The 110,340-nt window shown below is 46.6% G+C and overlaps 8 protein-coding genes, 1 long non-coding RNA gene and 1 other non-coding gene across 14 annotated transcripts; 3 read left to right on the plus strand and 7 right to left on the minus strand.

Moving 5' to 3' along the window:
* Positions 1 to 42,472: 42,472 nt before the first annotated feature.
* Positions 42,473 to 47,754, minus strand: LOC136474202 (outer envelope pore protein 37, chloroplastic-like). Of its 3 annotated transcripts, XM_066471801.1 has the most exons (6): positions 47,203 to 47,754; positions 46,662 to 46,751; positions 45,990 to 46,160; positions 45,813 to 45,907; positions 43,793 to 43,913; positions 42,473 to 43,002 (listed from the first exon to the last, which is right to left on the minus strand). In XM_066471801.1, the coding sequence occupies exons 1-6, from the start codon at positions 47,680 to 47,682 to the stop codon at positions 42,871 to 42,873; spliced, it is 1,089 nt and encodes a 362-aa protein (XP_066327898.1). In that variant the 5' UTR covers positions 47,683 to 47,754; the 3' UTR covers positions 42,473 to 42,870. The 3 variants fall into 3 exon arrangements, with proteins under 3 accessions (XP_066327898.1, XP_066327900.1, XP_066327899.1); XM_066471803.1 differs by lacking the exon at positions 43,793 to 43,913; XM_066471802.1 differs by lacking the exons at positions 42,473 to 43,002; positions 43,793 to 43,913 and adding an exon at positions 44,149 to 44,253.
* Positions 47,755 to 49,616: 1,862 nt separating this feature from the next.
* Positions 49,617 to 50,051, plus strand: LOC136474203 (uncharacterized). Its single transcript, XM_066471804.1, has 2 exons — positions 49,617 to 49,710; positions 49,909 to 50,051. The coding sequence occupies exons 1-2, from the start codon at positions 49,617 to 49,619 to the stop codon at positions 50,049 to 50,051; spliced, it is 237 nt and encodes a 78-aa protein (XP_066327901.1).
* Positions 50,052 to 52,807: 2,756 nt separating this feature from the next.
* LOC136477661 (uncharacterized) lies at positions 52,808 to 58,102 on the plus strand. Its single transcript, XM_066475897.1, has 6 exons — positions 52,808 to 52,929; positions 53,411 to 53,440; positions 54,945 to 55,138; positions 55,691 to 55,741; positions 57,518 to 57,582; positions 57,682 to 58,102. Exons 1-6 carry the CDS (start codon positions 52,883 to 52,885, stop codon positions 57,757 to 57,759), a joined length of 465 nt encoding a protein of 154 aa, XP_066331994.1. The 5' UTR covers positions 52,808 to 52,882; the 3' UTR covers positions 57,760 to 58,102.
* Positions 58,103 to 61,032: 2,930 nt separating this feature from the next.
* LOC136474204 (protein PIN-LIKES 2-like) lies at positions 61,033 to 63,313 on the minus strand. Its single transcript, XM_066471805.1, has 2 exons — positions 63,172 to 63,313; positions 61,033 to 62,902 (listed from the first exon to the last, which is right to left on the minus strand). Exon 2 carries the CDS (start codon positions 62,734 to 62,736, stop codon positions 61,384 to 61,386), a length of 1,353 nt encoding a protein of 450 aa, XP_066327902.1. The 5' UTR covers positions 62,737 to 62,902; positions 63,172 to 63,313; the 3' UTR covers positions 61,033 to 61,383.
* A 1,793-nt stretch (positions 63,314 to 65,106) lies between these two features.
* On the minus strand, positions 65,107 to 69,092 carry LOC136477662 (wall-associated receptor kinase 3-like). The gene is made up of 4 exons (XM_066475898.1): positions 68,052 to 69,092; positions 67,111 to 67,641; positions 66,780 to 66,932; positions 65,107 to 66,665 (listed from the first exon to the last, which is right to left on the minus strand). Exons 1-4 carry the CDS (start codon positions 69,025 to 69,027, stop codon positions 65,416 to 65,418), a joined length of 2,910 nt encoding a protein of 969 aa, XP_066331995.1. The 5' UTR covers positions 69,028 to 69,092; the 3' UTR covers positions 65,107 to 65,415.
* Positions 69,093 to 72,501: 3,409 nt separating this feature from the next.
* Positions 72,502 to 72,698, minus strand: LOC136478595 (U2 spliceosomal RNA). Its single transcript, XR_010764318.1, has one exon. It is a non-coding gene; the product is annotated as a U2 spliceosomal RNA (small nuclear RNA).
* A 1,562-nt stretch (positions 72,699 to 74,260) lies between these two features.
* Positions 74,261 to 80,316, minus strand: LOC136477664 (la protein 1-like). Of its 2 annotated transcripts, XM_066475899.1 has the most exons (10): positions 80,029 to 80,316; positions 79,849 to 79,927; positions 79,602 to 79,754; positions 79,036 to 79,178; positions 78,231 to 78,379; positions 77,880 to 77,960; positions 77,398 to 77,800; positions 75,915 to 76,062; positions 75,292 to 75,370; positions 74,261 to 74,652 (listed from the first exon to the last, which is right to left on the minus strand). In XM_066475899.1, exons 1-10 carry the CDS (start codon positions 80,086 to 80,088, stop codon positions 74,544 to 74,546), a joined length of 1,404 nt encoding a protein of 467 aa, XP_066331996.1. In that variant the 5' UTR covers positions 80,089 to 80,316; the 3' UTR covers positions 74,261 to 74,543. The 2 variants fall into 2 exon arrangements, with proteins under 2 accessions (XP_066331996.1, XP_066331997.1); XM_066475900.1 differs by lacking the exon at positions 79,849 to 79,927 and having other exon boundaries at positions 80,029 to 80,315.
* Positions 80,317 to 85,472: 5,156 nt separating this feature from the next.
* On the plus strand, positions 85,473 to 87,025 carry LOC136477665 (zinc finger protein CONSTANS-LIKE 3-like). Its single transcript, XM_066475901.1, has 2 exons — positions 85,473 to 86,243; positions 86,362 to 87,025. Exons 1-2 carry the CDS (start codon positions 85,563 to 85,565, stop codon positions 86,674 to 86,676), a joined length of 996 nt encoding a protein of 331 aa, XP_066331998.1. The 5' UTR covers positions 85,473 to 85,562; the 3' UTR covers positions 86,677 to 87,025.
* A 590-nt stretch (positions 87,026 to 87,615) lies between these two features.
* On the minus strand, positions 87,616 to 89,276 carry LOC136477669 (uncharacterized). Its single transcript, XR_010764080.1, has 4 exons — positions 89,022 to 89,276; positions 88,556 to 88,652; positions 88,066 to 88,156; positions 87,616 to 87,967 (listed from the first exon to the last, which is right to left on the minus strand). It is a non-coding gene; the product is annotated as an uncharacterized lncRNA (long non-coding RNA).
* Positions 89,277 to 92,675: 3,399 nt separating this feature from the next.
* On the minus strand, positions 92,676 to 97,327 carry LOC136477666 (serine/arginine-rich splicing factor RSZ23-like). Of its 2 annotated transcripts, none has more exons than XM_066475904.1 (5): positions 97,155 to 97,327; positions 96,885 to 96,982; positions 95,283 to 95,371; positions 94,012 to 94,264; positions 92,676 to 93,323 (listed from the first exon to the last, which is right to left on the minus strand). In XM_066475904.1, the coding sequence occupies exons 2-5, from the start codon at positions 96,971 to 96,973 to the stop codon at positions 93,005 to 93,007; spliced, it is 750 nt and encodes a 249-aa protein (XP_066332001.1). In that variant the 5' UTR covers positions 96,974 to 96,982; positions 97,155 to 97,327; the 3' UTR covers positions 92,676 to 93,004. The 2 variants fall into 2 exon arrangements, with proteins under 2 accessions (XP_066332001.1, XP_066331999.1); XM_066475902.1 differs by having other exon boundaries at positions 97,159 to 97,324.
* Between the last annotated feature and the right edge of the window lie 13,013 nt (positions 97,328 to 110,340).

Genomic DNA, 110,340 nt, shown 5'->3' on the forward strand with positions numbered 1-110,340 from the left:
TGCACGCGCCATCCGCGAGAAGAAATGATACAGATTTGCTCATTGAGGTTGGCTAAAACTCCTATGAACAGTGACTCCATACAGTTGTATGGATACTTGGCAGCGCGGGATTTTTTGGATGGACGGCTTAATTATGTTTTCAACCGTAGCCGAGATAATCCTCTCACGATACAAAAGGGTAAACTCATTGAGATGACTGGCCCTACGAGAGGCATTGTGATTTTTGCGGATGTTCTAATGGAGTTTGACATGAGGATCAAGACCGGAGAGAAAGAGGAAGATGACCTCCAGCTGATTGATGGAGTAGCATACTTTAACAACCGCGAATACGTGACCAGTTATACACTTCGCTTTAGTGGCTGTCATGGCGGCGCACTTGACATGCGTTTTGCACATACAGAGTATGGAATGGAGGCCGTAATAGAAGTCGTAACACCAGAAGTCAAGAGTGCTTTCAGTCTCTCTTGTTTCTGCTTTAGAGGAGTATGGAGAAATTGAGCTTTTTCATGGTGACATTGCAGAGTTAGGCACAAAAAGATTCGTGATCGCCGTCCCAGATGATACTATGATGTATTTGAAGTTTAAGGTAGGTAAAGAAGGCGGTCTTGTGCACTATTGCAAGTTTGAAACTAGTCGGCATGGATGTGTCAGTCGACAGATTGTGCTTGAGATGGTTTGCATATTGGTGAAGGTGTCTGTCTTGTCTGCTGATCCAGAGCCCTATCCTTAGGTTCATTGTCTGCTCACGCACTAGAAATGGGTGTGTCCTTGATTATACTTTGCATTTGTGCTGGAGCAGAGTTGTATTGTTGAGCCTGAACCCTGTTTACTTAGTTAGTGGACAATTTTATATAAAAAAAGGGGGAACTTTGTGTTAAATTATCTGTAACTGCACACAATACATAGTGTTGCCAACAATTACGCATATATACAAATCATAAGTTAATGGTTCAAAAGTTATGGGTACAACAGTAACAGGTTATTCATTTAGGCCATACTTGGTTTGTCCCATCAGGCCTCGACGCCATTGTATATATCATCTAATTGCTAATCGCTAAGTCTATAATTTTGAAAGTATATTCCTCCCTCTCCCTCTCTGTTAACATTCACCATATAGTGGACCTAATGTTACATCTTTCAATCTTTCGCATCTGATTCTTCTTGCAAAATTGTTACCAGTTCATCATCTTCCACCTCCACTTATATCTGCTTCAGTCCTCCCATCAATAGCATCACCATTCTGATAGTGCAACTCTTTCCTGTTGACCTTTGTTCATCAGGATTTTCTTATCCTTCCCCTATTAATTTCCTAACTCAGAATCCCAATCCTTCATACATGCTTCCAGCCAACTAGGACTATAGCGTCGCACCCCCCCCCCCCCCCCCCCCCCCAACACACACACACCCAAAAAAAAAAAACTGTAGTCCCAACTGTTTTTTTCCCTATTCCTATAGCAAAAAGGGTCAATGTATCAGTAGAACGTTGAAGCTCAAGTTGCACTCAACGAGTTCAAAAGAATGAATGTCTTGAATAATACGAGTATAAAGAGAATATACAGTATGCTATTGTTCTAGTTTAGTTTTTGCATTTTAGGGCTAATGTAAATCTAAAGGTCAGTGCAATCATGCAAAATACTTTTTCAGTAACAAACTAGCAACAAAAGGAAGTTTCCAATCAGTCCACCTCTGTAAAGAAAGTGACCAGCAGACAGCAAAGCTGAAGGAAATGAAAAGGTATTGCACCCAGATTTGTCCCCACTTGTTTTGAGTTGTGACTAATGAATATCACATTAGGTCTGATTCAGTTTACGCAAACAGTGAACTGCATTTAATATCAAGAACGGTGCACACTTTTCCACATGAACTGAATCGTACTTCGTACAGAATTTGATATCCCTTAGTATGCAGATATGACAAAAAAACTTATGCATTTCATAATAAATAGACGAAGGGCGGGCCTAGTGCAAGCGGTAGAGTCTTACCGCCTGTGACCGGAAGGTCCCGGGTTCGAGTCGCGGTCTCCTCGCATTGCACAGGCGAGGGTAAGGCTTGCCACTGACACCTTTCCTTAGAACCCCGCACAGAGCGGGAGCTCTCTGCACTGGGTACACCCTTTATTTCATAATAAATAGACATATAACTATCATGCTGAAGGATCACCATGGTACTAAACAAATAGTCGCTAATGCAGTTACTAAATATGTTTGCGAGTGAGAATAGGGAGGGCTCGTCAGGTTTGTTTATTCCGTCCTCTGTGTGTGTGGGTGATGACTACCTGGTCTACCACAACTCCAATTCCACAAGATAGGTTGGGGAACTTGAGGCATAAAATTTCCAGACTGCTTAGTTCCAAACTGTCAAGAGCATGTCCCCTTATGCAGACACAAGGCTGCTTGAGTGTCCTGCATTCATCATAAGATTTGCAACCTTCTCAATAGTAAACGATAAGTGCAGTGGTAGACAAATGCTTGCAGTGAGTCCTTATGGCATTACTACAATAATGCCTACCCTACTTTGTTCCGGTTCACATTACTAGGGACTCGCTCCAGTAATTTATAAACCACAGAGGTGCCGACCATTTTTTAATTCTTAAACTAGCATGGTGAATGTAAATTATAGATGGTGATTTAAAAAGGTAACAGGAAGAAGCAATAAGAAATACGAAGTAGTCACCAGGGAATAATATCGAGAGCAAGTGATGCTACATACAATGAAGATAGGACAGTTAAGAAAGAAAAAGAACAATAAAACTCAATGAGCGCTGTTATCGCAGAATAGATTTAAGGATTCTAAGCTAATAAGTAAGCTGATAGAAATAGCTTCTTGCAGAACCCTTGCATAAAAAATAACAGTAATATCGGTTCAAACCAAAAGAAACCATATCCTTGCTGCTAAAGGACCTTAACTATTAAAAACTACTTCACATGCATCCAACTTACTTAGGCATACATGTTAAAATACATCTGTGAAAGGGTGCACACATTTGAAGAGTACAAAGCTAAACAATACAATGTATATCACATAACCAAGACCCAAAGAGAATAAATAGCACCTGAACTTCTTGAAGTGTTTCACACATCTTGCCATAATCTCGATTGGCACAATATGAGTGGTGTCCTTGCCAAAAAAAGTGACGCCAATGACTCTTCTTTCAAAGTCTACGACTAGCCCCCCTAATAAAAATCTGGTACAATATGACAAACCCAAAAATAATGCTAATGTAAGTTTTCACATCATCCCGAATATCGGTTGGATATGCATATACAGTTTCAAATTATTGAAAATCTCCCATGAAGCATTTGAATTTTGGAAATACTTCATTGGAAGGATTAGTGCATAAAAGAAGAGATTCAATTTATATCCTGATGATCTATAATGAGTAACTAAGGTTAAATGATCTGCACACCGTAACAAAAAGAGTATGACTTCTAATTGAAGTTATATGTTCTTTCACAGATTAAAAGTTGGACCTCACTCTGTAAACCGCCTTGTAATCATTCAAGAGTAACTGAATATTCAGCAAACTACATATGCTGCCCTTCCAGCTCACAAAACTAATTTGACACGCAGCCTTTCTTTAATTGCTATAATGTTTATTCATTCATATTCACATCTTTTTTACTCACAATTAAAATTTAAATATTGTGTTATTTTTTACCTTATTAACAGGACAGGTACAGAGCAAAAGCTCACTGCAGTCCAACTTGCTTCTTTTACGAATCATGTTCCCCTGTCTCACCAGTAAAGCTCGTGACTTGGAGTCCCGAGCTACAGCTATCACAGGCCGACCCAGCAAGGAGTAACATTCAGGAAGGTCATTAAGCGCCACCATGGGAAGATCAAACTGTATCTCAACAGTGACAACAGCAATATTATAGTGCAAATTGCACATTGAGATGCACCCATTGATAGTCCTTTTGTCGTGCAGAAGCACTTCAATCTGTGATCATTAAATGAAAGCCTAGTTATCCACGATTCCCCACATCAATGAAGGAAGTGAGTACATCAAATCTGCTGTTACGCTGACCTTAACTTCATCCGCTTTGTAAGCATCATGGTCTGTGTCAGGTTTCCTAACCAGCGTAGCTGAGGTGAGTATCCATGTCTCAGAACCCACATGATTGACCACCGTGCCTGTGCAAGCAAACAGAGGCTTCCCATCTGCACAATTGTGTAGCAGAACAGGATCAGAGTTTCACTCACAAGCTTAGCTTGATGACGAGAAACATGTGTAAAACTTGATGATGGAAAACACAGAGCCGTGCTGTAACACCCTAGGTGTTTAGGCTTCCACTAAATTGCATGTCATTTCATAACCATGTGCATTATCTATGTCATCATGTCATTATCACTGAAACATACATATGCAACATTTTAAATTGTATGTGTTTCATGCTTGATTGCTTAGAATGGAAGTAGTGAAACCTGTGAATGTAACATGAAACTCTCCTACATGGAAACATGGCAATATGGTAGTAATGTGGCAATTATAAAATGACAACAAGGTCTTGAAACATGTGAGACATTCCATTGCAACATGTGAATGAATTTCTTGTTTTACTTTCTTTATCACATGTGATCATTAGAAGTGGTATAACAATTTTGTAAAATGGTTGATCATGGTCTATTACACCTTAACTACACTTAGGTTACTTGTTTGGACATTGTTCATATAGATCAAAATGACCAAAATGCCCTTAATTGCATGTTTGACTTGAATTGACCCTAGGAGTGTCATAGTTTGACTGTTTAAAAAGTCCAACTTAGAAACTTTGCATGGCTGTGTACTCTTTACCAAAGTTGTAGCTAATTTATTAAGGAACAAAAGTTGTTTTATGGTCAACTCATAAAAAGGTCTAGAACATGGTCAAACATGGCCCACAAGTTAGAAATACATGCTGTTTTCAACACTTAGAAAAATATTCTAAGTCATGGTGCATTTCAGTTGGATCAAGCCAACTTTGGCTTGATGTAACTTCTGATCCATGGCGAATTAGATGTTGGTCCTTGAAGCGAAATGGTAGAGGAATGATAGACCTACAATTGTCATGTACACTATTTTTGCAAACGATCCACGGATTAGCAGTGTTGACGCGTTGAAATGTCGCTGACAGTCACGTCCGTCGAGTCTGAATCGCAACGTTTCAGAAAAACGTTCAGTCGCCGTGAACGACCGACGCAGAGTCTTGATGCCGCGTGTCCGCCACTCATCGCCGGCCTTCTGTCGCGCAGGCCACGCGCCGTGGATGTCCTGGCGTCGCAGCCGCGCCTTGAAGCCGCCCCGCGCCTGCCCGAACGCACTCGCCGCGCCATTTGCTTTTCCTTTCTCCTTCCTCCGCGCGCACGGCGACCGGAACACCGTGACACCGCTGAGCCAAATCCAACATCACCGAGCTCCATTAACCGATTCATCCAAGCCACAGCCCCGCCGTGAACCGCTCTACGCCTACGACACCACGGCCACTCCATTTTCGCCCCAGGTAGAGCTCACCGCGTAGGCGGCTCCACCGGGTCGCCATGACCGCCGCCGACCGAGCGCGCGCGTGGCCGTGCTGCTCGAGCCCCTTCCATCCCTTTCTCCCCCTTGCGCTGGATTCTGTGAACCCTACTGAAGCTCGTAGAGTCAGCCATTAGGGCCGAGACGCCTTGGCCTCGTCGGAGCCGACACTGCCGTGGCCGAGCGCCGCCGTGGCCATTGCCACCCCTGCTAGCGGCATCAATAGCTGCTACTAAGGGCTCCCCTAGGTCCGCTAGGATGAGGCGAGCACGTAGAAACCCTTACCTTCGCCGGAGAAGCCACCGGCGGCGAGCTACGCCACCGGCCGTCGCTCCTCCCCTGTTTCGCTCACTGACGAGCGGGTCCGCCTTGTCAGCCACTGAGGCTCAGGTGGGAGTCCAGCTTGGGCCGCGCCTGTGTGCTCGTGGGCCGCCGTTTCTTGGGCTGGCCCGAGTAGGGCTGAGTGTTGTTTTCCTATTTTGTTTTGTTTATTTATTTCACAGATTTATGTACATCTTGAAAAATATGTAGCTCCTAGTATATAGATCCAAATGCTATGGTTCTAATTTTGTTAAGTTCCTGGTCATGTATAGTATTTAACAAAAATATTATATGAGCACATGTTTTAAAATTTTTTGATGATTTAAATAGGACTTTGAAATGTGTTTTTGGATACATGCAAACTTGTTTGAATTTTATCTTGAGTTTCTGTGGTCCAAAAATTATGAAATTTTGTGGGTCCTCTATTTTGGTTTAGTAGAGTCTCTGGTTAAAATTTCAGAGCTAGTGCATGTGTAGTTTTTTAAGTTATAGAATTTCCTTTTATTAATGGGTGGATCTTGTGTGAATTTTCATAATTTTTCTATAGATCCAGTGAAGGTAAAATTTGGTGAGTAAGGTTCTTATGCTAGAATGATGTTAGGAAAAATGTGAAATCTGTTGCTTGACACTTTTCATTAGGGTTTCCTAATTATGCTCAAATTAGACATGTCATCTGTTATTTTGGATACAGCAAGTTATGTTGGTCCTATGGCTTTGAAATTTTTATGATGGTCTATGTGCAGCATGAGATAGCTACTGTAATTTTTGTAGATTTTTATGAATAGTTTTACTATATATTGCTTTAATCACCTAATTAATTAAATAAATTAGAAAAGGGTACTAAATAATTTATTTAGAAGTTGGCACTATACTTTCTAGTGTTCCTCTGGTGTGTGAAACAAGTTGGTAAACTTTGTTTGGTCAAATTAGGCGTTTGCATCATCATTAAATAATTAAGTTAGTAACCCTGTCAATTCTGGACAGATTCTAGATTTACTGGAATTCAGTTTGGTTAACGTAAGAATCGTGCTATGATGTTTACAAATGAATTGTAGAGAATTTCATGAGCTTTCCAGAATGTCCTCTTGCAAGTCATTTGGATTTATAGAACTCTGGTTATGATTGAATTAAGTGACTACTTGTTTGCATATGAAGCTTTAACTGTAATTTTAAGTATGTATTTACTAGCTCTAAGTTTGTGGTAATGTTCCTAGGTGTTAGGCCTTTAACTGAAGATGAGCATCTTTATCTTAGGTTATGCAAGTTAGGTAAGTTGCTCTTGTTATTAAGTTAAGTTGGATACATGCTTAAAGTGATTTGAATAGAGCTAATTACTCGGTAAACGAGTGTCCAGTAATGCGTTCGTAAACACTTACTACGATCCATTCATCATGAGCATCATGTCATACCTTATGCATCCATGGTATTTATCTTTTGCATCGGCATGCAATAGGTGTACCGGAAGGAGTGACCCTGCTGGAATTCGAGGAGCCGAGCGAGCAGCAGCAGCCAACACCGGAGATTCAGGAGGAGGAGCCTTCAGGAGAAGTGCCAGACGAGGTCGCCGTTGAGTGCCCAGATCACCGTCCTTGCAACTTTGTGAAAGGCAAGCCCCGGAGCATATTAAGCCTCCTAATTTCCGAAATGCAGTTACAGTATTATTGTTAACTATATATATATTGTTGCATTAAGTTTAGGTGTTGGATGCAAACCACTACTGCATTGGTTACCAATTCCTTGTCAAGATATTGTTACCCTAAATCCTATGTAGCTCAGGCTCGAGTAGTGCTTAGTCCTGCTTAAACGCGGTAGAAGTCGGGTGATTTCCTGTCACCTGCGAGATATAGGAAGATACATGTGGCACGGTTGGCTATATTTGCTATCGTGGAAAAGAACCAGTCTTAATTTGAAATGAAGACCGGACGGAGGCTTGCCGGTTTGCAGTGACTCCGTCTGTGTCGCTTAAGGACTGATTCTTGGAGCCTTTCCTGTTCATGTTGAACGCATGCCTCTCTCTTAGTTGGCCGGGTCTGGAGACCGACCACGAAGCCGAGTAGCTCACCTCAGGCCGGGAGTCGATAAGTATAAAGTGCGCCTCGGAAGGGAGCCGTAGGCGTGAGTCCAAGGGCAGGTGAATTAAAAGTCCTGATCGTCCTGGCAGAAGGGTAATCCCTGAGAGTGCTGGCGCTGATCGAACCCGCGAATTTGGTTCCTGAGATGTACCAAAGGTAACCCACGGCTACCCTTGCTAAGTATGCCAGGGTGAGAGTTAGGAATACCCCCTCAGCTGAGTTGTAATTCGATTCGAGTCGCCGTCTCTCCCGGTTAGTGAGAACTTGATGGGCTTATCTCCAATGTAGATACACTTAATAACATAATGGTTCGGAAATGATGATATGATGATGACAGCCTTATTACACCTGCTATGGTTAATATTGTTTTCTCCTAATAAGTGAGTGCTCTAGTACAGGTGCTAATCTAGTGGACAGGTAAATAATGATAAGCATGATGCTAAGTTTAAATTGGTTACTATAATCATAAGCTCTTTTATGCAACTGTGTCAAGCTAGCCCACCTGAAAAAGCCTTGCATGATCCTTGGTGTCTTTTATTTCTGGTTTTGTCGGGTAAGTCTAGCTGAGTACCTTCTCGTACTCAGGGTTTATCTCCCACCTGTTGCAGATGACCAGTTCTACTTTGGTTGCTGCAAGTACTGCCTTCTCCTAGCTGGGGATGAAGACTAGACCGTTGGGCGTGGTCTCTACTAGTTCTCGTACCTGATAATGCTTTTGTGGGACATGACTCAGACCTGGCAATGTAATTGAAAACTATGATGTGTTGTACCAAACTATGTTGCTTCCGCACACTCAAACTTGGTTTGTAATATTCTATTTAACTCTGATGGATGTAATCCGAATGCTACTTATGAAATGTTGTAACGGATGATGTGTTGTGTTGAATCAGTACGGTCTTGGTTTGTATGTCGAGAGTTGGTTGAAATCCTTCGTGATTTCCGGACTACCGGGATTATGGGAGCTTAAGTACAGGAATTTGATCGCTTCAGTGATTGTTTTTGTACTTACGTTCTTATGATTTGGTCGGTTCTGTTACACGTGCGGTACAGGTGGAGAGCAGTGAAAGTACCAACAAAAGAGACAAGTGAGACGATGGATTTGGACAAGCATAACACCACTTGTTTTGCATTCAGGGCTTCTTGGGTGAAACCCTCTGGATCGCTAGGATCATCCTCCTCAGCCTCCATATCCGAATCGCCTTCTGGATCCCCAAAAAGAGCATTCCTCCAGAGTGCATCTAAGGAATTAAACAACCAAACAACTGTCGTTAAAAAATAACGGTCAGGAGCCGAGGGGGAGGGGGAAGAGGACGGGAGGGGCATAAAAGATTTCTATAATTTTGCCATCACCTCTTCGACTTGCATTGTCTTGGGCCATCTCCGAGATCTGCAAGAAAAACAAAAACGGGATGAGCTTGGTAAGTTTTCCCTGTATAAACGAAGCTAGCGATTACTCCAGGGAATCTGCAGCAGGAAGGCGGACTTCTTACCCTAATTTTATTTATTTATCTGATTATTTGGACAATACGCAGCTGCCGCGCCTTAAAAAACTACGAGAAGTGTTGCTATGTAAATTACGTCAATCTTGTGCCCTAATTTTATTTATTTATCTGATTATTTGGACAATACGCAGCTGCCACGCCTTAAAAAACTACGAGAAGTGTTGCTATGTAAATTTCGTCAATCTTGTGCCCTGAGGAAGAAATACTTTATCAACACGTAAATGAGCGGAATTGCATTAGCAGGGCACCACGGAACACACGAACACAAAACCACATGAGAAGATGGAGAAAACGGTCAGGCTAGCGCCGGACGCCGCTCCCCACGCCCCGGGTGTGCTCGTTCCTCATGCCCCACCCGCTCCTATTCAGCACTGCTCGAATGACTCGCCTCACTTAGGCCGCGTGTCTTCACGCGGCAGTGGCGAAGCCAGCGCTCAAAGCAAGTAGGGGCAAACAGGCCTCAAGAACTTACTGCTACAGGCAAGCATGGCACCATAACTAGCAAACTTGCATGCATCAGGCATCTAATCAGTAGTAACAGACAAAACAACTATACATGTAGCTATGCCAATAGACAGTGGGGAAATATACATGCACTTGCACATGACAACTATGGAACTTGATGCACGGCAAAGGGGGGCCATGGCCCTCTATGGCCCTAAGGTAGCTCCGCCAGTGCATGCGGGCTCAAGTCGTCCGAACATCACCAGCATCACTGAGGCGAGCCAGCGTAAGACGAGAAGAGAGACGTAACATCCGATCTATTTTTGAAATATCTAAATGAAACATATGTTCAAAAATAGTTAAAACATTTGCAACATATGTTCGAAAATAGTTAAAACACTTACGACATATGTTCGAAACACTTGTAAAAACACCTGAAAGGCGCTTGAAAAGCCATTGCAAAATATATACAACATCCAGATAAAACATATGCAACACATGTGTGAAACATGTGCAACATTCACATAAACACACTTGCAACATACGTCTAGAAAAACAACTAAAACATTGGGAATAAAAGCTTGCAACACACGTGTACAACCATTGCAACATATGTAACATCCCAATTGTCGATGTTTTACCACCGATAGCCTGCCACGGGGATATCCGGGACAGTATGTTCGAGCTTCAGCGTATGCGGAACTCGACGGTAAACGCAAGAGACAGACGATTTATCCTGGTTCGGACCATCGATCGTAGATCGAGTAATAGCCCTACGTCCAGTCGGCGTTAGCCTTTGCGTTGGATTGATTGTGAAGTGTTCTGTTGTCATCCAAGTCCTGTCTCTAGGAACCCTGCCCTCCTTTATATAGTTAGGAGGTTAGAATCCTAGTCGGTTTACAATGAGAGTTCCTAGTAGGATTATAGAATAATACTACTACTAAGATTACATGGGAAGAATCCTAGTTAGACTAGATCCTCTCCCTTCCTTGCGGGGTATCCCGTGGGTCCCGCACCGAAAAGCCCCCGAGCACTTCATGGTTAAGCTCTGGAAGCCTCGTCTTGTTCCTTCAGGTCTTGTCGAGCAGGAACAAGCGTCGTCCGAGTGCTTTTTTGAGCGAAACCGTGTAGCGCTTCGTGAGATCTTCGCGTGGTGTGTACCTTTTTGAAGAAAAAAGTACTCCCATTTAGGTGTAGCGCTTCGTGAGATCTTCGCGTGGTGTGTACCTTTTTGAAGAAAAAAGTACTCCCATTTGGGTGTAGCGCTTCGTGAGATCTTCGCGTAGTGTGTACCTTTTTTGAAGAAAAAAGTGCTCCCATTTTGGTGTAGCCCCCGAGCCTCTTGCTGTTTGGCACAAGGAGCTAGAGGGTCTTCTCTTGAAATCGCTCTGATTCTTCGTCGATGGGCTCCCCAGAGCCTCTTGCTGTTTGGCACAAGGAGCTGGAGGGTCTTCTCTTGAAATCGCTCTGATTCTTTATCGATGGGCTCCTAAGCATATACCCGGGTTCTTTGTCAAAAAGAGCTCGGATATAGCTATGTACGGGTTCTTTTTGTCGTGTGGCCTTGAAGTGGTCTGTCTTGAAGAAGTCTTCTGAGTGATGTGCGCTTTTTTGAAGGAAAAAGTGCACTCACTGAGTGTAGCCCCCGAGCCTCTTGCTATTTGCAATAAAAAGTTGGAGGATCTTGAATCTTATGTTGTTTGAAAAACTGTTGTCTTGAGGAAGTCTTCTGAGTGATGTGCGTTTTTTTAAGGACAAAGTGCACTCACTGAGTGTAGCCCCCGAGCCTCTTGCTGGGTTCTTTTATCCGAAAAGAACTTGGATACATGTTCTTGGCATGTTCTCTGGTAGTCTGCTGTTGTCAGATGTAGTTGTATGGTGGTGGTTGATAGTAAATGTTGTTTGTTCATGAGTTGTACAGTGTTGATATATTCTTCTGAATATGCTCATTCTTGAGTACGGCTCCTTCATGCCTGAGTCCTCTTTCATTGAATTATGTCTTTTCACTGTGTCCTTTGTTAGGTTTGTTCCGTTGGTGCTCCCTGTCCATGTGCACCGCTTCTTTGGCCTATAAATATCCTCCTTGTGTGCTGTTTTGATTCATCGAGCATTTTGTTGCGTGGTCTGAAATCTCCGTAGTCATGAATGTGGTAGTTTGTGAAGTAGAGCAGCCTCCAGGCATATTTTGCAGTTCTTGTGTATCTTGCCGTAGCTAGAGAGAGTCTTGTGGTTGGGATTAGATGTAGGCTAATCCCGCAGCAGGATTGTACTTGGAAGTACGTGGCGGTAGTCGGAGGGAGTCTTGTGATGTGGGATACGTTCCTTCATCTGGCAATTCTGGGTTGATCCTCGTCGCCTGCCCTGAGACTGTCCGGTGCAGATCAACACCATATCCAGCATCACATCGGACTTGGGTAGACAAATGCCTGCCGACCTTCTCTGCTCCATGTTGTCCCGCCGTGCTGCTGATTTTCGCCTTGGATGCACTGCGTCCGTCCTTTGAAGAAAATAGTGTAGCCGAGTGTGGTTTGTTCTACCGAGTAGCAATTTGGAACACGTAGTCGTTCCAGAGCCTAGCTGTGTCCGGGTTCCTCTTTGCTACCTTGCTTGTCATAGTACCGAGTTCGTTGGGTCTTGTAAGATGTATAATCTTCTATTTTTTGAAACCATTTATAACGGAAAGAATCTTGTCTTCTAAGTTGTCATTCTTTATTCTCCTGATGTCCCGGTTGTTTATGAGATTCCCGAGTTCTTTCTATAAGGACTGGGTTGTTGTGTTCCTTGTGAGGTAACCCTTCTTTGCTTCATGGTTGATGAGTTCTTTTTGTAGCAATATGATGACTCCGCCGTGGTGCTGGATGGATAAGTCTAAAATCTGCCCATTGAACTGTACCGTTTTGTGGATTTGTGTCGTCCGTCATTTTAGCTGTGTCAGTAAATGGACCGTTGCGTCCTCATGCCGTGTTAAAACGGGCCTGGTGGGCCGCGTTTTTACTGGTGTAAACTCTATTTAAGGGCATTTCCTCTTCTTTTTCTTTACTGCCCTGATTTCCCTTGAAACCCTAGTCTTCAAACTTCCACCGCTGCCATTGTTGCTGTCATCTAAGTGCCGCCGTCTGAATCATCATTGCCTCCTAGTTCTTTATTGCTCCCGCTAGTATATGGGTAGGAAGAAATCAGCGAGCAAGTCCCAAGCAGCCTTTGTAGACGAGAAGGCATCACTTTTCGTGATTGAGAATCAAGAGTTTATGGCCATGAGGGCTGCTCAGAAGATTTGGCCGGCTCCGACGACGACTGAAGATCAGCTTCACGAGCTTGTTAGCGATGGTCTGATTCAGAGCAAGGACATTGCTGATTGGAGAGCTCCAGGCGAGCATCGGGTCCCTACTCTAGGTCCTGGTGAGATTATTCTTTTCATCTCCTTTATCCATGCCGGACTCTACCTTCCTACTTCTACTTTTCTTCATCGATTTCTCAACTATTTTGGGATTAGCCTGAACCATCTTGCTCCCAATGATGTCCTTCATCTTTCTGTTTTTGTTCATCTTTGTGAAACTTTCATTGGAATTTCTCCTTCTCTTTCTCTCTTTTGTTACTTCTTTCATTTGAAGCCACAACCCCGTCGTGATGACACCAATGTTCTTGGTGGCTGCGGGATTCAGTTTTGCCAGAGTCTTAAGAGCAAATTCTTTGACTATGACCTAGTTGATTCTATGAGGGATTGGCGTGCCGACTGGTTTTATGCCGCCAATTTGATTCCTCCTATTTCCGTTCATTCTGGATCTGGTCCCTTGGTTAATGACCGATGGGAAAAGAACCCCCTGACGACGGATGAGAGCCAAGCGATCAAGCCATTTCTTGAGAGGATATGTACTCTGAAGCAGCAGGGCTTGACCGACTTTGGAATTGTCTCTAGTTTTCTTCGCCGCCGTGTTCAGCCTCTGAAGGAGCGGGAGAATTTTGGGTTTGAGTACTCTAGGGCGAAGGACCCTTCTCGTATGGTCCCTACCCTTGAGTTGACTGATGAGGAGGTGCTCGAGCATCTTCAGAAGATGCTGAAAGGAGTAAGCGTTGTCCCGCTTGCTGTCCTTGAGTATAGTGCTAACAACCCGCCTACTGCTATGAGTTGTTTTTTCTTATGCGGGTACTTTTTGTATTTCTTTTGCTGTCTCCACTTTTTGCTTAGTCTTCCTTGTCTTGTTGTTTTACTCTTTTATAGGAATTGGGGCATAATTTCGCTGATCTGATTCCCCTTGATGATTGCCCTGCAAATGTGGAGGCTGGGGATAGTCTTGCTGGGGCATCCTTGACCAGTAAGTTTCAAACCACCACAATATTTCTAGGCGTTTCTTCTGCAAACCTTGATGTATATGTAGAGTATGTTCCTCGTCCAGTTCCTCGAGCTCCTTGTACTGTCAGAAAGAGGGGGCGAGCGGATAGTTCTTCTTCTGCTCTATCTGCTACCAAGAAGTCTCGCCAGTCGAGTACTCGTACAGGTACTCCAGTTGTAGCTAGCATGCTCTTAGGTGAACATATTAATACGCTCTGTCCTTTTGTTGTTTGTTTTTATCTTTGGCCAAGTACTTTTGTCCTTTTTCAGCTGGTGCTATGGTGGCCTTGGTTGAGAGTGAGGAAGAAGAGGATGATGATGCCGCCCTTGTTACTCGTCGGTGAGTTGTTTTCTTGTTTTCTTGTTGTTGAACCCCTCTTTTTGTTTTGACTTTGGTCTTGTTCTCTTGTATTAAGCGGTCATCGGGTTTGAGTTCTTCTGGGGCTCTAGTACCGGCCGTGCCGCTCCTATCATAGGGTGGCGGTGATGTTTTTGCTGCTATAGTTCCCCCTCTTAGGTCCTCTATTGGTTTTCTGAAGAAGAGGGTAGTTGAGTGAGTGATTCCTTGCTATGCTTCTTTGCTTCTGTTTTCTTTTTCCTGACTCATATTCTTATCGTTTAGTTTTCTTATCATCTTGCAGACCCTCGCCTTCTCTTACTCCTCAGCCACCCTCTTGTCAGTCCTCTAGTGCGCCCCCGCGTACTGAGTCAAAGAACTCAGAAAGTACAGTCAGTGAGGTGGCTGTGAGGGAGACGGGGCCCCCTGTTGATCATGCTGCTTTGGATCTGGTAACTCTGGGGGTGACCGTGGTCATGGGGGTGGATCCATCTGAGGAGGTAGCCGGGGCTTCCTAGGATACGGCCCTGGTTTTGCCTTCTTTACCTGCGCCGGCTTCTCCTTCTGCCTCTCTTGGTACCGGTGCTCCGCGTTTGGATGATGATGTGTTACATCAATTTGATGCTACTCATCGGTTGTCTGAGCTGACCGCTGCCTGGGGAAACTTGGTGACCTTTGCGACTTTTTTTGGGGAAAAGCTCCAGGTAAGTTTTTCTGAAGTTCTTTCTTTGGATGCTGGTCTTTCTTCTGTCCTTATGTCTTGTTTCTCTTTTTGCTCAGTCTTTTTCTCGTGATCATACCGGCTCCTTTTTCTCGTCTAAAACCAAGAAAAAGTTGTCTTCTGAGGTGAGTACCCTAAAGGTAGAGCTTGACCTCTGTCGTGTCGAGTTAGAGACCGAGTGTCAGACGCATCAGGAGGAGAAGGCTCTCCATGCTTGGGTGGTTGAGGTAGAAAATCAGAGGGATGCAGCTGCCCAAGAGGCCTTGAAAAATGTGGAGGCCATGAAGAAAGAGTGCATTGGTATTGTGAGTTCTTTTTCGTTTCCTTTTGTATTCAAATTTGCCTTTCTGCTGACTTGTTTTTTGTTGCCTGGTCTAGCTCTCCGAGTTGAAAAGCAGAAGCTCTCAGAGGGTATCGAGGAGATGAAGACACTTGTTCGTACTAACCACAATAGGGCTGAGGAGGTAATTACTCGAGCTGAAGAAGAACTCGCGCTTGCTAAGTTGATTAGGCATGGAGCTGATAGGGATCTTGTGCAGGCCCAAAAAACTATCGAAGTCTTGACTGGCAAGTTGGCGACGGCTACTAAGAACTGGAATGCTTTGTGGAAATCCTTTCGGTCAGTAGCCGGTCTTCTCCAGACTTCAGCGACTGATGGTCAATCTTGGGCTCAGTTTATTCCCCAAGTGCCGACCCATTTCCAGGAGTTCGTGAAGAGGTGCGCCCAACTGTGTACCAGAAATGTTCTTGCCCAGGTCCGGGTTCTTTCTCCGGAGTTTCCTTTGTCCAAGGTTGCTGATGAAGCCAATAGTCAAGAATATCTGGATGTTGTTGAGAAGGTGGAGCCTGATGTCGAAGATTTAGCCAGGAGGATTGTTGATAATCTTAACATTGATATTTCTTCTCCTGATGACAATGCTTGATGTAATTGACCTTTGTACTCCAGCTTCTGTAATAGAACACTAAACTTCTTTTTGAATCTTCATTTTTTGTTGATGTCTTCTTTACCTGTATTTCTTCGTCTTGTAAATAACCCGGTTTAGGTAGATCGTTGTCTTGACAAACTTTCTTGATCTGTCGAGTGCTTTTCTAGCTTTCGTTTGTGCCGTGTAAACAACTCGGTATATGTCGTTGTCTTGACAAACTTTGTGTTCTTGTTAGTACTAAAAAGACTTAGGACATCTTTAGCTTCTTATTTTCGGCTTAACTCAGGATGTGGTCAGCATCTGGTCCTTTCCCTGGTTGCAAAAACATCCTAGGATCGACAAGCCCCCGAGCACTTCATGGTTGAGTTCTGAAAGCCTCGTCTTGTTCGTCTGAGTGCTTTCCTGAGCGAAACTGTGTAGCGCTTCTTGGGATGTTCTGAGTATAGCCCCCGAGCCTCTTGCTATTTGGAACAAGGAGCTGGAGGGTCTTGTCTTGAAATTGCTCTGATTTATGCTCAGGCTTAGTTTCAGTCATTTTGCTTTTTGGTTCGGGTGTTAGCTTATTAGCTACCCTCATCGGCAGGCTCAAGCATCTTTTCAGCTCTTTTGCTCTTGGCTAGTATGCTCATGCATGTTTTCAGCCATTTTGCTTTTTGGTTCGGGTGTTAGCTTATTAGCTACCCTCATCGGCGGGCTCAAACATCTTTTTAGCTCTTTTGCTCTTGGCCGGTATGCTCAGGCGTCTTTTCAGCCATTTTGCTTTTTGGTTTAGGTGTTAGCTTGTTAGCTACCCTCATCGGCGGGCTCAAGCATCTTTTCAGCTCTTTTGCTCTCGGCCGGTATGCTCAGGCATATTTTCAGCCATTTTGCTTTTTGGTTCGGGTGTTAGCTTATTAGCTACCCTCATCGGCGGGCTCAAGCATTTTTTCAGCTCTTTTGCTCTCGGCCGGTATGCTCAGACGTATTTTCAGCCATTTTGCTTTTTGGTTCGGGTGTTAACTTGTTAGCTACCCTCATCGGTGGGCTCAAGCATCTTTTCTGCCCTTTTGCTCTCGGTTGGTATGCTCAGGCGTATTTTCAGCCATTTTGCTTTTTGGTTCGGGTGTTAGCTTATTAGCTACCCTCATCGGCGGGCTCAAGCATTTTTTTGGCTCTTTTGCTCTCGGTCGGTATGCTCAGGCGTATTTTCAGCCATTTTGTTTTTTGTTTCGGGTGTTAGCTTGTTAGCCACCCTCATCGGTGGGCTCAATCATCTTTTTAGCTCTTTTGCTCTCGGCCGGTATGCTCAGGCGTATTTTCAGCCATTTTGCTTTTTGGTTTGGGTGTTAGCTTATTAGCTACCCTCATCGGCGGGCTCAAGCATCTTTTCAGCTCTTTTGCTCTCGGCCGATATGCTCATTGGAAACAACTCAGGGAAAGCCATAATAAGACATATGTTGTCGAGAAAGAAGCATCTTTATTGATCATGAACATTGATAAGTCATAATAGTACATATGTTGTCGAGGAGCACCATCTTTATTGATCATGAACATTGATCTCTTTTGGCGTGTATATATATTCTTCCTTGAGTTGTTTTCATGTGTAGAATCTTCTTAGCTGGCTGATGTGCCATGTATTGTTGACTTCTTTTCCATCTTCAGTTATCAACTTGTATGTGCCTGGTCCGGTGACTTTTGTGACGATAAAAGGACCTTCCCATGGACTGAGTAGTTTATGGCGTCCGTTAGTTTTTTGTATTCTTCTTAGTACTAGGTCTCCGACTTGTAGTGATCAAGGCTGGGTATTCTTCTTGTAGTGGCGTCTTAATCCTTAGAGGTATCTTGCTGATTGAAGGGTAGCGTTTACTCTGACTTCTTCTGTACTGTCGATTTCTAATCTTCGGGTGTGTTCTACTTCTCCTTCATCATATTGTTCTATCCTTGGTGACGTCTAGATCAAGTCAGCAGGTAGTATGGCTTCTGATCTATAAACTAGGAAGAAAGGTGAGTATCCGGTGGCTCTGCTTATTTGAGTTCGTAGCCCCCATATGACCTTGGGTAATTCTTCAATCCATTTTGATCCATAGTCCACTAGTTCTTCATATAATCTTGGTTTTAATCTGGCTAGTATGAGTCCATTAGCCCTTTCTACCTATCCGTTGGCCTCTGGATGTGCGACTAATGCGTAATCTAGCTGAAGCCGCAGTCCTATGCCCAACTTTGGAATTCTGTGGCTGTGAAGGGAGAACCCAAATCTATGATGATTCGATTCGGCATGCCGAAGCGGTGCATAATGTCTTGGATGAACTTGACTGCTTTGGCTGTGCTGTATTTTGCGAGTGGTTTGTATTCAATCCACTTGGTGAACTTGTCAATTGCTATGAAGATGTACTTGAAACCACCTTTTGCTTTCTTGAGAGGTCCTACTTGATCTAGCCCCTAGTAGGAGAAGGGCAAGCGGGTGGGATGCAGATGAGATTGTGTGCTGGTACATGAGCTTGTCTTACGAACATTTGACAACCTTTGCATTTTCTGACAAGTTCTTTTGCGTCTTTCAAAGCGGTTGGCCAGTAGAACCCAGTGCAGAATGCCTTGCCGACCAGTGTTCTTGAGGCGGCATGATTTCCAAGCAACCTGAGTGTATTTCGTCTAGGATCTCTTTGCCCTCTTCAAATGAGACACATTTTAGGAGTACTCCTGATGACGTAGCTCTTCTGTAGAGCTTGTCCCCTACTAGGACGTAGTTCTTGCTTCTGCGAACAATTCGGGTAGCTTCCTCTTTATCTGCTGACAACTTATTCTCTTTGATATAATCAATAAAAACTTGGGTCCATGAGGTGGTGATTACCAAAATCTGGGTGCCTTCAGCTGAGATTTTAGGGGTTATCTCACCGGGTTGTTTGAAAGAGGGAGCTAATAACTCTTCTATGAATACACTGGGTGGGACCTTTGCCCTGTCTGATCTGAGCTTGGCAAGGACGTCTGTCGCAATATTAGAATCGCGTAGGACATGTAGAATTTCTAATCCTTGAAAATGTTTTTTGAGCTTTCGTATTTCTGCACAGTAAGCGCACATGCTTTCTTTGGTGCAGTCCCAATCTTTGTTGACTTGATTGATGACTACTGCCGAATCGCCGTATACGAGTAAACGCCTGATTCTGAGGGTAATTGCCACTCGTAGCCCGTGGATGAGGGCTTCGTATTCTGCTTCATTGTTTGTAGCTTGCCATAATATCTGAAGGACGTACTTGAGTTGTTTTCCATCTGGAGAAATGAGGAGAACGCCTGCACCGGCTCCGCCTAGCTTGAGTGATCCATCAAAGTATATCTTCTAATGATCAAGGATGGTATTTGACATAGGTTGTTGAATTTTTGTCCACTCGGCAACAAAATTGGCCAGGGCTTGAGATTTAATTGCCTTCCGTGGGGTGAAATCGATATTGAGAGCACCAAGTTCAACTGCCCACTTGGATATGCGCCTTGTTACGTCTCTGTTGTGTAGGATGTCTCCGAGTGGGAAATCTATCACCACGGTAATCTTGTGGCTTTCAAAATAGTGGCGAAGCTTGCGTGAAGTGATCAGGAGGGCGTAGAGTCGTTTTTGCACATGCAGGTACCGGATTTTTTATTCTGACAGTACTTCGCTGATGTAGTATACGAGGCGTTGTACTTTATATACACGTCCTTCTTCTTCTCTTTCTACGACAATCATTGTGCTGATCACAGTAGAAGTTGCCGCAATGTACAACATCATGTCTTTGTATTTCTTTGGAGGTGTGAGAACGGGCGAGGAGGTGAGGTATGCCTTGAGCTTCTTGAAAGCTTCATTGGCTTCTTCTATCCACTCAAACTTGTCTATCTTCTTTAGCAGTTTAAAGAAAGGTAACCCTTTTTTGTCCAGTCTTGATATGAAACGATTGAGGGCCGCCATGTAGCCTGTTAGTTTCTGCACATCTTTGACACTTTGAGGAGGGCCCATCTCTAAGATGGCTTGAATTTGCTTTACGCTAGCTTCGATTCCACGATGACTGACCAAGAATCTGAGTAGTTGTCCCGAAGGAACTCCGAATACACACTTGTTTGATTTCAATTTCCACCTCCATCTTTTCAGGTTTTCGAATGTTTGCTTTAAGTCTTCAATTAGTGTATCCAGGTTCTTTGTCTTTACTACTACGTCATCCACGTATGCCTCTACGTTTTCACTGATCTAATCGCCAAGGCATGTTTGGATAGCTCTTTGGTAAGTGGCACCAGCATTCTTGAGTCCAAATGACATGGTTTTGTAGCAGTAGGCACCGAATGGAGTGATGAAAGATGTCTTGCTCTGGTCTTATTCCTTTAATGTGATCTGGTGATATCCTAAATAGCAATCAAGGAAGGATAATAGGGCAGATTCTGCTGTTGAATCAACTATCTGATCAATGCGTGGTAGCCCGAACGGATCTTCCGGGCATTGTTTGTTGAGATCTGTGTAGTCGACACACATGCGCCACTCGTCCGTATTCTTTTTCTATACTAGAACTGGGTTTGCTAGCCAATCTAGATGGAGGATTTCTCTGATGAATCCGGCTGCCATTAGCTTTGTGATTTCTTTTTTAATTGTTGCCTTCTTGTCCGGTGAGAATCGTCGTAGTCGTTGCTTCATAGGCTTGGAGCCTTTATTGATATCAATTCTGTGCTCAGACAACTCTCTTGGGACACCTAGCATGTCGGCCGGCTTCCAAGCGAAGATATCTTTGTTGTCCCAAAGAAAGTTGGTGAGCGCGAGTTCCTATTTTGCCGAGAGGTGGGCGCTGATGGTTGTCGTTTTGGAGGGATCACCGGTGCTCAGGTCGATTTGCTTGACGTCGGCTTCTTTTGGTGGTGCGAGGATGCTGAGTTTTTTAGCCGGTATCTCTAGCTCTTCTGGGCTCATTTCTGCTGTGACAGTGGCTATTTCTTTTCTTCCATCGACGGCTTGTGCTTTTGCTACAATTTGGATTGCCTGAACATTGCAGTCAAAAGCACGCTTCAAATCACTCCAAAGAGAAAGGACACCGTTAGGCCCTGGCATCTTAAGCAACAGGTACGGATAATGCGGTATCGCCATGAATTTTGCTAGTGCTGGGCGCTCGAGGATTGCGTGATATGATGAATCGAAGTCTGCAACTTCAAACTTGATGAACTCTATACGGTAGTTTGAGGGAGTCCCAAAAGTAACCGGTAGAGTGATTTGTCCAAGTGGCATCGCTGCCTTGCCGGGTACTATGCCATAAAAAGGGGTGCTCATTGGTGTAATCATCCCGGCGAGTTGTAGTCCCATCTTCCTTAGAGTTTCTGAAAAAATGATGTTGAGTCCGGTTCCCCCATCGATTAGTACTTTTGTGACAGTCATACCGGCAATAGTTGGATCTAGAACCAGTGGGTAATGGCCTGCGTTTCCTACGCTAGTCCATTGGTCTTCTCTTGAAAATTGGATTGGATATTGTGACCAATTGAGATATCTTGGTGTAGCCAGTTCTGCTACCATGATGGTTCGTAGTGCTAGCTTTTCTTGATGTTTGCTTCTGGAATTTGGAACCCTGACAAAGATTACTGCTACTGTCCCCTTGGATTTTTGGAATCCCTTGTCTTCATGGTTGTCTTCTTCTTTTTTTTGATTGCCTTCTTTGGTATTCTCCTTACTATCTTTTCTTGTGTATCGATCTTTGAAGGTGTAGCAATCTCCGATGGTGTGATTTCCTTTGGGGTGCAAGATGTAACGCATGTTTTCAATGTCGTCATACCATCTGGGCTTGGGAAACTTCCTTGATTTGTCAGTTACCGCTACGGTATTGTCTGGTCCACGTTTTCTCTCTTGATGTCTATTGTTTTGATGATTTCACTTGTCCGGGTTGTCTCGGTTGTTTCTATCCGGGAACCTTTCTCGTGTCTTCTCCTCCACGGTAATCATCTTTTCTATTGTAAATTTGAATTCTTCATTGTTTCTTGGGTTTTCTTTGCAGAAGTCTTGAAATTACCACCTAGCCATGATTCCATGAGAGAAAGCTTCGATTACTTCTCGTTTGGTGATGTCATATACTTGAGCTCGTAGTTCGCCAAATCGTCAATAGTAATTTCTGAGACTTTCACCTCCTTTCTGCTTGAGTCCTTTTAACTCTGCATGGGTGATTGGGTGTGTAATGATACCCACAAAATTTTCACAGAAAGCTCTTTGCAAGTCTTCCCAATTTCTGATTGATCATGGATTCAATTTGTCAAACCATTGAAGGGGCATGGTTTCTAGGGCCATGGGAAAGAACAAGGTCTTGATATCATCGTCTCCTTCGGCCAATTCAATCGATTGTGAGTAAATCCTGAGCCACTACCTTGGTTTGGTCTTGCCATCATACTTGGAGTGGTTGGACGGCTTGAACTTGTGAGGCAGTTGTATTGAAGCAAGTCTGTTTGCAAAATAGGGGAATTTATTGTGCGTTCTGGCTTCTGTATATTCTGATTCAGCACCCCCTTCTTGCCAACTGTTGTCTTGGTGAGAGTAGTTTTGCGTGGTTGTCCGAGTAGGTGCTTTGCTTCTAACCTTTCTTGGTTGTTCGACTCGGTCATTTTGACTATGGTTTCTTCTACTTTCTCTGTTGTGACTTCCACTTGGTCTAAGTCTCTCGAAAGTGGACTTCCTTTGATTTTGATCTTCCTGCTCATGAGATGTTGACCTGGCAGGTAGTCTTGAGTGGGTCCTTCCATCGTGCGTCCTTAGGACTGTTGATCGGAGAAAGTCTCGGAGTTGTTCTTGTTTTTCACTGGGATGTGAAGTTGCCCTGAGTTCTTCTAGTGCTTCTCGGATCTTATCGTAGGGTGTATTCGCCGCTCGTCCTTCTTTGACCTCTCGCTCTGATTTTCTTCTATTGTACTCAGCTAGATCTGACTCATATCTGATCCAAGATTCCTTGCGTTGCCTAGCACGGCGTTGACGTCCTTGTTTCAATTTGTTCTTTCTCTCTCTGGCTTGCCTCTGACTCTCGGTCTCACCATCGTGCCCCTGGGTAAAGGGTGATATGTTGGACTCAGATTCATCTGATAACCTAATGTTGGGTGCTTCTGGGGGGACCAATGGTGATCGAGGATGGCGAACCATGAATACCTCTCGTGCGTGAATTGCTCCGCTATCGGCGTCGGTTTCCACACTATCGGAGTAGTTGATAACTTTAGTAGAGGCTTCAAGGTCGCAGATTGAGTCTCCTTCTTGGTAGGATAGAATTGCTGTTGTCATATTGTCGACTAGTTGGGTGCCGCTATCCTCAGAAATGGAACCTAGCCAGTGGACTATGCAGTCTTGAGATGTTATAGTTAACACGAGACCTTCCTGGGCTCCTTTCAGTGGCATTCTAAGCACTGGATCGAGGAATCCTCCGGGTCGTGTTTGATAAGACGTTGCCATGTTGTGGAGTCTGAATGGAAAAGGACCTGACTTCTTGAAAAGACTCTGAGTGTACTCCGAGTTGTATTCTTGATAGGCTAAGGCCGCGTTCTTAAGCCCCATCGGAAAAGAACTCAGTTTCTTAGAAGAACTTGGGTAAGACTCCTTTTCGGATGCGGAACCTAAGTTTGAGTCGGATGCGCAAAGTCACAAAATCTGAGTTGGATCGGACATCGTGAGCTGCGCGAATCTTCCAGCAAGTTGATCTATCATAGTCACCGAAATAGAATGGTCTTCATGGTGATCTGAATTTTCGAGGAGACGACTTTGGAGCTTGCCATTGTCACCTGCCTCATAGATCCACGAGCCGAAGATGAAAGTTGATCCCATCGAGAAGATCATGTTGTCGAGGTCCGTCGAGCTCTCGAACGCAAAGTCGCCAAAATCCCCTACCTGGCGCACCAGCTGTCGATGTTTTACCACCGATAGCCTGCCACGGGGATACCCAGGGCAGTATGTTCAGGCTTCAGCGTTTGCGGAACTCGACGGTAAACGCAAGAGACAGTCGATTTATCCTAGTTTGGACCCTCGATCGTAGATCGAGTAATAGCCCTACATCCAGTCGGTGTTAGCCTTTGCGTTGGATTGATTGTGAAGTGTTCTATTGTCGTCCAAGTCCTGTCTCTAGGAACCTTGCCCTCCTTTATATAGTCAGGAGGTCAGAATCCTAGTTGGTTTACAATGAGAGTTCCTAGTAGGATTATAGAATAATACTACTACTAAGATTACATGGGAAGAATCCTAGTTAGACTAGATCCTCTCCCTTCCTTGCGGGGTATCCCATGGGTCCTACACCGACACCGATCTACTTTTGCAACATTCACATGAAACACTTAGAACATCCAGATAAAATATTTGAAACACTTAAAACTTACTCTTGCAAAATGTGTTTCCAGCGCGCAATGTCACCTTGCTGCTTGGACGAATCATGAAGCTCGATGTCGCCGCGGCGCATGGAGCTCGCCGGTGTGCCTCTAGGCAAGGACCCGCTAAGCAGTCTGGGTGAGCACCTGCGCTAGGTGCGCAAGCAACCTTGGGCGTGGCGGAGGATGGGCTTGGCGTGGCAGGGGACAGAGGAGCCATGGGGGATGGCGGCGGTGGCGTGCCTGAGTGGCCTGGCAGGGGCGGCGGCTGAGCACTGTGCCTCAGAGGCGGTGCAAACAGAATAACTTTACACTCCAAGTTTCGAAACTTTATACTGCAACATTTGAAACTATATACTCGTAGATGTATGACTTTATCATCACGAAAATTGTTTCGAAACATATTCAACATGGATCTACTTTCATAGATGTTGTCATAATAAATGTAATGGTGCAAACCGAATTTAAAATATATGCTTGATAAGCAAGTTATCACATTTTAAAGTTTTGCATACAAGAGAAGTTGACATTCAGATGCCAATAGATCAGCCGTGATTAGATATTATTAGACACTGTATTGACTAATTGTGGATGTTCTAACAGAACACTTGAATCTCTTTAAACCAAATCCGCTATTGGATTTGAATTCCTTGTCCCTTGTTGCGAAGGGAACCCTTATTGTTTGAATTTTCCCTTGCAATACTCCCCTTACTCTGTGGTCTATGACCCCACCACCTTCATGACATGTAAATTGGTAGTAGTTGCCTGGTTAATAGCTTATGGTGTCGCGATGAAATCGAGGGCTCCATGTGGAACAGCTGCCACATGGTGACGCTGCTCAGCACGCGCTGGTATCAAGGTTGTTAACCAAGTACCTTTGCCAAGTTACACCGCCGTACCGCTTTTGCTACAAATAATTCCTTGAAAATGTTCAGGTGTTCAAACGAGAAATCCACAACGGGTTGATGACATAGTGTTCTCTCTAAGTAAAAAAAGGAGTTTGTTTGGAGGGAGAAAGTATGACATGGTCTTGGTTTACACGGAAGACGGATGTGGTCGAGTAAAGGAAAGAAAAAGAAGAGTAGTAAGGAAGGTTAGTCGTGGATAGTCGGGAGTAATTGTAAAAGCCTGAGTGGATGTCATGTCTCAAGCCCTGTGTTTAGTTGACTGTGCTGGGTCATTTCGCCGTGTGCCCTGCGAACGCCGTCTATGTCGGGTCCCTTAGCTTTCCGTTCTCGCGTGGCCACAGACTCATGCCGCACTCGCCGTCCTTATGCACGGTGCGCTTTTCCTTTTTTCTGGCATCTGGTCGGCTCTCCCCTCTTATGCCTCATCCCTCATACCGGACCCCCCCATCCTCTCTCTTCTTTCTTCTTTTGGGGACACGACCGTTTGCACGCCTACCTCATTGAGCGGACCCCCTCTCCTCTCCTCTCCCTTATCTTCTGCCCGCTCGTGTAGGAAGTGCACCATGGACATGTTTATCCCCACGGCATGACTCGTCTGTGTATCCCATCCCCGCCATCTCCACTTCTGGTGTGTTGTGCCCCACCTCCGTTCGCCTCTATAAAATACTCTTGGTCCTTGCTCTTCTTCTTCATCATCCCATTCCCTCACATTTGGAGTGGAGCTACGAGATCCAGTCATTATTGTGGAGATAGGTTCGTCAGTCTGAAGTGATGGTGTGATCAGAGGAGAAGAAAGGATCTGGTTTTGTCGAAGAAGTTTAAGTTCCCTTTGGTTAGTTGGTCCTAGGATTCACGATGTTTTATTTCTCAGTCGACTGTTTTTGGATCTATTGGACCTACGCCATGTTTTGGATACTCATTATCTTGTTGTTTCTCCATTGCCCTCGTCTATCTCGACTTCTAGATTAAGTCTCGGTTGTACCAGGTTGCTCTTAACCATGTATCCCTGAATCTCTGTGTGGTTTAGTATTTGAGTTCGTGTAATCTTTCGTGTAATCCCTGGTCTACAGAATGCAATCATGTTTCCCCTCTTCTCGTTCTTGCTTCGAATCTCGGGACGAGATTCTTTTTAAGGAGGGTTGGTTGTAACACCTCTGGTGTTACGACCTTGTTTAGCACCGTGATTTAGGCCTAAGTAAAATTTTCGAAACGAGTTTCTCGGAATTTTTGATTTAAAATGTACTTGATGCGATAAGCGAATCCTGTGTGACTTAATTTTGTGGACTCAAGTAAATGCCCAAGTTAAATTACTCAGTACGTAAAGATATTTAGGAATGTCGAACGACGATTCTAGCAAATGGTTTGTTCTATTAAATTAAGCATGAAAAGCAACTTTTATAAATAAAATAAAATCCATTAAGAAATAGAACGATATATATAAGCTCATGTATTTATTTGGATAAGCACACTCAGTTGAAAAGCTTTGGTCTAGTGATATGTTTACGTACGTATAGACTCATTTTAGTCCCTAGGATAAGTTGGTAGCGTACCCACGATAGCTGCCTATCTGGCCGCTTCATAAATTTACGTGGTTGGTGTGAAACACGTTATAGACATGAGGTAGCGCAGCAACTTAGCAGCTTCATTTATTTTTCCTGGCGCGGCGTGAAGCATACTCGCGTGGCATTGCTATTGATCACGGTCTCATTCTCATCGTGGCTCTGTATTTCTCTGTATTGCAAAGTCACCTCGTCCATCTCCATCCATGCTCCTCAACCTTTGCTTTTACTTCTCTCTTGATTGCATTTGTCTGCCTTCGCTAGTCCTTGTTGCCTCTGTTGTCTCCATGGTCGGTGAGCAAAGCTCCAATTCATGAGTTCCCACGTCCCTGCCTCGGCCTACCTTGATTGTCACTGACCTCGCTTGTCTCCTGCCGCTGCTTGTCCTTACTTCACTGTTCTCTCTATTAGACAAGCCGGTCGGTCACCTCTGAGCTGCTGCTGCCTCCTACCCTTGCTTCTAAGGTTAGCCCAGCCGCTACCCGACACTGCTCTCCATTCCGACTTGCTCAGCCATGCCCCGCTGCCCCTGCATCAGTTGCGCCACGTATGTTAGCCGTCTTTCTATGTACCAGCTCTGTCGCGACCTTGCTGTAGTGCTGAGCGAGCTGTACAGCCAAGCTCCATTCTTAGGGCCACATATGAAGGGCGCCATCTCTTACCTCTCCTCCATAGCCCAAGCATCCGAGCTGCCAGTGCCATCAGCGCCTCAGCTCATTCCGCTCGCCTCATCAGTCTCTCCCTCTTTTTCTTGCTCTACCGTGCGTGGCCGCCGTGCCACCTCGGTCTGCGCTGGACCACCGTCCATTGGCGCTGCCTACCCGCGCCGCTCCACTTCCGCCCGGTGCCGGGCCTTCGCCGCGTTAGCACATGAGCGCTGCCCCTCCGGAGCCACCGTTGCCCGGCACTCCCGCAGTCACCACACTAGACCGAGCCGCCTCGCTAGCCTTGGTCGCGCTCGTGGTCTGCTGCTCCAGGCAATCTCCTACAGTACATGCGACTACTCCCGCGTCGCGTGCCGCTGGGCTGCCGGCTAGCCGCAGCTGCTCACCCTACGGCCGCTGCTGGCCATGCCAACCTCCTGCCGTTGTCCACACCGGTGTCGTCCCACTGTCATCCGCGCGGCTCCACATCATCTTGCCGCGGCCAGCCGTGGTCGCACGCGCTTCCATACCCCTCACTGGCTAGTTCTCCACCGCCGTAGTGCCCTCTCGGCCGGGATTGGTCATCGGCCGGAGCTCCTCTGCCGTCCTCTGCTCCTCTATTGTGGAAGAGGAAGTGAAGGGTATGAATCCAAGCCGAAGTTTTGTACATGGTGCTTATTGAAAAATATGTGACTCAGATGAATAGTGATTGTGGATCTCGGAGCGAATAGGGAAAAGTGCGGGGTTCTTTCTGCAAAATGCGCATCACGTCTGTGGGCTTGGCTGGCCTACTGTCGTCATGCCTTCGCCGCGCGTGGGCCGTCGGCTGTCCTGGTTGGGCCACTTGCGCCCGCCGCTTTGGGTCGGTCCTGTGCCTGTGCGCCTGGGCCGGTTGCTTGTCCACCTAGGCCACCGTGCCTTTGCCGCGCGCTGTGCTCCAGCGGGCAGCGCCCACTGTGGGCTGGTTTGGTGGCCGTTGCCCTTTTAATTTTCTAAAAGTATGTGTTAATTTAGTCTTGGAAATAAACTGGTAAAATTCATAGTAAATCATAGAAAAATCATAAAAATGTCAAACTAGTTTTGTTAGTCTCCTAAAATCATGATCTACCTATTAGTATATTTTGTTCATATAGTTTGATAATATTCTCGAAAGCTATATAATTAATTAGAGGTACTTAATATTGTAAAAATATGAAATTATAGGAATTTCCGTGATAAATCGGTGATAGTATTGACTTTGAGAATTTTACAGTAAATTACTAATATTATTAGCTGCTCACTGTAATTTTTGTAGCTCCAAAATAATTAGTTTGCTAAATAGATAATGATGTCCTATTTCGAATAATGATTAAATAGATAGAATGAAATAAAGAAACAACTTGGGTTTATATAACTAAAATATTTGTTGGGAAATAATGTCTTATCTTATTCAACAACATGGATATGTAGTCTAAGTTCAGTCGTCGTTAGAACTAGCTCATTAACTTGAGAGGCGTAAATCGTATTTTTACGAATCACGATTGTAGTCGATTAATTACGTCTTTGCATTTCATCGCATTGCATATCATATAGGTACGGTGATGGATCAACGGATCAATTGAAGGATGATTGGGAATCCGAAGATGGTGTAATGGTATTCTCTCCAGGAGATGATGCAATGGGCTTCCTATTCAGTTGATGGTGGATGATCTAAAGATGCAAATACTAACTTTTTAGTATATATCTTACCTAGGCAAGCCCCGGTGCATAACCCCTACTTTTCTGCAGTTTAAACTATATTTGTACATTAAGTTTTAAGGAGTTGAATGAAACCCACTTGCATATATATATCTTTATCCTATGAGTCTTACTAGTATGATAGGATCGTGTAGATTGCTATGTTGTAGGACTCCGGTAGAAGTTGAGTGTTGGATGTCACTCGTGAGATATAGGGAAATATATTACTGTATTATTATCACTTGGAATATATAAATGGTGGAAAGGAAAAATGGTGAACGGGTAGGGATATGGTTTGGGTATTGGTGGGTGTAAGAGGTTGTGTTGCCGTGGACGTGGGCATGGCTTGGTTACACTACTTTCCCTGTCTATGTCGGTTAAGGACCGGTCGTTGCATAAGCCATCGAGGCAAGTTACGAATCTATTGTCCCGAGCACATACTTGGGTATGGGCGCTTGGAATACTTGTTGCTCTCTTGTCATGGGTTCTGGCTCTTTCCAGACCAACTGTCAGGGTTATTTTTGGTGGAGGAGGTCATTGCACCGCACTGAGTCTAGGACTCAGGGGCGGGGGCTGGGAGTCCTAGTTTGGACGGGGACCTAGGACCCTAGGACGGGAGGGTGATGGGTTGGTCCTGCTTGTTCCTTGGATATAAGCGGGGCGTGTGTTTTTGGGGCACCTAGCTGGGCACATTGGTTTGTGAATCGCCGTCGAGTCGATACGGCTTGTCTTATGCCTACCAACATAGTAAGAACTGAAAGATGAAAGATGGAATGGAAAAAGGAAATCTGATTGCTTACCACTTGCTTGAAAGTAGCACAGGTGCTTACATAGAATGGTTAGTTAATGAACCAATGAGGCTATTAATAAAAATCGAATATAAAGACGCACGCTTAGTAATGCTTCCTGCAAATGCAATAAACCCACAAGCCAGATAGCCTTACATATCCTTGGAGTCTTTTCTTTCCTCCTATCGGGTAAGTCTTGCTGAGTACAATTGAGTACTCAGGTTTTTATCCCCCCTGTTGCAGGTGACAGCTGGAGGCTTGAGCTGACCTTTGTGTGTGGATTCCTCCTGGTGGGCTCAGAGAGGATTTCCTTTACGCTGCGATCGTGGTCTTTATTTATAACTCTCACTAAATGTTTTTATAAATGAAAGTTTTATAATCTATTATCATAGTTTACATATCAATGATTCATCATGTCAAGATTAGATAATTATTTCCGCTGTAATTCTGATCACATGTTTATATTTCGATGTTAACTTAAATTGTTCATAACTCTGATAATATGATTACATTCCACTGTTATAATAATAAATATTATACTCTGATGTTGTATTAAAAGTGATGTAAGAAATAGTCAAGAATGATGTAAGCTTTATTCTCTCATTTGTGATCCTGATGGCAAAAATGTGGATTTTTAGGTTCTCCCCTGGGGTGTGCCCGACGAAACCGAGTAATTTAGTGTTCTCCCTTGAGTGCTTAGTATCTAATGGAAGACAAGCACTCCTGTGAGGCATTAGATTAGACGGTTCAACCACAGGTGGTATAAGAGCATAAATAAGGAAATAAAGCTTCGAAAATCATTTCTAAAATAAAATTTGACAACAATTTTTTTTCAAAAGAATAGGACGTCTTTATGCGAAGTATATAAGTAGCCCTATTATTATGGTTATGTATCTAGGATAGATGACACTTTTCCTATGGCAGAACCGCCTAATCTAATGTCTCCTAGGAGTGCTCGTCTTCTATCAGACACTAAGCACTCATGGGAGAACACTAAATTACTCGGTTCCATCGGGCACACCCTAGGGGAGAACCTGAAAATCCACATTTTTGTCATCAGGATCACAAATGAGAGAATAAAACGTACATCATTCTTAACCATTTCTTCATCCCGTTCTATCAACTTAATCTTTATTCGAAATAGGACATCATTATCTATCTAGCAACTAATTATCCTGGAGCTACAACAATTACAATGAGCACCTAATATTGCTAGGAACCTACTGCAGAAATTTTAGATTCAACACTATTACTAATTTACCACGGAAATTCCTACAAGTTCTCCTTTTAACAATATTAAGCATTTTCAAAATAACTAGAGCAACCCTAGAAACATACCGAGTCTATGTGAACAAAATACACTACTGGGTAGATCATGATTTTAGGAACTCAACAAAACTGGTTTCACCATTTTTGGATTCCTATACCACTTTATATTGATTTTACAATTTAAACTAGAAACCGATTTTTGAAAAGCATTTCAGAAATGAAAAAGGGCCGACGACCACAAACTGGCCTAGCAGCCCATAGATGCGCGTGTGGCCTACAGCCAAGCATGGCACAGCGGCATAGTAAGGACGCGGTGGCCTAGGCGGATGTGAGGCCCACCCACGCGTGGAAGCAGGGCGGCACAAGCCGGCCCAGCCACGGTGGCCACAGACCGGCCCAGTGCGAGAGCAGGCCAGCCCAGGTGGGCATGCTGCTAGCAGCCTAATAGGTTGGCTCATGCATGGTGAGCATGGCCCAACACGGGCGGTGGTGGTAAATTTGCGATAAGGCCCCTATACTTTCCTTAAATTAATCCGCAGTACTCTAGACACTATTCGACACTATTAACCCGAGTCACGTATATTGAAATGAAAACCTTGTATTAATTCTATTCTTGGATTCTCACCCTTCCTTCCTTCTCAAAGCAGGGCATGGAGCAGAGCCACCGGCCGCCGGCAGCAGCGGCAACGGCGCGATGGGGCCGGGAAAGGCGCGAACATGGCGGAGAACTCATTGGTGGGCTACACAAGGACCCGTGTGGCCATGGGCTAGCCTTGGCAAGACTAGAGCCGGGCCCCGACAGCCTGCCCGCATGAGCCATGGCGTCGGTGAGTCGACTGCGGTAGCGCTGGGAAACACGGAAAACAGCGGTCGTGGTCGTGGTCGTGGCCATGGCATGCTATGGTAGTGGCAGGTCACGGTGGCCAAGAAGTAGGCCAAGGCGACGGCGCAAGCCGCTGCGATGGCGGGCGCGGCCATGGCAATTTCTGTGGAGCAGCGGGCATGGCGTACGCCGGTGACTGAGGCAGCAGCTCGGGCGACTGCGCAGCGGCGGAGGAGTAGGGAAGAGAGGGACGCCGGTGTTGCGATACGGCGCGAGGCCACGACGGCACATGAGAAGATGGTGGTGGCGGCCATGGTGCGGTCGTGCCAAAAAGCAGCGGGACCAGCGTGAGAGGGGCCGAGGGGCGCGAGCACTACGCTCCCCCGCGAGGGTGACCGGCGACGGGTGGGCACAGCTATGGCAGTGCATGGCTCGACAGAGCAAGCAGAGAGGCCGAGAGTGTGAGTGAGCGGGGAGGGAAGAGGGGTTGCTATGGCGGACTGGAGCCATGGTGGGGCACTGCAGGACGTGGAACGGGCAGTGCAGAGCTAAGGGCACAGGCGTGCACAAATACGAGGAGGAGCTAGGTGTCATGCGTGGCTCGTCACCAGCTTCATAGGCTCGACGAGGGAGGGGATAGGGTAGCATGACACCATGCGGCTGACAGTGGCGTGCCAGCACGCGCATAGGAAGGTGAGAAGATGGCACAGAGAAAAAGGACAAGGAGACCTAAGCGAACTTGTCCAAGCACGTGGTCCGGTCGATGAGTTAGAAAGGACTTGGCGATGCAGCAACGATGCTCTGCTTCATGCAAGAACAGAGAAACTTGATTTGAGCGAAGTAGGTGAGCAGCGGAGCTGGATGGCTTGGCGTAGCAGAGGCGACAAGGACAAGCAGAGGCAGACATGGATAAGACTGTGGCAGCAGAGATAAGCAAGGCAGGCAAAGAAGTAAATGCAAAGGCCAGAGAGCATGGATGCGGACGGATGAGTAGACTTTGCAAATGCAGAGCCACGACGAGAACGAGACAACGATCAATAGCAGTGCTAGGCGAGTACGCTGCACGCCAGGAAAAATAAACAAAGCTACTGCGCTCTCTCTCTCGTCAGTTCGTGCTTATCAAAATAAACCCGTGAGTATATATATATATATATATATATATACATCGTTCTATTTATTAATGGATTTTATTTTATTTATAAGAGTTGCTTTTCATGCTTAACCTAATAGAACAAACCGTTCACTTGATTCATAGTTCGACATTCCTAAATATCTTTACACACTGGGTAATTTAACTTGGGCATTTATTTGACTCCACAAAACTAAGTCACACGGGATTCGCTTATCGCACCAAGTATATTTTAAATAAAAATTCCGAGAACTCATTTCTAAAATTTTTCTTAGGCCTAAATCACGGTGCTAAACAAGCTCGTAACACTAGGGGTGTTACAACCAACCCCCCTTAAAAAGAATCTCGTCCCGAGATTCGAAGCTAGAACCAGAAAAGGGGGAAAACACGATTACATTCTGTAGACCAGGGATTACACAAAAGATTACACGACTTCAAATACTAAACCACACGGGGATCTAGGGATACCTGGTTAAGAGAAACCTAGTACAACTAAGACTTAATCCAAAAGTCGAGATAGACGAGGACAATCAAGAAACAACAAGATAATAAGTATCTAAAACATGGTGTAGGTCCAACAAATCCAGAAACAGTCGACTGAGAAGTAAAACATCGTGAACCCTAAGATTTACTACCCCAAAGGGAACTTGAACTTCTTCGATGAACCGGATCCTTTCTTCTCCTCAGATTACACCATCACCTCAGACTGATGAACCTAGCTTCACAATGTCGACTAGATTTCATAACTCTACTCCCAATGTGAGGGAATGAGGATGAAGAAGAAGAGCAAGGACCAAGGTATTTTTATAGAGGCGAATGGAGGTGGGGCGCAACACACCGAAAGTAGAGATGGCATGGATGGAGTACACAGACGAGTCATGCCGGGGGGGTAAACATGGCCATGGTGCGCTCCCTACATAAGCGAGCGGATGAGAAATAAAGGAGATGAGATAAGAGGGTGCGCTCGATGAGGGAGGCGTGCGGGCGGTCGTGTCCCCAAAAGAAGAAAGAAGGGAGAGGATGGGGAGACCGGTACGGGGGATGAGGCGTGGGGGTCGAGAGCCGACCGGATGCTTGGGAAAAGGAAAAGCGCACAGTGCACAAGGACGACGAGTGCGGCACGATGCCACGGCCATGCGAAAACGGGGTGCTAAAGGCCCGATACAGACAATGTTTGTAGGGCACGCAGTGAAATGACCCTGCATGCAAAGCGCGGTCAACTAAAAACAAGGCTTGGGACATGGCATCCACTCGGGCTTTTACAATCACTCTCGACTATACATGACTAACTTTTCTTACTACTCTTCTTTCCTTTCCCTTTCTCGACCACATCTGTCTTTCATGTAGACTGAGACCATGTCATACTTTCTTCCTCCAAAACCACCTCCTCTTGTTTACTTAGAGAGAACACTATTGCATCAACCCATTGTGGATTTCCTGTTTGAACACCTAAATATTTTCAAGGAAAAATATTTTGTAGCAAAAGCGGTATGACAGTGTAACTTGTTAAAGGTACTTGGTTAACAACCTCGATACCAGCGCATGCCGAGCAGCGTCACATGTGACAGCTGTTCCATAGAGAGCCTTTGGTTTCATCATGGCACCATAAGCTATTAACCAGGCAACTGTTACCAACTTACATGCCCTGAAGGCAGTGGGGTCATAGACCATAGAATAAGAGGAGTATTGCAATGGAAAATTCAAACAACAAGGGTTCCCTTCACAACAAGGGACAAGGAATCCAAATCCAACGGCAGATTTGGTTTAAAGAGATTCAAGTGTTCTACTGGGACATCCACAATTAGTCGATACAGTGTCCAATATTATCCAATCACGGCTGACCTGTTGGCATCTGAATGTCAACTTCTCTTGTAACCCGCTTAACATCGCCTTGAAAACTTTAAGCACGTCTACTGAGACCTAAAGGCAGATGGACGTAATCACACAACAAAATAAATAAAATGCATATTCCAACAGTCTCATACGGGTACATCATGCAGGCATCAAGGCTCTCATTCACGACACAGCATTCACCTTCCCTACGATGGACGATCTCAACACTATGGACGACAACAACAGCAAGAATACAACACCAGAGGACATCGATGAAAGCACTACTACTACGGGTATAACATCCCAAGGCAACTAAGCTACTCTAGACCACGCATCTTCATCCCTAGGCTTGGTGGATTCTTCTACTTCCTAGGCTATGGGTCCGCATCTTCTCAGGGCAATGGCTGAGTGAGAGGAACCAAGGGTTCTGCTTCTAACACTTCCAAAGGTGGAGGTGCTGGTGGCACTGCAACACCGGTTCTCCTTCTCTCTAGCGGGTGGATAGGGATCCCTTCCAAGATCGAAACATCCTGCCTTTCAGTAGCCAGCGTCCTCCGCTTGGCCCTGGTGATAAGATAGGCCTCCCATAGCTGTGGACATGCCAATCTTCATCCTCCTTCAAAGCTTTCGACATGGCAGTCTACCGGCTCTCAGCAGCTGCAGCACTGGCATGCGCTTTAGCCAGTTGCACCTAGAGCATCCGGTTGAAGATCTCGGCTTCCTCGGCACGCCCTCGGCTCCAAGGCTTGCCGGTCATACTACTCATCCAGAGCAAGCAGGTACATGATCAAGTGCACCATGGTAGGACTATCTTCTTGCGCATCCCACCCTTGCAAAGCTTCCATACGAGCCATCCATGCCTGTCGATTCTTGTCCAAAGGTGGAAAGAACCTCATGGGGGTACGGGCAACGGGCTCCTCATAGATCTGGCAGAGGTACCGCAAGGCTTTGCGGGCCACAACCTGGTAGGTGTCGATGAAGCTAAACCCGGTTGCGGTCACACTCCGGGCTTCAGTGAGGTCAGGGAACTCTTCGCTCTTCCCGATGTAGACGGTAACCTCACACCGCTTGGTGCCATGCTCCTCATATTCCCGGCCCTCATACTCGGGACAATCTTTGACTCCAAGCTTTTGCAGGGTGGCATGCAGGATTCTAGGAAAGCCCTCAACATTCAGGCAGTAACTACTAACCCAGGCTCCTGTCATTTCTGGCGATGGGGGTGAGGAACGCTGAGCGAAAAGCTGGCTCAAAGGAAAAGCTAAGCGAGCTAAAGTGCGCCGAGTGGTGGTACCGATGGCTAAGTCAGGCTCTACTTATAAAGGCGAAGCGACAGTGGTCCTGGCATAGTCCACCAGGGTTCCCGCGCGGGGTCACTACGACGAATCGACCAAATTCCATGTGTTCGAGGCGAGCGACGTGTGATGCCATTACTGACTAGTATGACTGCATGTCAAGGGTCTGACAAGAGCGCAGAAAAGTGGTACGAGGAGACGTGGGTCACGATAGGCGTGAACCATGGGCGAACATAGAGCACGAAGCAACAGTGCAGACCTAACTCTAGAATAGGAATGAGTCAGTCATGCACAAAACGACACACGTGACACCTATGGATGACGTATCTACAAGCAATATGAGCGCTACAATGCACAAACAGGATATGCATGAATGCACGTCCTATACGTCCTTCCACTGTTGCCAATATATAGGTCAACCATTCTCAGATTTTTGGCACATTGTTCTCTCCCTATAACTAATCGATACTATCGGACTATGCTCGAGTCAGTGTACCTACAGAAAAATTGATTAAGACTACCTAAGTCAGCAAAGTGCCATCTATCCTGGATACATAACCATAGTAATAGGGCTACTTATATACTTTGCATAAAGACGTCCTATTCTTTTGAAAAAAAAATGTTGTCAAATTTTATTTTAGAAAAGGTTTTCGAAGCTTTATTTCCTTATTTATGCTCTGATACCACCTATGGCAGAACCGCCTAATCTAATGCCTCACAGGAGTGCTCGTCTTTCATCAGACACTAAGCACTTATGGGAGAACACTAAATTACTCGGTTCCGTCGGGCACACCCAGTGGAGAACCCAAAAATCCATATTTTTGTCATCAAGATCACAAATGAGAGAATAAAGCTTACATCATTCTTAACCATTTCTTACATCACTTTTAATACAACATCAGAGTATAATATTTATTATTATAACGGCAGAAAGTAAGCATATTATTAGAGTTGTGAACAATTTAATTTAACAGCGGAATATAAACATGTGATCAGAATTACAACGGAAATAAATATCTATTCATGAAATGATGAAGCATTGATATATAAACTATGACAACATATTATAATACTTTCATTCATAAAAACATTTAGTGAGAGTTATAAATAAAAACTATGATCGCAACGTAAAGAAAATCCTATCTGAGCCCACCAGGAGGAATCCACACACAAGGGTCAGCTCTAGCCTCCACCTGTCACCTGCAACAGGAGGAATAAATCCCTGAGTACTCAATTGTACTCAGTGAGACTTACTCGACAGGAGAAAAGAAAAGACTCCAAGGATATGCAAGGCTATCTGGCTTGTGGGTTGATTGCATTTGCAGAAAGCATTACTAAACGTGCGTCCTTATATTCGATTTGTATCAATAGCCGCATTGGTTCATTAACTAACCATTCTATGTAAGCACATGTGCTACTTTCAAGCAGGTGGTAAGCAATCAGATTTTCTTTTTCCATCTTCCATCTTTTATCTTTCAGTTCTTACTACGGTGTTAGACACGAAACAAGTCATACCGGATTGCCCGACGATTCGTGAATTAATGCCCCCGGCTGGGTACCCCAAAAACACATGCCCCGCTTGTACCAAGGCACAAGCAGGACCAACCCATCACCCTCCTGTCCTGGGGTCCTAGGTCCTCGTCCAAACTGAGACTCCAACCCCCCGCCCCTAAGTCTCGGACTCAGTGCGGTGCATGGACCTCCTCCACCAAAAAGAAACCCTGATAGTCGGTCTAGAAAGAGCCGGAACCCACGACAAGAGAGCAACAAGTCTTCAAAGAGCCCATACCCAAGTATGTGCTCGGGATAATAAATCTGTGACTTGCCCACGATGCCTTATGCAACGACCGGTCCTTAACTGACACAGATAGGGAAAGCAGTGTAACCAAGCCATGCCCCGCGTCCACGGCGACACAACCTCTTACACCCACCAATACCCAAACCATATCCCTGCCCGGTCATCATTTTTCCTTTCCACCATTTTTATATATTCCAAGTGATAATAATCCAATAATATATTTCCTCTCTCTTGCGAGTGATAGGCAATCGCTCGACTTCTACCGGAGTCCTACAGCATAGCAATCTACACGATCATGTCATACTAGTAAGACTCAAAGGCTATATATATATATATATATATATATATATATATATATATATATATATATATATATATATATATATGTATATGTATATGTATATATATATATATATATATATATATATATATATATATATATATATATATATATATATATATGCAAGTGGGTTTCATTCAACTCCTTTAAACTTAATGCATAAATATAATTTAAAGCTACAGAAAAGTAGCAGTTATGCACCGGGGCTTGCCTGGGTAAGATATATCAAAAAGTTAGTATCTGCATCTTCAGATCATCCACCATCATCTGAATAGAAAGCCCATTGCATCATCTCCTGGAGAGAATACCATTACCCCATCTTTGGATTCCCAATCATCCTTCAATCGATCCGTTGATCCATCATCGTACCTATATGGTATGCATTGATGTAAATGCATAGATGTAAATAACCAACTACAACCGTGACTTGTAAAATACGATTTACGCCTTTCAAGTTAATGAGCTAGTTCTAACGACTAACGTACTAAGCTACGTATCCATGTTGTTGAATAAGACGTTATTTCCCAACAATTATTTTAGTTATATAAACCCAAGTTGTTTCTTCATCCCGTTTTATCAATTTAATCTTTATTCAAAATAGGACATCATTATCTATCTAGCAACTAATTATCCTAGAGCTACAACAATTACAATGAGCACCTAATATTGCTAGGAACCTACTGCAGAAATTTTAGATCCAACACTATTACCAATTTACCACATAAATTCCTACAAGTTCTCCTTTTAACAATATTAAGCATTTTCAAAATAACTAGAGCAACCCTAGAAACATACCGAGTCTATGTGAATAGAATACACTACTGGGTAGATCATGATTTTAGGAACTCAACAAAACTGGTTTCACCATTTTTGGATTCATATACAACTTTATATTGATTTTACAATTAAAACTAGAAACCAATTTTTGAAAAGCATTTTAGAAATGAAAAAGGGCCGGCGACCACTAACTGGCCCAGTAGCCCATAGACGCGCATGTGGCCTACAGCCAGGCGTGGCACATCGGCACAGCAAGGACACGGAGGCCCAGGCGGATGAGCGGCCCGCCCACGCATGGAAGCAGGCCGGCCCCGCGGGGCGCGCAGCACCTGGCCCAGGCAGGCGGCACAAGTCGGCCTAGCCATGGTGGCCACAGACCGGCCCAGCGCGAGAGCAGGCCAGCCCAGGCGGGCGCGCTGCCAGCGGCCTAACAGGTCGGCTCACGCGTGGTGAGCGCGACCCAACACGGGCGGTGGTGGTAAATGTGCGATAAGGCCCCTATACTTTCCTTAAATTAATCTATGGTACTCTAGACATTGTTCGACACTATTAACCCGAGTCACGTATTTTGTAATGAAAACCCTGTATTAATTCTATTCTTGGATTCTCATCCTTCCTTCCTTCTCAAAGCAGGGCATGGAGCAGAGCCACCGGCTGGCGGCGGTGGCAACGGCGCGGTGGGGCTGGGAAAGGCGCGGAAGTGGCGGAGAACTCGCCGGCGAGCTACACAGGGACCCGCGCGGCCATGGGCTAGCCATGGCGAGACCGGAGCCGGGCCCCGACAGCCTGCCCGCGCGAGCCGTGGCGTCGGTGAGTTGACTGCGGCGGCGCGGGGAAACAGGGAAAACAGCGGTCGTGGTCGTGGCCATGGCGTGCTGTGGCAGCGGCAGGTCACGGTGGCCGAGCAGCAGGCCAAGGCGACGGCGTGAGCCGCTACAATGGCGAGCGCGGCCATGGCGATTTATGTGGAGCAGCGGGCATGGTGTACGCCGGCGACCGAGGCAACAGCTCGGGCAGCTCCGCAGCGGCGGAGGAGCAGGGAAGAGAGGGACGCCGGTGCTGCGGTACGACACGAGGCCACGGCGGCGCGTGAGGAGATGGTGGTGGTGGCCGTGGTGCGGTCGTGTCGAAAAGCGGCGGGACCAGCGCGGGAGGGGCTAAGGGGGGGGCGCTGTGCTCCCCCACGAGGGTGACCGGCGACGGGTGGGCGCAGCTATGGCGGTGCACGGCTCAGCAGAGCAAGCAGATAGGTCGAGAGCACGAGCGAGCGGGGGGGGAAGAAGGGTGGCTATGGCAAACTGGAGCCATGGTGGGGCGCTGCGGGACGCGGCATGGGCAGTGCAGAGCCGAGGGCGTGGGCGCACTCGGATGCGAGGAGGAGCTAGGCGTCGTGCACGGCTCGTTACCAGCTTCATAGGCTCGACGAGGGAGGGGATCGGGCAGCACGGCACCACGCGGCCGGCAGTGGCGTGCCAGCACGCGCACAGGAAGGTGAGAAGACGGCGCAGAGAAAAAGGACGAGAAGACCTGAGCGAACTCGTCCGAGCACGTGGTCCGGTCGACGAGTTAGAAAGGACTTGGCGATGCAGCAACGATGCTCTACTTCACGGCAAGAACAGAGAAACTTGATTTGAGCGAAGCAGGTGAGCAGCGGAGCTGGATGGCTTGGCATAGCAGAGGCGACAAGGATAAGCAGAGGCAGACATGGATAAGACCGCGGCAGCAGAGACAAGCAAGGCAGGCAAAGAAGTAAATGCAAAGGCCGAAGAGCATGGATGCGGACGGATGAGTAGACTTTGCAAATGCAGAGCCACGACAAGAACGAGACAGCGATCAATAGCAGTGCCAGGCGAGTACGCTGCATGCCAGGGAAAATAAACGAAGCTACTGCGCTCTCTCTCTCGTCAGTTCGAGCTTATCAAAATAAACCCGTGATATATATATATATATATATATATATATATATATATATATATATATATATATATATATATATATATATATATACATACATCGTTCTATTTATTAATGGATTTTATTTTATTTATAAGAGTTGCTTTTCATGCTTAATATAACAGAACAAACCGTTCGCTAGAATCATAGTTCGACATTCCTAAATATCTTTACGCACTGGGTAATTTAACTTAGGCATTTATTTGAGTCCACAAAACTAAGTCACACAGGATTCGCTTATCGCACCAAGTATATTTTATATAAAAATTCCGAGAACTCATTTGTAAAAAAAATTTTAGACCTAAATCGCGGTGCTAAACAAGCTCGTAACACTAGGGGTGTTACAATACAGTTTCTAAATGCCAAAAGAACACATCGGACATATAAGATACAACACTGCTCCCTTCCCTCCCCGTGCCCACCGTCCCCACAGACAGGGGAAAGAGATGACGGGCGTTGGTTCACGGGAAAAACATAGGAAAAATAGAGGAATCAAGTTCCTAGGGTTTTATTCACTGTAGTCGCGTTTGGAACGAAGGAATTGAGGGTGACCTTTCCTTTGAAACGGTGAGCAATCCTCTACTTTTGGAGAAAGAAAACATCCAAGCGGAGCCAAGGGAATGTTTCCTGCATCGCTTGCGTGCGCGCTCATGGGCTAATCAAGCTCATGATGACGGATGCTGCTATTCCATTGAGGAAGAGAAAAATAGAGTTCAGTAGCAACTGAGTGAAGAACGGATAAGATGCTACTTGTGGGGGCGGGGGCCCTCTTCCATGCTTTATTTGTTAGTGAAAAGGAAAAACGTTTACTGTTAATTTTAATTTAAAGCTTTGAGTTTGCAGCTAACTCTAAAATTCCTATACCCTGCGTTCCAAATACTTGTTCTTATGAAATTCCTATGTTTTTCGATCCTATGCCCATGCCTTTCCTATTCCTCTTTTTTCTCCTGTTCTTGTTCTTGTGTTTTTCGTTCTTCTAAACAGGCCCTAGGTGGCTGACGAGGACATGAGAGAGAGCATGCTCATTTTTTTTTCAAAGGAGAACTGACATGAGAGCATGCTCCTCTTTTTTTTGGAAGGAGATCTGCATATCATTTTATTAAGAAATAAAACTACATGCTCCTCATTTTCCTCCCTAATTTCTTCAGTAATCAATTAATTCTTTTGAAATTCTTACACTCCAATGGGCTCTTGACAATTGGAAATTTGGGTATATGAATAAATCAATAATCACCCAGTCTCTTACATAAATCCTAAATGCCTAGTCTAAAATCTGAAAGGAGCCCCGGCCTCTAAGCTCTACCCATTAAGCCATCAAAGAATAAGTACAATCGCCCTGAGGGCAAGCCTCTATTGTTCCCACAAAAAGAAAATATAGTACACAGGCAGCGAACTTGGGTCCCTGATCTTCAGTAGTATTTACATAAATTTTGAATTGCTTCTGGCGCTGAATACTAACTATGTACACTAGTTGAAAGTACATGATAAATAGAAAGAGCTCATGGATTGTGTTGTCGTTGTTGACCTGCGCAGATTGCAACAAAAGGTTCGCCGAAGCCTTTGGAGTCTCCACATAAATGGATAACTTACACCAGGTTACAGATCCCATCGTTTCTTCACATTGAAGAGGAAAACGGGATTTCTGAGATTATCCTGGGGTACTTGAAGCATAACCTGAAGTTTTGTTTTCATTGGCGCAGTCTTCGCTTTGCCCCCTTCTTCTCCAACCTAACATAAAAAAGCATTTCATAAAATTAATATATTAGTATATTACTCTACTCATGTCATATGCAATTCAAAGTTTCAAACCATCATAAGGCCATGATAGTTTCAATGTCAATAATGCTAATTGTCAATGTGACGTAGGATATAAAGGTTTTTCAATGTCAATAATGCTAATTGTCAATGTGACGTAGGATATAAAGGTTGATCCATGACAATCGTTGCTATGGTATCCTCATTCCTCAAACAACCATTTTACCAAAGGTGCCAACAAGAACAATTATAGTCCCTAAGATTTAAATACTCGGTGCAAAATATGGCCAATATCTTATGTTCAATGTACTCATTATTTTAAGTGCATTCCACAATAAATTGAGAAACAGCAATATCATACGTAAGGCCTCAGGGCTTTGGACAACTGAACAGCAATCCAATACCTTAGCAAGTATCCTTGTTTCAGGGTTCAAACAAGAAAATAACTTGGTACCTACTCTACTAGTATAAGGTTCTCTATAAATATAATAAAGGACATGCATAACTGAAACCTGATAGCCTACGGAATTCCCCCCAACAAACACAATCTTAATATAGCAAAACCAAACCACAATTACTGCATCTCCTTATGGACATTGTATTTTGGTTTTATTCATTTTTCCCAACATAGTGTCACCTTGAATACATTGCGAGGTTGCAATCACCAACAATAAGGAAGAAGTGTGAAATGCAAGTTTTGCTTATTTTCAAACTCATCTGCTCGTATCTTATAACCAAAGTAAGAGATGCTGCTGTACCATACCCAAAGAGAAGCCCATCCGACTCGCACCTCAGAATCATAACCAGCTTTCACTTTGAAATTTTTACCCACTGTATGCTTATAAACAGCATTCCAGTCATCAGTGTCGAAGCTGTAATGATAGCTGAAAGGAGAGGAAGTCAATGTTACCACCGGAAAAACGAATCTACTGCAGAAAGAGGATGATGCATGCAACATGCAGTAGGCAACATATCAGGTGCAAACCAACCAACCTGTGCAAACTTGAAAACTACCAATCAGGACCACTAGATGTTGATCCAATAGATGGGGTGAGGGGGCTTAAGCGCAAAAAAAAAAAAGGCTAGCGGGTGGGGGGTTTAAGCGCAAAAAAATCCCACCTCTCACTCCATCCATTGGATCAGCATCTAGTGGTCCTGATCGGTAGTTTCCAAGTTTGCACAGGTTGGTTGGTTTGCACCTGATACGTTGCCCATGCAGTAATCCTTCAAAACAATTGCAAGTAATTTCTTTCAACTTTAATCCTGGGAATATGATGACCGTAAGTTCTAGCAAGTAGCAACTGCATAGATAGTAGTGTTCGATAACAAATCATAAGAAAATAACCAACAAAATAGGGGGAAAGACACTGGACTGCTAAAGATAAGCCAATTTTCGTTTGTAGTTATTTAATTATGCTTTGTAACAAAATAGTTAGCAGGCAGAACACTGCAGTGCAGTGTTAAGATCCTGGAAGCTGGAATACCACCAACATACAGGCAGGGCATGTTGCTGACTTTTTAGAATCTGAAGATGAACTTACAATATATGGCAAAATCTTGAGCGAACATTAAGAATTTAAGTATGATCAGAAGTTGCAAAATGCAAGAGTGCTTTTATCAATAGTTTAAACCCTTCAGGTTTTGTGAAGCAAACTTCTTGTGCAGATAAAGTAATTGAATATTGGAAAAAGTCCATTTTACTCCCCGCTAAACTATGATTTGGCTTACTTAACCCCCTCTTTCTTAAAACGGTTCATTATTCACCTTTTGCTCTTACGGCAGTCTGTGTGCTCCAAAAGCAGGCAATAGACTACAATAAATGCACTCCTACTGCTGGGTAGCAACCATTGTGGAACCAGTAAAGAACAAAAGCCCCCAATAGCACTATAGTGGCGGCTAGTTAGAGAGTCTGGGTTTGTATGAGTGAGATCAGTTTGGCACTTGATCTGTACAATCTCTATAGGGGAGTCACAGTTACAAGCACCGTGGAGATAGAGAACCTTCGCGTACAAGTCCCCCTCTTCCTTGCAATTCCATGAAGCCATAGCAAGATGGAGATACTGCAACTATTCCAATACAGGAAGAAGGTAGTAAACTTGTATCTGATTTGAATTTGATACATGAGTTTGTGTGATCGATGCGTTGTTTGAAGCAAGAAAATTCAGGGCTGGGCACGTCAATTGATGAAGGTAACAAGACAAGCTTCGTGAAACTAGTTCCTATGTCTGTACTCTGTAGGAGAGAAACAGTCAAACAGAGAGATGAGAGGAAGGAGAAAAGGCCAAGGAGAAACGAAGAGTTTCAGGCGGCAATATGTATGTCAAGCACCAGTCTCCATGTCAAAGCCGGCCAAGCTAGCATTCTTGACCGGCAAAACAGCTCAACCCTCTCTCCATGCAGACGAAATCAGTATCAAATAAAAGCAAAAGATGAATAGTGATCTGGATTAAGAAAAAGAAGGTTGTTAACTAAATCGCACTTTAGCAGGTTAAGTGGACTCCAACGATACATCAGGGGGACTAAAATGGAGTTCTTTGAATATTCTTTTCATTGCTGAAGGTAGCTTGGTTTTTCTCTAATGAACACATCATCAAGAAAGATTTGCTAATTTGTAGCAAAACAGATGGAACACAAGTGCAATTCACATAATAGTTACTGGAAGTAACTTGTTAAAGACCTGAAGCATTAACAGTGCAGAGACCTTGTGACGAAAAAAATGTTTAGTGGATGCATTCATAAATGGGCACAAGATAATGATCACAGAACAATGATCGCAGCCTCACCTCAACTTATCAGAAGGACCAAAACGCCTTTTGAAGCCTATGGATACTGCATTGGAAGGCAATGAGACACTTGGAACTAAAGTTAATTCCTTGTCCTGCCACAGGAAACATATGAACAGAATCAAACTTAACAGGAAGTCCAAAAAACAGAACAAAGAAAAGGATTAAATAGCTCACCTTATAACAATATCTTAGATTAAGATCATTTTCATTGTACTGAGAAGTAAGAACACCGTCCAAGAAATCAGATTTTCCAATCCCATATACAGAAAGCACCTTCTCATCATCTTCATTTCTCCTCTCTTCTACTGAAACTTGACCAATAGGAAAGTGGAACGTTGCCCTTGGCTGCCAAATAAAATAAAAAAGGAGAAAACTCTTACATTTAACAGGGTTTAGATGCCATATACTATTAGCCAAAAGAGAAACTGATGAATAGTAAACATAAATGTGTATAGTATTCACAAAATCTCTAAAATGCAACTTTAAGATATATGGTACATTGCATGATGCAACTAAAAATAGAAAACATAGAAGTCAAAATGTACAAGAATATTTCAGATAACAGTATAACACAGTCAAAATAGTATTTGAATGGTCAGTGTTTTAATATTACAAACCTCTTTAGTCTGTAAGGAGTAGCGTTTCTAGTATTTCCCAAGGGTAAAAGTGATACCAGAGCATGGATTAACTCCCTAGTTTAATTCCATGACAACGACAAATCAAGATTTATCTGAACGCATAACGATGATAGCAGCCTAATAGGACATCTGAACCTTGTTAGAATACCTAAATTATTTGATAAAGGATTAAAAAAAATGTCACCAGTAAAGGAACCTAGATACTCACCAAACCACTGTAAGGCACCAAAGATGATAACTCCAGTTTATATAACGGATCACCCAAACTAGTGATCACCGAAACTTCTCCTTGTTGGGCCTGAGAAACCAAGGAAGGCACATTAAACCCAATATATTCTTTTGAGAGCAACCCAATATTACATTGGCACTTCAACTTAGCAAATTTGAATATAAATGACCTAGTGAATGAAAGAAAAAAATATACTCCCTAAGACTATCTCCAACAGGAGACCTATTGTGGCACCCAAACTCAAAATGGGTCGCCAACAAAGCACCTATACAGCAAACTCATTTTGGGTGCCAGGAGAGACATGACCTATATATGAGCATCCTCTCTCCTAAAAACCCATTTTGCAGCTCTTTTGGGTCCTGTTGTTGGAGAACAAAAATGGGTATTGAATCCTTTCCTGTAGAGCTACCCAAATGTCGAATGGGTCTTATTTTGGGAAGTTTAAGTGCAACTAATATGCAAATATTATTTGCTGACCACTTGTAAAGCCATTCCTTGACTCAAATTTACGGCGCAATACCTTGACATCGTGCGAGGCACGGAGCTGGATGGCGCCTCCGGGAAGCGAGCAGTCTCCGCGGAGCAGCGCGTTGCGTGCCTCGACGTCGTAGAGCACGGAGAAGCGCTTGGTGATGAGCCCCACCAACGGCGCGGTGAAGAGCTGCTGAAGTGGGTCCCCTTCCTCCCCGCCCCCTTGCCACTGGCCCTGTGGGTCGCTCTGGAAGGAGAGCCGCAGCTTGGCGAGGTCCCCCGCGAGCTTGCACGACACCTTGTTCACGAACACGCCCTCCTCGCTATCGTACTCCGTGGTCACGCGCAGGCTCGGCAGCCTCCGCGACCGTGGGACCACAGGCTCCGGAGGTGGCAGCGGGGGAGGAGGAGGCGGCGGAGGCGGTGGCGGGCAGAGGAAGGTGAAGGGGCAGCGCAGCCCGCTGAGCCATGGGGGGAGCTTGATGTTGAGATTAAGGGGATTGGGGTTCTGGGCGGCGGCGGACGCCATGGGGGCGGCGGAGGAAGCAAGGCGAAGCGGCGGAGTTGAAGAATCGAATGCAGGACGGAGGGAAGTGGGAAATTTTCCGGCGTGGGATTCGGGAGGCCTAGGAATCCTGGGTCCGGTAGTTTTTCGATTGAGGACCCGGATCTATTGTTTATTCCGGGCTAGGGCACTGCTTGCTTGCTGACAGGACCTGTTGGAGAGATCAGTGATACAATACAAGTGAAATTATTAATATACAGTACCTACTAAAGTTTTCTCAGTAACTGCACCTTGGAGACAGAGAGAGTGAACAAGATACTGTTTGGTAGTCTATAACTAGATGTATACTTATTTTGAGGCAAAGGGCATGTTTGGCCAAAATTTGATATACCAAAGATTTGGCAAGCCAAAAACTAGACAAAAATTACCATAAATTTGGCAAATCAAATATTTGAGTTTGGTAAGTTTTAGGAGCAAATAAAATACTAGCCAAATCAGGACTTGCTAAACCTTTAACATAAAAAAATTTGGAAGTGAACCAAGCAAGTCCGAAATTTGAATGCACTCACTCACTTCTAACAATCACACACCTCGCTTATTTCGACCAACATGCAGCCAAAGCAACCTATATCATTCAAAGCCCTCTCTACTTTTCCCAATCGCGTAATCACGTAATCCATCTGTTCTTAAAAAAGAGTTATTATCGATTTCCAAAAAGTCATCAACTTTTAACTTTGCCCAAATATATTTAACAAAATGTTAATATTTAGGTACATAATCAGTATTATTAATTAGATCGTTGAATATACTTTTATAATAAAGTTATTTGAAGATATAAATGTTGCACGTATTTTTTACAGATCTATTCAAAGTTGAAAAAGTTTCACTAGCACGATTCAGGCAGTGGTAACTGATGCGCGGGTAAACGAGCGCATAATCGCATTTGCGGCGCTGTGGCATCGAACGGTCCACTGATGAGGTGATCTTGCGCGACCCCGTACGTCCCCTCTTCCCTGCGTCTACCCACAGGCGGACAAACCACAGCCCACGGCAGGACGGCCGCGAGCGGCACTCGTCGAAGTCGCGAGCTGTACCGTTCCAGGCCGGAGACACCGATAGGCCGTGCGCCCGGGCCCGGCCGGCCGTGCCGCTGCCGCATTTCTGCATATGCTGGGTGCCTGGGTCTGGCCGTCTGGGTCACGCCTTCAGGGTCCGGGCGATACCGTGCACAGTGCACGTGCACTCGTCCGATGCGTAGTAGCGATTGTGGAGAGAGTCAAAGGGTGGATCATAGCCGAGCAGGAACTGGCAGAGCTAAAGCGCATGATTTCACCGGGAGAGGTGCGTGTAACATACGAACAACAGTTGTGCATCGTAACATAAGAGTGGTCGTTCGGGGATGATGACAACTAAGCAATTTGTTAACGATCGATGGACGCTGTTAAATACTTTGTTTATCCTCGATACAGCGGGCGCCCCCCGGTTTCGTCGACAGATTGTCATCAATTGCATACTCTTACCAGGTACTGTGCTATTATACTGAGGATCCAGCAAATCGTTTCAGTCAGAACCAAAATATCATTATCTAAAAAATTCAGACCCAAAATATGATAACGGCAACTTGTCTTGCTAGCAAGTACTCCAGTGTAGTAATATAAAGAGGCCTGCCCGTCAGAAGCTGGAAGCAAAGCAAGGTTGCAGACCTACTTCTACTTGCTCATCTCTGCAGTCTGCACTCCGCATTTGGTTGCCCACGGACCACGGTGAATGCTCAACTGCTTAATTACAGGTCATTTTGATTCAACCTTTTTTTCTTGTGTACCATATACAACTTAGCATGTACAGTACTACTTCTATTTTTTTTCTCAATACTGTCATTATTTCTGATACTTCGTGTCATGAAAATTGAAAACGCGGCACGTTTAATCTGGCAGGTCGTCAGCACCTTACTAGCACTAATGACCACCAAGTACATCATCGGGTCGGTGGCGGCGTCTTTCGCCTTCGCGTACGTCTGCGGCGTCTATGTCGCCGACAGGAAGGTCCTCGGAGGTGAGGTGCCAGCCACCGGATGCTCGGCTGTTGGTTTCTGCGGCTTAATAAGTCGGCTAAAGTTGATTTATCGTAAGAGAAAAACACTGTACCACGACTGATAAATTAAGCCGGCTGAAGTTGATTTATCGTGAGAGGAAAACACTGTACCACGACTGATAAACTAGGTTATACCTCTCACTGCTGCTTTGTCTGCAGGCACGACTCCACGGACCGTAGCGACGAACGAGTGGTGGCAGGAGACGGACAAGAAGTTCCAGGCGTGGCCTCGCACCGCCGGCCCGCCCGTCGCCATGAACCCCATCAGGCGCCACAACTTCATCGTCAAGTCGTCTGAATGAACCGCGTGCTGCCGATCTGCACCTGCATCATGATGACGATGTAGCTTATCGTAGCTTTGTTACATGGTAGGAGTAGCCAATATCCATGCGCTTTCGAATTCTGTTCCGAGTATCAAGTGAATTTGTTGTTCGGCATGAACACGATAGAATGCTGGCCTCTTTTTTTTCTAAACAAAAGTACTTCTATCATTGTATGGCGACTAAAGATTATGAAGACCTATAAGTATCTATACAACATGCATGTGTGTGTTTTAGAGGATCCATTGCAAATTCCAAAAAAACTCAATTCGGCTTTGCTCATTCGTCTAAGTGCTATTTTGAGAACAAGAGATCAGAACGTCGAAAGGGGCGACTCAATTCTGTCAATAGGAGAGATTCATCGAATTCCTTGGTTTTGCTTGGTACGAGTCAATTGGATTTGGATCACTTGTTTATTATTGAGTTGCTATTATTTTCTCAATTTCTGTCAATAAAAAGAGGGATTCATCGAATTCCTTGTTTTTGTTTGGTACAGAGACAAATAGATTTGACTACTTGTTTATTGCTAAGTTGTTATTATTTTCTCAATTTCTGTCAAAGGAGGGACATGGGGATGCATGACGGAGTGTCCACAGCCTGTAAATAGGCTAAGTTTTGCAGGTCTGCAGGTAGCCCGAAAAAATAGACTATTTACATGTCCACGGATAACCCGCCTTGCAACCCTAGAGGGGTCATCGAATTCCCTGGCTTTGTTGGGTACAGAGTCAATTCGATGGGATCGAGTTGCTTTTATTTGTAAGCTGAGTATCTACGCATTGTTCCATATAAAGTATCTCATATACCACTGAATCATAACACAAATATAGATACATACATGTATGCACACACATCCACAAATACGTGTATGCACTCTACCCGTTTGTTATTCATGGCTCAAAGAATAATACATTTAAATCTTGAAATAAATCAATGAAATGTGAACACTTGGGGCATGTCGAGAACTTCACTAGTATATGTCCACAAATCACTGTCGAGTCTAAAATCGGCATCACTGTTAGAATTAAAGCCGACGGCGGGGGCAATCGACAATGATGGAGCTCACTTATCACTGTCGACCCCCACACCTGACAGTGATATCAACCGTCGGGTCAAGGCTAGATCTGACCATTAATTTCATCCATTCAAACTTCAACAAAAGTCACTTTAGTTATAGTTATAGGACACATTGCATCACTTACAAATCGTGTCATTTCGCGTTACATCACTTAACAAGAATTACCACTTCTAAAAAAAACTCAAGAACACCTATGAACAATTCGTATCACCAATTCACCACCAATAATAAAACCAAAACTTATGATGTCCATCTTGCCATCATCACCAAGTTTAGGCTTCACATCCATCTCTACTAGATCACCAATCATGCGGGGCCTTGACTTCTAATGTGCAATTTTCCTTTGCGAGCAAAGTTGGCAAGCACTTTCCTATAATCAAAGCTCCACTTGAAGAATATGCATTTGCCTTCCACTTATAAGACTACAAAAAAAAGCAAGACCGAACTTGCATTAGCCAAATTATCTCCAAATTCGCATCACAATGAGATAAATTACAAAGAAGCGACAACATATTGTTCATTGTTCACTTCGGAGTTGTAGCAGAGTCCCTCACTTGCGGCGGATGTGTCTAGGTGGCAGTTGGGCTAATGATGGATTAATTAGGCTTAATAAATTCGTCTCGCGGTTTACTAACGGATTATGTAATTTGTTTTTTATTAGTATCCGAACACCCCATGTGACACCCCATATAACACCTGATGTGACACCCCAAAACTTTACACCCTGAAAGTAAACAGAACCTAATTTCCTTTGCACTACTATAGCACGGACATTTGACTCACCTCGCTGACCAAGGGAGTAGTATACGTAGGGGGGCAAACGAGGATGAGTCTTCTTTAACTTTGAGTGAGATATTGATCTACTAAGGTCCCGTTTGGAATTTTGGATCCATGTGATTAACCAGTTGACTAATTTTTAGTCTATAGATCCAAATGGATGAGCTAATGGATGGACTAGTACTTAGTTAAGCCTCTAACTAGTTGTTAGTCCACTAGTTGACAAAAACTAGCTAATTTAGACTAATTGTGGCAATTAAACTTTTTGAAAAAGTAAAAAACACTCCTTCCTAGTCTCTGATTGCAAGTAGTTAAGGGCATAAATGTCTTTACGTGTAAATAATACTTCCTCCATCTCAAATTATAAGACGTTTGACTTTTTTGACATCAAATTTGACCACTCGCCTTATTCAAAAATTTGTGCAAAATATCACTTTTTTTGTCGTGGTTTGCTTTCTTAATAAAAGTTCTTCAAGAATGATTTAAATTTGACTATATTTACACAATTTTTTTTAATAAGACGAGTAATCTAACTTAAGGTCAAAGAAGTCAAACGTCTTATAATTTGTGACGGATGGAGCACTATATATACATACATTAATCGTGGGATTCAAAGAGCATTAGACAAATTTTTAGTCAGCTAACTATAAACCGGAACAATTAGTTCTAGTACTAATCCATCTTAAACATGGCGTAAGGACTCAACTTTACCTGAGTAAAAGTTAGAGGACCATTTCCAACTACGAAACTGCTGATTCTTGCAAGTTCATCTTCAAATTGGTGGGAACCGTTGGATCGTAATTAGACGCTGGAGATGAAAGAAAGTCACACTAAAGTCACTGAGACTGCATCCGAAGAACTCTCCAGCGTTCACACTTGTTCGTTGTTTCTCTCCTCCCGTTCGCTTATCGCTTGGCGTGCGCGACGGCTAGGGCGACCGCCGCCCTACGCCCAGCTGCCCATGTCTTCTTCGGGCCCGTTGCCGGCGACGGGAACCCACCACACCAGGCATGCTCGCTCCTTCTCTTCCCTTCCTGCTGTGCAAAATTGAGCACCCGAACCCTAACTTGAGCTATTTAACTATTTGTATTCGGATCTGATCTAATCACAATTGTGTACATGTATTATGCGGTTATGCCTACTAGCTTCGATTTTTGTTTTATCACCCATGTCAGTTGGATCCATGGTTTAGTGATCTCTCGCAGTCACAGTTAGAAACTGGAGTTCAGTGTGAAAAATAAATCGATTCTCTGTAGCATTCTTGTGCGTTTGCTTCTCATCAGTTGATAAGCCGCTTAGTTCTTTTCTTAGGATTTCTGATCTAATACTGCGATTTCTGTATTGCTTCTCATTATTTAGAGTTGTTTAAATGTCAAACCATCAATTAATGCCTCCCTTGTCTTGTTGTATAGATTGACATTTTCGTCAGCTTTGTATCTTGATACATGTATCTGCTTATGGTTGTCTTTATATTCTCAATATTGTTCAGGAATCGTGCAAACAGTCAGCGCAAGTCTGGAGCTACATCTCTTGCAATAAAATTAGATACATTTGGATAGGCTTATCAGGCACTTGATATGTTTTCCTTCAGCTTGTTTGCCGAGTTCATATAACGCATAATGTCCCACCAATTTAGTAGTTGATATGGTCTGATTCACGTATATTTTTTTTTCTTTGTGCAAGCTCGTGGGAACAAACAAGGGTTGCGGTTGCTAGAATGAAGTGGTGGAAATTAGAAGGGGAGGCATCAAAGTCACACAAGAATGGACCGAGTTCAGAACGATGATATACGTGATCGCCTAGAGGTAGCACCAATTGAAGAAAAGCTTATCCAATATCGGTTGAGGTGGTTTGGTTATGTCCAAAGGAGACCTCCAGAGGCACTAGTGTATCGTGGAGTCCTAAGCCAAGCTAATAATATGAAGAGAGGTAGAGGAAGATCGAAATTAACATGGGGGAGACAATAAAAAGATATTTGAAAGCTTGGGATATACCTAGAGATCTATGTTTGAATAGAAGTACTTGGAAAGCAGCTATTGAAGTGCCTGAAGCGTGATTTGGGGCTATTGGTGGGTTTCAACTTTAGTCTACCCCAACTTGCTTGGGACTGAAAGGCTATGTTGTTGTTGTTGTTGGTTGGGTTGACGCATAAGGGGTCCTACTGTTCACCAATTTAGTCAATATGATCTGATCCGGTATCTGGGTGTTCTGATGTCAAATACTGTCTTTCCAAGGGGGTGTTTAGATCCAGCTACTAAAATTTAGGAGGTGTATCGGGAGGATGTTGCATGGGGTGTTCAGATACTAATAAAAAATAAATTATATAATCCGTCAGTACTCCACGAGGCGAATTTTTAAGCGTAATTAATCCGTCATTAACATATGTTTACTGTAGCAAACATTATCAAATCATGGACTAATTAGGCTTAAAAGATTCGTGTCGCAAATTAGTCGTAAACTATGTAATTAGTTTCATAATTAGTCTATATTTAATACTCCATGCATGTGTCCAAACATCCGATGGGACAGCGACTAAAATTTAGGAGGGACAACCAAACACCCCCTAAGTTAGTCTGTGAATATGTTTAGAAATCTTCACAGTTCAATAATTGTGGTTGCTCTGCTTCGAATGGACAGACGATTACATAGTTTCAGCTTCCAAATTCGTAAGAACAGAAGGATCCTTTAATAACAAACTAACATTCTTGTGTGAACCCACACACACCAAAAAAGTTACTCAATACATTTACTTGCAACTGTAAAAAAAATGTAAAACTGAAGACACCCGCAACCACAGTATCTATAATTAACCATTTTAAGAGAAAAAGTTGTTATTTGTGTTGTACTTGAATGATCATCACTGGTGGCTTTTCAGAAACCTTATGTTTGCACTTAGAATTTTCTGTTTACTGTATTTTTTTTAATGGTTATCACATCTCTTAATATGCCACTGCTATATATTAAGTTGTTAGGCAGTCCTGTTCATCTCTCTTATGACACTTTTAATCGTTATTCCACCAAACAGATAGGGCCGATAGGGCTAATTACTCCTACAACAATGATGGAGAGAAGAGTCATGTTCCTTCATTAAAGAACCTTCCTCCAATTGTTCATCATGAAACATTCTTCAGCAATGTTCAGAATGACTACAATCAAACAGGATTAGTGCCTTTGGAGGGATGTTCTGCCAGTGAGGCTTCACAGCTTCTCAGTGACCGTATGTATCTCTGCAAAACTGCACACTAAAAAAAGGGCGTACCCAGTGCAGAGAGCTCCCACTCTGTACGGGGTCTGGGGAAGGGTGTCAGTGGCAAGCCTTACCCTCGCCTGTGCAATGCGAGGAGACCGCGACTCGAACCCGGGACCTTCCAGTCACAGGCGGTAAGACTCTACCGCTTGCACCAGGCCCGCCCTTCTCTGCAAAACTGCACACTCTTATTTTAAAATGTATGTGCCAGAAGTTCTAACTTTTTGAACACTCAGAGGTGCTGCATGCTACTACTGTGTAGTACTCTTACATTGTAATAGGGTTGGGGAGTCACTTCTGTGATAACCTTAGGGGGTTGCCTTCCCAGTGTCCACATACTCAAATTTGCAATATGCAAGACAACTTCTGGAACACCTGTAACCTTTGATTTCATTCTTGGTTTTCTGTTTGTGTGTTCTACATTTTAGCATATCAAGTTGGGTGCTCCTTTCGTCCATTACTATTCCTTTCATTAACTTAGTTATTGTTCACTTATAGTAAGCCTTTATTCTGACTCTGTAGGTTGGACTGCTGCAATGAACATGTACAATGACCAAACAATTGACCCATCAGGTGAGTCCTTCATAGTACTCTAAACTCTACATTTCTCCATGGTTACTGATAAAACAAATATTCCAGTCTTTAATAATAGAGAAGTGAGAACCACTCTGGCAGTGAGGAGAAAAATTGGACCTTACTAGTTACTTTCTTGTATGTTATTACATGCATGACAACTTGAAAGTTGACAATATATTATTGTGCTTTGCTCCATCTATTGCAGCGGCTTTTAAGAATTGAGAATGTCATACACTCATACTGGGTAGAGGGTTATGTGCATATACTCTGCTGCAACTCATAGAACTAATATGTTCATATTGAGTAGAGAACTAGTGTCGGGTTCATAAACCCGGGGTCCCTCGGGGACCGGCTTCCACGCTAAGGCTCGGCCCAGAAGAACGGCCTTTTCTTCTTCTGGACCGGCCCAAGAGTCTGAACTCAACAGACCGGAGCACTCGCTTCAGGCCCAGACCGCCTTCGGCCCATCTCTCCGACCGGAGCACTAGCTTAGGCTCAGGCCAGCTCCGAACGGCCTCTCCGATCGGAGCGCTAGCGTCAGGCCTCGGCCGCCTCCGCACGGCCTCCACTCGGAAAGCCTGATCCGAGGACCGCCTCCGACTCCGACCCCGTGTCTCTGATCGGGATTCATAGAAAACCCTGCTCATCGCTATTCTCTGACTGGCGCGCCAAAACCGACTGGGGACCATCCGACCGGGGACGCCCGCTCGGAAAGAACCAGAAGGCGTGCGGAGAAAGGCAAGGCATGGCTCACAAGTCAACACCATTGTATCAGGGACCATACCCTGCACGAAGCAGTGCTCTGCAGCCACCCTGACACAAAGTATTGTAGGGGCCGCTAGAAACTCCCATATGGTAAGCCCCCTCCGCGTGTCTCTGGACATCGATTACGGTATGGGCTCCAGGATTTGCCATACTGGGTGAACATAGCACGGCTCCTCACATGCCACTAGGCATCCAGAAGTATTTTGCAGGTACCGGCGTCATCCTTCCTGAAGAAGATAGCTCGACCTTCCGTACACATCTGACATCCTACAGCGACATCGACAGTATCGGGGGGCTTCCACCATTATCCAGTTTTCATCACCGTAGGCAGCAAGGCTCAGAAATATCTGTACTCTCTCCCTCTCACCTGTAAAAAGCCATCCCCTTCATCTATAAAAGGGGATGCACCCCCTCCAACGAGGGGAGATCGACTTCTTGAAGCTCAGACTCACTAGATCGACATCAACACTCCCAGCCGAACCTCTTGTACACCCCCTTCTTCCTCCTTCTCGTTTGTACCCCCACTACAGACTTCGAGCACCTGGGCTCAGGAATAAAGTCGCCGACCAACCCCGACTGGACGTAGGGCACGTTGCCTGAACCAGTATAAATCCTGTGTCATTAAGTGCTAGGCCACCTCCGATCACAACGTACAGTAAAACTACAAATATTTACTAGTTGGTCACTTTCTGCACCGACAACTAGAGTTCTAGAGATGCTGTAGTGTTATATATAATATCATGCTCTGCAACATTAAATTACAGTAGTCAAACAAAGTTGGGAATCGGTTTTCTTAGGGCATGCTACCTGGAAAGGTGTCTCTTGATCAAATGGGAATTTCAATAGCATGTTATAAATACTATATTCTGGTGAATTTATCATATCAACCTGACACCTCAGATAGATATCTGTGTCCGTGGTGCCAGTGTTGCTATCTTGGTATGCTGTTATCTTGATGTTTGCCCAGATAGCTATGCTGTTAACTTTGCTATCTTGATGTTTGCCCAGAGAAACCAGTAATGTATTCTGGATCTAGCAGCTCATCATGGGGTCACCTGAAGCTTCCTCATCAGGTATGACTTGGAGTAAAATTCTTGTCGTGATTTCCTCCTACACGTCGTTTTGCTAATTGCTGTATCCTAATTGCTGTCTGGGTCTTATTGGGATTATAGATGATCTTCCTTGAAGAGTTGCGCTGTGCACTGGACGCTCATACAGAAGTTGCATCGCCCGTTGACACCTGGAACTAATTGAAGTCAGCATCTGCATCATTATGGGTTATGACTAATTTATGGAAGGCAGGCTATTGGCCAGGTGTATGTATGTTGTATCTCATCACACGGATGATGTGCCAAAAGGCTTTCGTCTGACCTGCAACTGCTTGGGTTTCTTCTGGAATCAGCATTTGTACAATGGTACCATTGTTACCCCTGGCCTTATAGCTGCAAAGCAGCTTGTTGTAGTATCAGTTAAATGTGGCGCTGGGTACTCACGCCATTGAAAGTTTGAAACAGCTTGGTTGTATGGTAATTCGAAGAAGACTTGGTGTCATGTGCCATTTTTCTCGACTTGGAGTGCTAGAATATTTGGAAGGTAATGCTTATTGAAAACCTCATTTTAACTTTAATGGTACTTTTCTGTGCGCTAAATCACCTGATGTTCAGAGCTTAATTGGCGGATGGTTAAGCGGTAGTGGGAAGTTATGTATCAGATGTTCCGATGGGTACAAGACATTAGAAGCAAGAACAACTGTCATGGTAAATCAAAGCCTAAAACTGCGTAGCAGCAGTAGTAGTAATAGTCTACTGCTAACTGCTTGAGGATTGAGTTGGAAAAGTTGTGTCATGATAAATCAAAGCCTAAAACTGCGTAGCAGCAGCAGTAGTAATAATCTACTGCCAACTGCTTGAGGATTGAGTTGGAAAAGTTGTTCAACTAAGATTCCGGCAGAGCCATATGCAATTCTACATTTTCATTTCCTCTTTTTACTATTGGTTTTGTGATATGTTTTGGTACTATATATAGTCAGCAAGCGTAATTAATGTGCTGACATGTTCATGCTTGGTGCGTCGGCATGCTTGCGATATTTCCGTTACTACCGTGCGGTGGAATCAGCGGCACCCATGGTTCTTCAACGTTCCGTGGCAACAGCAGCGACGTGCTCTCCCTCGTCGACTTCAAGAACGCCATCACCGGTGATCCAAACGGAGCTCTGAGGTCGTGGAACGCAGCCACCCCTTTCTGCCAATGGAGCGGCGTCGTATGCTCCAGCAAGCATCCAGGGCGTGTCACGGCGCTAGACCCTGCCGACACGGCCTGTCAGGCTCCATCTCCACCTCCATTGGCAACCTGACTTCGCTTACGGAACTCAACCTTTCCTCGAAGGGAGCCACCAGCGCCTGGACGTTCGGCCCCAGCAGCGCGTCCGGACACAGCTTCTCACCCGTATGATGCGATCCACAGGAGCCCGTCCGACAAGAGCGACTCGCCGCAGCCTTTCCACAGAGCGCACGGCTCGCCTTCCCCAGCGCGGCGCGTGCCGGCCTCCAGCTCGCCCCGTCTGCAGCCCCCGGCAAGTCACGCGCCCCATCCCCTGGCGGCCGAACCGTGCCACCATGACTCTCTAAACGTATCTCTGAAACATGAAACACTTGTGACATAAAAACAATGCAACATACATATGAAGAAGGTGAAACATTTGAAACATACACATGCAACGTATGTGTGAAACATATGCAAAATTTAGATTAAACACTTGTAATTTGCAACATGAAAACACTTACTGCAACAACTGAAACATTTGGAACATCCTGTTACAGCATATGTGTAAAACATATGCAACATTCAGATCAGAACGCTTGCAACATACGTCTGGAACAGATGAAATATTTTGAAAAAAGGCTTGCAATATGCCTCTGAAACACCTGCAACATATGCAACATGTCATTCTACTTTTGCAACATCCATATGAAACAATCGCAAGACCTCTGAAAAAACACATAAAATATGCATTTGCAACATAGGGGTGGGGAGGTCGAGGCCGGTCGATTCCAGCTGTCGGGCTAGGAGCCGGCGGCGCGCGACCACCATCTGCCAGTGTTTACAATTTCGGCGAAATATCGCCTTTTTTGCTGAGGACCGAATTTTTTTTATATCGGTCAAATTTTTTTTAGTTAAATTCATCTTTCACTTCAAAATTATACCAAACCACACTAAAATAACCCTCCCCATCTTCTACTCTTATTAAAACCCTAAATTTCTTCAAACTTATTTAATTTTCTCACACATTCGACGGCACTAGCATATGAAGCTCGCCCACCATCAGCCCGCTGTAATACCGTGGCTCTATTTCTGTGATATATTGTATTATTTCGTCGATGTTATATAAATTTGTGATGGATGGTGGATTAAGAAGTTTTTCTAGTGAAATGATGCCAAATTTTTGTAAAACTAAATTTGAATTTATTTAAATTTGACTCGATATTTCTGAAATTTCCAAAATTTTGTATTTATCGTCGGGGACTGATTTTTTTTTCTTACCGGTATTGTAAACCCTGCCACCAGCATCTGGCCATGCTCGTGTGTGCCCTAGGCTTGGCCTGGGACGATCCAAGGCACCCTGGCACGTGCGTCTAGCGGCCATCGGCAGGGGCGGCGGCGGCGAGGCATCCTGACGGCGTTGGGGTTGAGAAAGAGGCCGAGAAGACGCTCTACTGTCAGCGGACACGAGATGGAGAGAGATGGGAGAGGCAGCGCATGGGATAGGGGCGCGGCAGGCAGGTTGCGCGACGAAGAGGTCGAATCCACACGGACCGGGCGGGTTGCGCGACGAAGAGGTCGAATCTTTAGTCGCTCCTAGAATAATTTCATCGGGGCAATTCCATCCTCTATTAGAAATCTTACTAACTTGAGGTGCTGGTTGCCGGGTTCTAGCAGAGAATGCATTTAGCAGTGACATAAGCAATTTGGGAAATCCATCTACAGTTTAGGAGGATGGTTCACCAGAAATTATTGTATGACACTTGATCTTATGGATGGATGGAAATTTCAAGCTCATTACCTGAATGCACAGTTCAAGCTCATTACCTGAATTCTCTGGTGCTCTGCTGGAGCCCGAGGCCTCAGCAGATTGCTATCCTCTTCTCTTGTGTTGAGCTGAGTTGGGTTGTGTGTGTTTGCTGGTTTAATCGTTTTTCTTTTAGTTTTGGTGCTGTGTGGGATTTTGGGATTGGTCTCCCGACCCTCCCTTTGTAACATTCTGGTTGGGGGTACAGGATTGGTCTTTGACCTCTCCCTTGTAGCTCCCTTTTTCTTCTTCTTAATGAAACGACACACAGCTCTCCAACGTCGTTCGAGAAAAAAGAAGAAGGAAAGAGTGTCTGACCAGAGAACATGACTGCTTTTCTGGACAATGGACCAGGACAACGAACGAGGAATGCTCAAAGTCAATTGACACAAATGGATCACATCCTTGATGTCAGATGGCAAGGTCGCCTGATGGTTTGGGTCTTCCACGAGAAGACTGAACACTAATCATCTTCATATATTAACCATCAAGCAACAATGTTATTCACTACTATCTGTCTATCTTGTTCTACTAAATTTATCCAGGTAATGATTGCATACAACAATAGCATCATGAAATGCACATCAATATATTGACCAAAATGAACAGACAATAAATGTATCTCTTGTTCACAAACAAGAAACAATACACGCAACTGAAACTTAAATAACTACCAAATAATAAACACTTTTCACTGATAGGGGACGAGGCCAAAAAACCATTCTTCTAGTATCCTATTTCTGAGCCACCGCCGTCCCGAGATGATTGCTATGTATATATGCCAGAACTGGTTGGTCAGCCATTGTCTTCAAATGAAAGAAAACAACTTGAAGTATACAATCAGGTAGAGGGAAAGAGAGAACACTGCACAAATATGCTGCCAGAATAGAAGGGCGGATGCTTCCTTAACACCATAGCCTCTGAGACCGGCGATTGCTCCAAGCAGGATAGCACTTGGCGTGGAGTACTGGAGGGAAAGCACAAAGCGGTACATATGGTTTTGCTCGAGTAGATGCAACTTGTCTGCTAGGGTCACAACACCAATGCCAATGCATGGGAGAACCAAAAGCCTGGCCACAATTATACCGATGATAGTCCTCATGCCCAAGGCATTATCTTTTGGGCCTTCCGCAAGCATGCCTCCTAGAATTAACATCACTGATGGAACCACTGCAGCAGCTAGGATTTCCAAACTGTCGGTGAAGAATGAGAGCGGTGCATCAGCCCCAAACACAAAATCTTTCAAGACAGGAACCATGCCAATGATAATGGCAAGTAAAGAGGCGATTGTCGGGGGCTGAAGGACATGCTGAATTGGAGTCTTCTCAGCTACAACCCTGATCCTCCTGACCACTCTTGGCTCTGCCAAACATCTGAGCGACTTAGGACTGCTAGGTCCAGCACCAGAAGTTCCTTCTTCAGTGAAATCAATATCAGGAAACGTATTCTGTGAGGAACCTGAAATGCTCATGAAAACTCTTGCAATGAATGGTGTCTTTGAATGCTCAGTTTCTTTGTCAACCATCCCTGGCCACTCCGCCTCATGAAGAAGAGACCTACTGTAGTTGCTGATCTGCTCGGGTTCTTCCTGTATCTCATTCCCCTCCCCAACAATCTCATAGAACTGCATCGGTGGCTCCATCATGTGGTAGACCAAAGTGTACACAAGAATAACCGCAACCCACTGCGCGAACGAGACATAAGCGATACCCATGGTGTCACATCCAGGACCGAAGGGATGATCATTGGTGTGGCAGACCGACCCGATGATCGCAATCGGGAGGTTCCCCGTGTTGCCAAACCCGGTCATGATCACTGTGAACCGGAACAGGTGCGGCGGTGGGCGGCAGATCAGGGCCACGATGTACCCAAGAACGCACCCAATGGCAGTGCTGATGAGCACGTTGACAGGGATGAACCACCAGTGCAGGACGTTGTCTATGGTGACCGACTTGCCGAGGTGGACGAAGATGAGGCAGGGGAGGAAGAGCGCGAAGACGAGCTTGCTCAGCAGCTTGAAGGTGGCCCTGGGCACGACCTGGACCCGCGGGTTGGCGAGGAGCAGGCCGATGACCGTCAGGCACAGCAGCTTCATCAGCGGCACCACGGCTGACACCCAGTCGCCATGGACGGTCACCTGCGGGTCCATTGCCCAGAGCATTGCTGCTGCTATAGGGACCCTAAAGCTTCTTGCCTTTCTCTGCCTTCAGTGCTCAAAACAGCCCTCTTCTAAACTCTGAAAAATACTGCCACTTTTTGGTTGTACAACTAAATTATATTCTCTTGCACAGAGACAGTGCTCAATCAGATGCAAAAGGATGATATTTCTGCACAGAATTAATGGAGAAGATTCAGCAACGGAGGAAAAACTACGAAATGGTATTATACGGGATTAATAGCAAAAAAATTCTAGCTTCCACCCGGTGCGGATCTTGCAAAGTAGTGCTTGATACTTGACTCGTGTTCTAAACTTCCTACAGCTCTCGAATTTCAGGTCTTGGCGAAGATTCAGGCAACCGATCAGCAAGAAAATCAGAAACAGCAAACAGATCACCGCAACGGAACCAAACCTTGCAAGATTCACGGCAATACTTACTGGGAATGAAGGAGGGATGGGGGGAGGCGCTGTGCTGTGCTATCCCTCTCCGCGACGCGATGCGCCGAGGCAGGCAGGCAGGAGCGGCAACGACGAAGAGAGAAGAGGGGAGAAGAGTGGCGGCGTGAAAGGATTCCAGATTTTGGCAATTCCGTGTGGTACTTGTCGAGATCGAGACAAGGGCATGGGCATGGGGCCCAGCAGGAAGGGACCCGGGCAGAGGTGTGATGTGATCTGCGACTTTTTTTTCCCCTCTCGAAGGCACGTGAATTCGGGGCTCTGATTTTATTTAATTTTTTTTTAGAATCAATTCGGGGCTCTGATGGAGACAACAGCATCCGCATGTGGTCTTGATCAGGATCAGATCGGTGATGCCATGTTACGCCAAAATGATTGAGGCTACGGTTGGATCTTGGATCTCAGAATTGGGGAGGCCGAATTGAATTGGATTACCAGTTCAAATGCAAGAAGAATTTTACTGCTGCTTAAAATTCAGGGCTTGAATTCTAGCTCATAAAAAGGGACCCAAGGTCCGGATTTTTTTTTTGACCCATAGTGTCTTTTTATTAATGCAATAACTTGGGGGATAATCTATCCATCACACCTTGTTCGTTTGATCCCTAAACCATGGAGATTAAGGGAGACTGGAGATGATTGAGAAGGATTTTGACTTATAGGGAATTTAATCCTCTCAATCCTCCTAATTCTCTTAGTTTAAGGATGCATGAAACAAACAAGACGTCAGCGGGTTAAGGAATTTGGAGGGGACAAGAAACCTTCCACCTAGATCACTCACATTAATACTATTTTTGACATTGTCGCTTTCTTTGCTAACTTAGCTGCCATGGCTGCCCAATCAAGCTTGTTATCTGCAAAGTCAAAATGTTTTGGCTTCTGGTATGGAGGAGGATCTTGTTGGCTGGTTGCACGAACTCACAGAACTCTTTAGGGCATGTTTGACACAAATTTTTTTAGCTATGGCTCTTCCTACACCAGCAACTGTAGCAGCACCGTTCAATGAGCTTTTTCTCTCTCTCTCTCATCACAAAATAAACACTATGAGAAACCACGATTTCTGCCTCCTCCGCCTTCTGCTCCTCTGGTACTGCTGCTCCTAGTGGTGCTTCAGAGTTGAGATTGCCGGCGTGTCACGAGTGACCAGCACGAGAGCGACGGATCGGAAACGGGGGGAACGAAACGAACCAACCAGCCCACTCGGGTACTACGCGGAAACATCGCCACAAGGGTATGGATCCATTGGGCTACGTCTGGCATGATCGACTAGGTTCGGGCCGAGCGTTGCTTTAGGTTGCCGGCCTAGCAAACCTGAGGCCCTATAGTCTGATCAACATTTTGGCGGCAGCGGGCAGCTCTTGTATATTTTCCACAGACCCGGGCTTGCAAGTAGAGGTGGAGAAGGACAGGCGTGCGGCAACAAAGGTCGACGACGGCGAAGAACACGGGGTGCTCATCAAGAGAATCTAGCTGTTATTTCTCTTTTCTTGTGCGGTGCCCCGTCAGGGGGATGGATGTAAAAGTTCTTTTTACTTTATTAATAAAATCCAACCCTTCTCTCTAAAAAAAAAGCAGAGCAGAGTAGCAGCTAAGATGATATAGGCCATGTTCGCTTCGCTGAAAAAACAAGCCGAAACATTGTTCCGGCTGTTTTGTTGTGAGAGAAAAACATTGCTCCGGCTGAAAAAACAAGCTGAAAAGTACGGATTATAAGAGAAACGGACAAGGCCATATATTCTCATGATCCTCTAACAAAAAGATAGCTCTCATGCTCCCATGCATCACACAACCGGAACCGGAGGCTGAATGCTCATGATGTCTTATGAAAAGATACTGTGCACACCTAGCCATGTCCATCACACAGATAATCAGGCACACACAAACACAACTGAGATGCTCCGCCATGCAAATATGTTCATCGCCAATTCCAAACTTGGGCCAAAAGTATACTATGATACAACCAAATGGTATACTGCATACTCTCATCTAAGGCTTTGCGCATGTATTCATCTCAATCCACATGTGTTGAAGTGGATTGGAGTGGAATTAAACTAAATTTTATTCCACTCCAACATATGTAGATTGAGGTGAATACTCATACATCCAAACAAGGACTAATGGGAGGATACATTACAGTGCCTCATGGCTGAAAATATGCAACAACTTGGGTGCATAGCAAGTACTTGTTTGGATTGTGTTATTTTGACCATACATATATGTATCTCATAGTTAGCGTGGCAAACTGATTGAGGATGCAAATTCTTTCTCTAGACTGTAGCCGCGAGAGGTCTCTTGATCACAAGGCAAACGGGTAGCATTCCCAAGATCGAGCTGTGCATGGGAGTTTCTAGCATGTGATGGGCACAGCAAATGCTCAGCCTCACCATTATTTCCTGGTGAATGGTGTCTTTTTCTTCTAAGCCTCCCTGTCCTTAGGAGCTGCAATTTCATCTCCACTTCTTTCATAGTTGGTCTCTCTACTCCTTTGGTCCTCAAGCATGCTTGTGCGAGTAAGGCGATATCATCAATTTCTCCTTGGTCTGCCTCTTCCACAACCTGTTGATCTATTATTTCCATAAGGACTCCTCCTTGAAGTGCTTCAATGAAGTAATGAGCCAAGCTTTCTTTCACACCGGAATCACTAATAAAAACTGGTTTCTTTCTTGTCAGAAGCTCCACAATAATCACACCAAAACTATATACGTCACTCTTCTCAGTTAGCCGACCAGTATTGTAATATTCTGGATCTAGGTAGCCAAATGTGCCTTGAACAATTGTCACCACATGAGTCTCGTCGATTGAAACAGATCTTGAAGCACCAAAATCAGAAACCTTCGTGGTGAAGGTGGCATCCAAGAGTATATTGGATGACTTCACGTCTCTATGAAAAATTGGAATTGCAGCAGCTGAGTGTAGATAAGCAAGCGCCCCTGATGATTCTACCGCAATCCTAGTGCGATCATCCCATGACAGCAAACATTTACCATCGACATTAGTGTGAAGAAGGTTGTATAATGTGCCACTAGGTATGAACTCATACACGAGCAAGGGCACCTCAGTTTCCAAGCAACAACCAAAAAGTTTCACCACATTCCGGTGGATGATTTGAGACAATATTGCAACCTCATTGATAAACTGATCTATCTCGGTTTGCTCCACAATTTTAGACCTTTTAATGGCTACCACATTTTGATCGGATAGAATACCTTTATAGACAGTTCCATGTCCTCCACGGCCAAGGACACGAGTAGCATCAAAATAGTTGGTGGCTTTCTCTAGTTCCTCTAAGGAGAATATCTTTGTTTTGTTTGGGGTGCTCTCATCAAATACTAGTTGCTCCAACAGCAGACCTTGATTTTTCTTGAAGTATGCTCTTCGGATTCTCTTATGCGTGCCTTGCTTCCATTTTCTAGCTATTAAAATGGCGCAGAACACAAAAATTATGGAGCCAAGACCACATCCAATTCCAATTGTAACACCTGTGTTGCACATCCATTAATGTCATGAATTCCACAACAAGATCATTCTACTTTTTACCAACAAGATTATTGCATTTTTATAAATGAGATGTGGATATGTGGGGTATGACTCACCTAAAATAAGACTGTGTTGCTTAGCTGATGTGACACAGTTCCTTTTTGTTGGTTCAAACACTTTACCATGAGGACAAGTTGTGCAATAATACCCTCCAAGAGTATTATGACATACTCCATTGCAATCATTTGGCTCTAAACACTCATTAATGTCTGCAAATAAACTGGAATCAAGTGAGCCATCATCAAGTTCTTTAAAATATTGAAGCTTGTAAGGTTCATTTAGTTTTTCAGTATGTCATGAAATTCTCAAGAAGCTCAAGTGTTCCAAAATATTCCTTTTTCACACACGCACACATACACACAAACACACAAAGAGTGAGAGAGAGACCTGTACAACCATCTGGGCTTTTGACATATGGATTCCCATCAAAGCCTTGCGAGCACTCGCAACGGTACCCTAGGTATAGCGTCCCATGGGTGACATTAACGCATTCACTGTGGGGGCTGACACACGCATAAGTTCCATTCCTTTGCAAGGCTGTTGCGCAGGTTAGGTTGGAAACAGCCCACCTCATCTTGATATCAAATTCTTGGGTGAATTCAATAAAACTCCTCACGTATTCGCTTGATATCCTGTAATCAAAGTCGCCATTGGAGGTATGAACTACCACCACCTGGTCATCGCTGCTGCTTGAATCATTAAGCATGCTGGTAACACCCAGGTATCCATCATTCACTGACAATTTGGTCACCATAAATCTTGTGCCATCTCCTCGGTCAAGAACAACTGTCTTATTCGACACGCAACTAAGTTGAAATTTCGGTTGTGCACAACAATGTTCTTCTAACCCAAAAGGGAAAGGGATGGACATGTTTCCACATGACCTCTTGCAATTTCCTTTAGGAATGGGGTCGTAACCTGCTCCAAAAATGAGAGGGGAGAACTATTGAGCATATGTGTAAATAAAAGAAGAAAGAAGTTATACACCATAGCTCGATGGTTATTGAGCATAAGCAAGAAGAGACATGTTTCAAACATTAAGGCTCTGTTTGGCACAACTTCAAACGGTTCTGGCTCCTTGCTACTGCGTGGAGGAGCCAGAGCTAGTGAAGCTCAAAATAATGGCTTCACTGGCTCCTAATTCATTTCGGGAGCACAGAGAAAAATAACTCCTCATTACGGTTCATAGAGGAGCTAGAGCCAAAGTTGCCCGGAACTCTACCAATTAGGACTTAATATTTTCCAAATTCTCATGTGCAACTATAATAATATGAAGCTCTAGTTGTTTCATTGAACTAATTAATTAGGAGTTGGGCAGTGTCACGAACCTTCGATGCAGCCATCCAAAATGTAGGGATTGCCACTTACACGAGGATTGCAGTAACAGAAGTAGCCGCCCCACTCTCCCGTCTGGCATAAGCTGCCAGGGCTACATGCAAAGGTTTCCTTATTCGCAGATGCGATTTCACAACTTGGTTGGTCCGTTGCGAAAATCTCCAAGCTTGTATGCACACTTTGGTTTATCCAGCTCGAGTAAAGGTCGCTTGTGTTGAATACATAATTACCATCAGTTAAGAAAACCTTTGCAGTGGAGGAAGCAGCATCTGGTTGTGCTCGGACGCCATCCCTACTTGACAGCGTGAACCGAAAGCCTCGGAGGTACTCTGGCAAGGCGATGCTGCAGCAACCGAACCCATTGCAATTATTTTCGGGCTCCATACGGACCATACCCATGGCCATGGTCGCCCTGTTGCCCGGGCAGGAACTCGAGCAAGAACCAATGGTCAGGTTCGTCCCAGTATCGAATAGGACGACGTCGACGTCGCAACCAACAAGGTACATGCGGGTGTCAGAGTCTATGACGAAGCCCTTGGCGGGCGACTCCCAGGACCCCGTGGAGTTGTAAGTACTCGTACCTGGCGTGACGGTGATATTGAAGCCGATCGAGGCGTAGGCGAAGTAGTGATCTGTCCCGTCCGTGCCAAGCATCTGGGTGCTGCTGTTGGCCCAGAAGAGCCTGGGAGGCTGGGTGGTGGTGTCGCAGGTGAGCTCGAAACCCTGCCGGAAGCAGCCGGGCTCGGTCCCGAACGGGTAGAGGAACTCGGCGTCGCCGCAGCGGGTGGGGCAGTGAGCCAGGGAGTCAGCTGAAGGGACAGACAAGATCCCTCTCCCTCCGCCTCCGGGGGCGCCGCCGGCGCCGGCGAATCCAGAATCCCGCCCGGACGCTCGCGGCACGCTGCTTCCCAATAAGCACGTTAGCAGGAGCTGCGTGCCGATGAGTATTGCCGTGACGACCGAGCTCATCCTTGCGTCGTCGCTGTGTTTCTTGCTGTTTAGAGTTCGATGCTAGCTAGTGTGCATGTAGCAGACCAAATGCACGCCCCGTTGATCAAACGTTACCTGAAGGCTGAAGTGGTCATATGGTTGCTACGGCCGTTCCCGGGGCGACGACGACGACTGACGAGTAGTCGTCCCACTTGCCGCTTTAATTTGTTGTTTAAGTTAGCGATCGTGACACTAACGTGCAGAGCCAGCTTTTTGAAGCTTTTTGAATTGCCATATGACTCTGGTCGCCGGTAAAAAAAAAAGGTGCTCAGTTTTTTGAAGCTTACCGGTATAGGTCAATGTCTGCAATGCTATTGCGGTCAATAATAATCTAAGGCTCTAAGCTAGACTTCATGAGTTGAATAGCAAGTGTGGATGTAGACTCCCGTGCATCCATGACTCTTGACTCAAGAGGGAAGAAGGTGAATTGGGTCACTGAAAACGCATTAAGGTTCTGTTTCACATGGCTTCACCAACAGTTTCACGAGCTGTTGTGAGCTATTTTGTGTCAAACACTCTTTTTCAAAACAGCTTCATGGGTGAAGCTTCTTTTTTACGCTCTAACAAAGCAACGGAGAGAGGTGAAACTGAAAAAAGTAGCTTTCATAGCTCTCCTCCTCATTTCCCTCTCTTAGACATGCATAAAGCTGTTGGTAAAACTGTTTTGCCAAACAGTTTTTCCAAAACAGCTCAGCTTCACCGAGAAAATTGCTCGTGAAGCTGTTTTCCAACTTCAATAATAAAGTTGAGCTGTGCTAAAAAAAACGGGGCCTATGCTAGAGGGAAACAAGAGGGCAGCAACTTGACCTATACGGCTATACCTGTTGGTGGATACGTTTTACTCGTTTTCAAACCCTTACATGTTTTATTCGGATAGAATATGGATAATTTTCTATCTAATAGAAATGGGTAGGGTAGGGTATGGACAAATGGCGGACCCAAGGCCCGACAACCAGTAGCGGAGCATGGAGAGGAAACAAGAGGGGCTAAGAAAATTTGAATGACAATTATACTAGCTAGCCGCAATATATTACTGGCTCTCCTATCATTTCTTTTATTCTTCATACAGCCTAGGTTTCCTACTTTTGATTTGTAGCTTTATAGAATAGCTTTTTTTACCAAGGTTCAAAAAGGCGCTAGGTGGTATCTAGGCGGTGACCCACCGCCTAGAACCTAAGTGAGCCTAGGCGTTTTAAGGCGTTTTTCTAGGTGCTTTAATTTTTATATACATACATATATATTACCTTAAATTACACTGAGTAAAAGAAGGAATAAGAGACCTATAAACCTAAAGTTGGAAGAAAGGCCATCAAATAAGCCTAGTCCACCTTATCCATCCACCATCCTCCTCTTAGCCGCACGAACCAGAGTCCTTATTCTGCTTTCTCCGCCCCCCTTCCCTGCTCTGTCCTCCCTGCTTTCGTCCCCGGCGACGCTGGCCTCCTCCCTCCTTTTCTGGTGACGCGCGCTTCCTCCCTCCTTCTCCGACGCCACCCACTCCTCTTGGCTGCACCTACCGTCTTCGCGGCGGCGCGGTCGCCGAACGTCGACACCTGCCCTCGCTCACAACTGCGCCCACAGCTCGCCTTCCTCCTAGCTGTGCCCTAGCCTCTACTCATCCCCTGCTACCTCTCTTGTCCATGTCGGCGGCCCGCCCTCGTCCCGGCCGCTCCTATCCTCCACCTACCCCTTAGGCGAGGCGGCACCCCTCTGCCTGGAGCATAAGCATGCCTAGGCGAGCGCCTAGTAGCGCCTTTTTGAACACTGCTTTTACATAGCAACATGATGAGAAAAGTACTACATGCAGTGACAAATAGGGAAGGAAGGGGGCAAGAGCCCAGGTTCGCCTCCAAGAGGCTCCGCCATGGCCCGCGACCCTAGGCACCCGCCCAGGCTCCGTCGTCGGCACATGCTTAGCCCTTCATCACAGCACCCTTAGTCGGAAGCTTCAAAATCACATGACCTAATCAATGTATTAAGTCTCGCCCGGGCTTCATTTTAGTTATGGGTCCGCTACTAACATGGAGAGTAAATTATCTATGGGTAAGTCTTTAGCTCAATTAATTATCTATTAATAGAAACGGGTGATTAGATAATACAAATCATTTTAGTTTCATGTTTCTAATGTGGGACCCACATGTTGATCATACTTTATTGTCTGAACGTAGGACTTTTAGTTTTAGGGTCTATCTTTTGACGTGGGTCGACATATATATCTAACCAAACTAATCTGCACGATCCTGTAGAGGTGCGAATCCCTCCAGTTTCATAAAAAAAAACTATTCACGAAATAGACACCCGTTATAACGAGTTACCTCCAATTAACCCGTTTGGATTGTGGTATTTCTAAAGGAAAAATATGATAATAAAGATTCCTCTATTTTATATTGTTGTATTGTATGCGTTGTTCATGGTGTTTGCAACGTAGGACTAAACTTATCCTTCCCTCCAGAAAGTTTCCCTCGCCTATGCATTTTGGAGAAAAAACATCCAGACCTAAGCTAAAGGAAAATTTCCAGTGATGTGACACATTGCTGTCTCACTTGTGTGAGGTAGTCAACTACCCAAGCTAATCTCATGCTACCAAGTTTACCGAAAAAGTGACATCACTAGTCAAAACAAAAATGAGATTCTTCTATTATCTCATTCCTGCATTCCAAACGCTTCCTATAAAATTCCGTCTTTTTTATTCCTCTTTTACCATATCATTTTTTTCCTATTTCTGTATTTTCTCTCCCCCTATGTTTTCTATTCCTCCGTCCCAAACAGCCTCTTAAATTGTGAGCGCAGGATGCTTGGGCCCAGTGTTTTGACGTGGGGTTCAGGGTCCTTATTTTAGTCATCTCTAACTAATTTCAGTTATTTTTATGAAAAATTTAAGGTGTAAATGTGATGTTTAAAATTTTAACACAGAGCTAACTACGGTTGACGGTGGATCACTGACCTGAGTTAATCCTTTCCCCTTGTATTCAACTTTTGTGTTCTTTCGGGGTTTTTTTTTAAATAATAATACAGTACCGGTGTGATATTTATGTATCACCGTTTTTTGACCTGTTCGTCCAAAATGACTAGGGTGAGAGGATGCCTCTCTGATGAACTACCTTTTCACTTTGGTGGCAAGAGGATATGCCTCTACGTGCAGCGTATGACAGCAGTCGTATACCGATTAGAGTGCAAAACTTCAAGTTGGCACATCACAGAAGATCGATTGCATAACCCCACGGATTAGATGAGAGCGCGAAAAGTAGATTGCATGATTCGTCAAAGGTTCAGATCGATTTGCATAATAAATTAAACAAGGTTATGTTGTTTTGAGACCGACTAGACCCATCCAAAGCTGATTGGCAACAATTGAGCCCCAAATTTTGCCCCGTGCTGGGCCAAAAGGAAACGGAAAGCCCGGTACAAACAATGGGCCATTGCCAGAGCCAACTAAATTTGTTTTTGCTTCGGTTGGGGTGCGCCAGGCCCAGCCTTCAGTGCAACGGCTGGACGACGCTCGAGGGCCCCAGTGGCAAGCCACCGTAATGGACCCTCCCCCACAAAAAATAAATTTAATATCGAAGTGGGCTTATGGCCCACATATCAGATATTAAACTGATAAGAACAGATACTACACTTGATCTTAGCCAAAAGGCCGAGAAAGGTATGAGTTCATATGGTGGCCTGCCCCTTCTTTTATAGCTCCGTCCCTCCATGCTTCGTCCTGGCTAGGAGATGTGGTACTAAACGCTTGCCTCTGCAACAAACGCAACCGGCTGCGGGCGGGCGCGGGCAACCTGAGCGAAGAAAGCGAAGCTAGGCCGTGTTCTAGTACTGGGCTTCCCGTCGCGTGCGTCCGGCCCATTGGGAGCCTGTTAACTTGTATAGTACAGAAGAGTCACAGTCACAGACACCGGGCGGGAGGCGCATCCACTCGCCACCGCACGCGGCCGGCCGGCGGGGAGGCTGCTTCCGGAATCCGGAGCTCTCCCAAGCGCCCGCGGAGGAGGACCGGTTTCACTCTCCTCCTAGTGCTTCTGTTCCTCTCGCCGCTCACGTCAGCTGGTAGCCTGGTACGAACAGTCGCTGCGCCCGTGAGTCCTCGAGATATCAGCGGAGGGAAGTGTTTTTCTTTTCCCCAAGATTTGGCGTGTGGTACTAGATATTCTCGTTGCCTTTGAATGGATCCTTGGTGGCCGTCGTGTACTCGTGTATTTGGTCGCTCCAATTGTGTTTGCTGTGTAGATTTAGGGGGTATTTTTCTACCGGAAAATTTTAGTGCATGTCCCATCGGATATTTGGACACATGCATGAAGTATTAAATATAAACAAAAAAAAATAACTAATTGCACAGATTGTGGCTAATTTACGAGACGAATTTTTTAAGCCTAATTAGTCCATGATTTGACAATGTTGTGCTACAGTAATATATGTGCTAATAGTGGATTAATTAGGCTTAATAAATTCGTCTCGTAAATTAGTCTCCATCTGTGTAATTAGTTTTATAATTAACTCATATTTAGTTCTCCTAAATAGCATCCGAACGTCCGATGTGATATAGACTAAAATTTAGTCCAGGAAACCAAACACCCCCTTAGTTAGTCTTGGTCTCTTGGAGGTAGAAGTTTAAACTATTATCAAAGGAGGGAAGGCAGTCGCGCTTTTGCGAAGTTTCATAAATCATAGTAACGCGCAGGGACGGTTTTGGAAAGGAGCTGTTAGATGAGCTATGACCATATCCGGTGGAAGCTGTTTACTGTTACAAGCTTTGTTATAGTATACTGTATCACTGCTAATGTACTATCCTCTTAATGAAATACGGGTGAATGGACATATGTGAACAACAATTGACTTATGTGGCATAACTTATTGGCTCTCGGCCTGATTACATATCGGCTCCCCATTTGTCGATTAATCCAATACCGGCTTCATAAGAGCCGGCAATGTGTTATTTTTGCAAATTTCTGTAACTAGCACCTATATTTGCACTATCATCTATTTAAGACGATATTATTTTAAAAGAATCGTAAGAATGTATTAATTTGTGAGAACTGCTCGAGTGCTCAATACGTAAATACGTGATCCACATGTGGGTGTCGCCTAGACCTCCTGTTCTATGTGCATCATTCGCGATATGGTCTTCAAAGCTGACCCGGGGTCATTCTTATCTATAGATCTGAAAACGCAGGTAGAGACCCTCTAATTAAGAGACATAATCGAGACAAGTTGGCATTTTTACTATTGGAAGAATAGAAATGCTACACACAGTTTCGTAAGGGAAGCCTAAACTTGGTGCGTTCAATTTACACGCCATTGGGTGCCCCCATGTATCACAGTAAAGCCATTACAAAAGGATTATAGCATAGAGATAAACAACGAATAAGGTGGCAAAACGACCAAAACGAAAATGATCGTTAAAAACAAGTCACTTCTACAAACTGGGAGACTAGTGAAGTCGTCATGCTAGCATAACATGTTACTTCTCAAGTCGAGCTAAGGTACCTAAAATAACCTCACGCAGCGGCTTCAACCTTCTGGGACTTGTTAGAATTCTTCTCTGATTCGGGGTTTCTATCTCGCTTCCTGTTGAAATGTTTTCCTCCTCTCTGGTTCTTTAAAGCCCTAGAAAATCAAGAAAAAGTATAATTAAGCCATGTTATATTCCACAGAAAGGTTAAGACAACTCTTGTTGAAGATGGTGTACGGCCCTATATAAGAGCAGAAACCCAAGGGCTTTCACTTGAAAGTGGCGCCCCTAGTTTTACATGAACATACCTGTAATTTTAACAAACAAAACTGTAATTTCAAGGAAGTTGAGCCTCAGCTGGCTGAGGCCTGAAGGTGTAGATGTACACCCAAACCAACCAGGTTTCAATTCCAAGTCCTCATAGAGGCAAATTTGGGTGCATGTTTTCTTTTTTACATAAAGCCAACTAGTTCCTCAAAGGTTTAGTTTAAGTGTCCAAGAAAAAAAAAACTGCAACTTACATCAATTATACTGAGTAAATAAGGTGTCTGTGGTGCCAAATTCAACAGTTAGCCCAGTTAATTATATTGAGTAAACAAGGTGTCGTGGTTTAAATGTTTAATTGTGACAGTTAGCCAAGGTATCATTTATGTTAGTGTCAGCTTCCATGAGGAGAATTGCTTAAACATATCATCAAGCGCATGGAGGTTCTTTTGTGAACTTCCTGAGATAATACAGTGCAAACAAGACAGAGAGATAAAACCAAACAGAGTTGACAGAGAACACACTAATACCTTCCCTTGTAGCTTCTACTATCCTTGTACTTTCCTTGAATGCCGCGAATTGTGTTCCAATAATCTTTCTCAGCTTCACCTGCAAAAACAGATAGGTACTGCCTAAGATCTGAAAATATAATTCCTATCTGGTGCATTCAGTAACATTGATGAAAACTGATCCCACCAAGTATACCACCATAAAGTGGAATAACATCCTCTACAGCAAGGATGCTATTCAATACTGTTCATTAATAAGCTATGAGAAGAAAACCAAAGCCAAACAAAAAGAAAAAGAAAAACTTTATCTGCACTAGTAACTATTCCCCCCTCTGGTAAAATAAAAGTGCGTTCCTAGAATGGGTAAAGCCAAATTGATACTGTCAATAATATCTTTATAAATATCAAGACAAGCCACAAGAAAATGATTCTGAATTGTCTGAAAAAAATACTTCTATAGTATCCAAATTTTATTAGACTTACAAAAACAACTGAACAGAAACTGGTGGTCAAAATTTTGCTTTTTGAGCTCCTAAATGGCCACAAGGACACTAATTTGTTACTAGAGCAACAACTTGTAACAGAATAGATTAAATTCAAGATTCAAAAAGTCAAAGTCAATAAAGAACAGCTGCTGCTCTTACCAGTCACAGGCTCCAAAGTAACACTGTGGTCTTTAATTATCAAGCCACCTTCATCAGCAAGTACAGCGGACATGCGGGCCATTTCAGCTGCCTTAGAATCTTCAAAGCGAAGGTATCCTGAATTATCCCCGATGCTGAAGTCCACATACTTCAGGAGGAAACATATTTAAAGAAATATATCATTATCAACAAGTGCTGAAGGTAAATGGGATGCAGAATACATGTCATTACTTGGTATTCAAATATGAGTTTCCATTGAGTAGCATCGTGGCTGTAAATTGTGAGGTTTCCGTAAACGAAATTTCAGAACATTTGCCGGTAAATAACCAATAGATCCTAAAGAAGTTACAGCATTTTGAAAGGCAAAGGAAAGTATATGGAATATCATCAAAGAAAGTTCTAACCGGCACCAATATTTTTTTTCCTCGGATGCCCAGGAGAGATTTGGTAACTGGTGTGCCGGGGGAGGTGATTCCTCAACTGGTACCAAATAACTCAGTTCCCTGGCATGCCTTCCAGTGAAAACGTGCCTACTACCACCACCCCATCTTTCTTTTAAATATGTTCTCTCCATGCCAGAAGAGTCATAATTTTGCATCCACGCAGCCATTAAGCATGTCAGAATTTTCAAGAAAAACAGCCATCCAACTCCCTAAATGGCCTCCAGCCACTACCATGATCAGTAAAACATATCAGCAAGGGCAACAGTGAGGCAGCAGGTAGCACATCTTGTGCTAGTCATCAGGAGCTATTATCTAGCAGCTTGAGGATGACAGTCGCGGAAGAGAAAAGGAATTCAGGAAGGACAAAAGAGAGAGGGAGGAGTTTCAAGCAGCACCAAACTAGAAGACAGGACAAATACAGCAGGTATCTGTCTACGTAATTACTTGCAGAATACCCATGGGGCCATGGGGCCCATTCCAAAAGGCATAGATAGAACAGGAATGAAACAATGGCAAGTAGGGGCACTACAGTTAAGCCCGACTTACAGGGTAGAAAAATAATCTTTGTATATACTTAAAGGCAAGCTATTGGCCAGGTGGCTGACTTCGATGGCACATGGTTAAAAATGTTTTGAAAATGTATGGCATAGGAGAAAACACTTAATTAGAGGCAGAGCACATAAGTGCAAGTTATTCTGGCAAACAATAAATTTGCCCACTAAAGGTCGTATGAGTCATCTAGACACCTTTTCATTCTTAATATCATGATATGCAGCTCTCCTGCATATTCGAGAGAGAGAGAGAGAAAGATAAGGCAAACAAAAGAATTTACCCATGTAATCCATGAACTGAAATTTGAGTCCTCAGCGACACTTGTTGAGCATAGGTGAATTTATAAAAAGTGGTATACTTCCTATCTACATGATAGGCCAGAAAAAGTGAAAAGAAACCCATACCATTTCACTTCAAGACAAAAAATGGAAGTATTACTGTTAAACCAACAAAAGCAAAATCCAGAAAGAGGCATGAATTATCATTACCCGAACAGTTCCAAATTTTTTGAATGCTTCTTTTAGATCCTCCCTTGATATTTGGTTCTTCACATTCACATCGCCAGAAATGTTTTTGGCATCCCTGCTCAATGATTCACTATCACCATGTTTATCACTTTCTACCGGGGCATCACCGATACACTTCTCAGACTCCGCAGCTTCCGCAGTGTTTAGTTCTTTCTCTTTGGTCATGTCATCTGAGGACTTCCCTTGCTTAGTACCATCGCTCTCAACGGTGGACTCTGGCCCCTGGCCTGAGAGTTTTTCCATGGAACTGGAAACCTCTAATTTCGTGGCAGAGTCATTCCCTTCATCTATGTTATCTTGCTGCACCACAGAATCAACCATGGTCTTCTTCAATTTGAAGGCCACAATTAGACCTTTTGGATAGCTGCAACCAAATTTCAAGGACTATAGGAGACAAAAATAATAATAACTGACCAAATAGGCTGTAAGATACAGATACTCACCCTTCATCCTGCTTGTCCTTTCTAGGGCGTGCCTTTTCATATGCTTCTTTTTTGGACTCCTGTTCGGCATCAAACTCCTTCCTTCATAATTCAGGCAAGTAACAGTCAAAATATCAAAGATGTCATTGAGTTAAAATACAAAACATGTAAAGAAGTCAGGACAGGAAATCTGTGTGAATAAAGATATTCACTTAGATTCAAGATAGTTAGAAAAATGGCTAGCCTATCATAATACATTCCAATGGCAATGAAAAGAAAGGAAAGCAAGTTCCCAAAGGCAGGAAGCTAGATCATTTTATGAAGGCATTAATGGGCATCTGTTTTATTTGTACAAATAGAAAAGTGGTTTACTTTGGCCTTATTTCCAGATTTGCCCCTGCAAATACTAAAGCATTGTCCATAATACTTTTTGCTTCCTCTTCTTCAGAAAACTCAACCAAAGCAGTCCCGCAGAAGTGTTTTTTGTTGACAATATTGCGTGGAAGCCTCACGCTGTTTACCTATAAATTTATACCAAAGCACATAAAAATGTTATGTTATTTACCCAAACAAATGCACAATTCCTCTACTTCCATTGCAGATTAACAGTATATAACTTGAAAAGGGCATAATAACTCTTAAAGTCTCCAGATATCTTTCACATCGGAAGCAAACCATACTCATAGTCACATAAAACAGGTTCACCACCTTCGACCCTCGACCCGGGTTCGTCGACCCCGACCCGGGGTCACGGGTTCATTTTCGACCCGAAGTGTAAAAATCTCTCGTGAGTAGCATACCACGTACCGCGACCCCGTACCTTGACCCCATCGACCCAGAAACTTTGTGACTACGACCATACTGCAAAAGAATACTATAGAACAGAAATATGCAGTCAAGGGCCTGAACAGGACACACGGCAGAGCAGAACAGATAATTATATTTGTCTATGCTTAGGCAGTTCGCCATGCTGCTGTTTTTTTATTACATGTTAAAAATCTTGATCTGCCATATTGAACAAATTGAATGAAATATATGCAGTTGGTTATTATATGCATCTTATTTCAATTTCATTCAATCCATTTCCTAACCAACCAGTAGCACACTAACTGAAGTATTTGAATGAAAATAGATAGAACACACCTTCGCATAGTTTGTGAAAAAAGATAGAACACACCTTCGCATAATTAGTGAAAAAAGATTGGATGTCTTCCAGCTTTACATTGTAAGGCAGCGGAGATACAGCAATAGTCCTAGAGTCTACTTGTTCTATGATCTCATCTGGCTTCGAGAGTTCACTAGCTCTACCAATCTTCTTTCCTGCAATTGAAGTACAGTAGAAATGAACCGACTCATATTCATTCCAATCCGCCTCTTAAATCAACTATTCATTGTATAGAACCATGTCCATTGACTTACAATAGAAGTTCATACTAATATCCACTTTCCAGTAAAATATCCGTAAAGCAGAGATCATAATCAAGTGCAAGCCAAGGCAAGGTGTCATCTTAAGACTGCGGCAGTATATACAAATGCTAGCCACAACTTGTTCATAATTCAAGCTCAAGGGATCTACGTTTGTCGATATTTTTAATGGAGAATAGGACGATCTAAAATCTCAACAACATTGAGAAACACAAGATTTACATTAAATCTCTGCTACAAAGCTCAGGTGTTTAGCATGTGACAGAACTAAACCAAACTTCCTGAAAAAAAGTGAGGGAAGGGCAGGAATTGTCTTACCATCCTCCGATACGCGGAGGACTGGAGAACGCCGGAGCACCTCAGCAACCGCAAGCACGATCTCCTCTGGCATAGTCTCGGCCTTCACATCTGCGTCCAGCCCCAGGTGGGACTTCATCCGCGAGAAGGAGCATATCAAGGGCAAGCTCACCACTGCACAGTTGGCAAAAACAACAGAAAATTCAGCCTCAGCTCGCCCACAAAACCAAACAGCAGGGAGATGGAGCAAGCGGGCGAGGGGCGCTACATCCGTCGTCGCTCTGCTCGACCGTCTCCCGCAGGAACTTGTCGCGGGGGAGGTTGCTGTCGCTTAAGTAGAACTCCACCTGGGGCAACCAAATCAGATACGTACTTTTCCGAAGAATCGCACGGGAAAAAGGAAAAAAAAAATGTTGTGCAGCTGGGGCAACAAGGCGGGGTCGCGAACCTGGCGAAGGACTTTCTTCGCCTTGTCCTCGTCGAGCGGCGCGGCGGCGGTGGCGGCCATGGATTGCTGGTCACCGATCGCGATCGAGCTGGACTGCTGGAGACTGGAGAGGAATCGCCGCTGCCCGCTAGGGTTTAATTCGGGTGGTTTTAGGAGCAGCGCCGGCGCGGGTGGAGCGTCGGCGAGGAACTTGCGGCGGCGGATGTTCTCTCCATGAGTCCATGTAGTCTCTACCGGCCCGGCCCACAATCCCAACACGATGGCTTCCAAAACGGCCCGTTTTCTATGGGGCCGGTCTCGAAGGCACTTGGGCTGCGAGAGGCCTCCACGCAAATAATATTGTTTTTTTTCATTCAAGTCAGCAGAGCCGTGACTGCACTGAACAACTGAAGCAGTCGCCATTCGCCGACGGCCCGACGTGGACGTGCCAAACCGGCCTGACCCGTGCGCGTTTCTCCTGCCCGCGTATCCGTGCGATTCGGACCGAGGGTCCGCCCGTCCGGATAGAGATACGGTCTCCCCTTACATGCAGGACCGACCCTCATGCTCGCTCTGCCTCTAACCTCCGAGCCAGTGGTACAGTCATCAGTTATCTTGATTTCTGATAGGAACCGCGTGTGGGGCGCTAGCTCTTTCCCTGAACAGACAGAAACCGGATAGCTTCCGGGATAAGCATGTTCTCCCTGGTGGCATCTCTCTTTGTGACTGCGACTGGTGCCTGCTGCGTGCTCGAGCCGAGCCGAGAGCTGTCATAGTGTCATGCATGCTCCGTTGATTTCAACTTTGTCTGTTTAGGCCCTGCTCGGACGGTGCAAAAACCAACCGGAATTTCACTGTTTATGGTTGAAAGTTATTGTTCATGGCTGATTTCTTCTCACAAATTCATTCAGATTTCTTCAAGCGGAAGTGGTTTCCGGATCAGTCTATTCTTCAAGCTCGCTGTTTGCTCGTGTCTTCTCTTTCATTACTCAACGGTCGTTATCGGCTTAGTGGTACGCCTAACTGTCCCTTTTGTTGACATGATACCGGAATTTGCAGTAGCTTAGTTTTCTATACTTGCCAAGATTGGGCTCATGCACTACTACTAGAGCACAAAAGCATGCATGCATACTTGCTATTAATGGCACACTTGCGTCTCGTGCCAACCTATGCGACGCGAGAAATGTTTGCATTTGTACTAGTGGCACACAGACGCACGCACTTGCGGTTCATGCGACCATTTTAAGGCCTTGTTTAGATCACTTCTAAATTCTTAAGTTTTTTCACTCTCTCTCCATCACATCAATTTTTAGCCGTTTGCATGGAGCATTAAATGTAGGTAAAAAAATAACTAATTACACAGTTTAGTTGGAAATCACGGGATGAATCTTTTGAGCTTAGTTGGTCCACGATTGGACAATATTTACCAAATAAGACGAAAGTGTTACTATTCATCGGTTTGAAATTTTTTACGATCTAAACCTGGCCTAAAACAGCTTTTTTTTATCGGTGTACTCCCTCCGTGAGAAATGTTTTTTTTTTTTTACGGAGGGAGTAAAGAGATGGAGACGGACAGACAGAGCAACAGGTGATGGGGTCACTAGTCGGCAGTCGCTACGCCAACTTGGCCCAGGCGGGCCGGGCAGCGTCGCGAGCGCACAGGCACAGCACCCCAGGGGCCCATGCCCTAGCCGAAGGATCCAGATCTCGCCTGTGATTCGCCCGGCGGGGACTGGGGAGGGCCACCGGCTGACCTGTCACCCCCGTATCCGCAGGGGATAAGCGCGATCGTCCGGGGGGCCAACCGGGACGAGCCAGCTGGCGCGGGGCGACCGCGCACGGGTGATTGGGTAAGGAGACGCTTTGGGCCGCCGGGGCCCGGACGCTGTCACCGTCGCGGTCGCATCGCATCCGGCGCCCCCTCCGACCTCCGTCTCGTGTCGCACAGGCACAGCGGCGTACTGTAACGAGTAACGACGAGCGATACCAACCGCGCCTTTTCCCGTGTAATACGAAAAGGCTTTTTTAATCAGAGAGTAAAAGGGCGTGCAAGTGTGAAGGGTATCTGCGTGCACTTGCAGCGTGTAGGCACAGAACTTGTCACCATGCAAAGGAGCAAAACTTGCTTGTATATTGTATGATTCAATAGTGTTCGATAAGAGAGAATAAATCGAAACCAGCCATAAGACTATCTCCAACAGGGTAGGCAAACGGCGACCCAATCCTAAAATACGTCGTGCACAGTATTTTACCTTCGCAAACATCGCTCCAACGAAAGACCCAATCACCTCACCCATTTTGGGTACGAGGCTCGCCGAACTGCAAATGTGCGTCGTCGAGAAGGAGGAACGCAAATCTCTGGCGGCGTCGCAGTGGTGGGCCCGTAGGAGCGGGGCGCGGCCAGGCGGATGCAGCAGCCGGTGGCGAGAGCACCAGATCGGCTCCGGACGACCTCCGCCTCCCGCGCTCACCAGCACCAAGCGGCCCGCCCGCTAGCCGCCGGGGAAGAGAAGAAGAAAAAAACTCACTGGTTCCGCACCGAGATCCAGCCTCCCTGCCGAATCGGGCCGAATCACGGCAGGCCGCGGGTGCCGGCCGCGCGATCCCGCCGTATCGGGTGCGACGAGGAGCACCTCGCGGAGCCCAGCACAGGACCAGGTGCGCGCGCGAGCCCAGCAGCCCGGGACGCTGCCGCCGCCGAGCAGGAGCGAAGCCGAGCCAAGCGCCTCCCGGGGAAGGACGACTGCCGCCGTGGGACTGACCCTTCTCTGGAGGCGGCGGCTGCGGCAGTGTGGAAGGGAGGGGGTGAGTGGGATGGGATTTTGGGTTCGGCGGTTGGAGAACGCGAGTGCTGGCGGGTGACTTTTTTTCACTGTACGCCACCCAAAGTAGCGAATGGGTCTTCGATTTAGGTGTGTGTCGTTGGAGATAGTCTAAGTAGACTAGCCGAACGCGCTGATTGAAGTTTACTGTGCTGTGCCACTGCCCACTGGTATAATCTACTCCTATTTTTTTGGATTAAATAATCTACTCCTATTTTACATGTGTGTGTCGCTGTTTATACAGGAAACCATATTGTCCCATGAGTTTTCAACCCTTCTTCAGACTCCCTTTGAATTCATTAGTTTCACAGAAATTGTGTAGAAATTCCACAGCAATAGGTTTTTTTTTCACGAGAAAAATACAAGAATGGAAAAAGAAATCTCGCATTCTAAAGGGGTCCTTAAAGAGCAAGAGCAAATGCTCTAATGTGTACTGAGTACACTACAAACTTGAAAAAGATAAATGCACACATGGAAGCCAAAAGATTCTCAATCCATTTTTTTAAAATTTTCATTCATTCTAAGGACTTAAAGATTAAACTTTCGATCGCCCTTGTAGTGTTTAAATTATTTAGGAAGCATTTAAATGGAGTTAATTGAGCTAAAAGGTTCTCAGTGTTATCACCAAATAGATATTGGTGTATTTGGTAAACAAAGCATTTTTAGCAAATAGGCATAGTTCTCACATGAACACATACGTAACTCTCAGTTCATCACGTAACTAAATTAGTGATAGAGCTCTCACGTGAAAAAACGAGTGATGACATAGTGTTTACATGATAATAAATGAGTAAATGGCCACAAGTCTCTTTCTCCAGTCCTATTGTCCTAGCCTATAACCGGCCTACCAACTTGCTAATGCTACACATACGTTGATGGCATACGTAAGTTCGTTGTTGTCTACTATGCCACACGACCTACCAACATGCAGCATGTTCGGTTGGCTGGTTCGTATCGTTGCTGTTTCGTAAAGAAGTACTGCTAGATAGTTTGTGTGAGAGAAAAATACTGTTCCGGCTGGAAATTTACGATCGTTTACGATAAGCCACAGCCAAACAAACATGCTGATGCTCGACTTTGTCGTCTTTGACCTTCCTCCGTTGATCAGATTTGCACCGCCAATGCCTCGCCTCTACTGACCCCTCACGCGCTATTCAACCCTAGTCGGAGCTCTCCACATTGATCCACTGCTTCTGCTTTAACAAAACGGACAATAACGAGCCCAACATCTATGATGTTTACCTATGTAAGATCGTTCGAAAACTAAAAACGGACTAGAATGCGACCAAATCTATCACTCTTGAGAATTATGTAGCGAAATTTGGTTTTTATTTTTAGCTTAATGAATCGTTCAATAGACCAACGGACTAAACTGAGGTTTTTGGTTTGACCAAATGCATGACATGTACCGAGGAAATTTGAGCACTAGGCATTCACGAAACACTCCAGCGCCCTAAATGAACCTTAGATTTCATCAAAAGAATCGAGTATGCTACAGTCCATCATTGTTAACACACATTTTTATTTTAAAAACTTCAAAGGCCCCGTTCGCTGGTCTGACTTGGCTGAAAACACTGTTCTAACTGAATTGTTGTGAGAGAAAAAACATTCTTCTGGCTGAAAAAACAAGTCGAACAAGTCGAATATGGGGTAAGTCGAACGGGGCCAAACCTTATAACTTTCGACAAACAATTAATCGAAGTATTTACTATGTACATATTTAACGTGCAAAAGTTAGATCAATAAAATGGGAGATGCTAATTTACAGGTGCCTGAAAACTAGTTCTCTCTCCGGCAATGCTTTACAGACGTTGAAAGACCTCTGCCGCGTAGGGAGTCTAATGCGCTAAGCAGCCGTGGCCAGTGCACAAGCATCGCCTGAACGGACTAAATAATTCAGGTATCTGATAGTTAGGAAGCGTGCAATAAAATTTATTGGGTGACCTAAAATAATGTTAATTTAGTAACTAATATTATAGTGCAAGAGAAACTCAGTACGCCCTTTTCGCGTTTGATTATGCTTTTACGTTGACGAGGAAAGGTGGTGTTGTTTAACCAACGCAAAAACAACAGACTTAACAGAAAATCTTCAGGGCTTGTTCGGTTAGCATAATTCAGGCCTAGAAAATATTCTAGGTCTAATTTCTTATACAAATTAAAGCTAACAATTCAGGTAGATTTTTTCCAGAAAGCCATTTCGTAATATCTAAACGGGGCCTTACTAGTGGGCATCTTACATTGGCATCGAGTTTAAGTCCTTTTCCAGTGACGATTAGAGCAAGTATAATAGTAGGCTGTAAGCCGACTAAATGCTGAGATGGAGAAGAGAGATGAGGAGAGAGAGAAGCGGACTGTAAGTTTAGAGCCGGCTTGAGCACAAAAACCAAGAAAATATGTGAGAGAGATAAGTGGGTCATGTATTAACTATAAAAAGTTAACTACTATATAAGTTGACTGAGAAAAGGCTGTAAGACAGCAAGCGCATTGTTCTTAGCAACTCTAGTTGACATCTAGCATCGTCGGACAAGCGAACAAAGGAGCAACCCCGAGACAGCGACGGGACGCCGGTCCACTGGCCGCCCGTCTCGTGGCCGCCAGCCCCTCCACGTGCTGGCCGACCCCTCAAAACGCCCGCTGCGGCGGGCACACACCCAGAAACACCCCGGGGGCAGCCATTTCCAACGCAAACCCCCCGAGAGCCGTCCGTGACACCAGCATCCAGCAGGCAGCAGCATGGACACCGCGGTGGAGCTGGAGCAGAAGCCGGCGGTGGGGTACTGGAGCGTGATGGGCGCGCGCCCCTGCGACGCGTGCGCCGCGGAGCCGGCGCGGCTGCACTGCCGCGAGGACGGCGCGTTCCTGTGCCCCGGCTGCGACGCCCGGGCGCACGGCGCCGGGTCGCGCCACGCGCGCGTCTGGCTGTGCGAGGTCTGCGAGCACTCCCCCGCGGCCGTCACCTGCCGCGCCGACGCTGCCGCGCTCTGCTCCGCCTGCGACGCTGACATCCACTCGGCCAACCCGCTCGCGCGCCGCCACGAGCGCCTCCCCGTCGCGCCCTTCTTCGGCGCGCTCGCCGACGCGCCGCAGCCCTTCCCGTCCCCGGCTTTCGCCGCCGCGGCCGCAGCGGGGGCCAAGGCTCAGGGGGAAGCCGCGGCGGCGGATGACGACGACGGGAGCAACGAGGCCGAGGCGGCGTCGTGGCTGCTCGCCGAGCCTGACAACAGCCACGAGGACAGCGCCGCCGCCACCGCCGCAGACACGTTGTTCGCGGAATCGGAAGCCTACCTCGGCGTCGACCTGGACTTCGCCCGGTGCATGGACGGCGCCAAGGCCATCGGCGTGCCGGTCGCGCCGCCCGAGTTGGACATCGCTGCCGGCAGCTTTTTCTACCCCGAACACTCCATGAATCACAGTGTAAGCCTTACTTCTATACATCCTGGACCCTCACACCCATGGTTTCTCTCAGATTCCTCGAAAATATGCTCCCTTTTAATTTTGTGGACGGTGGTGATAATGTCCCTTATTATTACAGTTGTCGTCCTCGGAGGTGGCGGTGGTGCCGGACGCGCAGGCCGGCGTGCCGGCGGTGGTGAGCAGGGGGAAGGAGCGGGAGGCGCGGCTGATGCGGTACCGTGAGAAGCGCAAGAACCGTCGGTTCGACAAGACCATCCGCTACGCGTCCCGCAAGGCGTACGCCGAGACGCGGCCGCGCATCAAGGGCCGCTTCGCCAAGCGCTGCTCCGCGGAGGCCGAGGACGACGCGCTGGAGCACGACGAAGGGGCGTGCTTCTCGCCCGCGGGGTCGGCGCACGCGGCGTCGGACGGCGTCGTCCCGTCCTTCTGTTGAGGAGAGAAGACGGCGACCCCGGCAGACGGCCCCTCCCCGCCTGCCCGGCGGCGACGACGACTCCTTAGTTTTGCCAACTCTGCCGACTCTGAACCTTTTTTTTCCTCCCTCTCTCTTTTGATCGAGGGGTTGCCAGCTCTGGATCTGAAACTCCGAATGCATGGGACGCGAGCTCCGTGTAGCATGAATAACTGTGTAGTTGTTCGATGGACGAACTCAATCGCGTTCGCATGGAACTCTTGTAATCCTTCTCGGTCCTCACCATCACTGTAATCCACCCTTGTACATTACCATCTAGAGTTGTTTCTTTTCCATGAATGCATCTGCTACCTGAAAATTTTGCTGTTCATATGCATCACTGCCATAGTGCAGCACTCGGCTCTCAGAAAGATCAATGAGATAGCACAGCTATCCAGCTCTTTTCCTGCTGCAGTTGTTGCGAACAAGGTGGTTGGTTGGTAGAGCATCGATTCAGCGATCGAAATGAAAACTGTGAGCTGCTCAGCAGTTACCACTACAAGAAAAAGTGGTATTAACGACGAGATATGTGGTCGTTAAAAGTCCAAATGTGGTTGCTAAAAGTTATTAACGACCACAAAAGTGTGGTCGTCCATGGTCGTTAAAAGCTCCGTCGTTAATACAATTAACGACCACACAATTTTTCCCGTCGTTAACTTTTCAACGACCACACAATATGTGGTCGTTGATACTACACTAATAACGACCACATTTATAGTAATAACGACCACATTTTCTATCATTAATATTTTTTATACCATCTGGCATGAAGTACTAACGACCATTTTTTAGTAACAATGACCATTTTCTAAACTTTTAGTACAATATTTATGCTCGTATTTCACATTGGCTAACACCAATTTTTATAGGGTGAGCCACCACTTTGCACAATATACAAATGCACATTCACCATACCAGAAATCTATGATAAATAAATTTGCAACAGATTATTCATAAATAACTCTTAATATTACAAATGTATCTAATACTGCGTGACTTAGCAATCCTATTACAAAGAAGCAAAAGTCATGCTCGAAGGCAAGCACACAATTAGCTGGTCCTCCTCACATACAATTCCTTTGTCATGCTTCTAATAATATTCTCCAACCTGATTCCTACAATATGAGATTCTTAACAGTTCCCTGGATATTCATGTTGTCTTTAAACAGCATGCATATGACCCTTTCTTATGCCCATCACCTTCTTGAGTTGCTCGATTTTGTAACTTCGACTGTAATTTTTTTCTACCAGCCCAGCTACAGTAACACGTGTCCTGCATGTTTAGGAAAAGAATCACTTGCATACCCATAAAAGAAACTGTGCTACAGATCTACTTTGCAGAATTCTACGATCAAAAGAAAGAAGACAAACCTAACAGGGATGCAAATCTTTTTAGGCATTACATACAATTGATATTCTTGATTCATGATGCCCTTCAATGCCGACAACATAGAGATAAATCCTGCATTAGAATTTCCAACTCATAACTAGAGTGTCATAGGATTCTTGTGTAGATCAACCACATATAAGATTTATGTTTCAAGATTGAACTTAAGAAATACTATCATAATATATAGTTCACATGTTATGAAACTACATTATTATTTTTTAAAATTGATTGTCACAGTTAAAAATGTTTGACTTAATCAACCTGATGGGACAAGTAAAAAAACGGATGGAGTAGTATTCAGGAAACAACGAAATAGTAAAAAAGTTAGGTTATTAACATTAAACAAGCACGAGGAATTACCTAATACACATTGGTTTGAGAAGACATGCAGGATTGGTATCTCGCTCTTACTAATCAAGAAAAGTACAATTCATTCCCTTTTTTTTGAAGGAAAGACTTCATGCTTTTTACCTTTTTCTTTTATGTGATGAAAGGTATTGCAGTGCAGCACCGGCGGTTCCAGACACCATAGCACAGGAGCAGCAGACAGTCATCAGACCCTGCAACACTGGGCACTTTGCCGAGGTACCAAATTAGTTTAGAAACAAAGCAGTGATTAGAACAACCTGATAGAAGTTATACTTGTAGGCTGCAGACGCGTGATATTTTGATATGTCCAATATTTTAGTGATGAGAGGATAATTGATAACACGGCGGGACGCAACGAATCAACGTACCAGGTAAAGCAAATTCAACGCAAAAATCAAAAGACTCGCTCTACAAAATACTGCAATTTTTTCCGAACATTACATTGACCAGATTCAGTATTAGATTCAATATTATACTAAGGAGAATGTGAACAGATCACCGTGACTCTCAACCAAGAAAAATACAACTGAAAATTATAGATCTGATATATAAGGATGGACTAGGGGACCTGGTCGCTGCTCCTGATCGAGATCTTGTAATTAATGTTGCCCAGTGCACCGCCAGGCCATCACCGAGATGCATCTGGGCAACAGCATGCGGATCGCGCGCCTCCCCGTCTTTACGTGAATGCTGATCCGGCAGGCCGGCGCTCGTACCCATCACGCCGTCTCGCAGTCCGAGGCCCTCGCCTGCGGCGTGCGTCCCTGGAGTTCTCGACTTGCTAGGGTTAGACGGAAGAAGTCATGGGGCAATAGAAATTGGCTTCCGCTTGCTGGTTTTATTTTGTTGCCAACTGCCGGTAATTAAGGTACACAGCTGTACCGAGTACCGACGACCACATTATACGTGTAATTAACCACGGGTAGCTTTTTGGTCGTCGGGGTCAAATTATAGCACCAACTTAAAGGCCGGACTGGGCCAAATGATCACCGACGACCACATATTATCAGTGGTCGGTATCGTCTCGTTGTTAATACGCATAATTCTTGTAGTGTACCGAAACGGGGTTCCAGGTAAATTTCTGATTTGAGCCTTGGAATTGGGTTGAATCAATGAAGCCTTTTCAGCCGTTGGTAGCTGCAGGTGAAGTTGCAGCTAGAAGCCGAAACCGGGTTAGTACGTACCACCACGTGACTCAAGTGTACCCGGTACCCCCAGTCCACTACTGTGCACGACTTTTTCCCGACAAGTGGCACGCAACGCACGACGCCGGCGCACATCGAAATTCCTAAATGCGGTAAGCTTTCCTGCAAGAGGGAGGCCCCCGCTCGCTGAACAGCACCAACGATGGCGCGCCACCCGTGAACGACTATGGCCCCGTTCCCTCGGCTGAAGAAACCACAGGAAACACTGTTTCATCTGATTCGTTGTTTTCAGTGGCGGAGCTAGGATTTTAATCTTGGGTATTCCCACTCCTAGGTTCTAGACTTCTAGTTGCAAATTGCAGCTGCATAAACAACAGAGAAGTAAATAACTCGCCTTGTGTCAAAATTGCAGATGTTTTTTTTTTGCTACTGTGGGCTAGATTGAACTAAAATACTACATAATATTGCATTATGCATTTATATATATATATATATATATATATATATATATATATATATATATATATATATATATATATATATATATATATATATATATATATATATATATATATATATATATATATATAAGTATACACGTATATACATAAGAGTGTGTCAAAAGAGTTGGGTATTCCTGGGAATACTAGGGAATACCCTTGGATCCGCCCATGGTTGTTTTAGAATAATATTGTTCCAGCCAAAAAAACAAACTGAAAAATATGAATTATAAGAAAAGCGAACAAGGCCTATACGTACATATTAACAGATCAGTAGATCACCAATCTCCCCTCTCTATAATATCTATAAAAATTATATATATATATATAGGTCAACAAAATTTATTTATATTTTTCTATATTTCCTCGCTTCTCCCGTATCTCTTGTCTCCCCGGCACCCGGTGGGGTATTTATCTACACTGGGGGTGCTGGACTTCTTCCTCAATGGTGGAAGAGAGAAGGGCAGCGAAACTCCACCATGGCGGGTGTTCTAGCTTGATTTGGGCACACCAATAGGTCTCGGACAAGGTAGAATCGACACCGATGGATCTTCGAGGGGTCGATTTGATACCAACAGATCTGACAATGCACCGTCAAGCACGAGAGCGTGGGCGGGTGGGGTTCATCGGCGGCCGCCTCTCACAAGAAATTTTTTTATTTGACACAAACTTTTGCTTTTCTATTTGACAAGCAAGTTTAAAATCTTTCCTATTTAGCATCCAAATTTAAATTATTTTCTATTTGTCACCTTTCTTTTCTATCTATTTGACGGTGTTAAGTCCCAAACGAAAAGACCGTTTTGCCCTTGTTTTTTTCATATAGTAGCATTTTTTATTATTTTCAAAACTGTTATGTTTCCCGTTTTTTGTTGCTTCTGTTACCACTGGAATTAACAGCGTTACCACTCTAAAGTAATGGAAGTGTCAAATAGAAAAACAAAAATGTTTCTAATGTCAAATTGGAATTTTTCTCTCCTTTTGAAGTGCCCTGCTAGATGCGGCAGATGGTGTCAAGGCAGATGCCCAAGCAAGGGCAAGAGAGAAAAACAAGGCTTTTGATGTCGGGGCATGATATTGGGGGAGTTGCATCTCCCACTGTGTTTGGAACGATGAAACATTGGTGACTACCTATATATATCAGGGATGAAATAAGGGAAAATTGGTTATATAGCATCGAAAGGTCACAACATTCGTAAAATACCATCGAAAGTTCGCTGTTACGTAAAATACCATTGAAAGCAATAATCCGTTTCGAAATCTAGCATTCTGTTAACTTATTGTTAACGGCGTCTCCCTCACACTCACTCCGTTTCATTCAGAGAGGACGGTCCACTCGTCATCCTCTTCCCACCCTCTCACCAATCCTGTTGGCATGTTGCAGTCGCTCATTTCAAGCACCGGCCAAGCCCTCTCCACTCCTCGCTTGACTCCACTCAGATGGAGATGACTGGGTAGAGAGGTGGTGGCCGATCGAGGACTTGGCTATGGTGCATTGCTTCGTCTCGCTGCACCCGTACGTCGAGCTCGTCGTGCTGGGACCATCCGTACGTCGAGCTGTGCCAAAGACCCACTAGGCGCTGCTCCTGCTCCCCGGCTGCGGAGGGAGGCATGCTCACCCGCAGGCCGCAGCAGAGGGGACACGACAAGCCATGGGCATGGGTGGCACATGCGCTAGCTTCTATTCGGCGGCACCCAGCCCAGCCATTGTCCTCGCAATTCGCAAGAGGGCCATGGGCGCCGTGGATAGCAGCTACCTTCCACCATGGCCGGATGAGGAGCTGCAGTTGGGAATTCTAGGCAAGACAACAAGGATGTAAGTGCGGCAACTCGTCACCGTGTAGCTCCACCCCTTTTTCCATAAACGTGGTGACGGACAGGACCTGCAACCGCTGGTTCGATATGGTACCTGTGCGTGTTGAACGGCGGCAAGTACAAAACCGGCTGCAAGCTGCTGTCCAAAGCCCAAAGGCTGAGCAGCCCTTGGTATCGCCGTTCAGCAGAAGCACGTCACCATTCACCAGGTCATAAATGATGACCTTCGGCTTGGCCGCTTGGGGTTGTCGCTGGTGTCGCGGGAGGTTGAGCGAGAGGAGCATGGACATGGCAGACGTGGAGCCATGGAGGTCTCACGCGTCATGTGTGAGGTCGTGAGGAGGACGGAGATGGAGAATTGGACATGCTACTACCTACTATGCCGTGAAGCATGGACATGGCAGCTGCGTTTTTTTTTCTTTCACAGGTGAGTGGAGCCATGGAGGTCTCAGGTGGGTGGAGGTGGATAGAAGTTCACAACGTTCTCAGAATGTGACGGAGTGGTGTTTTCAGATAATAGTTCATTCTTTCCGTGCTATTTCACGAACGGACAAACTTTAGATGGTATTTTCCGCATACTGTAATCTTTCGGTGCTATGGAACCAATTTTCCCATGAAATAATGGGAGTGGCGACAGTTTAATGGGGAGGTGATGCTCCACTGTCAACGGCAACCCAAGCAGCAACCACCATCCTCTCGCTGCTTCATATTGCTATCACGTCACACCCCCTGAATGAAAACACCGACCAAAAGCGAGTAGGAACATCCTATGAAAAGCTAGGGAGGTATCTCAGCATTGCGCACGATAAACACTTTGTCCAAATTCGAATACAACCTAGCAATACAAGTCTAACACGAACCAGATCTTGTCTTGACAACTAGAAGCGCCCAAAGTCATCCAGTCAATACTTAAAACAGAAACGTTATGGTCCTGCCTCCACAATTGTATCAGCAGCGGTGTGTCCAAGGGAAACCCAAAACACTGGAACAAAATCTCAGACTGGATCCTATAGAATTACAGTTGTATTGATGCGCTCGGGCAAAACATGCTGGGGCCCCTCGCATTTTCCAGCATCTTGGGGCAGCTAAGAATCTCAGGCGTCATTGGCATATGGGGACTCGTCACGCTGGGGCTGCTGTCCGGGGGATCTGCTATAGCTTCTTCTGGCATCAGGAGGTGGTGGCGGAGACCTGCTCACGTCTCGGGCTCCCGGTGGTGACCTGCTGTTATTTCTGGGAGGAGGTGGTGGTGGCGACCTGCTCATGTCTCGAGCTCCCCGTGGTGACCTGCTGTTATTTCTGGGAGGAGGCGGCGGCAGTGGCGGCGACCTGCTGAGACTCCGTGCACGAGATCCTGGTGGCGACCTGCTATAACTTCGCCTCCTAGGAGAACGATCTCGTGGGCTGTAGCTCCTGAAAAACCCAACATTTGTTTTCAGGTTTAACACAAAATAATCCATTGAAAAAGGCTGCTAGCGAGGCAAGAAGACGATGATTATTTTATGTAGTCTCTCAAAATGTTCCCCTCAAATATTAAGTTTGGATTCACAATGATAACGAAGCTATAACAGGTGGGAGAGGGGGATAAGAATGCATTGGATCATATTGTACCAATGCAACATAAAGAACTACACTCAGAAGTTAGAATGCATAGTTGACCGTTTGATTAAATACTATCCATCAAATCAGGAACACATCTAGTCATGTACTAGATATTAACTACAAATAACATCTCTAGGTGTGACTTCTCATCATCATTCTTCTTTTTTCAACATGCCATCTTAATTTTCGCTGCATGTATTTATATCAGTGTAAAGGGGCTACTTCTAATCACAGAGCAAAACTGAAAAAAGGGGAAATGTGGCAATGACTAGGCTCAAACACAAAGCTGGAGATGTCCAGAAAACCTTTGTTATTATTATCTGTAAATAGTGCATTTGAGACCATTACTGGATACTCCCTTGTGGTTATAAAGAATGTGTTATCTTTGAAATTTTGCTTCGTTCTCAGAAGTTTTAGGATTTCTAGGTGGTGTTTCCCAACCCTTAATTAAAACTATTGGATGAATGCATGTGGTGGATTGGTGTCATTAGCAAATTACCTTCTGACGCTTGGGCTCCTTCGATATCTTGGGCTATGGCTGCGGCTGTGACTTCGGCTACGGCTGCGATATCTAGGACTTCGGCTGCGACGCCTTCCACTACCCAGGCCTCCTGAACCAACCCGTAAGCGACATTCACGTGCAAAGTGGCCAGATTCACCACACTCATAGCACTTCATATCAGAACCGTTACGGTCTCGGCCACGACCACCACCAGCTTTGGTTGACAGCTCAACCCTCCAACCATTCTTACCTATCGAGCACAAATCAACAAGATAACCATAAGCATAAATTCACAGATTGCTGAACTATATGTATTCACAATAGCTAAATTGCAAAACTTTGTTCAATTACTAATGCACAATAAAAAAAAGGGTGAAAGATTCATTATCATGTAAGATCGGAGCATGTTAGCAGTTTGAAACAAACTCAATGGCTTTCTTGCAAAGCAAGCCTTGCATTAAAGTATTGCGGTTGTATGCAATTGCAGGACAAGGACTTGAGTACCTGCTCCATTGCCAGTAAGATATTGTTTATTAGTATACATATGCATTGACAATGTACAGCAGGGCCAAGATATCCAGCATCCCAGCATTGCTATAACTATAGACATGACTTAGCGTATTCATAAGTCAGTTGATATAATAGATACTAATTTCTATTCCTGGTAAAAGTGCAACTGTTATGTATCCAACCACAGGCACAAACATTTCATAGTTGCCAAAGACAGCTTTTCCCCCATTTCACGAACTCAACTCACAGAACACAATAAAAGCACAGAGACATTTGATTTGATACCTTCAAGCATACTAAACTATATGGCTATTACTTGCCAGCTGTAAGAGAAAGAACTCAAAACTTGCTGATGGATATAATAAAGTTTAGACAAGCAAACTTATTGGGAAGTGACCAACAATGAGAACTTAGAAATCAGGCAGCACAAATATCTTTCACATCTTAACATCACATAAGCTACCACTTCATTTGAGGCACAACTTCCTCTGCAGGGTGATAATTGCTGTGAATCAAAAGCTTTTATACTATTATTATCTGAAGTTTATAAGCCTTTTCAAATCTACAAATAAGTAACTAAAAAGAAAAAAAAGATAGTTTTTTACATATAGTAATTTAATAGGGCCACATCTACATTCTTTACAAAGGAATAACCTACTATCAGAAAACTGCATAAATTACTTGTACAAAGTCTTACAGGAAAAGGCAAGCTCTCTACAATACAAAGTAATAAATAGGCATCCATAGTTATTAAGTACCATCCAATTCACGAATGGCATCTTGTGCATCCCTGCGGTCATCAAAGTCAATGAAGGCAAACCCTGGTGGTTTCCTAGCAACCCATACACTGCATGGAAAGAACAACTCAGTCCAAGTGAATGCATATAAACTATAATAATCTATTGTACAGAAAAAACATTTTAATACGGTATTGAGCGCAATTTTATTATGAACATGTTTAACTTAGTGTCATCTAAATCAACAGCAAACAGGAGATAAACAACAACTCAGCATGCAAATGCAGAAACAAATTCAACCAAACCTACATAGAAGGATGGCTAGGATACTTTTTCGAGAAACCAAAGTAAAAAAGATGGCACTTTTGTACAGGGTAACAGCTAAACCTGTCAAATCAACTACAAACAGAAGTAAATATATTGGCATCAACCAACTAAAGAAAAAGGTTGAAGCATTTCATCCAGTCTTAAGATATCCATAGTATTGAGGAAATATGATTCCGAGTTAATTTTGTCAATTCTGACATCACCAGACAAGAACCTTTATTTATAGATCATAGACATAAAAATTCCAGGTCAGAAGGTAGCATTGTTATGTTGGATGCACTTCAGAATCACTGGCATGATTCCATCTTTCCATCTATCATAGTAACTTCAACTCAATCTACTCTACATATCTCACTAGTTGTTTCTTACTCGTCATCATGTTCACCCAGTATTTTTACTGTGGTATCGTCAATTCATCATCGACATGAAGCATAAAAATAATTGCATAACTGCAAGTGTACTAGATGTCTGGATTAAATCACAAGTGTTCAGAAAGATACCCTCTAATCTTTAGAAAGAGGTCCTACCTTTCTTCTAAAAAAACAAAGGATAATAACAACTCACAAGCCTTTAAAACAAAGAAGCTCAAATTAGTCTGCAAGAAACTAAGGAAGCAGCCAACACATAAAGTGGAAATTTTAAAGCTAGATTCTTAGTTGTCTTGAGCTTGATACTACTAACAAGATGTGATTGTCTATTAGTGAGGCTAACTAGATAAGATTGGCACCATATGTACCGGTAAGTTGAAACCGCACTTGCCAACTTATCATGCAGAAGCCCAAGCCCTACCAAACTAAGCCTCAGGTACTTGTAATTTAACGTGAGCATAGTACTGCTGCCTTTCCCTTCTATTTCTCAAACAGCATATGCATCACCAAAAAACTCTGAGATTGTCAAGAAACAGACACAACTCTACTAAAACTTGATCTACTCAACAAACAAACAAAGCATACACAAATGCATCGGCATTGAGTCACTGCGCCACAGTTTACTTATTGATTTCTATACATATCATATCACATGACCACTAAGTGGAGCACAGGCTTCTGTATTGTTGTTTTACCATTGGTACGCACTATGCTCAATACGAAACTATCATACTCAAAACACAAATTGTTTAGCATGCATGTATATGAACTAGCAAGCAACAGCGTAAAGTCGTATATGCTATAAACAGTAGGATAGAGGCAAGTCGGGGGAAATCCTACCGGCAAAAGGACTACCTTAGCGCTTCCGCTATCAATAAAGAAACAAAAACGAAGCTTAGCACTTTCGAGCAAAGGCACCGCATCTCACCTCTTCAGAACCCCAAACGTGCGGAACTCGTCCTCGATCTCCCGCGCTGTGACACGCGGATCCAGGTTCCCAACGTAGACGCGAGCCATGAGCTCAGCCTGCAAGAGCGAAACAATCTGAACAAAAAAGTCACTGAAATCCACTCCAAGGCGGAGTGGAACCAAGCACCACCGAGGAAACCCAAATTCCTCACGAATTAGACCAAAACGGAGAAGAAAATCGAGGCGCGCTGCCCTAGGAACCAGAAGCAATGAGGGATCTAAAGCGTACTTGCCTTCGCGAGCGAGTTCCCTCCGGGTGATTTGAGATTTGGGGTCGCTAGAGCGACCGGGGCTGCGGCTCTAGGCTAATATTTTCTATAAGCACACGTCCCATAATGTTATTTTTTTTTTAAGGAGAGAGTAAGCAAAAGTCCGTCTACAAAAGTCAGACTAGTTTCGGGTCTAAAATTTAAGTCTAGGCGTACCTAGAGGGCAGATTCGGGTTTCATGCCTTGGCTCGGGCCTAGGCGAGCTTTTAATATAAAATAAATAAAATTAATGTTTTAGGTTGGACTCGAAACAAGAAAAAAAATTTCTGAGCGACGAGACCTCTTGCCTATCCATTAAAGGACGAGCCTTACCAATTTAGCTCAGATTCACCTAGAGATGGCAACGGACATAAAACCATTGGGTTTTGCCAACTCAAATCTATACTCATGAGCATAAAATGTGCCCGTTAAAAAACTCATAACTTTCACGAGTTTAATTTTATGCTTAAACTCATGCCCACTCAGGTCATAGGTACGCAACGGGTCACATGTGCCTGCAACAGCAAGCGCACTATGTCACCACCAGTAAGCAGATAGTTGTATAATACATATTAACAATTATCATATACTCATATATGCATACTGCATACTGCATAATACACTAAAAATAACATAAATGGGAAATCACATTTCACCAACCATTCAACAGCCAGCCACCATAGTTTTTGTGAATAGACGACGATGCACATAAAGAGCTAATGATCTTTCATGAGAATCTCAGCTCTACACTGGTGTCGGATACCGTGAGAAGGGGTACCCTAAGCAAGAACCAAAAAACGATTGCTTAGACTTCGTAAAAGGTCGAAACCAGTTGAACACCGCTAGCCTCGGCCAATTCTCCGACTCGCCCGAGGCCCCCTCACCGCTGACCTCGGGCGATCCCTCACCGAAGGCCTCGGCTGCCCCCCTCTCGTCGCAGGTCTCGACCGGGCCGCCGACCCTCCGTCTCGCGCGAGGCAGGCTCGGCAGCACTCTGCTGCCTCTTCCTTCACCCATCCCTCTGACAAAACGTCGCGTCACATTACCTCAGCCAACTGCTGCCCCTGGCGTCGGCCGCATGCTCAACACAGTACAGAGGAATGGCCGACGGGACAGGAGGCAGGACTGGGCAGGAGTTGCCAACCACTAAGCCAACCGCTACGCACATGGTTGACGCCCATACCTCACTGTACTGCCAACTCCTGCTCCGAGAACAACGCAGCATGGGGAGCCATGTCTGGGATACTGTGGCCTCGGAATCAGTAACAAGGGCCAATAAGACAAACGAGGTCTCAGCCAGAAATCTCCGATTCGCCCGAGGCTCCCTCGCCGAGGCCCCCTCGCCGAGGCCCTCTCGCCGAGGCCTCAGAAGAAGTACCGATTGTCCGATTCGCCCGAGGCCTCCTCGACAAGGTCTGCGATCCTCCTATTTCGCGCGAGGTCGACTCGCCACCTGCCCCGCGACCACCGATCTGACTAGACTACCCGGCTGGACATCACATCTAATCAAGGCGCTCAACCGCTCCGACAACCACACAACGGCACAGTACGGCGAAGTAACAGACCAGCACGTCAGCGCCCTGCCATCCACGATGGGACTGTGCAGGGGTTACCGGCTACTGTGCTGCCTAAACTCCTGCACCAAGGACGAACACAACGTGGGAAGTCAGAACTGGGTTCCTGTGACCTCGGGACCAGCGAACTGACCGAGTTCCGCCTCGCCCGAGACTCCCGATAGGGCCTCAGGCGAGCTGGCCATGCTCCGCCTCGTCCGAGGCTAGGCTCGTCCCGCAACCTCGTCGCCTCCGCCCCAAAAGTCGCTCTGGCAAGCTGTCGCATCCAATCAATGCGTCCAGCTGCACCCACTACGTAAGCCACGATCGGCAATGCACCACGACAGGAGCGACGGGACAACGGTCAAATCACCTTTTTACCATCCCTTGCTGACAATATAGGGTATCATATCCTGTAGACGCACGTTCCACACTGATTTCGCCTAAATCAACTACGACGATGGCCGCCAAGACCCGGCATTGCCATCTGCAAAGGCCTCGGCATAGCGGGTCTCGGCCTCAGCACAGCAGGTCCCGGCACAACCGACCGCAGCAGTCCCCAGGCCTCGGCACTTCACCAAGTCAACAAATGTACAGGAGCGCAGCAGGTCGCCGGCCTGGAGACCATACCGACTAGACACCGACGAGAACTCCCACGACGCCGCGCTGCTCCAGGGAGCAGAACACGTCAGCAAATAGTAAACTTCTCATGTACTTCTGGCTTCCTCCTTGTGGCTATAAAAGGAGGTAGCCGGTGCCATTTCTGGGGGAAAAAAAGGAAAAAAGGACGAACACATCGATAGAACTACACACTTCCACGCTGCTTGGGAACAACGTCCCAAGCAGTCCGCACCACCCTCGCCGAGACCTGGGGCTAGCTCCCTCTCTCACCTAGCTTGTAACCCCTACTACGAGCACTCAGGTGCAAGGAATACAAGATCGATCTCTTAGACTGGACGTAGGGCCTCGATTGCCTGAACCAGTATAAACCTTGTGTCTCTTTGCATCACCATCCGGGATCAGGGGCACGCAGCACAAATTCACTCGTTGGTTGAGGGACCCCCGGTTCCAAAACGTCGACAGTTGGCGCGCCAGGTAGGGGCGTCTACGTGTCAGCTTTGTCATCCTAGCACGTTCCGGATGGCAGACCCCGTACGACCATTGCGTCTCGGCACCGTAGTTTGGTTCGGAGCCTGGAGTTCATGTCTCTAGGGCATGAATACGACATGGTGCTCCTCACTCCTCGAGCCCCACCGTCCGACGATGAAGTCACGCCCCGGCAGCCCAGGCGCCGGCGGCGCCCGGGCGGCCGCTCTCGCCACGCTCGCCAGGCACGACGCGAGCAATGCCACCCCAGCGCTACGCGAGCCTGGGGCGGCACGCCACTCCCCGCCGATACCCTACGACCAGCTGTTGGTACGGGGTCCCTGGCTGGGGACCTGTCCGGCCTGAGCTTGGACGAAGGAAAATCGCCGGTGGCTCGCGCCGATGCCCAGTCCTCTAGCTCCGCTCCACCACTCCCTGAAAAGCCAACCCCGGCGGGGCAGAATATGGAGACGGCACCGTCCCCATACCCCTTTGGGTTGAGAAATGCCGCCGCCTCTTATGCTTACGCTTACGCTGCCGCTCACGAGCACCCCTCGGAACGCCGCCAGCGCTTCGCTCTCGACCTAAGCACCCACTCCGACCCCTCGGACGAGGACGAGGCGTGGCCCGGGGTGGATTTCTCCGAATTCCACAACCCTGGGGCTTTACGCCAATTCTTGGCCGCAAGCGACTACTGCCTCGGCTATTCCGACTCCGACGACGAAGGGACTTACGATCCATCCCGTGAGTGCTTCCACGTCGGGCTCGGGATGCCAACGGCGGGCGAAGAGGAAGAGAGGATAGGCAACCATTCACCGCCCCGGGCAGGGGCGGGTGATGCCACACCTCCGCGTCTCGAAGCCTCGGCAGCACGGAACGAGAATCCTGTTCGCGGGGGGCATCGTCGCCCAGACCTGGAGCAGCTCCGCGAGCTTCAGGCCAAGGTCGAACGGGACCAACTCCTTCTGCAACAGCTTCGGGACACTCTCGAGCAGGAGCAGCGAGGGCGCGGTGAGGGCGGAGGAGCCCGAGGGAGGGCCCGCGACGTCCATCACCGCATCAACGACAACAAGGGGGGAGAGCCACCCCCAATCTTTAATCGCGCTAGCCAGAATGTCGCAGCGGCTGCGATGCTGGTCCGAGCGATGCCCGAGTCCTCCACCACCGAAGGGCGACGGGTCCGCGGAGAGCTCCGCGACCTCCTCGAGACCGCAGCGGTGCAGCAGGCCGAAAGTTCTGCCTCTCGCCGGCGCGGAGGCACTTCGGAGCAACCCACGGCGCGACCTCGCCGGGGCCAGGATACCCCGGTCCGTCCCGAGCCCGCTCGTGCACCAACGGCTAACGGAGCCCCCTCGGTGCGCGATCGACCTAGGGACCACCATGAGGCACAGGGCGACCACGAAGTAGTTGGCAGGCGACGGCGCCACGATGACGGAGCCGCCCGAGGCTACCACCCACACCGAGGCGGTCGCTACGACAGCGGTGAGGACCGCAGTCCTTCCCCTGAGCCGCCAGGGCCTTGGGTCTTCAGCAGGGCCATTCGCGTTGCTCCTTTCCCCGCCCGGTTCAGACAGCCGGCCAACCTCGCGAAGTACAGCGGCGAGACCAACCCGGAACTCTGGCTCGTCGATTACCGCCTGGCCTGCCAACTAGGTGGCGCGGACGATGATCTGCTCATCATCCGCAATCTCCCTTTGCTCTTATCGGACTCAGCGTGAGCCTGGCTTGAGCATCTCCCGCCCTCGCAAATCCACGACTGGCGCGACTTGGTTAGGATCTTCGTCGAGAACTTCCAGGGCACTTACGTGCGACCTGGGAATTCCTGGGATCTTAAGAGCTGCCGCCAGAAGCCGGACGAGTCTCTCCGAGACTTCATCCGGCGCTTCTCCAAACAGTGCACCGAGCTACCCAGCGTCGGCGACTCGGAGATTGTCCAGGCTTTCCTCTCTGGCACCACCTGTCGGGACTTGGTCCGAGAGTTAGGACGCAACGTCCCGCGCTCTGCCGCCGCGCTCCTCGACATCGCCACCAACTTCGCCTCGGGCGAAGAGGCGGTGGGGGCCATCTTCCCCAACAACGACGCTAAGGGGAAGCAGAAGGACGAGGCCCCCGAGGCCTCGCCCGCCCGCGTCCCCAAGAGAAAGAAGAAGGGTCGCCCGGGGAAGCAGGAGGTCCTCGAGGCTGTCCATGTCGCCACAACAGATCGCAGGAATCCCCGAGGCCCCCGTGGCCCCGGGCTATTTGACGACATGATGAAGAAGCCCTGCCCTTACCATCAAGGTCCGGTGAAGCATGCCCTCGAGGAGTGCACCATGCTCCGGCGTTACTACGCCAGGCTTGGGCCCCCCGACGACGATGAGGCCAGGAAAAGGGGTGCCGGCGAAAAGGACGGTGATAAAGATGATGGGTTTCCCGAGGTACGCAACGCCTTCATGATCTTTGGCGGACCCTCGGCATGCCTCACGGCGCGCCAGCGAAAGAGGGAACGCCGGGAGGTCTTCTCGGTCAAGGTAGCCACCCCCCGGTACCTCGATTGGTCTCGGGAAGCAATCACCTTTGACCGGGATGACCACCCCGATTATGTTCCAAACCCCGGGCAGTACCCGCTTGTCGTCGACCCGATCGTCGGCAACACCCGGCTCACCAAAGTGCTCATGGACGGAGGCAGCGGCCTCAACATCCTCTACGTCAACACTCTGGAGCTCCTGGAGCTTGACCAATCACGGCTTCGAGGCGGTTCCGCGCCCTTCCATGGCGTCGTGCCAGGAAAGCGCACACGACCCCTCGGACGCATCGACTTACCCGTCTGCTTTGGCACTCCCTCCAACTACCGTAAGGAGGTCCTCACCTTCGAGGTGGTTGAATTCAAGGGGGCTTACCACGCCATCTTGGGGCGCCCGTGCTACGCCAAGTTCATGGCGATCCCCAACTACACCTACCTCAAGCTCAAGATGCCAGGCCCCAACGGCGTCATCACCGTCGAGTCCACGTACGAACATGCATACGACTGCGACGTCGAGTGCATCGAGTACGCCGAGGCCATCGCGGAGGCCGAGACCCTCATCGCCGATCTCGACCAGCTCGGTAGCAAGGTTCCCGACGCCAAGCGGCGCACCGGGACCTTCGAGCCCGCGGAGGCCGTCAAGTTCGTCCCAGTCAATCCCACCGTCCCCGACGATCGAGGACTGAAGATCAGCGCCACCCTCGACAGCAAATAGGAGGCCGTGCTCGTCGACTTTCTCCGTGCGAATGTCGATATGTTCACGTGGAGTCCCTCGGACATGCCAGGCATACCAAGGGAGGTCGCCGAGCACGCCTTAGATACCCGGGCAGGCTCCAGGCCGGCAAAACAGCGCCTGCGCCGATTTGACGAGGAGAAGCGCAGGGCCATCGGCGAAGAAGTGCAGAAGCTCATGGCAGCCGGGTTCATCAAGGAAGTATCCCATCCAGAGTGGTTGGCTAACCCTGTACTAGTCAGGAAGAAAAGTGGCAAGTGGAGGATGTGCGTGGACTACACTGGTCTAAATAAAGCATGCCCGAAAGTCCCATTCCCACTACCACGAATTGACCAAATTGTCGACTCCACTACAGGATGCAAAACCCTCTTCTTCCTTGATGCGTATTCCGGTTACCACCAAATCAAGATGAAAGAGTCCGACCAGCTCGCGACTTCTTTCATCACCCCATTCGGCATGTACTGCTACATAACCATGCCGTTCGGCCTCAGAAACGCAGGGGCTACTTACCAACGGTGCATGATCCAAGTCTTTGGCGAACACATAGGACGAACCGTTGAGGCCTACGTGGATGACATCGTAGTCAAGTCTAGAAAGGCCGGTGATCTCGTCGGTGACTTGGAGGTCGCCTTCACATGTCTCAGAAAGAAGGGCATCAAGCTCAACCCCGAGAAGTGTGTCTTCGGGGTTCCCCGAGGCATGCTCTTGGGATTCATAGTCTCGGAACGTGGGATCGAGGCCAACCTGGAGAAGGTCTCGGCCGTGACCAACATGGGCCCGATCCGAGACCTCAAAGGCGTGCAGAGGGTCATGGGATGCCTTGCGGCCCTAAGCCGCTTCATCTCACGCCTCGGCGAAAAAGGCCTGCCCCTGTACCGCCTCTTGAGAAAGTCCGAGCGCTTTTCTTGGACCACCGAGGCCGAGGAAGCCCTCGCCAGGCTCAAAGCACTGCTCACCAACCCCCCCGTCCTAGTTCCGCCCACCGAGGGCGAACACCTCTTACTCTACGTCACCACGACGACCCAAGTGGTCAGCGCGGCCGTAGTCGTCGAGAGGCAGGAGAAGGGACATGCTCTGCCCGTCCAGCGACCTGTCTACTTCATCAGCGAAGTGCTCTCCGAGACTAAGACGCGTTACCCCCACATCCAGAAACTGGTTTACGCCGTAGTCTTGGCTCGACGCAAGCTGCGTCACTACTTCGAGTCCCACCCGGTAACTGTGGTGTCGTCTTTTCCTCTGGGAGAGATAATCCAAAACCGGGAGGCCTCGGGTAGAATAGCCAAGTGGGCTGTCGAACTCATGGGGGAAACCTTGTCTTTCGCGCCTCGAAAAGCGATCAAATCACAGGTCCTGTCCAACTTCGTAGCCGAATGGATCGACACACAGCTGCCACCCGTTCAAATCCAATCGGAATGCTGGACCATGTACTTCGACGGGTCTCTGATGAAGACTGGGGCTGGCGCGGGCCTGCTCCTGGTCTCGCCCCTCGGAGTACACATACGCTACATGATCCGGCTTCACTTCGCCGCCTCCAACAATGTCACCGAATACGAGGCCCTCGTCAACGGCCTGCAAATCGCCATCGAACTTGGAGTACGACGTCTCGACGTACGGGGTGATTCGCAGCTCGTCGTCGATCAGGTGATGAAAGAATCAAGCTGCCATGACCCCAAAATGAAGGCGTACTGCACGATAGTACGTCGCCTGGAGAACAAGTTCGACGGTCTCGAACTCAACCACGTTGCGCGAAAGTTCAACGAGGCCGCGGACGAACTGGCAAAGATGGCGTCGGCACGGACCCCGGTCCCACCGAACGTCTTCGCCAGAGACCTCGTCAAGCCATCCGTCGACTATGCCTCGGCGACGGAAGAGGGCCCATCGGCCAAGCCCACCGCAGGGCCCGAGGCCCCCTCTGCCACCGAAATCTCACCCGCCGAGCCCGAGGCCATGGCGATTGACGCAGAGCCTCCCAAGGCTGACCAAGGAATGGACTGGCGAGTCCCTTTCCTTGATCGCCTCGTTCGAGGAGAGCTTCCTGCTGACAGAACCGAAGCCCGACGGCTTGCGCGACGCGCCAAGACTTACGTCCTCTGCGACGGCGAGTTGTATAGGCGTAGCCCATCTGGTATTCTCCAACGATGCATCACTACCGAGGCTGGCCAATCCTTACTTTGGGACTTGCACGCGGGAGTCTGCGGGCACCACGCGGCGCCTCGGACGCTCGTGGGTAACGCCTTCCGCCAAGGTTTCTATTGGCCAACGGCGGTGGCCGACGCCACGAAGCTAGTACGCTCCTGCGAGGGATGCCAGTACTACGCTCGACAGACGCACCTCCTGGCCCAAGCCCTCCAAACCATCCCCATCACATGGCCATTCGCTGTGTGGGGGCTAGACATGGTTGGGCCTCTGCAGAAGGCACCCGGGGGCTATACCCATCTGCTGGTAGCTATCGACAAATTCTCCAAATGGATCGAGGCTCGCCCGATCACTCGGATCAAATCCGAGCAAGCGATGCTGTTCTTTACGGATATCATCCACAGGTTCGGGGTTCCTAACACCATCATCACTGACAATGGGACACAATTCACCGGTCGCAAGTTCCTAACGTTCTGCGACGACCACCACATCCGGGTGGCCTGGTCGGCCGTAGGACACCCAAGGACGAATGGCCAAGTAGAGCGTGCCAACGGCATGATCCTACAAGGCCTTAAGCCAAGGATATTCAACCAGTTGAAGAAGTTTGGCAAGAAATGGCTTGCCGAACTCCCGTCAGTCATCTGGAGCCTAAGAAATACCCCGAGCCAAGCCACGGGATTCACACCGTTCTTCCTGGTCTATGGAGCCGAGGCCATCCTCCCCACTGACTTAGAATACGGTTCCCCGAGGCTACAGGCGTACAACGAGCAAAGCAACCGCACTGCCCGCGAAGACGCCCTCGACCAACTGGAGGAAGCCCGAGACGTCGCGCTGCTACACTCAGCCAGGTACCAGCAAGCCCTACGACGCTACCAGGCCCGGCGCGTCCGAAGCCGAGACCTGAAGGTGGGTGACCTGGTGCTGAGACTGAGGCAGAGCAACAAGGGCCGCCACAAGCTGACCCCACCCTGGGAAGGGCCGTACATCGTCGCTCAAGTTCTGAAGCCCAGGACCTACAAGTTAGCCAACGAGAAGGGCGAAATCTTCAACAACGCTTGGAACATAGAACAGCTACGTCGTTTCTACCCTTAAATTTCCAAACGCTGTTTACGTTGTTTCTCGAAATGCAATAAAGAAGCATTCTTAGTTGTTATAATCCTTCGAAGAACCCCCCTATAGACAAGTCGATTGTATAGAACCTAAGGACCATACGATCGTCCCAAAGGCGAAAAGGCCGGCCGAGCCATGAGAACGGCCTACGCCTCCGGGCTACGGCAGCTCCCTCACCACCTTCTCGCCCAAAGGACAGCGTAGGCTCCGAGGAAGTTCTGTGCAGAGAGCTTGTCTATCAATAGGGGCTCGACGACACAATAGCGCTATAAGGGAGACTCGGCTCTGCCCTGCAAAGCCGAGCCTCCCTCGGGGGCTAAAAAGGGGGAACCCCCTAAGTCCCGAACACCGTTTGTTAATGATCTTTCAAAAAAAATTTTACGCCAAACTCTCTCGCGCTCCGACGGGACCTTCGCAAGAAACCCAGAGACCAAAAGCTTGTCTGGAGGCCAAAGGACCGGTCGAGTCGTGAGAACGGCCTATGCCTCTGGGCAGCTCCCTCACCACCCTTCGCCGAAGGACGGCTTAGGTTCCGAGGGATTTCTTCGCGGGTTCCCAAGATCGAGATAGAGGGCACAGGCTCGAAAGTAGAACAGAAAACGGTTAAAAGGCGCACATACGCAAAAACTTTAAAGGCCCCGACGGCCACAAAGACGTCACGGTATGACAACTAACCCAATCCGGTTACATGGCCCCTTTTGGCCAGGACAAAGCTCAAAGATCGGCGGCCGGCGCGGGAGGGACCACCTCTTCTTCAAATAGACTGGCCAGCGCTGCGCCAGGTGCCTCGGCAGCCTCCAACAGCTTCACGACCTCCGCATCAGCCTCCTCGTCATCTTCTGGCAACACATAGCCGTCGCTGACAGCCTCGAGGTTGATGGCGTAGTGCAAGGAGACGACGGCCAGGGCGCGCTTGACACCCGTGTGCAACGCCCCTCGGAGTCTCTCGTGGACGTGGCCGCTCAACGTAATCAGGCGGCTCCCAAGGGAGCTAGCTGATTGGACCTCCTCGACGTCCAGAGCCTCGCAGGCGGTCCGGACAGCGCTGCGCAGCGCCTCGTGCTCCCGGACCTCGACATCCAGCGCTGCTTGCGCTGCGACGGAGGCCTCAGCCGCCTGGGAGGCCTCTTTCTCCAGATCTACGTCGCGACGAGGGGTCAGGAGTCAAACGCGAACCAGAGCAAATGGAGCGAGGAACATGGTTCAGCGGAACTTACCCTCGGCCTTGCTCTTCCAGGCTGAGACCTCGACCCGAGAGGCCTCGGCCGCCTTGGTAGCCTCTGCCAAGGCGACTTTCGTCGCCTGATGCTCGCTCTGCTCCGCACCCAGCTGCCCGGCTGTGACCTTAGCAGAGGCCGTCGCTTCTTGGGCTCGAAGCCTGAAGGAGTCTCGCTCCTCCTCCAGTTCCTTGATCTTGGCCACCAGAGGGGCGGACTGCTCCTTAGCCGTGGCCAACTCGGCCTGAATGTCAGCACAACGAAGGCGGAGGTCCTCCACTTCCGCACTCCGCGCCGACAATAGCCCCTGGGCATCAGCAAGCAGGCCCTTTTGCCGCCGGAGCTGGTCCCAGATATCCCTCTCATTTCGCAGGAACACCGATTTCCCAAGGGATCGGGTCTCGAGCTCCTAAGGAGGCAAAACAAAAAACGCACGTCAAACACTGCGAGGGGGCTCGGAGAGAAAACAACGCGGCACGAGAGAGGAAAGTACTTACCCGCGTGACACTGGGCAAGTCCTGACCCATAATAGTCATCGCTGTCTGCAGCGACCGCACTGCCAGTTGGCGGTACTGCTCGAGGGTGCCCCAATGCCCCCCCTCTGCGGTATCTTCAAGGGCGAACACGGGCTCCCCCTCGGGGTCAGCCCGGTTCCGCCAGAAAACACGCGGGAAGTTCCACCCACGAGGCTCGGGCCGAAGCCGGACAAGAGCCGAACTCCCCTCGGCGGGATCTGGGACTGGCTGCTCCACGGTACTGGCCGCCTCGACGTTCGCCACCTCCTTCCCATGGGAGGAATCATCAGACGAGATTGCCTAAACTAGGGGCGGTGCCAAAACTTGCTCCGTCTCCATCTCCATCGCCTCGGCCCCGACGGACCCGGGGGCTCTGGCCTCCGCCATCTCTACCTCGGTGGCCCCGGCGTCCACTGCCCTGACTTCGGAGGCCTTGGGGGCTCCGACCTCACTCTCAATGGCCTCGGCAATGGTGGACGCCCCAGCCTCCTTCATCCCAAGGCCCGCGACATCGCGAGGCGTGGGATCCTCCTCCTCCACTCGCTCCGCGGCCGCCTCGGCACCCTTTTCCTGGGCAGCCGCCTCCTCCGAAATGGCCCCGCCCGACGCCACGCCACGCTGCACGCCAGCCTGCGCCTCCGCCGCTTGATGGGCGGAGGAGCTAACGTTCACCTTGAGCGCCTTACGGGGCACCAAGGCAGGATCTTCCACCAGATGCGTCTGGCTGGAAGCAAAGACACTCCCGAGGTCAGCATGCGACCAAGGGGCAAACAAGAAGTACTACGGACTTCGCCAGAAAAGACGCTTACCGCGAACGTGGATGCAGCCACTTCGACACCGCCAGCCTCCTCTGCAACGGCGGTGGTGGTGGCAGCAGCACGACCTCGGTGTCCACCAGTGCTAGCTGGCCTCCGTCGGACCCCGGCACCTCCTCGACCCTTCGCGGAGACAATGGGGTCGCCCCCACCGTCGTTCGCTCCACCTCCACCGTCGAAACCATCGGGCTGACGGCACGCTCCTCCGACACCCGCGCCTCGGGCGCGTCGGCCTCGGCCCCGGGACGGGCCGCCACCGACCCCGGGACACCTCCTCCTAAGGGCGTCAGGCTCCTTGCCGGCGCCCCGGGCACCAGCTCCCTAATGTCGGGAAGGTGCTCCAGGCAGGCCATCCCCACCTCGCGCCCGCCGCCGTCGCCCGAAGAATCCGACACCGACGACGAGGGAGACGGCTCCAAAGGGAGACTGTCGAGCCTCTAGCACCGGCGACGGGCGTCCAGCTTTTCGCGCGCAAGGAGCTTCTTCGTGCGCTTCGCCTCCTTGGCATCTTTCTTCTTCTTCTCCTCCTCGGCGCGCGCCCTGTTCACAGATCGCCGCCGGGCGTCCTCGGGCACGGGCGGCGGGGAGCCTCGCACGTCTCTTAACCCCTGTGGGAACGACGAAGTAAAACAACAGACAAAAAAGGCGAAAAACAAGAAGGCCGCGAAAGCCTCGGTAACATCCAACTCACCAGTGAAATGTGCCCCCGCGACAGACGCATCGGGAACGGCATCAAATCGTCGATCTTCGGCTTCCCGTCTACCGCCTCTCTCACCCGACGCAGGGTCTCGTCGTCGGTAAGGGGGAGGGCGGACATCTTGATACCGGCAATCGGGTCGCTCGGTCATCTCGAACAGCCACCGCCGCCGGGCCATCAGCGGCCAACACCCTCCGGCGGTGAAAGGCCGCCACGACCACGGCGCCAAAAGGCCACGGTCACGCAGCTTCCCCAAGGCCCTCAAGAGCGGTTCCAGCCTAGGCTGATCGACCTTGATGACGCCGTATCCCCATTTCTCGGTTGACTCTCTACAACCCGCCCGGTATAAGGGGGAAGTCCTCCGCCGTCGTTGCGGAGGTAGAACCAGCCGTCATACCAACGACGGTTGGACGATGACAGCTGGGCCGGGATGTAGAGGGACTGCCGGTCTTGGCGCACGTGAAGGGTGCAGCCGCCGGCCCTCTGCACCTTCCGCCCCCTCGCCCCCGGCTTGGTGGTGAACGTCGCTCGGAACAAGTGGAGCCACAACTCCCAGTGGGGAGCGATCCCCAAGTACCCCTCACAGACGGCGACGAAGATGGCCGCCTGCGCGATGGATGGAGTTGGGGAATGGGGGAGCGACAGCCATAGGTAGGGGGAGAGCCCGCATGAACTATCCGACGCGAAAACCCGAGCCTCGCTCGTGGAAGACGACGAAGCTCACCACGAGCCGTCGCGGCCTCCTCGCTCGTTCCCCCGGAGCAATCCACCGGCTGTCAGGGTCGGTGATAGGGCGAAGAAG

This window comes from Miscanthus floridulus, chromosome 8 (genome assembly GCF_019320115.1).
Source record: "Miscanthus floridulus cultivar M001 chromosome 8, ASM1932011v1, whole genome shotgun sequence".
NCBI lineage: Eukaryota > Viridiplantae > Streptophyta > Magnoliopsida > Poales > Poaceae > Miscanthus > Miscanthus floridulus.

Bases quoted from the DNA above. Each gene is read 5' to 3' on its own strand.
- LOC136474202 (XM_066471801.1), bottom strand. From the start codon at position 47,682: ATGGCGTCCGCCGCCGCCCAGAACCCCAATCCCCTTAATCTCAACATC. The intron at 46,752-47,202 runs GTATTGCGCCGT...TTGGTTTCTCAG, and splicing joins GTGCCTCGCACGATGTCAAG to GCCCAACAAGGAGAAGTTTC. The intron at 46,161-46,661 runs GTGAGTATCTAG...TTTATTTGGCAG, and splicing joins TGGTGCCTTACAGTGGTTTG to CCAAGGGCAACGTTCCACTT.
- LOC136474203 (XM_066471804.1), top strand. From the start codon at position 49,617: ATGACCACCAAGTACATCATCGGGTCGGTGGCGGCGTCTTTCGCCTTC. The intron at 49,711-49,908 runs GTGAGGTGCCAG...CTTTGTCTGCAG, and splicing joins CGACAGGAAGGTCCTCGGAG to GCACGACTCCACGGACCGTA.
- LOC136477661 (XM_066475897.1), top strand. From the start codon at position 52,883: ATGTCTTCTTCGGGCCCGTTGCCGGCGACGGGAACCCACCACACCAG. The intron at 55,139-55,690 runs GTATGTATCTCT...CTGACTCTGTAG, and splicing joins TTCACAGCTTCTCAGTGACC to GTTGGACTGCTGCAATGAAC. The intron at 57,583-57,681 runs GTATGACTTGGA...TTGGGATTATAG, and splicing joins ACCTGAAGCTTCCTCATCAG to ATGATCTTCCTTGAAGAGTT.
- LOC136474204 (XM_066471805.1), bottom strand. From the start codon at position 62,736: ATGCTCTGGGCAATGGACCCGCAGGTGACCGTCCATGGCGACTGGGTG.
- LOC136477662 (XM_066475898.1), bottom strand. From the start codon at position 69,027: ATGAGCTCGGTCGTCACGGCAATACTCATCGGCACGCAGCTCCTGCTA. The intron at 67,642-68,051 runs GTTCGTGACACT...TTTTTGGAGCAG, and splicing joins TTTGGATGGCTGCATCGAAG to GTTACGACCCCATTCCTAAA. The intron at 66,666-66,779 runs GTGAGTCATACC...TGTGCAACACAG, and splicing joins GCAACACAGTCTTATTTTAG to GTGTTACAATTGGAATTGGA.
- LOC136477664 (XM_066475899.1), bottom strand. From the start codon at position 80,088: ATGGCCGCCACCGCCGCCGCGCCGCTCGACGAGGACAAGGCGAAGAAA. The intron at 79,928-80,028 runs GTTCGCGACCCC...TGGTTGCCCCAG, and splicing joins CGAAGAAAGTCCTTCGCCAG to GTGGAGTTCTACTTAAGCGA. The intron at 77,961-78,230 runs GTAAACCACTTT...TGAATTATGAAG, and splicing joins AATCTGGAAATAAGGCCAAA to GAAGGAGTTTGATGCCGAAC.
- LOC136477665 (XM_066475901.1), top strand. From the start codon at position 85,563: ATGGACACCGCGGTGGAGCTGGAGCAGAAGCCGGCGGTGGGGTACTGG. The intron at 86,244-86,361 runs GTAAGCCTTACT...TTATTATTACAG, and splicing joins AACACTCCATGAATCACAGT to TTGTCGTCCTCGGAGGTGGC.
- LOC136477666 (XM_066475904.1), bottom strand. From the start codon at position 96,973: ATGGCTCGCGTCTACGTTGGGAACCTGGATCCGCGTGTCACAGCGCGG. The intron at 95,372-96,884 runs GTGAGATGCGGT...CTTTCCATGCAG, and splicing joins ACGTTTGGGGTTCTGAAGAG to TGTATGGGTTGCTAGGAAAC. The intron at 93,324-94,011 runs GTAATTTGCTAA...TGGGTTTTTCAG, and splicing joins AGGAGCCCAAGCGTCAGAAG to GAGCTACAGCCCACGAGATC.